Here is a 144179-nt window from a genome sequence, read left to right as displayed (position 1 = left end):
TGTTTCTATGGTGCAATGCTACTGTTAGCGGAAAAAAATAGTACCTCGTAAAAAAAGAACACCCTACAAAGTTGTACCAAGTCTAGAGTGCTTGCCGATGAGAAAAAAGCAAGGCATAGAATTTGATTGGCCTTACCAAATCAAGTCCCTCAACCAAATTACCATGTCAAGGTAATTTTTGATGTTGAGGTCCCTTGCTAGCGGCAAAGGTGAAGCCGTAAGAGCTCCGATGCCACGAATTTACTTTGGGAGATTGTCAAAATCAAGTCTTGAAAGCCTTGAAAACTTGTCAAAATCAACCTTCTTGACGAGACCTTGAGATTCAAAGTCACTTGCCGTAATCAATGGCTTCTTGCCAAGCCTTTGGTTTGGTAATCAAAGCGGGAAAAACAAGATCTCCACTTTAATTTTCGTGCCTCTACCATGACTTGCCTTCCTTGTGGTTTGGGGGGGGGGGGGGGGGGGGGGGGGGGGGGGGGGACACTACCCTTGGCCACCCCAAATGCCAAAAAACTTGAGTATGGCAGCCTTTGGGCATAACTTTAAGGCACTAAGCTCAAGCTAGAAAAGGAGAGAGAAAGAGAGGGAAGTACGTGGGTTTTGCTCTACTCAATCCGCCGTTGAAACGTGAATTGTTGCTTGCTTTGACATGCATCCACTTAGTCCAAGTGGGCTAAATTTTGTGTAATCCACCATGTATAAGGAGGGTTGTCGGTAAGGGTGTATGAGAGATTGGGGACTAGTAGATGCAAATCACCACCCAACCATACCCTATATAGGCCCTTGGCCATCCTATTTATGGGACTCCCTTTATTGCATGTATGTCCTAGACCTTGGCCTACCCGATCTTACCTTAGGCCTGACATTAAACCCCCCTCATAAGAACACTAATGTTTTTCGTAGTGTCATCCTTCATGGATCGACTTGTCCATTTGATCGAAACATGGCTCAGTAGGAGGTTCAATGAAATTAAGAAGAACATCTTGATTTTCCACATTGTTGTCCCTTGTTGGTAACTGTTTTGTGTAACCGGCCTATATCCAACATAGTGTTCAAGCTCTATTTATAAATCACTAGAGTATGGTCCCTTGCTTGCCATGGACCGAGAGGGTGAGAGATAGCTAAGATAGAGAGAGATTCCATCCTCCAAGCTCCACACCTGCTTTCCCCTCCTCCATAGCTACTGGCAATGTTCTCTCGTGAGCTCTGATATCAATATGAGAGACTAAGGACTAGCACATGCAAATCATTACCCAACGATGCCTTACATAGGTCCTTGGTCATGCTATTTATAGAACGCCCTTTACCGTCTTTCCTGGCCCTTGGCCTACCTAGTCTTGCAATAGGCCTGACATGGTGGGTGCCCATGTGATACACATTGGAAAATCCCTCTTCTTCTTCTTCTTGTTCTTCTTCTTCTCCATGCCCTTGTTCGTATGATTGCAAAAAAGCAATTCCAAAATTAGTACCACGACCTTACGTTGATACTAGTGGGAGGCTTAGAGCAAAGGAACCCAATGCTCCACCCAACCATCCTTTTCTATTCGTATAGAAATGTCCCCGCTCAAGCTCCCGCTAGGTCGTGCCCGGGCCTTGGCCTCACATTTTGTTTTGTTAGTGATCTTTATCCATAGCTTAAGATGTAGATCAAGACATGAGATCCTAAGACTTTAGAGAATGCAACCATTTAAGGACACATTCATGAGGATCCTAATAATGAAAGGCCACTTGTTCAGCCATTGTACAAAGCACATTGCATCATGCATAATACTAATACTACTACATGTGCATCATTTCATGCTAGTGTTAAGAGAAAGTCTCAACATATGGCTACAAATGATTAGTCCGAGAGACCCAAGCGGCCTCAAGGACGAGTTAAGAAAGAGAACCTCTATTTCAATTGTTTATTTGATAGTCATGCTAAGAAAAATTGTCCCAAGGGGAAAGCACAAAGAGTGGGAAAGGAAAAAGTAGTGCACACAATGTTGTTACTTTCTTTTACTCTTCTTTAAAATATGTCAATGTGAAAGTCTCACATACATAAAAGGTTCATGAATCCTGGCTAACCATCTCTATGTGGCAGCTTGCTTATGGACCACATGTGGAAGAAAAGAATAACCCTCCCTCACCACTTATTTGTATAGTTGGACTCTCTCAGCCTAATTTTAATAATGAAACAGAGCGGATTTTTTGTTACCCATTGTGTCATGCTTTGTCTACTTCTAGTTTAACATCCAAGTTATGTGATGTAGTTTCTTGTGCACATGAGTCTTCCTTAATGTTGCATGCTTCTCTCTCTACTTCCTCTACAATGGCTAACAAATCACATTATTAAAAAAATTCAAAATTAATTAAGCTTGTAGCTTGATTTCATGATACATACAAAAGATATATATGCAGTGATCAAGCACAAGCTACACTAGGACTTAAGGAATGAATTTAGGAATACAAAGATGCTTTTCCTTGTGATTTACCTTCTAGATTACCACATGAACAAGCTATGCAACACAATATAAATGCAATTCTAGGTAGTAAACCAATAAGCAAGCCACCGTATCGGCTTACACATGAAGAAGCGTATGAAATAGAACTCCAACTTGAGGACTATGTTAGTAGGGGGTCATATTCAACTTAGCTCTTCACCATTTTATTGGGAAAGAAAGACAATACTATGCACATGTGCATAACTTATCGAGGATTGAACTTGGTTACTAGGAAGATACACACTACCAAAAGTAGGTGAATTGTTCAGTTAGCTATATCATGAAGCAACTCTGGCTTACCCAATCCCTCTGTGTAGGCCCCTAATGAACATTTGAACTCTTATGTTTCATGTATTGTGGCAGTTAAGTCATCATCGTCTGGATGGAGAAGCGATGGATGGAGGGGGGCACATGGAACTTGGCACGAAGGATAACAACTCCTTCATTGGTTGTCTTTGCTTTTTGAGGCTTATGAATGGTGTGCTGGAAGGTTTGGTTGGATAGCGTAGGCATGCAAAAAAAAAAACCTACTTTTCCCATCCTCGTCCATGTATACATCACCTGTGATGTGATCTATGTCGTATGCATACCCCTTATGCCAACTTTGTATGGCATTGCGTGGTCTGGGTGAGGGTGTATCTCTATCTCTATCTACCACTATTCTCTTTATGTCTACTTCTCTCTATCTCCCTTTTTATCTATCCTTCTACCCCCTCTCTCTCGCTCTCATCTTTGAGGTCTTTTGGGATAGTTTCAATCAAGAGCTTGAAGAATTGAGCCCTTCTACCCCTCGTGCATGCATTATGCCAAAGCACAAAAGACACATAATTTGAGGCACAAATTACCGTTTCTTCACCAAAAACACCACATAATCTATCATGGCAACGAGTCTCCTCACCTAAAAACTACAATCATTACCATCTTTTTCATCAGCATGATCTACTACTCATGGGAGTTAAAATTCAACTAACGCCTTATCATTCCCCAATCAAGAAGACATAAATGAAAGAGAGCAAAGCTAGCAATCATAACCTTAAACAACAAGCATCCTTTTTAGGATTAAGATTTCTCAAATAGTTCCACAAAAATGCTTCTCACTTCCAAAAAGCTTGTTAGTCTCCAATCAATGAAGAGGGCAGGAAAAGAAGCCAGCAAGTCTTGCAGGAATGCAATTCATGCTCGCCTACCTGGAACAATCATTACTGGTAGTCACCACAAGAACACCCCCCCCCAAAACATGAAGTCGGTTTGCATCTTTGACCATTAGTTTATGCCATAGTTACAAGGAATGGCTGTTTTCAAGCTTCCGGTCCCGTTCCCATTGCCATTCCAATTTACCATCCGAATCCCCATTCTGTGTTTTAGATGTGAGTCTCCGTAACAAGGAATGGCAGTTCATGCCTGTTTTCGTTCCTGTTTCGCATTTAGATTTTTTGTTCATGGTAACTATGGTTTAATGCTTCATGTTTTAGGGAGGTAGCAGCATGGCATTTGTTAGACTTACACCACTTTGCTGCTTCACAGGTCTAGGGCATACATGTACAGCTAGTATGTCTCCGGGCTGGCCACCCATAGTCTAGGTTGTACCAGGTCCGGTCGCTCGAGTTTGGGGCTGGTCACCCACCTTTTGTCTGGGCGTCCACATATATTTCCATATATCATTTTTCTGTTGGGTCGTGGCTTGCTCTACCTCCCTCGTTTATAAGTGACACGGGGTCACGTTCAAGGGATCTACGGCAGGGGCGCGCTTTCGGCATCGCGTGGATTTGAGACCGTCGGATATCCGTAGTAGGGGGGGCAGGCTTTATGTACGCGCGGACTCGCCATACCTGCACGGATGCGTGTTAGGCAAGTTGGATAGAGCGTGGGAGTCTGAGGGTGAGGTCTGGGGCTCGAGCAGCGAGCGCTGCGAAGGGGCGCTAAATCTTTTAGGTCACGCCCTTTTGGATCAACGATGGATCCAACTGGCACCGTTGATCCCTCGATGCGACCCCGTGTTCATTATCAACGAGGCTCTACCTCCCCTTCGGCACCTATTTTTGGGACCACGGGTACCCACTTCCACATCTCTTAGCTCACAGAGATCATACTGATTGTACTGAGAGTCTTCAGCTCATGGTAGTCATGGGGGGCTGATCGCCCCCTCTTCCTATGTCTTGCGTTTGTGTCTACTCTCTCTCTCTCTCTCTCTCTCTCTCTCTCATTGTACTGAGAGTCTTCGGCTCATGGTAGTCATGGAGGGCTGATAGCCCCCTCTTCCTATGTCTTGCGTTTGTGTCTACTCTCTCTCTCTCTCTCTCTCTCTCTCTCCCTCTCCCTCCTCTGCACACGGACACAAACTCTCTCTCTCTCTCTCTCTCTCTCTCCCTCTCCCTCCTCTGCACACGTGCACTCTCACATGGTATCAACAGCTTCAGGCTCTGTCGTGTTCCAAGGCGCATCTCCACAGGTACTCTTCCCAAGCAATCAACAATAGTCAGTGTTTCTGCAATTGAAGCAAAATTTGCCAGCGTTTTGTAAAAAGCCATGGAAGCGACGAAATTTGGACTTTTTCATCGCGGAGCACCGCCCTCCACCTACGTTTTTGCAACTCAGACCAGTGTTTTTGCTTTTGGCAGCAAACGCCCCACTTTTTGGCCTCTTTTGTGGCGGAAAACCACCCCACCCTATCTGCGTTTTTCGCCAGGCTACAGCGTTTTTACATAAGAAGGGGCAGCGCCAACATCAGCCCTCTACAGATCTTGCCCTCACCCGATCGGTTCTGCAGGTCCGGTCGCTCGAGTTTGGGGCTGGTCACCCACCTTTTGTCTGGGCGTCCACATATATTTCCATATATCATTTTTCTGTTGGGTCGTGGCTTGCTCTACCTCCCTCATTTATAAGTGACACGAGGTCACGTTCAAGGGATCTACGGCAGGGGCGCGCTTTCGGCATCGCGTGGATTTGAGACCGTCGGATATCCGTAGCAGGGGGGGCAGGCTTTATGTACGCGCGGACTCGCCATACCTGCACGGATGCGTGTTAGGCAAGTTGGATAGAGCGTGGGAGTCTGAGGGTGAGGTCTGGGGCTCGAGCAGCGAGCGCTGCGAAGGGGCGCTAAATCTTTTAGGTCACGCCCTTTTGGATCAACGATGGATCCAACTGGCACCGTTGATCCCTCGATGCGACCCCGTGTTCATTATCAACGAGGCTCTACCTCCCCTTCGGCACCTATTTATGGGACCACGGGTACCCACTTCCACATCTCTTAGCTCACAGAGATCATACTGATTGTACTGAGAGTCTTCAGCTCATGGTAGTCATGGGGGGCTGATCGCCCCCTCTTCCTATGTCTTGCGTTTGTGTCTACTCTCTCTCTCTCTCTCTCTCTCTCTCATTGTACTGAGAGTCTTCGGCTCATGGTAGTCATGGGGGGCTGATAGCCCCCTCTTCCTATGTCTTGCGTTTGTGTCTACTCTCTCTCTCTCTCTCTCTCTCTCTCTCTCTCCCTCCTCTGCACACGTGCACTCTCACATGGTATCAACAGCTTCAGGCTCTGTCGTGTTCCAAGGCGCATCTCCACAGGTACTCTTCCCAAGCAATCAACAATAGTCAGTGTTTCTGCAATTGAAGCAAAATTTGCCAGCGTTTTGTAAAAAGCCAGGGAAGCGGCGAAATTTGGACTTTTTCATCGCGGAGCACCGCCCTCCACCTACGTTTTTGCAACTCAGACCAGTGTTTTTGCTTTTGGCAGCAAACGCCCCACTTTTTGGCCTCTTTTGTGGCGGAAAACCACCCCACCCTATCTGCGTTTTTCGCCAGGCTACAGCGTTTTTACATAAGAAGGGGCAGCGCCAACATCAGCCCTCTACAGATCTTGCCCTCACCCAATCGGTTCTGCATCCGGTGCCTTACCAACAACAAATCCTCTTCATCTGCTTAGATTTCAGCCATTAGCTGTTTTCTCTGTTTTAAGCCCATTTGGGGCGGTGACATTGATTCACCACCATCCCCAGACCCTCTGCACCGCTCGGGACCATGCCCAGACCGTACGAGCACACTAAAAATCGTTGGACGACGACGTTTCCTTCACCTCGCAATTACATTTTTGGGACCTCTTGGCTTGTGCTTTTTTTTAACAGAGGATGAAGTTACTTCCTACAAGGACACCATCTAGTGGTGGTCCATGAGGTCTCTCAGTGGCTGCTGCAATACACGATATCTTCGATATCGGCTTGATAATCTAATGGCTTATGATTTGGGAGATCCATTCATCCCAACCATCATTCGAGGTTGCACACTCCAAAGGGAGTGGTGACTTGTGGTTTGCTGCTTGTGGTTTGCTATGGACACACCTATGCACTCATCAGAGGAGTTCACACGAGATATGGCCATGCCCATGGCATATGGGATCATGACATTCCCAGAGAGACACCACCATCTTCGGTGGACACACACTTACCACTTGACCTCGACACGTCAAACCACTTGCTTACACAGGAGCATCTACACGGACTTAGGGAGAGGATCTTTAATCTCTTCTTGGACAGGTTCATTGCTTGGACCTTTAGACTCAAGTGGGACTTCAGTGCTTTAGACTCTCTTGGAGAGTTTACCTGCAAGATGCGGAAGATCACGCCATCACGCGACTACAACCGGAGTCACCCGGAGCTTGGCTTGGATGGTAGTGCAATTGCTCTTCTACACTCCTGATCATTTGGATTGCTACCTTCAGAGTTGCTAACACTCAACCTTGGTACCCTTACAATAGACTTACCCTCCGGCTTGGGCAGTAGGCCACTCCCAGCTCATTTACATTGAGAGCCACACCCTCCGACCTGGGCAGTAGGCCACTCCTAGCTCATTTACATTGAGAGCCACACCCTCCAACCTGGGCAGTAGGCCACTCCCAACTCATTTACATTGAGAGCCACACCAAGATGCGGATTGGTGGCGTTGTTGACACGGATTCTGTTTTGGTTGACACAGGAGGATTGGTGGCAGGAGATACAAGCAAGTGACACAGACATGTTGGTCTAGCCTTCCTCTTCTTAGATGTTATTCACAATGCAGACTGCTAAGTCTGACTTCCCTTATTCATACAAAATGATCACGGTGCATACAGCTTGGTTTGACCACACCTCTTCCCAGAGACCCTTCACAACACAGACTGTTGAGTCTGGCTTTCCTTTCATCTTAGATTACCCTACCTATTGACAGGACACCATCCGATCGTGGTCCGTGCGGTTTATCGATGATTGCTACAGCTTATGCTAGCTTCTACAGTGTACACTGTTTAGTCTCGCTTTCCTTATTTCGGAGGACATTTACGACGCAGATTGCTACATCTGGCCTTCCTCGAGTTTTTCACAACTTAGCCACCTAACCACATTGGGTTACAAGTTCATGCATTGATAGGCTTCTGTGCATACTGATGACGGTTCCTGGGCTTTCCCATGTTCACCTGATGGTTTGACTATAGACACCATAGATCCTATTGGGCAGGACACTTGCAGGTCTATTGGCACTTCTTTTCCGACAAGGAGTTGTTTTCACACTCAGTTCGGGACGTTCACGCAGTATCTTGGCGGAGTACAGCAATTTGCTACACTGCTCGTGACAGCATCTTTCCACGGAGATTTCTTGGCGGTTGTGACACCCCATACTACTGCTACACTCATGGAGTATCCTTCAGTGGACATCGTAGCAAACATCATCATCAATTGCCTCACATCTTCGGCTTCATGTGGTTTGTTCAGCATCTGATGTTGAGAGGGGGTGTTAGACTTACACCACTCTGCTGCTTCACAAGTCTAGGGCATACATGTACGGCTAGTATATCTCCAGGCTGTGCCTGGTTTGGCCACTCGAGTTTGGGACCGGCCGCCCACCTTTTGTCCAAGCGCCCACATATATTTCCATATATCATTTTTCTGTTGGGTCGTGGGAATTTTTATCAGGCCTTGCCCTATCTCCCCTTGGGCACCTATTTATGGGGTACCCACTTCCACATCTCTCATGTCACAGAGATCATACTGATTGTACTGAGGGTCTTCGGCTCATGGTAGTCATGGGGGGCTGATCGCTCCCTCTCTCTCTCTCTCTCTCTCTCTCTCTCACACACACACACACACACACACGCGCGCACTCTCACAGCAATCCTCACAAGCATTGGCCAACTTTGCACTTGCTGAAAAAGCAAAACCTTTTTGTGAGACCCAATGCAAATCTAAGGGATAGGCTTGTTGGGACGATTTGAGTTCAAAATCTTGCAGCTTCGTGGAACAGACTGTTCTGCTTTGTGAATGCTAAGTATCCCAAAACACGAATAGCATTTTTACTTGCATCAACTCAACAGCAGCAGCATCCTGGCTTCTGCTTCCAGACCACTCTCATGCATCCAACAATGTCTGCCTCCTCTTACATGCCAGCAGCTGCGTAAACGCAAACCTTCCAAGCTTCACATTTCCCCATTTTTGACAAGCACCTAGAAGAGCAGACCAAACCGGAAGATGATGATCGTCAAACGATGGCATCTTAATTACTCTCATAGCCTTGTCAAAAAGCCTTGCACGTCCAAAAAGATCAACCATGCAAGTGTAATGTTCTTTGTTTGGTGCAATGCCATATTTTTTCCTCATGTTGTCAAAATACATTTGGCCCTCTTCTACCAAACCCGAGTGACTACATGCATTGAGCACATTAAGAAAAGTGATTGCATCTGGGGTGATGCCCCCTTGTTGCATCCATTGAAAAGTGTGCAGAGCTTCGTTGGCCAGCCCTTGCTGGGCATATCCTCCTATAAGTGCATTCCACGAGACTACATTTGGAGAGAAACCCTCACTCTGCATTCGTTGAAAACAGCCCAGAGCTTCCTTGGCCCGTCCCTGTTGGGCGTATCCTGCAATCAATGCAGTCCAAGAGACCGCATTGCGCACAGGTAGTGCGTCAAAGACTTTTTGTGCTTTCAAAAGTACACCACATTTGGCATACATGTCAACCAAAGCTCCACCAAGCACGACATTTTTCAACAAACCTTGACTAACAATCTCATCATGAATTTGTTTGCCCATGTCAACATCTTGCACAATGCCACATGCCTTCAAAACGCAAGCATACGTGACCTCATCTGGAAAAAAGCCGTGCCTCCGCATTTGCTTAAAACAGTCAAGTGCTTCCTCACCCTGCCCCTGTTCACCATACCCTGCAATCAAAGCATTCCAAGAGAGCACATCACGGATAGGAAGCGCGTCAAAAACTTCTTGCGCTTTCAAAAGTAGACCACATTTGGCATACATGTTGACCAAAGCTCCGGCAAGCACGACGTTATTTTTTAACAGCCCTAGACTTACAATCTCATCATGAATCCTTTTGCCTTCGTCAATGTCTTGCACAATGCCACATGCCCTCAAAACGCAAGCATATGTGATCACGGTTGGAGAGAAGCCCTGATTCCGCATTCTCAAAAAACAGCCCAAAGCTTCCTGGCCCTGCCCTTGTTGGGCATATCCTGCAATCAATGCATTCCAGGAAATAGCATTGCGCAGAGGAAGCACATCAAAAACTTTTTGTGCTTTCAAAAGTTTGCCACATTTGGCATACATGTCGACCAAAGCTCCGCCGAGCACGACGTGGTTTTTCAACAGCCCTTGACTAACAATCTCATCATGAATTTGTTTCCCCACGTCAGCGTCTTGCACAATGCCACATGCCTTCAGAACGCATGCATAGGTAATTGCATCTGGAGAGAACCCCTGGCTCTGCATCCGATGGAAACAACCTAGTGCTTCTTGGCCCTGCCCATGTTGGACATACCCTACAATAAGTGCAGTCCAAGAGACCACATCCTGGACAGGAAGCGCATCAAAAACCTTTTGTGCTTTCGAAAGTACACCACATTTGACATACATATCGACCAAAGCTCCTCCAAGCACGGCGTTGTTTTCTAACAACCCCTGACTAAAAATCTCATCATGAATTTGTTGGCCTACGTCAACATCTTGCAAAATGCCACATGCCTTCAAAACACAAGCATATGTGATTGCAGTTGGAGAGAAGCCATGGCTCCGCATTTGCTGAAAACAGCCCAGCGCTTCCTGACCCCGCCCCTGTTGGCTGTACCCTGCAATCAATGCATTCCAAGAGACCGCATTGCGCATGGGCAGCGCATCAAAAACATTTTGGGCTTTCAAAAGAACACCACATTTGGCATACATGTCGACCAAAGCTCCACCAAGCATAACGTGGTTTTTCAACTGCCCTTGACTAACAATCTCATCATGGATTTGTTTGCCTACTTCCAGGTCTTTTGTAATGCCACATGCCTTCAAAATGCAAGCATAGGTGATCGCATCTGTGGAGAAGCCCTGGCTACGCATCTGATGGAAACAGTCTAGCGCTTCCTGGCCCTGCCCATGCTTAACATACCCTGCAATAAGTGCAGTCCAAGAGACGACATTCCGAACAGGGAGCTCGGCGAAGACTTGTTGTGCTCTTACAAGTGCACCGCACTTGGCATACATACTGATCAACGTGTTCCCTAAGCATGGGTCCTTCTCAAGTAGCCCACTGGCACGAACATCAGCATGTATCTTGCTCCCTTGGTACAAATCCTTCTTCTTAGCACAGGCTTTTAGTGAGTTCATGAGTGAAAGTCTCATTATTTTCTCAGGGGGATGGAGCTGCTTCGCCGTGAGCGCGAAACCTGCTTCCCAAATAGCGGAGCTGTGGAAATGCGTGTTCGGGTGCAGCCTGCTTGACAAAATTTTCCGCCCTTTAATTTCAGTTTGCAGCCTACAATTTGAGTCTGCTTGGTGACTGCTGGTCTGCTTCTGATTTAGGCTGGATACACATTGAGGCCGGCCCAGCCTAGATGGCCCTTGTCGAAGGCCCAGCCTCACGCGCTCGGCCAAGTTTCTTTCACCTTGGCCATCCTCAAAAATTTGACCTGCCCTGCCAAGTTTCCTTGACCCTCAAAGAGTCAACGAGTGATAGCTCAGATGATAGAGCAAGAGCATGTTGTGTCCTAGGTCTTGAGTTCAAACCCCCTTGACAGCTCGTGTGACACGTAGCCCTTAGGGGTTGTTCCCCAAGTCTATATGATGGGTTGACCTACCTTATCGGGCTGAGATGCTCCACCTCACGAAGTCGAGTGTGAGTTGCAATTTCAAGTTATAGGTATCTCTCTTTATAAAAAAAAAAGATGTGCATGGCAGATTCATATGTTTCGAGCTTTAACAACCAACATGAGACGCATAACACCTATCACTTGGATGCACGTTGGTCAAGGCCAACGTTTTATTAACGTCACTTTGTGACACCATGAGACAACCCACCATTCAAAAGAAAAGTGTGTGGGAGCCCCTGGGGCTAAACTGAAGCTTGCTTGTCACTTTTGGGGACGTGCGGGCATGCATTACACACCAAATAGTACTCATCTCATAAATGCAAAACATATTCGAACAGTTTTGTAGCATATTGGTTCGACATCACACTATATATGTTTTGGTGGAAGCTCAACCATCACCCGAGCTTGCGCAGAGGTTCGTCGCTACCCAAGTTCTTGTCCACTAACCTTTTCGCATTGCGAATGAGCATATGCCAACTGGCTTCTACGCTTGCTCACCCAATTTGGGTGGGTGGTGTGTAAGCAACCTTAGTCTGTTCACCCTTTGATTTGAGTCGTTTGGTCTACTTTTTCTAAGAGCTGATTCCCACTATGTATCAAGAATATTAGAGAGATGGATAGAAAACCTCTATTTACTCCAAACAAGTTCGAATGGATTTTAGTACAATCTAAAAGACAATCTACTTAATAGTAGTAGTCTTGCACATTCAAGCCTTTTCGTGTGCAATACAAGAAATTTGGCAACCTAACAATTTAAAATTCATTTGGTACTCCTCACAAGAAGTAGAAACTTTTGGAAAAGTGTTGCCCTTTTCTTTTTTTTAAAGCCGTTTGAAGCTTCGCTTCAACTAGTTTTATGGGATTGCACCCACTCACCCACACCCACATGTCTCAAGAGTTGAACCAGAGTGGGTGCACTTAGAGCCCCTCACCTTTACCTTTTGGAAAAGTGATGCCCTTACCTAATTAAAGGAGAAAACGCTTTTGAAACATCATGTAGCCAAAGGGGATTCAATTCTCACCATGGAGTGTGGCCTCAATTTAAAACATATAGCCTCAATTTTACTAAAATTTCAAGTACATTGTGAGACTTTGCTCTAATTTGGTTTTTTGAGTTACGAAGAGTTGGATGATTGTACAGAGCTTGTGTGTGCGTGTAATTGATGCTCAGAGATGATGATATTAGCTTTGTTCAAATACAATGATAATTGAAAGTACCTACTAGCAGTAGAGTATGTAAGCATTGTAGAATAAATAGGATCTTGTTGAGAATTTTCACGAACTTAGGTGTTCTCGTTGATTCAGCAAGGACACTTCAATGTGACAACTAGAGTTGCATAGCAATTGCCAAGAAGCAATATTTCTTCAAAATTTTCCTCTGGGAGGCTATCCCCAAACCCCTGCCTAGGGGACCACTGGCCTCCCAGACCCCCCAGCAAGGGTTGCTAACTATGCTTCAGACCCCAAGGTGAGCAAGTTCATAATCCATCATCCCAAATGATTTTAGGATTTCAGTTGCATACTTTTGTTGAGAGATGAAGTTTCCCTTTATGGATTGCTAAACCTCAATCCCCAAGCAGTAATGTAAAAGTCTTAAGTTTTTTATTTCAAACTCGGAGCTCAAACTCTTTCGATTTGCTCGATGAGCTCTTCATGATCACTTGTGACAATTAAGTCATTTACATACAAGATAACGATGACCTGCCTTCCATTCTCTCTTAGTACATAAATTTGCATCAAAAGCACTCCTTTTAGAGCCAATATTTTTGAAAAACATATCTATCTTGACAAACGTGCTCTTGGTGACTGCTTTAGGTCATACAAAGCCTTTTTCAACTTGCAAACCTTTGTTTTTTGAATGGGGTAACTCAAAACCTCATGACTGCTTTGCATAAACCTCCTCCTTGAGAAGTCCATTCAAAAAATCCGATACTGCATCCATTTGCAAAACAATCCAACAAAAGATAGCAATAGCAAGAACAAGTATAAAGCAAATAGTGGTCATTCAAGTTGTGGGAGCAAAGGTTTCACTCACATCAGACCCTTCAATTTGTGAAAAACTTTGTGCTACTAACCTTTCTTTGTACTTTTTCAATGAGCCATTGTATTTGTGTTTGTTGACTTTGTAAACCCATTTGGTGCCGATGATCTTCTTTTTTGGTGGCCGATCCACTATTTCCTATGTCTTGTTCTTTGTTACACTATCATACTCTGACTGCATTGAATCTTTCCACTTTGGATTATCCATGGCCTTTTTATGAAGGCTGGCTCCTTTAAAGAGTCCACAATTTTAGCCATTAGAGACATGTTGATGATGTGTTTCGAAGGCCTGTGATGCTACAAGAGGTTGGTTAGTTATGTTTGAGTTATCATCATCAGACAACTCCCCCTCCTCAATTTTTACATGACTTTGATATGGCACAATTGGGGTTATTTCTTTGTTTGATAATGAGAAATTGGATGAACTTGTTTTCTCCACCGAATGTGACCCTTCTTCAAATACCACATTGCACCTAATGATTATCTTCTTTGTCTCTAGATCATAGAGTTTGCATGCCTTAGACTCTTCACTATATCCTAGAAATATACACTTCTTGCTTTTGGCTTCTAACTTTGTTCTTTTGGAATCGGGAACATGTGCAAAACAAAATCACCCATAAATTATGAAATGCGAGATGGAAGGTTTCGTATGAGAATAAGCTTCTTGAGGTTTTTTTCCTTTCAAAGTCTTTCTGTACCTTTGATTGAGGATATATACTATGGTATTATTGCTTCGGCCCAAAAGGAGTCTGACATATCCTTGGCTTTGAACAAGCATCATGACAACTCTACCACAATTCGATTGCGAGATTCTTCAAATCCATTTTGTTGTGGTGTTTAAGCAGTAATAAGGTGAGACTTGATGCCATGCTCATTGTAGTAGTTATTGAATTTGTAACATTTTATGGCCTAGTAACTTGTGTGTAGTGAAAAATAACATGAACATAGTGAGCATTTCATTAGAATAGATTCCTAATGAGCATAACAAGAGTGCTTGGGTGGAGAGAGAGAGAGAGAGAGAGAGAGAGAGAGAGAGAGAGAGCAACAAAAAGCATAACAGCTAGTTAGATAGCATGAACAATACTCGAAAAGAAGGAGAAATTAAACTATTGACAACAATTGAGGACCGGATTTACATGGAGCCGGTCCCCCCTCCAAAAGGCTTTGTATTATAGATTTTCCCCATCAAGAGAGACATTTTACAATACAATTGTTTGTGTTCCTTCAATACTAGCTAGTGCAATGAAGATGGAAGCTTCAAGCACTAAGCAAAACACTTATAAAATACAACATCAATCCCCTCACGGTCTCCGACCCAAGACATCACACACCTTCGAAGATGGTGAGAGCTAGCGGGGTATGAGAGTAGATTGAGAGGAAGAAGGAGTAGTCTTACGAGAAAGATGTACATTTCCTCACATAATCACTCATATTAGCATAGCATAGCTTAGTAATTAGCATGGTAGAGGAGATGAGGATGCATTGAAGCTTGGCTATTGGTTGGATTTGCATCACAAAGCCAAGAGTTGCTGGTGTAGGCCTCCCTTCTCACAAGCTTGGAGTAGGTGATAAGCTTTCCATTAGAGCTTGAGAAGGAGAGAGAGAGAGAGTCTTCTTGCTCCACACATGAGATTGTGTGAGTGTAGTGTGTGATAATGACGACAAATTCAGCCCCCTCTCTCTCTTGGTCGACCCCTCATGCTATTTCCTCTTCCTGGCTTCTTATTGGACCCCTCCAGGCTTAGCCAATAGGATTTAAGGAGCATAAATGATAGTCTTCTGACATGTGTCCCCCTTTCCCCTTTTGTGAGAGCTTTAGCTACTTAATTAATGCAACTAAATTCTCATTGGACCCCTTTGTCTCTTGGCCAATAGGAATCAGGCAAGTCATTGGACTACTGAATGCTCATTGGACCCCTTGGGAGACTGTCCAATAGTCTTCTAGAGAGATTAATCCTTACTGGTTCTTTTATTAGGTGTTTTTAAATGAATTTAAACTAAATTTACTCTAGCCCGATTCTCATTGGTCCACCTCCATGGCCATCCCAATAGGATTTGAGTGCACCTTGTGGGCATCTGGGCTAGGGAGCTGACATGTGTCCCTCATTCCCTTTGTGTAAAGGAAGCTTGTGTGTGTGTGTGTGTGTGTGTGTGTGTGTGTGTGTGTTTCTCTCTCATCCCTACTTGCAAGGCTCGCCCCTCCTATGTAGGAATCATTGTACACACACAAAGCATCCAATTTTCCTAATCTTTGACCATTGGACACAATCTCTGAATTTTTAAACCTTAGCATTTTGGAAGTCTTAATGGGCTGAACCTTAGGGTCTTTAAAGCCCATTGTTGCACATTTCTCTTTTGCAGATGGCCCCCCCTTTGGATCCCTATTTTTCCTCCTTTGGATCCCTATTGTGGCCGGTCTGCCAGCTTAACCAATATTCTAGCTTTTTCTCCCGTGGTTTTTCCCCATATTAAATTATCAGTTTAACATGAGAAAATCATTTAGGAGAATTAGAAATTAGTTATTATGGCATTTTTTCTCTCTTATAGTCATCCTCGACTATGGGGTAGAGAAGATAAAGCCTATTCATTAGTCCTTTTTCTGGTGGGTAGAGGAACCGTATCTTACCTTGCGACATCGTTCCATAATGGATGACTAGTCCATTTGGCGCTTGAGAGCCTAAGCTGCCGCAAGCATGTCTGCACATTAGTCCTATCAATCTTCCATAGTAGAGTGACAAGCTCTACTTGGTGTTTGGGAGACGTCGTCTCTGCAAACTTGATTCTAAGCATGCATACTACTTCATTTTTGTGCACAATAAAGAAAAAGAGAGTCTTATAAGACAAAAACTTTATTCATTTTAAACATTTGTACATTTGCTTACTTTAGGGAAGCATTGTAAGCATTGACAAGGTTTAGGTTATCGTTCAATTGTATGCCTTGCATCCATCTAGCATCTTCAAAAGGATAATTCTTAAACTTAATAAGATATCGTCGGATAGTCTTACAGCCTCTTAATACCTTGTCTTCATGTCGGAGAATGGACTCGGGCTGCAACACCTCTTCTTGGTCCTTGATCTCCAGTGGGTCTTCAATAGTTGGTTGTTGAGGTGGCTCTCCTTTGTAAGGCTTTAGTAGGCTCACATGAAAAGCATTGTGTATGAGCCAATGGCTGAGCAAGCCTAAGAATCTGGAAGGGACCATAGTACCTTTTTTCTAACTTAGCATAGTACTTTTGGTGTCCCATAGGATTCTTGCCCGTCGTGTGTCTTAATTGAGCCTTGGGAAATTTAAGTAAGACCCAATCATCTTATTTAAAGGCTTGGGCTCTTCTGTGCTTATCAGCAGCAGCCTTTTGCCTTTGCTGTGAGATAGAGATAGCATCCTTAATCTTTTGGAAAGATTCTTGTAGGTCTCGGCTATACTCATCTGCATCGAAGATCTTCCCATGTACTTTGAGTAGCAGGGGACTTTTTGATCTTCCCTCAATTACCTCGAAAGGTGCTTTTCCCGTGCAAGTATGTACATTGTTATTGTAGGCATACTCCACTAAGGGTAAGTACTTCTCCCATTGGGACCTTTGATCTACTTCCCTTACATAAGCTTTTAGTAGATCAAGAATTTTTAGGTTATCTATTTCACTTTGGCCATCCCTTTACGGGTGATAGGCCGAAGAGAAATTTAGCCTTGTCCCTAAATTCTCAAAGAGACCCTTCCAGAAATTACTGGTCATTCTAGGATCTCTATCCGACACTATGGACATTGGCAAGCCATGGTACTTGAAGATTTGTGAAATGAAGAGGGTTGCCATTTGATGGGCTTTGATAGTCTTTTTGACAGGTATAAAATGAGCTTGTTTACTGAACCTGTCTACTATCATCCATATTCCCGTATTCCCATGGATAGACTTAGGCAATCCAAAGATAAAGTCCATGGATATGCTCTCCAATGGTGAATCAGGGATTAGCAATGGTTGAAGCAATCCAGGCTGCTTCCCTCTATCAAATTTTGTCTTTTGGCATACCACACATTTAGAAACATACTCTTCTATGTTTTCTTTCATGGTAGGCCAATAGAACTATGTTTCAATCCCTTTAAGGGTAGACTGAATCCCTCTATGCCCGGCATAAGGAGGAGCATGAGATTCATACATTACTTTCTCATGTAGTGAGTTAGTAACGCATAGTCTATTGCCATAGAGAAGATAACCATCTTGTAAAGTAAATGGTTCCTCTCTCTTCCCTAGTGCAAGGGTTGAAATCACATCTCTAAAATCAGGATCAATAGCATACTCATCTATCAAAGAAGATTGATCATTGTGAGTTGCTATGGAAACCGCATTCACTCTCCGTCGTCTTGAGAGTGCATCGGCTACTTGATTATGCTTGCCAGCAACGCGAGCAATATGAAAATGAAATTGCAAAAGGAAATTTTCCCACCTCATTTGTTTGTCGGAGATCTTGGTCTTGTCATGAAGTACTTAAGGCTTTGGTGATCCGTCCGCAGAATGAAAGTAGTCCCCTATAAATAGTGCTTCCATGAGTCTAAGGCATGTAGAACTGTGAGGAGTTCCTTTTCATATATGCCTAGAGCTTGCTCAACAGGGTCGAGCCTTGACTTTCATAGGCTATGGCGTACCCTTCTTGGAGCAAAACAGCTCCAAGGCAATCACCACAAGCGTCACATTGGACTTCAAATGGCTTTGAGAGATCCGGCTGTGTAAGCACAGGTTGAGAGATAAACTTTTCTTTAAGATTTTTGAAAGCATTGTTCTCCTTTGCAGACCATGCATATCTAACATTTTTCTTTATTAGGTCATGTAATGGTCCTACAATTTGTGAGAACTTTTTTAGGAAGCATCTATAGTATGCACACATACCTATAAAGCTTCTTAGTTCACAAAGATTCCTTGGTTTAGGCCATCCTTTCATTACCTCTAGCTTTGATGGATCCATTTGGATGCCATCTTGAGAATAATGTGACCTAAATACTGAGTCTCTTGCAAGAAAAATTCACTTTTCTTTCGATTAACATAAAGTTTATTCTCTGTTAAGACTTGAAATAGTACCTGGAGGTGTTGCTTGTGTTCATCCAGTGAATTAGAGTAGATGATAGTATCATCAAAGAACACTCCAGTAAAGGTTCGGTGAGGCCTGAATAGCTTGTCCATCAAGCGGTTGAATGTGGTTGGTGCATTGGTCAAGCCAAAGGGCATGACAATGTATTCGTAAAGACCAAACGTAGTGTGAAATGTGGTCTTTCCAATGTCTTGATCAACTATCCTTATTTGATGGTAGCCACTTTTTAGGTCAATCCTACTGAAGTAGGTGGACCCTTGTATCTTATCAAATAGGTCTTCTACCCGTGGAACGGGAAACCTATTTTTGATAATGATCCTATTTAGTGCTCTATAGTCAACACACATACGATATGTACCGTCTTTCTTTTGCACTAATAACACAGGTGAGCAAAATGGAGATGAGCTAGGCCTAACCATGCCCTTCTCAACTAACTCATGCATTTGCCGCATAATCTCCTCTTGTTGAGGTTGAGAAACTCTATAAGGAGGTTTATTAGGTGGTGAACTTACTGGAAGAAGTTCAATTGCATGGTCATCATTCCCTCGTTTAGGAGGTAGTTCACAAGGGATGTCGGCAATAAAGACATCTTGAAACCCCTTGAGAAAATTGGATAACTCTAATTCCTTGTGGTTGTTTATATTTCCTTTTGCTAAAGCATTAGGTTCATTTTGAGAATCTTTAACAAAAATCATGTACACGGAAATAGAGCTATTTATTGACTTATTGAAAGCTTGTGTATGTACAATGGGTATGGTGTTACCCATTTCCTTAACATCTATGTACATATCTTTTTCCGTGGACCTAAAGTAGATTCTCCTTTCAGAGAATTTAACATTGGCAGCCATGCGATCAAACCATGGTGCCCCTAGGATTACATCCTCATGCTTGAGAGGAGAGATAAAGAAGTCCTCTTTGTCCACATAGCTTTGGACATGGAGCCTCAATTTCCCGATTAAAGAGTGATTGAATCTTCTTGCCCCTTGAAAGCACCATCTGTGGGTAGGACATCTCCCATCTCATAGGCTTGGATGCCTAGCTTGGTGGCCAACTCTTTGGATATGAAACTGTGAGTGGATCCAGGGTCAAAGATGGATTTTGGAGAGGATTCAAAAGTTGCACCATCGCTTTCTTCAAAACTGTGAAGAATTTGAGGAAGATGGAGAAGAGGGTGACCTCTTTCTCGCCTTTTTCTTGCCTTTGTCTTCCTTGTCGGCACCATCACTTTCTTCATAAGAGGAAGAGGATGAAGAAGATGGAGAAGAGGGTGACCTCTTTCTTGCCTTTTTCTTCTCTTTCTTTTTGTCATCCATCTTTGAATTATGGTGTGGAGAAGTGTGCGATGGTCTTCTCCATGTAGGAGGTGATGGAGATCGTTTAGCCCACCGTCTTCGTGGAGCCATCTCCACCGAGGTGGCAGGAGACTCACTTCTTTCTTGTTCCTTTGGTGGGGGCTCCTGAGTTCTCCTTTGAGAAGGAGATGCGTCATCAAGAAGCAAATTTTTGAGCCCTTCGTATGGATCCTCTTCTTCTTCCCGAATCGAAGAGAGGCCTCTTTTGGAAATCTCACAAGGAGGCTTCCTAGGTATTCTCTCATCATGGTGGGAAGCTTGGAGAATCCCATGAGCACAAAGCTACTGTTGCACTTCACTTTGGAGAGATGGATTGCCCATGGCTTGTTAAAGCCTAGAAACAAGGTAGTTAACAAGCATAGGGGCATCATTAGTAGCCTGCTCGTTTGCAAAATCAAAGCTATCAACATTAATTTCACTCTCTTTAGTATTGTCAGCCATTCTAACAACTTTTAGGTGTAAATTTTTTAAAGGTATAATTTGGCACTTCAAGCCCTAGTTGCTACTCCTCTTTACCCCTTTAGAAAAGCACTCAAGCTATTGTACCCGTGGCGCGAATACCATTAATTGCAAGGAATAGAAGAGAGGGTCTTTCAACACCAAAACAGCACCGGCTCTTGTCAAGCTTCTAATAGCTCAATAGTGGTTAAGCCGTAGGCAAGCCCCGTAGGACTCTACTATTAAGACCATAGCTCTTGACGATGATGCCCTGTTATCTGCACGAAGGCAGGCTTCTACTTACTCAATTGCAATTAATAGTACCAACCATTTATAGCTAGCTTGAGGACCTCCCTTCTTGAGCAAGAAAAAAGAAATCTTGTGCTCTGATACCAATGTAACATTTAATGGTCTACTAACTTGTGTGTAGCGGAAAATAGCATGAACATAGTGAGCATTTCATTGTAATAGATTCCTAATGAGCATAACAAGAGTGCTTGGGTGGAGAGAGAGAGAGAGAGAGAGAGAGAGCAACAAAAAGCATAACACCTATTTAGATAGCATGAAAAATACTTCAAAAGAGAGAGAAATAAAGCTATTGACAACAGTTTAGGACCGGATTTACATGGAGTCGATCTCCCCTCCAAAAGGCTTTGTATTATAGGTTTCTCCCATCAAGAGAGACATTTTATAATATAATTCTTTGTGTTCCTTCAATACTAGCTAGTGCAATGAAGATGGAAGCTTCAAGCACTAAGCAAAACACTTATAAAACACAACATCAATTCCCTCACAGTCTCAGATCCAAGACCTCACACACCTTCGAAGATGGTGAGAGCTAGCGGGGTATGAGAGTAGATTGAGAGAAAGAAGGAATAGTCTTACGAGAAAGATGTACATTTCCTCACATAATCACTCATATTAGCATAGCATAGCTTAGTAATTAGCATGGTATAGGAGATGAGTATGCATTGAAGCTTGGCTCTTGGTTGGATTTGCATCACAAAGCCAAGAGTTATTGGTGTAGGCCTCCCTTCTCACAAGCTTGGAGTAGGTGATAAGATTTCCATTAAAGCTTGAGAAGGAGAGAGAGAGTCTTCTTGCTCCACACATGAGATTGTGTGAGTGTGTGTGTGATAATGATGAAAAATTCAGCCCCTTCTCTCTTGGTTGACCCCTCATGCTATTTCCTCTTCGTGGCTTCCCATTGGACCCCTCCAAGATTAGCCAATAGGATTTAAGGAGCATAAGTGATAGTTTTCTGACATGTGTCCCCCTTTCCCCTTTTGTGAGAGCTTTAGCTAATTAATTAATGCAACTAAACTCTCATTGGACCCCTTTGTCTCTTGGCCAATAGGAATCAGGCAAGCCATTGGGCTACTGAATGCTCATTGGACCCCTTGGGAGACTGTCCAATAGTCTTCTAGAGAGCTTAATTCTTATTGGTTCTTTTATAAGTGTTTTTAAATGAATTAAACTAGATTTAGTCTAACCTTATTCTCATTGGTCCACCTCCATGGCCATCCAATAGGATTTGAGTGCACCTTGTGGGCATCTGGGCTAGGGAGCTGACATGTGTCCCTCATTCCCTTTGTGTAAAGGAAGCTTGTGTGTGTGTGTGTGTGTGTGTGTGTGTGTGTGTGTTTCTCTCTCATCCCCTACTTGCAAGGCTCGCCCCCTCCTATGTAGGAATCATTGTACACACACAAAGCATCCAATTTTCCTAAGCTTTGACCGTTGGACACCACCTTTGAATTTTGGAACTTAGCATTTTGGAAGTCTTAATGGGCTGAACCTTAGGGTCTTTAAAGCCCATTGTTGCACATTGCACTTTTGCAGATGGCCTCCCCTTTGGATCCCTATTTTTCCTCCTTTGGATCCCTACTGTGGCCGATCTGCCAGCTTAACCAATATTCTAGCTTTTTCTCCCCTGGTACTTTCCCATATTAAATGATCAGTTTAACATGAGAAATTCATTTAGGTGAATTATATATTATTGAAATGAGTTCTCATCCTCTATCTGTGTAAAGTTTCTTGCCCTTCTTTCTTGTCTCATTTTCTACAAGCTTGTGCCACACTTTTAATTTTCCAAAAGCTTCAGACTTATCATGAATGAAAAACACCTACATCTTTCTACTAAAGTCATCGACTAACACAAAAAATAGAAAGGTCCACCCAAAGCAGCTGTAGACATTTTACCGCAGAGATCTGCATGTACCAACTCTAGAGGAGACTAGGCTTGATTATTAGTCTCGCATGGAAATGCCTTCCTTTGTTATTACAGAGGAGACTAAGCTTGATCATTAGTCTCTCATGGAAATGCCTTCCTTTGTTGATTGCCCATCATACAGACCTCACTTTCATTTCTTAGATTTGAGGCATGTGTGCAACCACCCTAGATCTCTGCATCTCTTCTAACACAACAATACTTAGGTAATCAATTTTCTCATGCCATAAATGAGTTGTACCTTTAGCACAACAATACTTAGGTGACCGAATTTCTCATGCCATGAACGAGTTGTACCTTTTTTTTGTAGTTATCGTAATTGCAAAAAGCTCTTAAATATTGTTGCACCTTACTCCCTTTTCCAATGTATTGCCTTGAGAATCCAATATTTTTGCTCCAATTTGCTTGAAACAAACTTTGAGACCACGATTAATGATTGTAGCAATTGAGACCAAATTCTTCTTGATTTGTGGCACGTACAACACATTAGAGAGTTGCTTAGTTTCACTTGTAGCTACTAAAAAAGAAATTGTTTCAGAACCTTCTGCTAGAAATTTTGCATTATTCCCAACAACAACACTAATGGATTTCTGTAGAGGCTTTCAAGAACTAATCTTTCTTACTAGTCATGTGTCAGGATGCTCCACTATCTAGAATCCAAGTACCATCAACAAACAGAGTTTGTGATCAATGGCATGCACATATGGCCTAATATCATAGGGAATATTCCTTTAAAATTGGCCTCAAGGGTGTTTTCCTCAAACCCCTGCATCGGGGACCAATAGTGGGTTGCTCACCACACCCTTGGACCCCAAGGTGGGCCTCCCAAATTGACTTCATACCATCCGCGATCACAAACAAGGACCTCACCAACATGCAAGTTGGAATCCACCAAAATATATGTGCACTATTGGTTTCTTCTCATATGGTGGCCTTACAAACCATGCAGCATACATGATGGTGGAAAAAACTGAGAGGTGGGCATTATAGGTATACTTACATAGTAACCATTGAGTTTGTGAGGTTGAAGGACATATTAAAGACATTGAAGTGGCATGACTAAGGAGTAGTTTCACATGAACAATGGGGCTCACCCACAGAGAGAGAGAGAGAGAGAGAGAGAGAGAGAGAGAGAGAGAGAGAGAGAGAGAGAGAGAGAGAGAGAGGGAGAATTGATAGCTAGCAACGTGGGACTTATTCAATTGCAGCTCAAAGTGATATCGTGTTCTAAAGTTCAAAACAAAATCTTGGAATAAATACACCCTTGAAGAAGAGATGGAAGTCAAAATGACCACAAAAGTTATGTTGCACAATGAGCGATCATCATATATGAGAAATTGAGCAATTTAGGTGTTGGCAATGTTGCACAAGATGTAGAATTATTTGATGTTGATTGTTAGGATTAGGTTTGTAAAAATGCACGCAGTGTAAGACTCTTGGTCAGTAGAGGAAGATACTACACTCCACTTGACCAACCTCCCCCCATGAAGAAAATGGGGTTTAGGAGGCCTCTTTATTTGCCATGTTATGTTACCCTCAATATGAGAAATTGAGCAATTTGGGTGTTGGCAATGTTGCACAAGATGTAGAACTATTTGATGTTGATTGTTAGGATTAGGTTTGTAAAAATGCATGTAGTGTAAGACCCCTGGTCAATAGAGGAAGATACTGCACTCCACTTGACCAACCTCCCCCCATGAAGAAAATGTGGTTTAGGAGGCCTCTTTATTTGGCATGGTATTAAAATGGGAATAAAGAATGAGCAAATGGGTGGCTAGCATGCGGGCTAGAATGTTGGGTGTGGCAAGACCTAAAAGTAAGCTGCCAAACTTATAGGCCTAAAGGCGTGGGGAACGAGTCTTTAAAAATATAACAAGAAAATCTTTTAAAATTAAAAAATATGAGCCTTTTTTAGTTGGGATAAAAACTAGTTGCTTCTATCTCTAGAGTCTACGAGTTTCTTCCCCCCTCTGTCCTAAAAGGGGGTCCCTCCAAAAAATTTCCCTTTACTCCTCTCCTCTCTCCACTCCATCTAAGTCCACTAGCCATTGTTACAATTGTGGGACGCTGTTCATTTGTCTAAAAATTGCAGATCCAAAGGCAAAGACAAAAATGACAAAGGAAAAGACAAGCATGATGAGGAAACAATGATAATAAATCAGAGAAGGACAATAAGGAGTTTGTTGGTGTGAATACACTGGCAAGGACTCCAGCTTCTAGTCAAATGGATGTCGTTGCTACCATTAGCTACAGCCAAGGAGAGGCACGTGAGAGGCAAAGAGGTACAAACAGTGCTCCCTACAAATAATTTGGACCCATGTGTTGGAGTTCAAGTTATTGGTGTTTGAACCCATGGGTTGGAGTTCAATGCACATGCATCTGGCAAGAAACCAATGTGACGTATCTAACACACTATGGATGTGCATGCCAATCCATTGTTGTTGGCTAGATTACAGATAGGATGTGTTTCAAAGTTCATTTATCTAGGAAATTTTGGATGTGATGTGTTCATAGTTTATGAATGGGGATTCTTGGAGGTACTGTGGTCTATAGTTTAATTTTTTATGAGGCAACTAGTGCTCAAGATGGCATTATTCTCAAGTGGCATGTTGATAGTAGCAAATCCATTGAAGTGTATCCAACATGACAATTGTTGGTGGAGTGTCCATGGTAGCTTCTTCATCTACTTGGTTTCACTATTTATGTCAACGTATGAGCTATAGAGAGGGTGTTAACATTTATAGCATCTCCAGTGAATAGCCCAATGTGATCCCAATGTTTATTTCGGATTTAGGTATTTATTTTACTTATTTGTCAAATCTTGGGAAGGGCAATTTGTCAAGGTGAGTATGTAAATACACCTAGCCCCCATTGTAAAATATACTAATTCATTGCCAAGGCTGGTTGGCTCAGAACATCACTTTTGCATCGTAAAATTTGACAATATCTTCAAATATGCCTCTGTGATAACACGGTTCACAACATCTTTATCAATGATTACTGACACCTTTGTGTGTATCACAACATGAGATTCAAATTGCTCAAACAATACCTTTTTGTTGTCAATGACAAGGTTGTTCAATTCAGAAAGGGAAAGTATTTTTTAAAAACCATCACGTCTCCTGATGCATCACTATACAATCTGCCAATTGAAGTTAATTTTTATCAAGATGGTGTTTTGTATCACGTCCTTGTGTAAATTTGTTTCTATTTTTAAGTTCTTGGGGGTGTTTATGTTTTTAATTAGGTTTTGAGTGAAGTTTTTAGTTGATTTCAAGTTTTTTTGTGATTTTTTAATGATTTTGATTAAGTTTTGAGAGTGGTCATTTAAAGCATATTAAATTCTAGCATTGCATTATTGTACAAGTTTCCAACTATGGCAATTGCCATCGTTGATAGAAGTGTTATTATGTAGAGTTTATTTGCAAGAATTTGTTTTAATTCTTGGTTTTTAGTGAAGTTTTTTTTTTTTCTTAAAAAAAATTGTAGCTTTGGGTATGTACATCAATTTGACATATTGACTTGTATATCCAAAGCTAGAATTTAAAAAAAATTGTAGCTTTGGGTATATAAGTCAATTTGAAAAATTTAAAGTTTGTTTATTAATCTTGCAAAGCTCTAGCGACCCTCTTCCCTAGCTCTTCTTGCACACATCCGTGGCGACATGGCATGATACTCTCCTCATGCAAAGGTGGGCCTTTTAGATCGGGTGGATGAGCTAGTGCCCATCTTTGATGGCTCTAGCAAGCCACACAAAAATTCTATGTTGATGCATTCATCGAGTTTATGGAGTACATGGAGCAACACATGTTGGATTATGCCATTGTTTTTAATGAATGTGGCATGGTTTGTTCGACGTTCAATGGGTGCACTAAGAGGGACTCTAGCATAGAGGAAGTGGATGACCTCATGAATTTGGGCATGCAATGAGAGGTACTTTAGAGATGATAACCTCATGAATTTAGGACGCAATGTATGAAACTCAAATCCTCAATTGGGACTTGGTTTTGGCTTTTCTGGTGCTTGAGGGCACCAAGAAGGAAAAGGATAAAGAAAAGGCAAGAGAAAAGCCATCCCGCACAAATACGATTTAGAGCTGCTCAAATATAGATTTGGTCAAGTCTTTGTAAACTGGTAATAGTGCTCCGGAGCGGCAGGGTTTATACAATGAAGAAGATCGATCTCTGACATGTGGTGAAAGTGTCTTACTATAACCTCGGAGATAAACTTTTGTTGATGTTTTACTAGCTTAGTGTATGTCATATTTGTAAGATATAATTGCAAATCATAAACATTATGATATGAATGCAAACTATAGAAACCATGTCATGATTGCAAACCATAAACACTATGACATAATTGCAAGCCATAAACACTATAACATAATTGCAAACCATAGAAATTATGTGATTGATGATTAAAAGCCTAAAGACAAAACTATTGCACCACACGAGTGAGAGTCTAGGTTTGTCCCAAGCCACCCCTGGAGTGGGCCATATGGTTGCACACCACGAAGTGGCCTATGGTTTGCAAGCCAACTCTATAATGAGAGATAAACTACTACACCCCAAGATTCTGGCACAACACACAAAAATAGGTCAGTAATCATCATATTTTAAGCGAGAAATTATACCTAAATAATGCTCCTGTTTTGCAGGTGGTTGCTATAAAGCTGAACTTGCTGGAGGTTGCAATGTTTTTGATCTAAATTGACGAGCTATTTTTTAGTATGCTTTTTGATCCAAAAAAAAATATTTGGGTTGCAACATCTAATGCCGTTTTATGGCCAATTGGCCTCTTGAATCCTAACAATCCCCACTTGAAGTCTAATGTGGCCCAAGTGGCCTATGTATGAGACATATGTATCACTAAGCAACATCCAAATGGCTTCACCATACACCCATCATCTCCATGCAATGTGCAAACCGCTCTAAGGATAGTCTCTTCATGAGAACATCCGTATGAACCTTGACTAGGTCAATGCACTTGCTAGCCCCGATATGTCACGTATCACATGATAACAAACTTTTTTGTGTTTTGACTTGGAGTGAATCACGAGGTTCTTTGCTAATGCAATCGCACTCTGACTATCACAATGCATCATTGGAGTCTCAGTAATGCAAAGATCTCACATTGGGTGACTTAACCACACAATTTCCTTGCTAGCATAAAAAACTACCACATAGTCTACCTCTGTGCTGGAAGATGATGTACAATTTTGGAGACATGATCTCTATGCATGGCTACTCCAGCAAAGAGGAAAACATAGCTAGATGTGGATATGTGCCTATCCATAAAACCTACATAATTCGCATCTGTAAGCACTTGTTTGCTATACCTTTTAGATATCCCAAGATGTGCTTCACCACTTCCCAACCCTTTTTGCAAGGATTTGCCATAAATATGCTAACCATTCCCATTGCAAAAGCAATGTCCGGTCTCGTGGCTACCATGGCGTACATAAGACTACCAACTATTGAAGAATAGGGCACCTTGGCCATTTTCTATATCTTAGCATCAGACTTGTGAGCATCATTCTTGCTAATTTTTTCATATGCTTGCATTGGGGTAAGCAATGTAGCCTTCCCCCCTTGCATATTAAAACATTGCAGGACCTTGTGGATATACGGTTCTTGAGACAACTCCAGTATCCACATTTTCTATTCCTATTGATACGCATACCAAGAAAGTGACTTGCATCTCCCAAATCCTTCATAGCAAATTGTGTGCTAAGTGATTTCTTCAAAATTGAAATCTTTAGACTTCTCAAAACGAGGATATCATCAACGTGAAGTATCAAGATGGTAAGTGAACCATCGTTCAACTTTCGAGTATACAAGTAGTGATCTTCCTAGATCCTTCCATTCCCTTAGGACTACATGTTCTTGTAAAACTTTATGTACCATTACCTTGAACCTTGTTTTAGGTCATACAATGCCTTACACAATCTACACACTAGTTATACCCTTGTAGGCTTCTTAGGTTTGACTTACAAACCCTCTAGTTGTTTCATGTAGGCATCCTCATAAAGATCCTCATTAAAAAAAAAAAAGTCGTCTCTCACATCCATCTGGACAAGTTCCATGTCCTCACTGGCTACTAGTCCCAGCACAAGACACTAGGGAGGGGGATTGCAAACACACCCAGAAACACTTATAGATTGGCTCTCTATAGCCTAGGATGATGACAACACCCCAATCCACTCAATATCACCTCAGAAACAATTTTCACAACACACCCATACACTGCTTATCAACAAGACTACACACACTTCAGAGGACCCAAACCAACACAACACCCACACCGCTTCAATTGCACACACCACCACCACACAAGACCTCTCTCTCTCTCTCTCTCTCTCTCTCTCTCTCTCTCTCTCTCTCTCTCTCTCTCTCTCTCTCTCTCTCTCTCTCTCTCTCTTTCTTTGCACCACACAATAGAATGGCCCGAGGGCAATGCACACACATCGACACCAACCACAAAAGAGAAAATAATAGAGAGAATAAGGGTGATCATGAATTGACAAGAGAAAGGGGGAAGTGAAAGCTTGATTCCTCAATAGTTGGAGTACAATGATCTTCTTTGATCAAGACCATTGTGCCACCACCAAGACGTCATCGCACCATCGTCGGACCGCCCACACAGAGCCATGAGCAACACCGCATGTGCATGGGGGGGATGAGAGCCATGAGAGCCCTCTCTCTCTCTCTCTCTCTCTCTCTCTCTCTCCACTAAACATTGTGTTTACCTCCTATATATACCCCTAACTTTTGGGCACCCTCCTTGCATATGGGACTTATGCCCCCACCATGAGAGCCTCTCTCTCCCCCTTGAGACACTAAGCATTGTGTTTAATTTACCTCCTATATATATGCCCCTAGGGCACCTTCCTTGCATATGGGACTTATGTCCCCGCCATTTGGCATGTCCACGAGAGCTGCAACCCTAAACCCTTTGTCCAAAAAAACAATTTGCACCAATATGCTGGCTTCCTTTTTATTGCTCACTAATCTTTTTTCCATCCTCTAAAAGAACACCCAAAGTCAATGTTCCAGAATTTGATTCTCTATGTTGGCTCCACCTTTTGACACCACTGAGACCTCAAATGGCATGCCCAAAAATTGCTAAATTTCATCTGCTACCACTTCCCTAGCAATTGCTCCCCAACTTCAACTTGCCATATCTTGCCGTTTGAGATCCTGATTGACAAGCCATCAAATTCAACCAACTCCATACAAAACATGCTTCCCTCTAGAACCCTGGCGAGCCCAAACAAATTACCCGATGATACGCCTACCGAGACGGTCAAACTGGCACACAATTGGTCCCTGAAACTTAAACTACTCATAACTTGGCCGTTTGAACTCTGATTTTCAATCCGGAAAGACCGACGTGCATTGTAAATTTGAGCACTTTAGGCCCTTGCACGGATATCCACCCTGATCAACCAACTACTATTGACCCATTTGGCAAACCCCTTGCATTGATATCCACCCTGATCAACCAACTACTATTGACCCATTTGGCAAACCACTTTAATCTTCAAACCACCATAGCTTGCACTCCATAGCTCTGATCGAGGAGCCATCTAGACCGGCTCATAGGATACATTGAGGGTCATCTCTAGCACTTCTATTTTTGTATTTTGCACTTTCTAACCAACCACCCTTTTAACGGACGATAGCAGAGCACTTTGGACCAAAGAACCACATAAGGCATACATATTTGCTACCCTTTGCCTGCCCTTGACCTTCAGATATGCCTGACCACTTTGGCATGCCCTTGTGAGGACACATAACCCTGCATTGCACTCCTCATAACATCAACCAACTTTAGCTGCACCAATGCAATGTAGTCATCTTAACCATTGGAGAAAAAATCTCATCAAAATCAATGCCTTTCTTTCGCTTGAAACCCTTATCAACCAATCTAGCCTCGTACTTAGGGGCTTGGTGTCTTTTGTCGTGTACTTTTTCTTTTACACCCATTTACAAGGCAAGGCTTGTTTGCCCTCTTGCAACTTTGTTAACTCCTAGGTTTCATTTGCCATAATAAAGCTATACTTAGATTGCATTTCCTACTCCTACTTCACGCTATCTTCCATCTGAATAGCCTCTTGGTAGCAGGTAGTCTCTTTGTAGCCAATAATCAACAAATAGTCTAACCCTGGTTGAAAATTCTTAGAGGCACAAGACACACGTGTAGATCTCCGCATTGCCTGACTATTGGACTCTACTCTCTTGAGAGCATCAATAGCTCTCTTTGGAGAATTACTAGTGCTAGGTACATCACTAGTAGACTGAGCTACTTGCATAATTGGACTTGAGGCTACATCCTTGAATCTTACTTTGCAGTATTCAAGCTCTGTCATGAATTGTGTGTGCATATTTGAGTCATTAAAGATCACTTGTGTGCTGTGAATAACTCTTCGAGACTTAGGGTGCTAGAGTCGATAACCCGTCTCTTCATCTGCACCATAGCCAATGAAGATGGATTTGTGTGAGTTGGGGTCCATCGTATTTCTAAGCTCTTTAGGCACATGTGAGAATGCCTCACACCCAAATACATGTAGACTATCATAATTGATCTTCTTGCATGTCCATATCTCCTGCGAAATCTTGTAGTTCAATGGTGTGCTAGGCAACCCGCTGATTATATGCACCGCTATCATAATAGCCTCTCCCCAAAACTCTTCTGGTAAATTTTTCATAGATAGCATCAAAGGCACCCTCTCTTAAATAGTTCTATTCTTGCACTCAACAACTCCATTTTGAGCATGTGTATATGGCGTAGTAAATTCCTATTTTGCTACATAAAGTATTGAACGTAGTGGAGATGTACTCTCCACCGTTGTCAGTGCACAAAGCCTTCAACTTCTTGCCTTTTGGCTGGTTCTACACCATAGCTAGGAACTTTTGGAAGACACTAAAGACTTTTTTTTTCCACTTGAAGAATTAAAAACACACCTTTCGAGTAGAGTCATCTATGAATGTCAAGAAATACGATGCACCCCTAGAGACTTATGTGGGATATGCATACATAGATCACTATGAACCAAATATAGGGGATTCCCTAACTTTAGATCTATTGGTGAAGTGGTAAGCCTAGTACGTTTTCCATATTATGCAATGCTCACATAAGCTAAAATCGAAATAGTTTAACATATGGATATAGACAAAATGCTGCAATTGTTTCATTCTCTTCTGACTCATGTGACCAAGCCGGCTATGCCACAACTCAATAGAAGAGCTCGACTACATAGATAGAGTTCTCTTTCACAGAAGAGACATACAAGGAATATAATGAGCCAAACGTTTGGCCTTTAAGCATGACCATGTTACCTTTGTGATAATCCAGGTACCATTGCCAAACATTGTAGTGTATCCAAGATCATTAAGGTGTCCCATTGAAACCAAGTTATTAGTAAGCTTTGGAACATGTCTAAAAACTTGAAGCATGAACTTAGTACCGTTGTGCTTAGTCCTAACGAGCCTTACCTTGCAGTTAAATTAAGGTATGTTAGGAGTCATCTTCAAGACTTATTGGACAGTATTGATCATCCACTAGACCAAATAGATGAAGTCTTTTTTATTTTCTCTTTACCATACAAGTCAAGGTTTTCCAGAGACTTTATCCACCCGTCCTGGAAAAATCCCATTGATCCCTTGGAACTTTGAAAAATTTTAGGGACTCTTTTGGAACTTGTTGTTTGGATTTGAGTCTTGCAGACTTGAGGACAAGACTTGAAGTAGGTAACTCAAAAAGAAGAAGATGGCTAGTGTGCCTCTATCCTTGCTGACTTGCTTAGAGACTTGTCATGACTTGAGCCTGTATCCTTAAATCTGATTGTCTGCTCTTGAAAAACTTTGACTTGTTCTTCACAAATCTGATTTCGATGGACTGCCAAAGGAAAAGTTGAGAATCACTCATCTCAATTCATAGTTTCCCTTGCTTTGGATCCGTTGTGATCCTAATTAAGGGTGTTTGCTCTTTTTGTTTACCTTGCATAGTTATTGGCTCCTCTTTTGAGCCACATGTTGTCACATCTTTACCTGGAACAAATCATGTTTGAGCTGAGTGTAGGTGTTTGAGTTGGAAGGTACTATGTTACCCCACTGAGTTGACATAGCATGGTGCCATTATTTCTCCTAAAGATGCCCACTGTGATTAGGCTGATATTGTCTTTGGTACAAGAGCAATGCTATTCATCCAAATCGTAATTGCTTGGAGGCATCACACAACCTCGAGGCCGTCTTTAGAGTCCTCATGTGGCTCATGCCTTTGAGCCATCTTGATGGGGGGCTATCCTCGAAAGCTTTGGTACTGAAAAGAGATGCATGGCCTACTTGCATGCAAGTCTCCAGCTTTGTTGTGGTGCGCGGTCCACGCTTTTTGGTCTTCTCGCTTCACTGGGTGCTCGATCCACGCGCCCTGGGTCATCCAGCTTCATTGGGTGCGGGTGCATGGTGCTTCTGGGTCTCTATATTCACTAAGTTCACATCCACCCAATTTGTTTTGGGTCCCTAGCTTCTCCTTGGTGTGCGGTACACCCAAGTCATTTTGGGTCCTAGGCTTCCCTTTGTTGCATGGTCCATCAGAGTCATTTTGGGTCCCCAACTTCCCTTGGGTGCACGGTCCACCCCACTTGTTTTAGGTCCCCAAATTCACCGATGCTAATCCTAAATCTTGGGTAGCTTGACAATCCACATGCACTCTGTCTTGCTTATGAAGTCTTGCTTTTTTCTTGAGGGGCTTTGTAGATCTATAGCCTGATGTTCCACAGGAACTCAGTCCTTCTTGTGAAGTTCTAGTAGCTAAGAAGGCATTGCTTGCATCCTTGGTTGAGTGTGGGGATGTTTCCCTACTTGGCTCACTCACTTATCATAGTGGCTAGGATCTAGGTTTCCTACCTTCACCTATCGATTGGATTCTCCTCAAGAGGTACTCTTGACCTCATGATAATGAGGCATGGCTCTTCTCTAGCCGGCCTTGTTGCTTGCACTAGCTATTTGGAGCTGAGAGGAGGGTCCTCTGGAAGCACCTACCTTGCTCGATGCTACCGTTGGTTGAGGTGGGATCTATAGCATGACCTTGCGAGTCCCTCTAGACTACGCTCATATGGGGACATCTCGTCCTCCCCTCATGGTGAAGAAGCCTTGGCTCTTGCTCCTGTGTCTTATGCTGCACAAGAGTAGGCCTTGGTCATCTTAAGATTTACGATGGATGGCGGATGGCCTATCTTTGGTGTTGTCTTACTTCAATTAGTCATTGTGTCTTTGAACTATCCCATACCGTTCCAAAAGCTACACACCCACGCACTCCCACACACCCTTCACCCCCTCCCTCTCCCCGCGCCGGCGTTCCCTCTCTCTCTCTCACTCTCGTTCTCTTGCTCTGTTTCTGTGCGTACAGAAAGCACATTAAAAAAAAAGTATATATATGGTATATACACATAATTTGTAAAATTACCCCCCCCTCTCTCTCGTTCCCACGCACCGCACCCTATATACATGCACATACGCACACATATAAATACACATACACACGCACACACAACACATAAACACAATCACACACTCGCCGATATACACAAACGTCTACACAAACCCACCCATAGACGCACCGAACACGCACGCATATAGGCACACACTAGAGAATAATAAAAGAAACCAAAGGAATCAATGCCAACAACCAAAAAGAAGACGGCCAACTCGCGCGTCGCCAACACCAAAACAAGAAGTGGCGCCGAAGGCACGCCTCGGCCGGCACCGAGAGGAAGTGACACAGAGCATCTCGGCTTCCCGCAACAACTACCAATTCTGGCAGCCTTAAACCTCACACCGACCACCCGAACCATCAACAAAACCCTTGTAAATTCTCTGAACTCCACTCTCCCTAATAACCTAGCCAGTGGCTAGTAGATTGTAAAAAAACTCTCCCCACCCCACTCTTTCCTCTCCCTCTATCTCTACCTTCTCTCTCTCTCTCTATCTCTCTTACTAGAGAGGCATCTAGAGCTTCTACAACAACCAGTGGATATTTGCAAGGACCATTGGGTAAGGACCACCTCTCAAGCCTATATAAAGAGGCCTCCGCTAAGCACAAAGGAGGACACAAGTGAAGGAGGAATACACTAGCTCCATGCACTCTATATTGTAAGCACCACTAAACACATAATGCACCCCAAGCTAGAGAGCTCATGGCATCATGTTGAGTTGCAAGCTTGGGCATCTTAGCATTGGCAACATCACCATTTTCCCCATTATCCACCATATCATGGTTGAGTTACTAGTCACGACCACTCCATGCACATAAGGCAGTCACTACTTCCCCCACAAGGCAACATGAGCACGCTAGGATTGAATGCATCAACACCATGCTACCTTGGGCAGCTCTCGATGTTGGTGATTGATGTTGTCAGTGGCTGCATCGTCTTGATGTTTTCCCTCAACTAACCTTCCCGCTAACTCCAACTTCACCATGCACCATATGGCGCTCACATTCCATCATGCATCCCTAGTGCCAAGAGCCAGGTTTGTAACCATCAAGACCACCATTTGTAAGTATCATCATCGCCAATAAAAGGGTGCAATGTTGTCTTGATCTTTGGGGTTCATTCTCTGTTCTCCTTAGTTTTGTTTTCCCACATTCGCGGGATGTTTCATCTCTTGTATATCACTCTGCTTGTGCTCCATCACATGCAGCCTCTCCAATCAGTTAGTATACTCCATTCCGACCTTGTCACATACCTCCCTCGTACACACACTCCTCATTGTTGATTAGGCCTTTTCTACATGTGGATGTTTGTTGTATCACCATTTCATGTTGGTTACCTAGAGGGCATTTTCACTTTTGCTAACCTAGGTCATGTAGGTTTGCGTCCTAGCCACACTTATGCTAGGTGGTGCCCCTCTCTACCTATAGGATTACTCTTACCTTGAGATGATACTTGGGGATGTTTAGGCTATGTGTGGTGTAGAGGCCACCCCATATGGCATGTCATTTTCGGCCATCAATGCTATGGACCCATCGTCACAAGCTATGCCATGCGATAAAATCCACACCACTATCACTTTTTTACTTCTTACCATATACACAGTGAAGCGATCAAGGCAAACTAGTTGCCTTTAGATCAGAAGTTAGGAAATCCTCTATATTTGGTTCATAGTGATCTATGTGGGCCTATGTTGCATGCGTCTCTGGGGGGCATTATATTTCCTGACTTTCATAGATGACTCTACTCAAAAGGTGTGGATCTACCTCTTGAATAGGAAAGATGAAGGCTTTAATGTCTTCCAAAATTTCCTAATTATGATTGAGAACCAGTCAGGCAAGAATTTGAAGGATTTGTCTACTGACAACAGGGGAAAGTATGTCTCCACTATTTTCAAGAATTTTTGTAGAAAAAGAGGAACTCAAAGGCAGTTTACTACATCACACACACTTACTCCAAATGGAATTGTTGAGTGCATGAATATGACTATTTAGGAGAGGATCACTTTGATGCTATCTATGGCGAATTTACCTCAAGATTTTTGGGGAGAGTCTATTATGGCAGTGGTGTATATAATCAATAGGTTGCCTAGTACATTGTTGAACTATAATATTCTACAGGAGATGTGGACATACAAGAAGCCTAATCATGATAGATTACGTGGGTTTGGGTGTGAAGCATTCTCACATGTGCCTAAGGAGCTTAGAAAGAAACTGGACCCCAAGTCACACAAATGTATCTTCATTGCCTATGGTGCAGATGGAGAGATGGTTATTGTTTTTGGCACCCAAAATCTCAAAGAGCTATTTGTAGCTCATAAGTGAGCTTTAATGAATCAAAGATGCATAGATAGCCTATGAAAGAGTATTACAAAGTTAGGTATGAGGATGTAGCCTCAAGGCTGGTTACACAAGGCTAAAAGCATGGTTTGGTGGTACAAAAAGGACTGTCCTTAACACAACATAGGCCTGGTGGTTCATGTGTGTAAAAATAGAGGACCCTTTTAATTGAAATTGGGGAGGGGCCATATATTTCTTTATTTTCAAAGACGTTTCTAACTTTTGAAATAAGCCACTCCTGAGAAGAGGTGGGGGGTGATGGTGGGACTAGAGGGGGTTATGGTTCCAAAACCTCTCTCTCTCTCTCTCTCTCTCTCTCTCTCTCTCTCTCTCTCAACACACACACACACACACACACATACGTGCATGCACACACACAAAGAGAGTTTTTCATCTTGCACCTTGAAGCCATTGAAGTTGTTATGGTCTCTCTCTCTCTCTCTCTCTCTCTCTCTCTCTCTCTCTCTCTCTCTCTCTCTCTTCATGGCCCGAGATAGCCACAAGCGACCAAGCAGCAAAGGCCAAGAAGATCCATATGGCAAGCAAGCTCCATAGCCATTCTCAGCTCTCTCTCTCTCTCTCTCTCTCTCTCTCTCTCTCTCTCTCTCTCTCTCTCTTGCTCCTTGCTGTTAGCAGCGGCTAACACATGCTACAAAGATTATGCACCAAGCTAAGGATGTGCTATGGATGTGCATAATATTTCCTATTCACATTGTATAAGGTCTTGGGCTCATTTTGGAGTTCCAAATTGTATATTCTAGAGGGCTCAACTTAATCCCACATTAGAAAGGCTTGTGGTGCATGCCTTTATAATAAGCCCTTTTATGCAAAGAGGCTTCATTCTTGAGGATCCATTCTTGAGTAGTCATTCTTGAGAGCTCTCTCTTGAGTGGTCATGCATGGTGGATGGCCTAGCCTTGAGCTTAATGCCCATGCTTAAAAGGCTAGTGCTAATCCTTTGTAATTAGTAGGGAAGCTCTTCTTGATCAATATAATCTCTACTTTTTTCATTATTCTTAATTCTCTATATTCCATTATGTCATGAAGTAGTTTCACCTTCTCATTATTCTAGATTTGAGTGTGTGGTGATGACTTCTTGCTTATTGACCACTCCTATCATTCTATGAGTACTCAATTTGTGATATTTAACATCTCTAATCAGGTTGATTAAGTGGGTTCTTAATCTTGTGATTATAGTATGTGCCCTATTGTTTGCTCGTGTGTGGATGGATTTAATGAGACTCAAGCACCATTTTCATAGTTATTTTTTAGCAACTTGTATCTACAGTCATCCACCAGACTTGTGTTGCTAGCATCAAAGTGTGGGTGCCTTGCCCACACTGTCTGTAGGTTCTTTACGTAAACAGTCTTGTCACCCACTCTTTTGGGCACGTGTGGCACCTTTGCCATACTCTATTGCTAGGTCTCACAATCTTCTTGGGAGAGTACATCTGCCATGCCAAAAGGACGTTAGAAGCATGTGTAACTTAACCTCTGAAACACTCAAGGCTCACATGCGTTACTTGCCATGCCAAAAGGAGGTTAGGAGCATGCGTAACTTAACCTCTACATAACTCAAGGCTCACATGAGTTACCTGCAAAATAATTTTGTTGCACATGTTGGGGAAGCAAGTGTTCAACATATACATCAATTTTCTCCTTTTATAGCAGGACCACAAAATTATCTTGGCTTTCTTGGGAACCAATAGCTTTTGAAAAGGGTAATTGGGTATTTATACATCCCTCTACATTAGGACCACATCGAGTGCAACATTCAGACATTTTGAACCGTCACTATAAGGGAAGGCTTGTTAATTTCAAATAAAATAAAGAGGACATGGTTGGTATTGTGCAACATGTTGAGGTGGTCCAGGGCAAGTGACAAGAAAAGTGGCCTCTAGACACCTCTCAAGGATTCCTTTCTATTCATAAGGTTTGAGGGTCTAACATAAACACAACACACATACCCCAAATACTACAACACACCCAAATACCACACACAAAATCTAAAAATTATAGGGGGACCACCTAGTTTTTTGTATCACAAACTAGGACATGAGCAAAGGTATATATATATATATATATATATATATATATATATATATATATATATATATATATATATATATATATATATATATAGAGAGAGAGAGAGAGAGAGAGAGAGAGAGAGAGAGATAGAGACAGAGAGAGAGAGAGAGAGAGAGAGAGAGACCACTTCGTTATCCACCACCATGAAAAATCCTCATACTCAAAGCTTCAAGAAGATTGATAAGTGATATGAGCACCTCAACTAAAACAAAACCACAAAACAAATAGGCTAAATGAAATTGGCACTAAAATGGCTAGATATTTAAGTCCCATTTTTCATCAACACAAAACACACACTTAAATCTAACCACCCCATGCATTGTCTTAGGGCCAAGGGATTCATCTCCACCTTGCAATCCTCTTACAATAGCTTACTCAAGGTTAGGGCTACACACACAAAACGTCACCCAAAGAACCAAAAAACATAGGACACTTGAAAAACTTTCAATTGCATAGATTCCTGATGGAATTAGGGTTGCAAGAAAAACACACACAACTTGGAGAAGATGAAGGAAGCTCAAGGCACACAACAGAGAGTGTATTACTTAGTGTGCTATGGAAAGATAAGTTAGCCCTTGAGTGATGGGTGTATATACAATGCACGGGGGAAAAAACCTCATAGTGAGAAAAAAAAATGCTTTTAAGGTCTTGTATGTGTTCACACACATCACTACCACATGTATATGGTAGAAAATCCCCCCTGGAGTGATACAGTCAATGAGAGTTGGCACATAGAGTAAAGAAAAGTGTCATGCCCTGAGGACATGATCAGTCCACAAAGGGGAGTAAGCCCAAAGCTTTGTGGAAAGCTTCAACTTCTCATGAGAAAATGCCTTTGTGAAAAGATCTGCAAGGTTGTCATGTGTTGGCACATAAGCCAAGCTGATCTCTCTTGTTGAGAGCCTCTCCCTGACATAGTGGTAATGCACCTCAATGTGATTTGTGCGAGCATGAAAAGCTGGGTTGCTCACAACTGCGAATTCCCTGTGACTGTCAGTGTAGATAGTGTTGGCAGTGTCCTGTCCAACACGCAAATCATCCATAAGGCATCTGACCCATACACCTTCAATCATAGCTGTGAAGACTGCACTGTACTCAGCCTGATAACTGGAAGTGACCATAGTAAGTTTCTTCTTGTTCAACCATGATATGCATGAGCTGCCAAGCATGAAACAAAAACCACTTGTGGACACTCGTGTGTCAAAACAACCAGCCCAATCTGATTCCAAAAAAGCATGCAATTTGGCAGCAATGATCCCCCCTTGGGATAAAACAAGCCAAGATGTAAAGTGCCACTCAAGTAGAAAAAAATCCTATGACAGCTTGCCAATGCTTAGACCCTAGGCTATGCATGAAATTGCTAACATATGAGATTGCAAACTCAATATCCGTCCTCGTGTTGCATACATAAATGAGGCATCCAACAGCAGTTTGGTAAAGAGCAACATTTGCAGGATCACCACCATCATGAAGACTCAATTTCAAACCAATTTTCATGGGAGTGGCAATAGGTTTGCAATTCTCAAGTCCAAATTTACATAGCAATGTCTCTATGTGACTTCTCTAACACAAGGCAATACCACCATCACACTGCTTAAATTGTATACCCAAGTAATGATGCAACAACCCCAAATCTTTCATCTTGAAAGTAGCATTCAAATCAGCCCTGAATTCAGCAATATGTCTCTCATTTAGTCTAGTGATCAGCAAATCATCCACATAAAGAACCACAATGAGAAGTACATCACCCTCACACTTTACATACAATGTGCTTTTTGTTGGACTGTCACCAAAGCCTCGTTTGACCAAACAAGTGTCAACCTTCTCATACCAAGCACGAGGAGATTGCTTCAACCCATACAAAGCTTTGTTACATTTGCACACCTTATCTTCTTGTCCTTTCTTGACAAAACTGTGAGGCTGCGTTACATAAACTTCCTCAAATATGTCACCATTCAAGAAAGCAGTAAGAATGTCTGATTGATGTACATCCCAACCAAAATGAACTGCCAATGCATATAGAAAATGCACAATAGTCATACGACTATCACCAAAATTTCCAGACAAATTGCTGCCAGTAGAAGCATTAGGAACATGTGATCTTCCACTCGCAGAAGAACCATGAGAAGTGGCTGCATTACTCTTACCACCTTTTTTTTTTAGCAGCGATAAAAGCATGTTCATTTGCACGCTGTCTAGTCCTATTTTTTCTGGAAAGCGACTCTTGAAACAACAATGTGCATATAATGCATCAAACTTGATAACTTCAAGATTTTAATGGGTCATAAGTCTCTAAGTACTAGCAAAAGTCTGGTAAGAATTTGGCAAGGCATCAAGAACAGCCTGCACAAGGGAACTATCTGAAATGACTTCATCTGCAAAAATAACTTGCTCATTGATATCCTTGACACCAGCAAGGACAATGCCCATGTCATCTTCCTCATGCATAATCTTTGACTCCAGCTCTTTACGTAGCAATGCAAGTTTAGCTGTGATTTGCATAAAGACCACCCAGAATATCCCAAGCCTATTTTGCAGATTTTTCTAAACTAATGTGAGGAGTAATAATGCGCTTCACAGACAACACAATCAATGCATGAGTCTACGCATCTTTTACATCTCGAGCACGAGCTTGTTCTGCCATATGCAAAACAACTCTAGCAGTATAGCAATTCTTGTCGCAAGACCTTCAACATCCTCAACATCGCTTGTATCCTCAGAACCAAGACGTACATCAATGCCCTACACAATGTTCCAAATTCCCTATGACACAAGAACATGTTGCATCATATAAGCCCACATAGGGTAATTGTCCCCATCCAATCTGTCCTCACAGCAGCAAACATCTTGAACACATCTGTGTTGTTGTCGGCCATGACGAATGCCTGCACCTGATGTGAAAACTGCCCGAAAAGAGGAGAAATAAAGTGGGAACAATACGTGGTATATAGCACAAACCGTAAAAGACTGTAAGGGACCTGTTATGCAAAAAATGACACTCACAAAATATTTGCACAAAATGAAGAAATAGAATAAAAAATTTGAGAAAACTAAGCTCTACGAGCTTATCCAAAAAATTTGTCGACCTACAAATGCTCGCCAAAGCTCACAAAATTTAGAGAAAGTGAGCAGGCGTGTGCTGGAGCTGCTGGCAACTAAGCCCAAGAGGACGCAACATGCTCTGATACCAATTTTTGGAATTAGGGTTGCAAGAAAACACACACAGCTTGGAGAAGATGAAGGAAGCTCAAGGCACACAATAGAGAGTGTATTACTTAGTGTGCTATGGAAAGATAAGTTAGCCCTAGAGTGATGGGCGTATATGCAATGCACGGGGGAAAAACCTCCTAGTGAGGGAAAAAATGCCCCGACGGTCCTAAGTGTGGTTACACACATCACTACCACATGTACATGGTAACAATTCCATGATGTTTAGCACACAGGAGATGGAAGAACACCATCAAGATGCGGAGACAAAAACCACCTCTTTTTTAATGAGACCACCAAAATGAGCCTACAATTGTAGAAGAAACCACCAATTCCTCTTCTCTCTTATCTTTGGCATCATAAGGAAGAAAATGGGGTCTAAGAGGGCCTCTTTATTTGGCAATTTAAGGGAGTCAAACCTCTAGTATTAAGAAAGCAATCAAAGGATAGATTTTGAATTCAAACAGGAAAAAAACTAGTTTATTTTAGAGCTATGGAGCTAGGATATGAGATAGAGCAAGAAAAAATAGGTGAATTATGCTAGAAAAGTAATGAAATATGTAGATATACACATAGAAGCCATAACCAAATCTGTGAAGCTTCTTGTTCATGCTAATGAAAATGGGGTGTGTGTGTGGGTGTGTGTGCGTGTGTAATGAAAAGAGAGTGTGTAAAATATATATGAAAAATAGAGAGAAAAGATATGGGTTTTTTTTCATGGATAGATGAATTTTAGAGCCCTAGAGAGGCCCGAACAAGCCCTCCGGATCATGATGATTGGTCATAGGCATGTTTTTTATTGTAAAAGAAGCAAGAGAAAAAATATTGACTAGAATGTTAGGAGAGAGACTCAAAAACGAGTTTGCATTTTGATAGCAAGTGATGAGTCCATTTTTTAATATTTGAATGCTGCCCAAAGTCCTTCATGTTTCCAATTTTCTATGTACTATGTGTCCCCATTCTTTTTTCAATTTGCATAAAAGCCTATGGAGAACAATAGTGGTATTTCCTTTTCCATAGCCTTTGAAAACTACCCATCCTAGAAAACAATTACAAGGAGAACTCTTCCTCTCCTTTTGCATTGAAGCCTTCTTGAAATTTGTAGGAAATGGACATTTACTTTGAATACCTCCATCTCAAGATGTTTCCCATGTGAAGTAAATCACCAAATTTTATTTATTATTCTATATGGATTTTCACAAGTGATAGTAAAAGAGAAAATTAAACTAATATATAAGCATAGGTAAAATATTTATTTATTTATGAAGATACCCACAAAATGTATCGATAAGAAATGGCCGAAAAATTGAGCCGCAAGTTCTAAAGCACCTGCAATGGGATGGGGCAGCTTATACTTTTAGGTATGTTTCCATTAACATTCATATGCTTTAATTCATACCATACATCGTATTTGCAACCCAAGTTTGAATCCATATGTAAGAGCATATCCCCAATCATACAAAAAAACCATCTGCATATTAGCATCTTAACTTAATGAAGTGTGAAAAAGATATGTACTGAGTGGTACTAAGTCAAAAACTAGCATACCATCATCAAAAGACATAATATGACCCACAAAGTGCACCATAAAACTAGTTTACATGTTAAACATACTAAGTAGGTGCCGATACACCTATCTGCATAAGGATGTTTCCTTTTACATAATCGTTGGTGCATAAAGTGTTGAAGGTGTGTGTACGCTCAGGCTCTCAACCAATCCGCTTCCACATAGCCAAAATGATGTTTTTGAGCAGAGCCACTGTTGAATAGCCATGGTTGAAACTATAATGTGCCAGTGTGTAAACGTGTGCATATACATTCATGCTACAAGTGAAGTGCATGTATGATGGACAATCCTACACCATCTCAAAATCATCTATATGAGGCAGTCATATTTGAGCAAGGTGAAACAGCATGCGCAAGCGCATCAGAGAAAAAGGGTTTATGCGTAGGGAGAAAGACTGTTATGTGCCTGTGCGTGAGTGTGTACACAGGGTTCCTCCATGCAAATCTCATCCATGCCTGGTGTGTGTTGTGTGTGTGTGTGTGGGGATGAGAAGGTTGTGCGCAATGGTGCTGTAGAAAAACCTGTTGCAAGTGCAAAAGAGTATTGCATAGGTTTTTACGTGATATTCTTAGTAAGCCAGCACATGGTGTCATAACACCCATGCATGGTGGGTTATAACTTCCCATGTATATAAATTTAAATGCTATTCGACTGCCCATCATGCCAGATCTTTCTTAGGAGATTAACCACCCTTTATAAAAAAAAAAAACCCAGGTTTGTAAGGTCCACGAGTGATATTTACAACAACATTTATAAAGTGAGGGGACGTGAAGTATGATGTTAATCAATTTAGTGTTTCGTTTAGTTCAGAAGATCCGAGATATGCTAAGTTTAGAGTGTGGTATGGTTAGGTATTGAAGTCCATAGTAACCAGAGCGGACATCCATTATACTTTATTCAAGAAACCTTAGATCGTCATCGAAGGACACATTTTATGGGTATCTTTACTTATGATTACGGTGAAACCACAAAGGAAAAATGGCAATGTATACCATATACAATAGCAATTAATATTTTTTTTCAAAGATGCAAGACATACCCATCATTGAGGTGAAGAAAAGAATGCATTAAAAATAAGCTAAATCAATACATAGGTATAGGTGGTAGTAAGATTACACCTTAGTGGTTCATGATATCTATGGTAGGACATCAATCTGTCACATATTTCCCAAAGATGTGAAATTGTCAGATTTGATATTTTTCAAAACTTGGTTGTTTTGAAATATATAACAGTAGTCAATAGATTAGCAATGTATCGGTTGGATAAGGAGATCAAATGCTATCACTGTGCTATGTGGTCGGAATAACTGTGGAATCATATGTATATGAGACACCATGCCCTTGCTTTGGGTACTGGAAGAGCCACAAAGGTACATCAATATCTTGGTGAGATTGGGGTATGAAGTTGTGAAGGACCGTGAAACAAGTCACTATGTCTGAGATAATGAACCACGAGTTTATGTCCATGTAGATGTGCGCGCGTGCGCGCGCGCGTGTGTGTGTGTGTGTGTGTGTGTGTGTGTAATTTGAAAGATTAGAGTAACACAACAATGTAAACTCAAGGGCTCTTGCTAATTGATCTAACATTAGTATATATAAAGTTGAATATATAGGCTCATTTGATGTTTATTTCATGGGCTAGTAAGCAACAATTACACCATCATATAAGTCATTTTCCTAGGTGTAAAGCATCATATGAATTATCACATGAGTGTTTCCACATAGGCATCTAGTAGACTAGAGGGTTTTCCCATAGTTTCATGTCTCATGAGAGAAGAAATTGTACCCATGGCTAGGGTTAGTCAACAGTGTACTGGTCTAGACACTACCTTTGCATCAAGAAGCACAAAAGTTAAGGCCGCCTAATAATGTGCATGTTATATCAAATTCAAATTCAAGAAATAATTCTACCTCATGGTTGAATGTGACAAGTCAAAGCTTTGGCAAAGCTCATCACCAAAATTAGAAGGAGCAAAGAAGAAGCACCAAATTCATTTTATGCATAGTATATATACACTCTTGTAAAAAAATGCATTTTCATTTCATCTTACATCACTGCGTACAGAAGCAATTCAAGTTGACAAGAAGAACCAAAACATCTCATAAAAGCTTGCCATCGAATATGCAAAGATGTTAGACAAAGAATTGCAATGAAAAGAGTCGAAGTCAACTCGGAAAGAAGAAGAAATACCTCAAAGCTTCCATCAATTTTAGGGTCAATGATGACGGTCTATGGATCTATGACTACAAACAATTTGTCAGCAAAATGCAATTTTAGGGTCAATGGGGATGGTCCACGGGTTCACGACTACAAACAATTTGTCAGCAAAATGCAATGAAAGTAGAAAAACACTCAATTGTTGAAACATAAACAATTTGCATGCCTACAAGGTAATCCCAACATATGCCTATAGAATCGCACCTGGAGGGAAAGTGCTATGCATGCCTAGAAGAGAAAAATAAAATAGCCAAGAAAGCTAAATATTTTGTAAGCCTACACCCTAATGACATTGTCTAATTTAGAGGCTAGGCAAGCATTGGGGGGAAGGGAACCTACATCCTTGTTGACACTACTCAAGCTAAAAGAGGTTGAGTAGGCATCAAGGAGGGGTGTTGAAGTAAGTGATTCTATTAAAGGTGAACTTATATATAAGATGTCCTTTCCTCAATGCAAATCAAGTAATAGTTCCAAGCCTAAGGTGTTCTTTACATACAAGTAGGTTTTGTGTATTTTCATATTAGTTTCATTTGGCCAATCATCATGTTGTTTGTCATTGTCTTTAAGCCACCACAATTTATACACCCAAATATGTGTGCTCTTATCTTTCTTCTCTCATACTGTATGTACTCTCTAGTCTAGCAAGTTGTTTCAGAGCTTGGTGTTCAAAAGCTTGCAGAGAACAAAGCTTTCAGCTATAAGGTTTAGAAATCTTGTGCATCGAGAAGCTTTGTAGATATTTTTAATTTATGAACGTTGTGGATTCTGGTGGAGTAAGGCTTAGGGAATTGATTGTAGCCATGGATTCTAGCCAAACTTTGTGATGCAATCATGGATCCAACAACATGCTACATCATCCTCAATATTTGTAGCAAAGTATCATGCACCTCTCAACATAGTGTAGACATAGGCCCACTTTTTTAAACTTATCATTACTTGGATATGGCATGCAGAAGTCTCAAGCAGCACAGGATAAGAAGGCAGCAGGCAAGCATCGATGTGATTGCAGTTTAAGGAAAGTGATTGGATGCTACTCTAGTTTGAGAAATCACGTCTATGGAAAAAGAAGGCGATTCTCAAGTGAGGTCACAAAAATTGACGCCAAGAAAATAATATGAACAAGAGAATGTCACCATTAAATTTTTCCTTTTGGTTTACATGGACCAATTGACAATGCCACAAAGAAATATTTGGTTCCGCAATTACATGGCTATCAAGACTAGAAACATTTAGCATATGACAGTTTCCAAAACATGAACCCATGAGCTACTACAATAGATTCTTTAAATATGTGTCAAGGTTTGTTATCAAAATGTTAGGGTAAGCAACATCTGCTATAAACGGGAGCATGGAGAGCCCTGCAAAATACTCAAAATAGCACATAGCAAGCCATAAATCGACAAAACTGTATACCTGGCAACCATCATTGCACATACTCCAAGCCGCACGCAATACAAGAGAGACAAAGAGCGGGAGAGGGCAAGAGAGCACGTGCAGACGCACCTCCTAGAGCGGAGTGCTACGCCGGCACGGTGAGAGAGAAGAGAAGAGAGGAGAGAAGAATACACAGACACTGGGTGCAATCTCCCCCCCGTGCAAGAGTGACCATTTTCCTCTTGCACGTATTTCATTTATAGATTTCTTGAATGGTCAAATTGATTACAAATTGGCCGGCCGGTCATAAATGGACAAAGCTCATAAAAGAGCACTTGAATAATAAAATGTACATGATATACAAATCCATTCACATAGGCCAAGCTGGGTCTAGTCTTTTCCACCTGTCAGCTGCAATAAATAATAAAATGTCAATTCTATAACATACCTCTCCATTGAAAAGCAACTGTCCTCAATTGCAAAGATAAGAAATCTGCAAACGATACTTGTAAGAAAGTGATTAGAAATCGGCGTCAAAGAAAATAGCATATAGTAAAAATAATGAAACTAAACAACATTGCTTATGCATTTCGTCATCCACATACTACCTATTCTAGTGTCCCATACCACTAGAATAAGCAGTATATGTCATACCCTGATGAATTAGGATATCATTGGTCACACTCATCATTGTATAAATCAATTCTCATCAATCTCAAGTTCAATTTCATAAACACTGTCACGACAGAAAATCATCATATACCACTTCCAAATCCAAATATCTGCCAATATAGATACCCATGTCAAATCCAAATCCAAATATCCTTCATTTTGTATACCCGGGTAACAAAATCATACCAGTTGCAGTGGTGGTTTGTTCCTGACTGTTAGGAATTAAGGTGTAGCTAAGTAGAGGTTAGAGTGGTTTACTGGATACAGAGAGATAATTTTCACACACAAGAGAGATAAGAGAGAGAGAGAGTGTGTGTTAACTGAGTCAACGTCAGTTAACAGAAGCTGCTAAAGACTGAAGAGGTACGAATGCACATCGAAGATCAAAGTGAAGAAGCAGTAAAGATTGGAGTTAGACACTTTTCACATTTTTCCAAAATGGCCATGTATTGTAATTTTACGATTTATTTAGCCATTGGGATAATTGTAACGTGTTACAGGCTCAATAAGAGTTCCAAGATGTAAAGCATAGGTCACTTAGTGTACCTGGGTTGCAGATACAATAAATGTGGAGCCTCAAAGGTCTTGGGCGTCGGACATTACACATTTTAGACCTTGGCTAAGGTATAAAAGCCAAATTTGTAAAGATTTTATTAAGTTTTTGGATAAGAAATACACAGCGTGAGCTAACGGCGCTCACTTCTCTCCTTCTCCCGCTTCCTACTCCCTCCCCGGTTGTCACATTGCGAATGCGTTTGTTGCATTGCAATCGCAGGTAAGAGCTCTACGCATTGACGTAAGCCAGTCACATTATTTCGTAGCTTTTGGCATCGCCGACCCGCAGCCTAATTTCATCATAACTAGGGATTTACACTTTTAAAATGAAAATTAAGCATAGGCGGGGTATTGGGGCATCATTGCTAAGCATTTAGATGCATTCTGGGTCGAAAATGACTAGGTCAAAAATCCACTGCTGTTAATAATCGCGATTTTGGAACTTGATCTAAAGTGGGATTTGAAGCCATAGGCATGTGTGCTTAGGTCTTATAAACTTGTCCTAGAAGTTTCGTTATGTTTGGATGTCATTTGATGCTGTAACGGATGTGATTTGCTTGCCGATGAGCGATTGGATTTTGGTGATTTCAGTCACTTGAGTGTAGCTTGACTTAGATGCGAGTTGTTAGTTGTTTTCCAAGAGATTGACAACATCTTGTAGCCTCTATGCACTAGTCGAGTCAGCTTCGTCCCATGGTTTGACAAATTAATCGTGGTTCTCGCTAATACTGCAATAAGATAGGATGGTGAGGTTAGACATGCGTTCCACATTTGGTGCCGCTGCCGGGGACGAATAGACATAAACTAGGGAAAACACGAGCGTCTTGTGTAGTTGTCCATTAACTTCCTCTAGGTTCACCTAGAGTACAACTTTCTTTTTAAAAACCGCGTAGCTTAAGATTGTCGTCTTTTGCTGGCGAGACAAGTCTTAAGATCAAGGCTCTGAAAAACATAAAAAACACAAGAAAATTAGTGTTTGTGGACACTTTCCACAACCCCATTGCATGACAACCTAGGAGTAGGGTAAGTAGGATCCGAGAAGGATTTCAAAACATTGCTCGCTCCAAATGAATCATCTGTGAGTTGTTTATGTAAAGTTGCAGAGTTTCAGATCTACGGCTAGACATAGCACAAAAAGACTCCAAACCAGTCAATCCAACTGGACAGTAAGCCTAAAAGTTGTATGAACCAGTGGGTAAGCTCAAGAACACTTTGAGGTAAAATTTTCAAGAGTTGGCCAAAACTCGGATTATTTACTTTTTCTTGACATTTTAGGCCAAATTAAGTTTTGACTTGATTCATAGGCTCAAAATAGATCATGAAAAGACTGTCCAGTGAAAAAGTTCAAAAAAGTGTTGTAAGGTCTTTACTTTCAAATTTCACACAAGTTCTATTACGCATTTGAATTTTCTTTAACCATCACTCATTATTTAAGATATTCAAGTTCAAATTATAAATCTAGGTTGAGAAAACCTAAAATTTAAAATTTACGCTACAAAATTCTGACATGTTTAGCTATATGAATCAATAACTAACTTATTGCAAGACTTATTTACTGATTGTAGAATTTTCTTTTACTACTGTAAAGTTAATATAAGACTGTAAAGTTTAACTTAAAAATGTAAAGTAAATTAGCATTAAGTAAATAAATAACAAAATTATAAGGACAAAAGAATACACAGGGATGACAAATGAAGGCACATGGACTCACCTGGACTCACATAGGAGGGGACAAAGTGGGACACACTGTCACATGAAAAGGAGAGACTAGTCTTGACTAATCTTAATGAGGGGGGGCTGTGTGGCCTTATCTTTTGATGATAATGACAAAGTGGTCAAGCTGATGGGTACCACAAAGGTACCAAAAATGTGGTTATGATTTTTGAGGGAAAAAAAATTTTGGACGTTTTCTTTTCTGCTATAAATAGAGCATCCATGCTCACACTTAAGACATAGCTATTGCTTCTATAGTGCTCACGAAGTGCTGCCACTTCTCTTAGAGAGAAGGAGTCTACAAACCACTAAGAGAGCAAAAACTCTAGTGGACTAATAAAGTGCGTATTAATTAAGAATTCAATTAACTTTAGGAATGATGTATGTGTGCTATCTCTTACTCTAATCTCTCTAATAGATTAGTAAGATTCAATTAGTTTTAAGAAGGATATGTGTGTGTGTGCTATCTCTTACTCTAATCTCTCTAATAGATTAGTAAGATTCAATTAGCTATGTGTGTGTGTGTGTATGCTATCGCCTACTCTAATCTCTCTAATAGATTATTAAGATTCAATTAGTTTTAAGAAGAATATGTGTGTGTGTGCTATCTCTTACTCTAATCTCTCTAATAGATTAGTAAGATTCAATTAGCTATGTGTGTGTGTATGCTATCTCCTACTCTAATCTCTCTAATAGATTAGTAAGATTCAATTCGCTATGTGTGTGTGCGTGCTATCTCTTACTCTAATTTCTCTAATAGATTAGTAAGATTCAATTAGTTTTAAGAAGGATATGTGTATGTGTGTGCGTGCTATCTCTTGCTCTAATCTCTCTAATAGATTGGTGAGATTCAATTAGCTTTAGAAAAGGATGTATGTGTGTTCTCTTTTACTCTAATCTTTCTAATGGATTAGTAAGATTCAATTAACTTTAGAAAAGATGTGTGTGTATGTTTTCTCTTACTCTAATCTCTCTAAGTATACCTACTCTCTCTAGTTAGTACATCTTCACTATTAACTTATGCATAGTTATTTGAAAGTGAATACATAAGAGAACTCATCTTATTCTTATTATACATGATGAAATTCTCATTCAACAATTTTATTGCCAATTAGATTAAGTAGAATTTTGAATAATACTAAAAATTGATTTAGTTGAAGTATAGAAATGGAAGTTAGAATTGGATTAGAAATGTCATGCATAAAAGTAATGCAGTGTGAGGTCCCTGTCCCTTTTTGAGAGGAGCGGAGTACCTTTGATAGGTATCCAATCCTGAAAAAGAAAAACCAACGGACATTGCCTTAGCTACTACGTAGACACGGGCATGAACCGTTAGTGAAGGATTGGTCCTATCTCGCTATGGCGGAGCGTGACCACCATAAGCCTATCTAAAAACTATCTATAATCAATTATACCTAAAAGTATAAATCTTAGAGTGACCAACCTGTGCGCTTTTTTCTCCATGTTTCAGAAGCACAACCGCTAAGGTTTGTCTCTTTTAAGATTTATGACTTAAAAAAAATAATTTCTAGCGTTGGAAAGTTACCCGACTCATCGGTTCCACACGTCCATAGAATGATACCATCGGGGTATCATTCTCCCACTTTCCACACCACACTCACCCTTCTTTTGTTATCTAATTACTACCACACTGTTTAAACATACATGTTTCTTTACTTTATTTATGATACTGGTTCGTTAAAACAACCCTTCAAACAGTATTACAAACAATAGTCAAACAAGAAGTCGTCCAATTTTAAACCAACAACCCTTGGATTAGGTTCACTCAAGAATCTCTACTGGCGCTATTATGTCCGATCGGTATATACATTATTTATAAAAACTCTTGTCCTCATAAGCGTCCCATACCGCTCGACAAGTACTCGTTGTGCTAATCAGGACGTACTCCCGTCACAGCAACAACGGTGCCAATCTGGGTGTCATCCTCACGCCACGGCATAACAAAACTGTAGTATCCAGCTGGGCTAATCTGGGTGAACTCCCACCACAGCATCAGTGGTGCCATCCTGAGCGTCATCTCACGCCTCGACAACTGCCACATAATACCAGCGATAATAAGTAGAGAGACTTGAGAGAAACCATACCGAAGGTGTTGGACAAACATTCTTTCCTATAGCAACCAGTTTAACCAGACATTCTTTCCTACTTGTCAAACATATGCCGAATTTCTTGGGTTAAGCCCCTTGGTTTCGGTCCGTGTTTTCTTTTCATAAGGTAAATAATATATTCCTATGGTCTCGCATATGCAATGATGCATAACTTGAACTGCAATACTAACCTGTACCATACCTCCGATTGGTCCGATTGGTGAGGACATAACATGTTCCGCAGGAGTTCCACTGTTACTTGTACCAGCTTCATGATCATTAGCGCTTCGGGTTTGAGCACGCTTTGGAGCCAATTTTTTTGTACTACACTTATATTATACACTTAGAACTTTAAATTGGTCAATTTTCCTAGTAATCTCCTTGTTTCCAAAGAGAGTCTGTAATTTGAACCCTCGCCAACTCGGATTCATGCTTAGTGTTGTTGTTCTACATCTAATTTCTATACATCAAATATTTGCTAATCGTAATTAATCAAAAATTAAGTGTGTAAACTGTGAGTGAAAGTTTAGGAATGCATTACTTTTATGCTTCACATTTCTAATCCAATTCTAACTTCAATTTCTATACTTCAACTAAATCAATTTTTAGTATTATTCAAAATTCTGCTTAATCTAATTGACAATAAAATTGGTGAATGAGAATTTCATCATGTATAATAAGAATATGATGAGTTCTCTTATGTATTAACTTTCAAATTAACAATGTATAAGTTAATAGTGAAGATGTACTAACTAGAGAGAGTAGGTATACTTAGAGAGATTATAGTAAGAGAAAACATACACACACATCTTTTCTAAAGTTAATTGAATCTTACTAATCCATTAGAAAATTAGAGTAAAAGAGAACACACACACATCCTTTTCTAAAACTAATTGAATCTCACTAATCTATTAGAGAGATTAGAGTAAAAGATAGCACACACACACACACACACATATCTTTCTTAAAACTAATTAAATCTTACTAATCTATTAGAGAAATAAGAGTAAGAGATAGCACACACACACACATATCCTTCTTAAAACTAATTGAATTTTACTAATCTATTAGAGAGATTAGAGTAAAAGATAGCACACATACATCATTCCTAAAGTTAATTGAATGATTAATTAATATTCACCTTATTAGTCCACTAGAGTTTTTGCTCTCTTAGTGGTTTGTGGACGCTTTCTCTCTAAGAGAAGTGGCAGCACTTCGTGAACGCTATAGAGGCAATCTCTATGTTTAAAGTGTGAGCATGGATGCTCTATTTATAGCAGAAAAGAAAACGTCCAACTTTTTTTTCCAAAAAAAATATTTTTTTTTTACTTTTTTTTAAAAATATTTTTTTTTCCAAAAATCATACCCGCGTTTTTGGTACCCTTGTGGTACCCATCAGTTTGACCACTTTGTCATTATCATCAAAAGATAAGGCCACACAGCCCCCCTCATTAAGATTAGTCAAGACTAGCCTCTCCTTTTCATGTGACAGTGTGTCCCACTTTGTCCCCTCCTATGTGAATCCAGGTGAGTCCATGTGCCTTCATTTGTCATCCCTGTGTATTCTTTTGTCTTTATAATTATTTTATTTATTTCTTTAATGATAATTTACTTTACATTTTTTAAGTTAAACTTTACAGTCTTATATTAACTTTACAGTAGTAAAAGAAAATTCTACAATCAGTAAATAAGTCTTGCAATAAGTTAGTTAGTGATTCATATAGCTAAACATGTCAGAATTTTGTAGCGTAAATTTTAAATTCTAGGTTTTCTCAACCTACAATTCATAATTTGAACTCGAATATGTTAAATAATGAGTGATGGTTTAAAAAAATCCAAATGCGTAATAGAACTTGTGTGAAATTTGAAAGTAGAGACCTTACATGCAGTCCTAAACTTTCACTCGTAGTTTACACACTTAATTTTTGATTAATTAAGATTAACAAATATTTGATGTATAAAAATTAGATGTAGAACAACAACACTAAGTGTGAATCCGAGTTGGCGAGGGTTCAAATTACAGACTCTCTTTGGAACAAGGAGACTACTAGGGAAATTGACCAATTTAAAGTTCTAAGTGTATAACATAAGTGTAGTACAAAAAAATGGCTCCAAAGCGTGCTCGAATCCAAGGCGCTAATGATCATGAAGCTGGTACAAGTAACGGTGGAACTCCTGCGGAACATGCTATGTCTCCACCAATCGGAGCTATGGTACAGGTTAGTATTGCAGTTTCAAGTTATGCATCATTGCATATGCGAGACCATAGAAATATAATATTTACCTTATGAAAAGAAAACACGGACCGAAACCACGGGGCTTAACCCCAAGAAACTCGGCATATGTTTGACAAGTAGGAAAGATTGTCTGGTTAAACTGTTTGCTATAGGAAAGAATGTTTGTCCAAAACCTTCGGTATGGTTTCTCTCAAGTCTCTCTACTTATTAGTGCTGGTATTATGTGGCAGTTGCCGAGGCGTGAGATGACGCCCAGGATGGCACCGCTGATGCTGTGGTGGGAGTACACCCAGATTAGCCCAGCTGGATACTACAGTTTTGTTTTGCCGTGGCGTGAGGATGACGCCCAGATTGGCACCGTTGTTGCTGTGGCGGGAGTACGTCCAGATTAGCACAACGAGCACAACGGGACGCTCATGAGGACAAGGATTTTTATAAATAATGTATATACCGATCGGACATAATAGCGCCAGTAGAGATTCTTGAGTGAACCTAATCCAAGGGTTGTTGGTTTAAAATTGGACGACTTCTTGTTTGACTATTGTTTGTAATACTGTTTGAAGGGCTATTTTAACGAACCAATATCGTAAATAAAGTAAAGGAACATGTATGTTTAAACAGTGTGGTAGTAATTAGATAACAAAAGAAGGGTGAGTGTGGTGTGGAAAGTGGGAGAATGATACCCCGACGGTATCATTCTATGGACGGGTGGACCCGATGAGTCGGGTAACTTTCCAACGCTAGAAATTGTTTTTTTTTTTAAGTCATAAATCTTAAAAGAGACAAACCTTGGCGGCTGTGCTTCTGAAACATGTGGAAAAAAGCGCACAGGGTGGTCACTCTAAGATTTATACTTTTAGGTATAATTGATTATAGATAGTTTTTAGATAGGGTTATGGTTGTCACGCTCCACCATAGCGAGGTAGGACCAATCCTTCACTAACGGTTCATGCCCGTGGCTATGTAGTAGCTAAGGCAATCTCCGTTGGTTTTTCTTTTTCAGGATTGGAGACTTATCAAAGGTACTCCGCTCCTCTCAAAAAGAGGCAGGGACCTCACACTGGTATCAGAGCCTAGGTTAAAGCTTGGGAAGATTTTTAGATTGATGTTTAGATATTGAAGGATGCGAATGTTTGAAATAATAGAAGAACCTAGAAAAATTGTTTTGAGTTTTTATATGGTATTGAAGACGGAACTTTCCTGGTACAGGAAAATGTTCATTCAGCCTACCAGAAATTCCAGGTGTTCACCATCATGTTTGAAAATGCATGCCAATCACCGAATTATCAGTTTCAAAAAAGGGTGATGATGATTTTGGATAGGGTGTTTGCACCACCTATCCCAAGGGTACATAGAGGATGGGGCATCATTTGGAGTCCATCTGGAGGAATCTATACCATCGATGCTGACAATGGTGCATGGATACCAACCTCAAGAAACTTCGATGGGCAGAGGAGTTAAAAGTCATCGAAATTTATCTTTTCATTGGTACTAAGAATCTGGATGCTACCATTACCTTGGGAGGAGAAAAGATATCTCAGACTCAATGGGTCTATAATCAAGTTACAAAAGTTATCCATGGTGGTAGGATTCGACCCATATGTGTATCTCATAGCTTTCAAGGGTCAAAGGAAACTTATTATTTTGATCCTTTAGCCTATCCTTTTGTAGTCACTAAACTCAAAATATAGAGACATTACAATCCTTGTACCTAAAGACTACCAACCTTGGTAGCAAATAATGTGTATATAAATAAAGTTTGGATTAATAGTATCTTTTGTTTGTATTATTTTCTGATTAAGTCTTGCCTTAAAGCGGATTAAAGTTAGAGTATCCAATAAAGTTTCACTTAATCTATATTGCACAGAGTGCGGTGTACACATCTCTTCAAGAGAAAAAGCTACTTCTCAAGCAAGCTAAACTGCCCTCTTTCAAAGGGGAAGGAGCCCTAGTTGAGCGCGATGCATAAGTGTGGCTCGAAGAGATGGAGGATTATTTTACTGCTGCTGGTACTACTCTCGATAAGCAAGCAATGTTGGCTATGTTTCGTCTCACGGGGGATGCCAAGCTTTGGTGGAAACAACACTGCAAAGATAATCAAGTAGCTCAAAACACTCAAACGTGGGAAGACATTAAGTATGTTGTCAAAGGACGTTATCTTCCACCTGCACACGAATCCCTTAAGATGAATGAATTCTTCAACTTACGTCAGTTTCATCTTACAGTGGAAGAATACTACTCCAAATTTGTAACTCTTAGGCGCTATGCTCCGCCAATGACCGCAGATCAACAAGTAGCTCGTTTCTGCCTAGGGCTAAATGCTCCTTTAAATACACGTCTAGAAGCCATGAGGCCTGTAAATTTGCAAGATGCTCTTTTAAGAGCTAAACCCTTAGCTAAAGAGATGTCAAACTCTCAAAGGGTACGAAATGGAAATACAAGGAATGCTAGAAGAAGAGGACGGCCTATGATGTGGAACCAAAGTCAAGTTCACCCAGTTCACCAAACTTATCCAATAGTTGCAGCTTCAGCAAATGGAGCTCAAAATGCAGATCTTAGATGCTATGAATGCAACGAGCTAGGACATTTCAAGAATGTATGTCCTAAGCGAGTCTCCGCAACAAATACACCTAATCGAGCTAGAGGATGAGGCCAAATAATAAATCATGGAGGAAGAAATGGAGGACGAGGTCGAGGGCGCGGAATGGCTGCCAGAGTCAATGCTATCATAGGAGAACCAACATTGGGAGAAGAACAAGAGGAAACAGCAACTCTACATATTGCAATTGATAACCCAAGAGCAAGACAACAATTTGTTGTCATTCAAATACCTGCAAATCACCAAGGTGAAAAATTTGAGCTTCTTATTGATTGTGGCAGTACTCATTCTTTCTTGTCACCTAAATGTTTAAGGAGGTTAGGACTTAATCAACACCCTGCAAGAAAGATGAGAGTTGAATTAGCCAATGGAAAGGAGGTGTTATCTCAGTACACTGTGGGAAAAATAGATTTCAAGTTGAGAGAATACTCTACTTTTGCTACTTTTCGAACCTTACCCACAGGAATCTATGACGGAATTCTTGGAATGGATTGGTTAGCCAGTCATAATGCCAATATCCATTGTGCCCAAGGAAGTGTTACTTTTGTGGACAACCAAGGTCAAGAAGTCACTATTCAAGGCCAGAATGGACGACCAAAAGCTTACTTGGTCAAAGCTAATCGTCTTTTGAAAGGGTTACGCAAGGGTCAACAAATTTTTGTAGTCAAGCTAAACAAAGTAGAAAAATCTTCTTCCAACCTTGAACCAATGTGGATAGAAGAATTTTCGGATGTTTTCCCCGCTGAACTTTCTGAACTACCACCACCTAGGGAGGTAGACCATGAAATCAAAATTTTTCCAGGTAGTGAACCAATCTCAAGAGCGCCATACAAGATGTCACTTCCAGAGGCTATAGAACTCAAGGAGCAGCTCAAGTAGTTGATTGAGCAAGGGTTTATCCGACCTAGTTCATCTCCATGGGGTGCACCTATTCTCTTCCAAAAGAAAAAGGATGGCTCTCTTCAACTTTGCATAGATTATAGGGGCTTAAATCAGGTTACCATCAAGAATAAATATCCAATTCCTCGTATTGATGAGATACTGGACAGATTACATGGAGCCAAAATATTCACAAAGATCGATCTTCGATCTGGCTATCATCAAATTCGAATCCAGGAGGCTGATATCTCCAAAACAGCTTTCAACACTCGTTATGGTCATTACGAATTTACAGTGATGGCTTTCGGACTTACGAATGCTCCTGCAACTTTCAATCGTCTGATGCACGATATCTTTAGAGAATTCTTGGACGATTTTATCCTAGTATTCTTTGACGATATCTTAATTTATTCCAAATCAAAAGAACAGCATGAAGGACATGTTAGGAAAGTGTTGAAGCTTTTACGCCAAAATAAGTTGTATGCAAAGAAAAGCAAATGTACCTTCTTTACCCCTAAGGTCTGTTACTTAGGGTTTATCATTTCACTTGAAGGAGTCTCTGTTGACCCTAACAAAGTCAAAGATATTGTGGAATGGCCTCAACCCACTTCACAAACCGAAGTCAGAGGGTTCTTAGGTATCACAGGGTGGTACAGGATCTTTGTAAAGGACTATTCTCTTAAAGCTGCACCACTAACCGACTTGCTAAAGAAAGGAGCTACCATACTTTGGGAAGAAAAACATGAATCTTGCTTCAAACAGCTTAAGGAGTATCTTGCTTCAGAACCTCTCTTAAAACTTCCAGACTTCACCCAAGAATTCGAGGTGATCACAGATGCTAGTAACCTTGTATTAGGAGGAGTCCTTACTCAAGAAGGAAGGCCTGTAGCTTATACTTCTCGAAAGATTAGGATTCATGAAGTGAATTATGCTACACATGATTTAGAATTGCTAGCAGTTATTCACGCTCTCAATCTATGGAGACATTATCTATTGGGACGCAAATTCTAGTTGGTAACAGATCACAAGAGCCGTAAGTGGATTTTTACCCAACCTAACCTTAACATGAGACAGAGGAGATGGATAGAGCTCATGCACGAATATGATTTTGATATTAAATTTAGACCAGGTAAGGATAATGTTGTGGCAGATGCCCTAAGCCGTAAAGCTTTTTTGGGGGCAATTTCCATGGCTAACAACCCTATTTTAGACAAGGTCTCGGATGCTTCTGTCAGAGATGCAGATTACCAGATGCTTGCTAGTATCCTACGTGAAGAGAGGGTATCATCAAATCAGCCTAAACCTCTACATTACTCCTTAGAAGATGGGAAAATTTACTATAGGAATCAACTATGCATACCTAAGGATTCTACCCTAAGGAATGCTATCCTATATGAAGCACATGATGGCCCAACTTCAGGACATCCAGGTTATGCCAAAACCATCAATGCAATTCCCAGAAGTTACTATTGGCAAGGTATGAAGGGTGATGTCCTTCGCTATGTCAAGCAGTGTTTGTCTTGTCAAAGGATTAAGGCAGAGAGACTAAAGATGCCAGGTAAATTACATCCTTTAGATATTCCCCAAATGAAATGGGAATGTATTAGCATGGACTTTATCACCGGGTTTCCTTCTGTTCAAGCTGGCTATGATTCAATCATGGTCATAGTCGACTTGCTTACTAAAGTGGCTCACTCAATCCCAGTCAAGACAACCTTTACAACTTCAGATATTGCTCGTTTGTTTGTGAAGGAGGTTTTTAGAATTCATGGTTTACCCAAGAAGATTGTCAGCGATCGTGATGCCAAGTTTACTTCAAAGTTTTGGGTATCATTGTTTCAAGCTATTGGAACCCAGTTATGTTTTAGTACTGCTTATCATCCTCAAACTGATGGCCAAACTGAAAGAGTTAATCAAGTAATTGAAGACATCCTCAGAGCCTACTGCAATAGAGAACCTCGCAAGTGGATTTAATGCCTACCCTTGGTAGAGTATGCATACAATTCCTCTACTCATAGAAGTATTGGAATGACACCTTTTAATTCTCTTTATGGTCAAGAATGTTTATCACCTCTTAACTTTTCTGACCCCACTATAAGGGTAGAAGCCTCAAAGAAAATGCTTGAAGAAATGGAAGCTCAAACCAAAGCCATTCGAAGGGATATTCAAGCGGCTCAAGATCGACAAAAGAAGTACGCCGACTTAAAAAGATATGATCGGATTTTCAAAGAAGGTGACAAAGTTTTCTTACGAGTAAAACCCAAAAAGAGCAATCTGTCTCTCGGAAGGTATAAGAAGCTTAGCTACCGATATTGTGGACCTTACAAAATAATCAAGGTTGTAAGTGATCAAGCTTATAGACTAAAACTCCCTTCTCATCTCAAAGTGCATGATGTATTTCATATAAGTCTGTTAAAACCTTATGTATATAACCCTGACCATGTCCTTGATGATGAGCAAATCATTTTACCTGCTCAAGATGTTCTACAACTCCAACCTAATACTATCCTAGAAACTCGGGAGATAAAGCTTAGGAATAGATCCATCAAAGAACATCTTATCTTATGGAAGGATTTCCCTATAGAAGATGCTACTTGGGAAGATGAGACATCCCTTCTTAAGGATTACCCTTCACTGTTCTTCAGATGAGGGCATCTCAAATTCTAATTTGGGGAGATTGTAAGGTCTCTACTTTCAAATTTCACACAAGTTCTATTACGCATTTGAATTTTCTTTAACCATCACTCATTATTTAAGATATTCAAGTTCAAATTATGAATCGTAGATTGAGAAAACCTAAAATTGAAAATTTACGCTAGAAAATTCTGATATGTTTAGCTATATGAATCAATAACTAACTTATTGCAAGACTTATTTACTGATTGTAGAATTTTATTTTACTACTGTAAAGTTAATATAAGACTGTAAAGTTTAACTTAAAAATGTAAAGTAAATTATCATTAAAGAAATAAATAAAATAATTATAAAGACAAAAGAATACACAGGGATGACAAATGAAGGCACATGGACTCACCTAGACTCACATAGGAGGGGACAAAGTGGGACACACTGTCACATGCAAAGGAGAGGCTAGTCTTGACTAATCTTAATGAGGGGGGGTTGTGTGGCCTTATCTTTTGATGAATGACAAAGTGGTCAAGCTGATGGGTACCACAAGGGTACCAAAAACGCAGATATGATTTTTGAGGGGAAAAAAATTTCTTTTTTTTTTGAAAAAAAATTGGACGTTTTCTTTTCTGTTATAAATAGATCATCCATGCTCACACTTTAGCCATAGAGATTGCCTCTATAGTGCTCACGAAGTGCTGCCACTTCTCTTAGAGAGAAGGAGTCCACAAACCACTAAGAGAGCAAAAACTCTAGTGGACTAATAAAGTGCGTATTAATTAAGCATTCAATTAACTTTAGGAATGATGTATGTGTGCTATCTCTTACTCTAATCTCTCTAATAGATTAGTAAGATTAGTAAGATTCAATTAGCTATGTGTGTGTGTGCTATCTCTTAATCTAATCTCTCTAATAGATTAGTAAGATTCAATTAGTTTTAAGAAGGATATGTGTGTGTGTGCTATCTCTTACTCTAATCTCTCTAATAGATTAGTAAGATTCAATTAGCTATGTGTGTGTGTGTGCTATCTCCTACTCTAATCTCTCTAATAGATTAGTAAGATTCAATTAGCTATGTGTGTGTGCGTGCTATCTCTTACTCTAATTTCTCTAATAGATTAGTAAGATTCAATTAGTTTTAAGATAGATGTGTGTGTGTGTGTGTGTGTGTTTGCATTCTCTTACTCTAATCTCTCTTATAGATTGGTGAGATTCAATTAGCTTTAGAAAAAGATGTGTGTGTGTTCTCTTTTACTCTAATCTTTCTAATGGATTAGTAAGATTCAATTAACTTTAGAAAAGATGTGTGTGTATGTTTTCTCTTACTCTAATCTCTCTAAGTATACCTACTCTCTCTAGTTAGTACATCTTCACTATTAACTTATGCATAGTTATTTGAAAGTGAATACATAAGATAACTCATCTTATTCTTATTATACATGATGAAATTCTCATTCAACAATTTTATTGTCAATTAGATTAAGTAGAATTTTGAATAATACTAAAAATTGATTTAGTTGAAGTATAGAAATGGAAGTTAGAATTGGATTAGAAATGTCATGCATAAAAGTAATGCAGTCCTAAACTTTCACTCGTAGTTTACACACTTAATTTTTGATTAATTAAGATTAACAAATATTTGATGTATAAAAATTAGATGTAGAACAACAACACTAAGTGTGAATCCGAGTTGGCGAGGGTTCAAATTACAGACTCTCTTTGGAAACAAGGAGACTACTAGGGAAATTGACCAATTTAAAGTTCTAAGTGTATAACATAAGTGTAGTACAAAAAAATGGCTCCAAAGCGTGCTCGAACCCAAGGCGCTAATGATCATGAAGCTGGTACAAGTAACGGTGGAACTCCTGCGGAACATGCTATGTCTCTACCAATCGGAGCTATGGTACATGTTAGTATTGCAGTTTCAAGTTATGCATCATTGCATATGCGAGACCATAGAAATATAATATTTACCTTATGAAAAGAAAACACGGACCGAAACCACGGGGCTTAACTCCAAGAAACTCGGCATATGTTTGACAAGTAGGAAAGATTGTTTGGTTAAACTGGTTTCTATAGAAAAGAATGTTTGTCCAAAACCTTCGGTATGGTTTCTCTCAAGTCTCTCTACTTATTAGCGCTAGTATTATGTGGCAGTTGCCCAGGCGTGAGATGACGCCCAGGATGGCACCGTTGATACTGTGGTGGGAGTACACCCAGATTAGTCCAGCTGGATACTACAGTTTTGTTTTGCCGTGGCGTGAGGATGACGCCCAGATTGGCACCGTTGTTGCTGTGGCGGGAGTACGTCCAGATTAGCACAACGAGTACTTGTCGAGCGGTATGGGACGATCATGAGGACAAGGGTTTTTATAAATAATGTATATACCGATCGGACATGATAGCGCCAGTAGAAATTCTTGAGTGAACCTAATCCAAGGGTTGTTGGTTTAAAATTGGACGACTTCTTATTTGACTATTGTTTGTAATACTGTTTGAAGGGCTGTTTTAACGAACCAGTATCGTAAATAAAGTAAAGGAACATGTATGTTTAAACAATGTGGTAGTAATTAGATAACAAAAGAAGGGTGAGTGTGGTGTGGAAAGTGGGAGAATGATACCCGACGGTATCATTCTATGGACGGGTGGACCCGATGAGTCGGGTAACTTTCCAACGCTAGAAATTGTTTTTTTTTTTAAGTCATAAATCTTAAAAGAGACAAACCTTGGCGGCTGTGCTTCTGAAACATGGGAAAAAAAGCGCACAGGTTGGTCACTCTAAGATTTATACTTTTAGGTATAATTGATTATAGATAGTTTTTAGATAGAGTTATGGTGGTCACGCTCCGCCATAGCAAGATAGGACCAATCCTTCACTAACGGTTCATGCCCGTGGCTACGTAGTAGCTAAGGCAATGTCCGTTGGTTTTTCTTTTTCAGGATTGGAGACCTATCAAAGGTACTCCGCTCCTCTCAAAAAGGGGCAGGGACCTCACAAGTGTCATTTTTGGGCCAAAAGTTAATAATCACGATTATGAACTTTCAGCTCAGATTTGACCAAGGTTCATACCATTGACTCCTTGCATGTATACAAACAACTTTTGTAAAGGCCCAAAAGATTTGGATCACTAAAGTGGCAAAAAACTGGGTAAAAACTAAAGTTTGTACTGACTTTTTGAGTCTTAAGTGTAAATTGGAGAAAAATTTATCCAAACTTGATGAAACTTGATTCATAGGCTTATATTGATGTGATAAACATGTGTATATGCTCAGTTGATCAAAAAGATGAAAAAAGTTACCATTTGTAAATAATCACGATTATTTACATCTATTCCATTTTTTTACTTTTTTGACCAAGTCAGCATACCACTAGTTTTACCATGTTGTAATAAGCCCACAAACCAAATTTAGTAAGATTTGGATCATTGGATTGAAAATTGTGACCAAATTTGCAAAGTCAGCCAGCGGACAGAAAACTGATGACCATTTGACCAAAAATAGTCCAAACTTGATGAAACTTGGCTAGAGACCTTAACTTAAGGTGCTTAACAGATCTGTGTCAAGATTGGAACAAAAGCTTGCAAAAATTTAGCAGAAGTAAATAATCGCGATTATTTACATATGCTCCCAAAATTGACAATCTTGCATATTTGGGTATACCACAAGGTCAAGCATAGCAAGTAGACCCCACAAATCAAATTTGGTGAAATTTGGATCACAAAAGTGAGACTTAAGTCAGATTCTTGAAATTAGAGTGTGCGGACACGAAACAGTTGATAAACTTAATGAATCTTGTCCAAATTAAGTTTTAACTTGACTCAGAGACTCAAAAGAGATCATAAAAAGACTGTTTAGGGAAAAAGTTGAAAAAAGTTGTCATTTTAGGTCAAAAGTTAATAATCACGATTATGAACTTTTGGCTCAAAACTAATCAAGGTTGATACCAGTGATTCATTACATGTGTACAAACAACTTTTGTAAAGGCACAAAAGATTTGGATCACAAAACAAGTCAAAAACTTGGTAAAAACTGAAATCTAACTGAATGTCGAGAAATTGAGTCTGACTTTATGAATCTTGTCCAAATTAAGTTTTAACTTGATTCATAGGCTCAAAAGAGATCATAAAAAGGCTGTTTAGGAAAAAAGTTGTCATTTTAGGTCAAAAGTTAATAATCGCGATTATGAACTTTTGGCTCAAAACTGATCAAGATTGATATCATAGACTCTAAGCATGATTGCAAACATCTTTTGTGAAGGCTCATGAAGTTTGGATCACAAAACACACGAAAACCTTGATAAAAACTAAAATATGTACTGAATGTCGAGAACTTGAGTGTGACTTGGTAAATCTTGTTCAAATTCAGTGAAACTTGACTCATAGGCTTATCTTGATGTGTTAAACAAGTGTACATGCTCAGATGACCAAAAATCACAAAAAGTAAATAATCGTGAATTATGTACTTTTGAAAAAAAAGTTCAAAAAAAAACTCGAGTAAATAATCGCGATTATTTACTTTTGCTCCAGAATTGAGAAATTTTGCACAACTGAGTATACCACAGGGTCAAGCACATCAAGTAGACTCCACAAATCAAATTTGGTGAAATTTGGATCACAAAATTGAGAATTAAGCCAGATTCTTGGAATCAGAGTCTGCAGACACTAAACAGTTGATAAGTTGGACTAATCTTGATCAAACTCAACCAGACTTGTCCAGAGACCACAACAAGGTAAATACTTGGCAAAACAAGCCTAAAAAATGTAGAAACTAAGAAAAGTAAATAATCAAGATTATTTACTTTTGAACCCTAGAAACAAGATTTTGGACTTTTAAGCTTGTACAATGCTAGAACAACATAATACAAGGCCACTAGTCAATTTTGGGTTCCATCATATCCAAATTGGTACGTGTTAACTCAGTTTCAAGTTGCAGATTAGTCCTTTAGCTCCTTGCGAGGATAGAACTTGGAAATCTCAATTGCTGACTTACTAAGCTCAGATTGAAGAACCAGGTTGCAGGCAAGGTTGCACGCAAAGAATTGGGAGCTTGATAAGAGCTGAATTCAAGTCAAGTGAAAAAAACGGATAACAATCTAATCTGTAGGTTAGGTTATTCAAGGCCTAGATTTTCATCATTTCAAAGGCTGCAATCAATTCTGACACTTTTGAGCTAGAGTTAATCAACTCTTGTGAGTCTAAGAGAAATCAACTACCAAAAGTACTTTCGCAAAAGCAGTCCTATCAAACTTGAGCAAAAAAAAATTTGCTAATCAATACCAAAGTCTACTAGGAGACAGTTTTTACAGAACCAGTCGACATGGACTCATCTCAAGCTGAGAGTTCAAGTACAGCATAGCAAGCCAGTAGCAGTGGTAACACAGGAACAAGTGCAACAGAGCAAATTTTACAGCTTTATGGCTACATTGGAGATAAAGTCTTGTATACAGATTCAAAAGGCCATAGATACTTGATGAACAACAAAAGCAACACACGAGCCAAGATCCTATTGATCAGAGTAAAGCCAGATTCAGAGAACTCCCAGATGTTCACTGACTTCAGTGGAGCCAGGTATTGCAAGCTCAAAGATGAGGTGCAGATAGAAGTTCAAAAAGTCAACCCAAGTGTTTATCCAAAAATCTGCACAAGCCCGCAAGCATCCAATTAGTGCATATACAATCAGGGTCATTGTACATGGATTACAGTGGTCAGATCTACAATCGAGAGTCAGTAATGGAAGATCCAACATATCAACCAATAGAAGCCAATCTAATTAGAGAACCGAGCCAAAGACGGTACAAAGGTCAAGATGGAGCAATCTATAGCTTGATGCTTAGTGTTTTAAAAGAAGATGCCAACAACTTGGCAAGCATAGAAGCAGAAACTTCTCAGCAAGAGTTTGACTTGACAGAGCCAATTGAAATACCACCAGTCATGGCGTATTGCTCAGATTATGGACGAAAAGGTGGACATTTTTCTGAAGATTGTCCAAGAAATCCTGACATCAGGGATACATCAACTGCCAAGCAAGATACAAAGCAAATTGGAAATGCGAATCTTGATGTAAGTGCATTTAACTCGTCACTTTTTATGCAATCGGATGATTCTGCACTACCATTAGAAGCACCAATAAAAACACTGCAAGTTCAAAGTCAGCATAAAGACGCACAGACACCTGAAAAGCTTAAAATTGATTCTTTGAAGAATAAATTCTTGCATGAATTTAGTCAAGGTGTCGAGATTTCACCAAAGGTTGAAAAGAATGTTAGATTTGCAAATGATTTTGCATTCACTGACACAAGTGTGCAATCATTCACGAGTCTACGAGACAGATCAAACAGAATGATGTTAGCTTTGTATGGTACCCATAGTTCATATGCACACTATGTGGACCAAAAAGGACAACTGTACAAAAAGGATCAACCAGTGTTTGAAGGGCCCACATACCAATTCATAGAAGTACGTCCAATGATAGATCAGAAAGGATGGTTCATTTCAGAAGAAAGAATCTATTATAGCCCATCCTCTCTAGAGCTGAAGGATATTACTCAAGTGAACCCAGAGATCTGTTCAGAGCTAAACTCTCCTCCGTCGCAAATCAAACTTCGATGTTGTGACCAAACGAGCATATACTTTGACCAAAACAGTCGTAGATATAGAGGAGAGTCTAGCATCTATGACGCATTGGGTCCTGAAATCACAGAAGCTCAAACCATAGGAGACCCATAGGATAGACAATATCAGGGCATAGATAATGCTATCTACAGATTGACTTGGGGAATAATTTGTCATGTTTCTCAAAGATACATAGGAAACTATGCAGAAGGTTTATAGATACCAAATGTCAACACTGCTAGCCAAAGTGTACCTTCACAATCCCAAAAGGTTAGACTCAACCAGAGCCAGACAGTTTTGAGCTCTCACAGTGAAGCAGGCTATAGTGATCACCCTAGGAAGGGAGGAGCTGCAAATTCATCAAGCTCAGCTCTAGTACCAGAAAATGCTACACCAGCTAGAAGCCCAAGAACTTCTGGCCAACAGACCCCTTCAAAGGAAAAACCATTGAAAGATCATATGGTTGTTGGAAGTTTTCCATTGACCCAGAAACCATCAAAATCTGCAGAAAATTTCTTCTATGAAGATCATCGGGGGCAAAAGCTTCAGTTGATCTCCACAAGTCAGGTCAAAAACCGACAAATCCCATAGTGCTCAAGCAATTGGATGAGACCAAGCTCCCATATTCATATCGAGATGCAAATGGAAATGATTCTCAACAGGTTCATGACCTTGTACAAGCCCCTACGGATGCTAAACCTGAAGTCAAGGACTATCTAAAGATGATGCAAAGCCTCAAGCTACCAGAACAGGTGATAAAAAAGACAAAATCAATGAAAGCTAAAGTCCAAAAGGCCACACAAAGGTCACCATCAAAATCTCCTTAGAAGAGACAGATTCTGTCAGAAAGCCAGTGGATCTTCTAAGATCAAAAGTTACTCAAATGCAATAACACAATGCTCAACAGCTGCAAGAAAAAGGTACAGTATTACAACAAAACAATCCAACATCCACGGGAGCAAGTGGTCAAAGCAAAGAAAATGCAGATAAAGTTCAACCAAGTTCAATCAAGTGCAACATTGTTGGTGAAAACGAAGAAAAACTCTCAAGCGAAGTAAAGCTAGATTTTCAGTTAGACAAGAACCTCATGTCCTTTCGCACTTGGAAAAAATGTGGTCAACCACAACTGGAAGATGCTCCTGAATTTGTGAGCATATCAGGAGACAAATGAGCAGAATGCTGGGGAATCATCTCCAACACCATTGAAGTAAGTTCACAGATCATCAAATCTCAATTCCACGTGATCACAACAAAGGATATACCAGAAGACATCATAATGGAAATGGCAATGGCCCAAAAGATGTTAGAGATACAGAATTCAATAAAGATGCAGTCTTCAAAGGAAACAAAGAATGAAGACTGACATTGGTTACCCGCGGACGACAGTACAAAGTCCTCAAGCACAGTTAAAATGGAGACTGATAATAAAGAAGATCTTATTGAATATGATTCATCTCCATCGAACAGAACTTCAGAAGAGCTTTAAAAAAATCAAGCAATAGCAACCACGATAGCTATGGAGCACCAAAGCTAGAAGGAATGAAGATCAAAATTGCAGACAAAGATAAAGCTAAAGTGGACCCTCCACCGACTAGCAAAGAAGTTGTGACAACATATGCCTCTACATCAAAGAACCCTCATGGATCAGCTTCTTCAAGCAAGTCAGGCTTTCAAAATTTAAAGTCAAGTGTTGACCCAACTAAAACCTCTAAGGAGACACCAAGAAAAGCAAAGATATATCAGCCAAAGTACTCCAGAAAGCAAAGGAAAGTCAAGCAAGTGTTTGTTTCGAGCAATTTAGTCAAAGTCAATAATCCGGTTTGGATTAAAGACAGGAAATCAACACAGAAAAACAAACACATGGGATGGATAGCATCACAATGGAGCTTAAAAGAACAAGAATACTATGGAGGTAACAGACAGATATGGGTGCCAAAACCACAGGTTAGAGCATATGAAGTAACTTCAAGTCCCTCCCAAGAAATAAGGCCCACAAGGTATCAACATCGACAATATCCTAGGATACCTAAGAAGCAGGTATACAACATAACAACATTGAATGATGCTGAAGTCTACCACGGCTCACAAAAGGATACAGAACAAAGATGGATCTCAAAAAATGTTCTTCTTGGACAAGGATTCTACATAGGGTATACAAAGATTTGGCTATCAGTCAACCACAAGCCAACTGCAACTACACCAGGCTTGCATGAAGATCTCAACATCTCAGCAGGACCTAAAGCTCAACAAAGGAGTTACAAAGGTCATCAAGAGGTTTGGATTCCCAAGTCTTCCAATGCTCCTAGTCAAAAGCCAGATGCCAAAAGTGAACAAAGGGCTCCAACAACATCAAAGACTTCTATCAACAGGCCTAATTGGAGAATCAAACAACCAATGGAGTCTTCACAGTCAAAGAAGGACAACCCAACCAACGCGAATGCAGATTCGAAGATGATAAAACAGGTATGGCAAAAGAAACCTTCAATGCCAACTTGGTCCTTCACTAATCCTCTTTTTGAGGATTCAAGCTTACTTTTACCTGAAGAAATGTTTGTAGTAAGCATAAGAATGTAAAAAGTCAAGTCGCCAGGGTGCAAAAAACACTCTTTGGCATAGTCAGAGTCGAGCTGCTGAGCCATAAAATGAGCAAAGCGTTAGACCCAAAGCTTCAAGTCATATTAAACTCTGTGCTAAGGTCGTAGTTATTAGGCTTACACTCAAGGTGGAAGAGTTGAGCATATCTAAAGTCGTGTCGCTCATGCTAAATGAGATGAGCATAAGAGTCAAATTCTATTAACTTACAGTTGGTGATGTCGTAGAGTCCAACACTCCCGTACAGTGCACAGTAAGATGAGAGCACATATCCTCGTTAAAGAAAACCATTCTTAAAGGGGTGCCAGCTTACAAAGCCATGTCATATGCTTTTATAGCTACACCATCTTTTTGAAGAACCCCTCAAAATCTTACTTGCACAGCATATTGTTTTCCATGCATTTTTGTGTATGCATAAATAGGATGTCCCACCATTGGACATATGCATTAGACATTCTTTTTTGCTTCCACCTATGCACCTTGAGTGGACTACAACAGGCAAACTAATGTTCCATCATGCTACCCTTTCATATTTGCTACCTTTTTTAATTCCATATCTATCAGCAAATAATTCCTTGAGTACTTTATTAATATTTCCCATGCTAATAAGTACTCCAATAATGCGCGTATACCAAAGGCACTTTTTTTCCACTGAGTTTTTTCCCTTTGGTCATCCAGGTATTAGACCCTAATTTAGAACCTCATCACTCTACTTTCCTTGTACATACTTTTAATAAATAAACAGCAACCTCATCATGATGCTATTACAACAGACAAATGCTACATCATCTCTCAAAATCGACTATTCTGACCAATGAAGATGCTGTAACAAATTGAACCTCATCAACAAATTTAACGACAAATGAAGATCATCCCATCAACAACCAATCAAAACCTTCCACAGCCTCCAAGGACACTTTTTCAACAGTGCCCGAGGACGGGCACTAAAATAGGAAGGGGGGAATTTTAATTGAGTCAACGTCAGTTAACAGAAGCTGCTAAAGACTGAAGACGTACGGATGCACATCGAAGATCAAAGTGAAGAAGCACTAAAGATTGGAGTTAGACACTTCTCACATTTTTTCAAAATGGCCATGTATTGTAATTTCCCGATTTATGTAGCCATTGGGATAATTGTAACGTGTTACGGGCTCAATAAGAGTTCCAAGATGTAAAGCATAGTCACTTAGTGTACCTGGGTTGCAGATACAATAAATGTGGAGCCTCAAAGGTCTTGAACACCGGACATTATACATTTTAGACCTTGGCTAAGGTATAAAAGCCAACTTTGTAAAGATTTTATTAAGTTTTTGGATAAGAAATACACAGCGTGAGCTAACGGTGCTCACTTCTCTCCTTCTCGCGCTTCCTAGTCCCTCCCCGGTTGTCACATTGCGAATGCGTTTGTTGCATTGCAACCGCAGGTAAGAGCTCTACTCATTGACGTAAGCCAGTCACATTATTTCGTAGCTTTTGGCATCGCCGACCCGCGGCCTAATTTCATCATAACTATGAATTTACACTTTTAAAACAAAAACTAAGCATAGGCGGGGTATTAGGACATCATTGCTAAGCATTTAGATGCATTCTGGGTCGAAAACGGCTAGGTCAAAAATTCATTGTTGTTAATAATCGCGATTTTGGAACTTGACCTAAAGTGGGATTTGAAGCCATAGGCATGTGTGCTTAGGTCTTATAAACTTGTCCTAGAAGTTTTGTTACGTTTGGATGTCATTTGATGCTGTAACGGATATGATTTGCTTGCCGATGAGCGATTGGCTTTTGGTGATTTCAGTCACTTGGCATCCCACACACACACACACAAACACACACAGAGCATACACGATTTACGTGGTTCAACCAATGTGGGCTACATCCACGGGAAAGCAGCCACTCAATGGCTTTGCACTTCAATCTTGAAGTAGGTTATAAAGGGATTATACCTTTAATGGAACTCTCGCCTTGCTACACAGTGTAGAAGAGGCCTCCTTTTATAGGCCAAAATGGTTGCCCTCTCTCATGAGAGACACTCGTGTGTGTAGCCACCCTTCTGTAGACGAGTTCAAGTAGAACTCTCCCATGTGCCCATGTGTGGCCGCCTTTGAGTAGACAAGTTTTCCTAGAAATCAGTCATTTGCCCATGTGTAACCATAGACAAATCCGCTTGAAACTCATCGATCGGCCATTGAATTCAACCACCAACCAAAGACTTCCGACCACCAGCCAACCAACCGGCCATTTTCCAACCACTTTTCGGCCACGTCCGGTCACGATATTCCGAAGAAAAGGAATATTTTGGCGTGGATTTTTGGTTTTCCAACATTTGATTTTTTTGTTTTTTGACGAGCGATTTTTTCTCACGCACGATGTCTTCTCTTCCATAACAAGGGCCTTACAAATGTGCGTATTTGAAACTAAAAATTACAAGGGGTGAATCAGGCTCCATACTCCACGCATCTTTAAAATCCTTCAATAAAAAAAGCTTGGATTTCTCCCATTTTTGAAGACTCTGCAGCAATATGTTTCGTGCACTTGTAAGAGCGGATCGAAGGCGTAGCGAAATCTGCTGACATACACTAAAGGGAGATGTCTTGAAAACTAAGCGCACTAATTTTCTGAAGTTTGGATATATACACACAAAATACATCACACACATTTTGAAAAAGAACTATGAAACTTTGCACCCTTGCCCACAGAGCCAAACAAAAACTTCACATTGAGAATTCGACCCAATACCAAGCTTTGTACATTGTTTTGAACAAGAATCCCTACACACGTTGCTCGGGCTATTTCTTGAAGACTAAAATCTGATGCAAGAGAATGACCACCCAAGAGCACTTGCCTACATTGAATCGTTGAAGGCTAGGCAGTGAGTCGATTGCACGGAAACACGCCACCCTCACACACGTGCATGCATTCACACAGGTAGGCGTGAAGGCTATTCGCTAAGTCGATTGTAGGGAAACACACCACCCACACACATGCATGCATTCACACGGGTAGGCTCGCAGGCTGTTCACAGCCACCTTCGTGACTTGCAGAGTTTGCTCATGCAACATCGTAGAGGGAGCACGCACACACCAAAACATGCTTGACATCCTATTAACTGAATGTGAATTAACAATGCTTTGTCAGGCTTGAGTATGTATGCAACATGATGATAAACACAAACTAGATAAATGAAAAATATGCGCTCGACATCAAGCGTTTGTGGATAAGGGATGTAAAAATTTAAGTACCTACATCGATCAAGGGCCTCTCAATCCATCAAGAGGGTTATGCTTCCATTGGGCTCTTGGATAGCCTCAAAATGTGATTAATCTCTTGCCAGAGCTTCACACTTTGGGAATGTTTTTGCTATTCCTCCTCTAGCTTTTACTAAAACCCTTCATGAATGCCAACTTTTGTTGTCTATGATGCATTATTTTCTCTTGCCTCAAGATGCACAAGCAATGAAGGTGGATTTTACGATAAATGGATTGCACTCAATGTTACTTGATCCCCGCCAATGGTGCTCCCTTGGTTGTGATGGGCTCATTGTGAAAAAAAAAAATCTCCTTTTGTTGGGAGCCCCTAAAAGAGCCTTTACACTACGTGATGGATGCTAGATGGACTTTAGAAAATCCATTATCTTGAAAAGAAGGCTTGTTGAAATTATTACCCAAACATGCACTTTGTGAGCAGTTTTCTCATTGGTGACCGATCACGCTTATGCCGCTTATATACAAAACATTGGCTAAGATGATTGTACATTGCATCAAGGAGCCTCTTTCCATCTGGCTCAATATGGCTTCATTCCTCGTCGCCAAATCATGGATAATTTGGCTAATGTTTTAATTGAAATGGAGTATGCCAAATATACCCAGCAAGATGTACTCATGATGTAGGTATATATTGAGAAGGCCTTTGATACAGTACTGTGGGATTTCATTGCCGAACATGAGGTCCTTGGATTCGGTCCTAAGTTAGCCAACGTTGTATATTTCTTGTATGTCCATATTACCTCTTTTGGATTTTTGGATGGTGAGTTGACTAATCTTTGGCCACTTGGATGCTCTGTCATGCAAGGTTTCCCCCTTAGTTCCTTATTGTAACCATTGTCACTCACCCCTTGTTATTGTGTTTGGATCACTTCACTTCGCTTGGTCGTCTTCACGGGCTGCAATTACCCTCTGGAAATGACTTTATTGGCAAGCATATGCCGACGACTTGTTGTTCATGCCTCGCAATAACCAAGATGACCTGCGAAAAATTATATAGGTACTAGATGTTCTCAATGGAGAAACTATGCGTTTTGGGGGGCTAAGTATTTTGGACCTTCACTGCCATGCTCTTGCAAGGAAGTCCACGTTAGTACCTACTCTCGTGCAGTAGTCTCAACCATGGACAACCATGATTGCCTCATTATGTCACCATGTTACCACTTCAGCCTTGAGTCATTGGCAAACCTCTCTTTGGGAGATTGTGTTCAACAAGATGGTCGATCGTATTCCTAGTTGATCGATTGCCTCTAGTTTACTCATTGCTTGGAAAGCCGCTACGGCTCATGTTTTTTTGCATTGCAAACAACAACCAAATGGAAATTCACTACACTTAGAAAGCGTTCACTAGAGTAGGGTATTCTCTCTTACCCTTACTGACTTAGTTGCCATGTCAAGCATGCTTCCTTTCTTGCTGAGGCATACACACACTGGATGATGTGGTTGACACGTCTAGGAATATGCTTAGTTTCTCTAAGGTGCTGCATATTTTGGTTTTAACATGCATTATCATCAAATTTCATGCACTTGAGCCTATGCTAGCTATTTGTTTGCCCATCCCGCAACCACTGACCAATAGATGTCATACGTCCAATTGGACCTTATGGGACACATCTTTTTTTGCCATTTTTTTACAAACGCTTCTCTCCTGCACGAGTCTTGGCTTGCTAACCATCATAATGTAATATGGTCTTTACATAAATCTAATCAATGGTGGAGAAAGGCTCTTACGAAAATTTGAAAGAGCCATTTGGCTTGGAGGGAACATCGATTTCTATGGTGTTGCTTGATGGGAGTTCTCCCTGTTGGAACTCTCCTTAGTGCACATCACATCAACTCTTCTCGTTGTGTCGAATATTTAGTCTTGCAATGAGACTATCACACACCTTCTTTGAGGTTGTCATTCCCTTCCTCTATCGCATATCAACAAGTATGCACATGTGCTTTCCCTCAATAGTTTTCCACAAATCATTGTCGTTTCACCAAGGCCTTCCTTCTCTTTGACGTCTATTGGGATAGCTTCCTAGGTTTCCCATGCATATATTAATCAAGAGATATTTACAAAAAGTGTGTGTGTGTGTGTGTGTGTGTGTGTGTGTGTGTGTGTGTGAGAGAGAGAGAGAGAGAGAGAGGTTATTTGCTTTGATTTCATGTTTACAAGTTTTATTTTATTCCTTTTTTGTTTCTTGATGTAAAATGCAAACCATTTTTTTAACTTTTGGCACATCAATCCTGCTAACCAACAACGTAGAGCAACACTCTTGAAGCCTTACAAGTCATGTATTTGTGGTCCGGTAATCGCGTTAACATCATTTTTATGCACTGACTTAAGTATACGAATGTGGTCACAATGGCAATAGATATCAATAATTGTGCAATTACTGATGCAATTATGCAAGCATTGGCATAGTTGCAAGTAGACTCTCTCTCTCTCTCTCTCTCTCTCTCTCTCTCTAGGTTGGGGAGACCGAGACAACCACGACTTAGGAGGGGAGCCACGCAGCACCGACGAAAATTGCGATAGAGGATCCACAAGATTCTAGCACGACACCCCGACTGTTGATCAAGATAGGCTTCATGCTACTGCTATATTGTATCATGGTGACACTTATCCCCACTTTGTACCTTTGTGGCATTATACCATTGCTCAGCTTACCAGCCACCCATAGGAGTCGGTAGCACTCCTATCTCAGTTTGTAGTTTGTAGTTTTCTTTGTTTGTACCCAAACTTGGTACTAAACTCAACATTGTAATCAGTTTGGTCTCATAGGTCATTTTGGCCTTTTGTAGACGTTAAAATATCATTTCATCTGCGGAATTTGTATTTTTCCACTTAATTAGCCTAGTACTTGTTCCTTGTATTCAGCTTTGTACTGCCCTTGGCACAAGACCTGTTCTTAGGCAACTCTAATAATTTCTCAATCACAGCATTATAGTATAACAGCATAGGAACAATCCCAAGAGAAATCGACGAAGATCTATCCAACAAGAAATGAAAAAATCAAGCCTGGTTATGAGAGAGAGAGAGAGAGAGAGAGAGAGAGAGAGAGAGAGAGAGAGAGAGAGAGAGAGAGAGAGAGTAAACAAGTAAGTGAATAAGTAGATGTAAATAAGTCCTAAGTAAATTGTAAGGTTGTCCATCCAACACCTAGTACCTGATAAAATGGTATGGCTACTAAGATTCCAAGGACATTGGTGGCCCACACTGAGAATAGATGCAGCCACCTATGTGTGTGCATGCGGTGGATGTGAGGTGGCCACATTCAAAAAGAGTTTGTACACTCTTACCATCCTTTAGGATTGCCGGATGCATATTTATCTATACATCAAGGGTAAATATGCCCAAAAGAGAAGACTACAGTCCTGAACTGCTCCTCCACAATATGAGGGTTGATAAAGCATAGAACGAGGGTTTTTAGAACTATAATGGCTCAAAGGAGAGCTGATGAAAATGTGTAATAGAAGCAGACAATTTAGGCACTTTTCGGACTGATCAAGCTCATACAATTGCACTGGCCAGGCTCAATAATTAACCACCACTGATATTGACACCATCTCTTACTTCACCACTTATCCATGGTGTGCTTCTATGTCTTCAAAAATTCCTTTCTTCACATTCCCGGTGCCCTTGGTCTGGTTGATATCCAAGGTAAGCGTGTCCATATCCAAAACTCAGATATTTTACCAAAGATTGCATTTTCGACGCCTTTTTTAAGCTTAAACATGGGATTCTATTCGAAGCGTTTCACAAAAAATCACATTTTGACACTTTTCATTAGCTCAAACACAAGATGGCATTAATGTTAAGTGACCGCTGCTGCTTACTTCAGCTTCTCTACGAAGACATCCTCAGGTACCAAGAACTCCAATCCAGCTGCCTGAAAATTTGATAATGTTATCTGATATGAGTGGAAGAGCCTATTGCATGCATGGTTCAAGAATAGAAATTGGGAACAAAAAAATTGCCAACCAGCCAAGCAAGAAAATGAGGGAAGAACAAGGAGAGGTGGAAAGGGGAAAAGGGAAAAGGACGGACGGCAGGGCGGGGGGAGGGGGGGGGGGGGGGGGGATTCTTTTGTTGTGTGGGTTACGGGGAGCAAAAATTACATATGATAGATACCCTTCATGTAAAATCTCCATGCTATTCGGGCCAATAAAAAACAACCATTATGCCAATAAAGAAGAAACAAAACAAAAAAGAAGTCTTCCACCTTTGCAAAACCAAGGTCTGCATCACTGTGGTCATTAGGCCTTCCTGCAGCATCTCCAACATAAAATGACCTGAAGAGACCACAAATATCCCTTATGCACCTCCTAGTCGCAAGATGAATGGACAAATTCAGAAATATTTACATAGTCAGAGAACAAACCTTGTTTTGTCTATGAGCACACCATTATTGAAATGTCTTTCCAGGAGGAGCCACATGCCATGCTTTGGTTTACGATACAGGTCAGTTCCCTCTTTTCCACAAGATATAAAAACCTATATTAGCCAAGACTCATGAATGAGTGTAGCTCTGCAGTTGCAAACCACCTTATTTTTATCACTTGAACTCCAAAGTACTTAGCACTCTCTACACATACAGCACTTGCAAAAATCAGCAAGCCTATCTCTCTGGCCCAAAGTACTTTGAATTGAACATTCTGAGTGTCTGGTACTTTACAAGCATCTTAAGCTAATTAAAGTCTTATGCTTGCTAAGAGTAAAAGCGACATATAAGAGTGATAACATGCAGTGCCCCTCGTAACTAGGTCTGCGCTTTGTTTCCTCAAGACCTTTGCCTTGGCCTGATCTTTGTATTGGGATGATAATTAACTTCATAGAAAGAAAGCAGTCGGCATTTCACTTTGTGCTTTACCATGAGTCTGTATCAGTTTTAGCATCAAGGTCCTAGTTGAAAGAGTAACAAAAGACCTGTTGTTGACCTTTCTCGGCCATTTCTAATAGGATTATCTTGAAAATTGTTTACTCATTTTTCAACAGCTGGTCCCCACAGACATAAAACCAGCTCCCGCCCAAAGATTGCTCTTAACAAAAATTTAGGGAACTTGTAATCAGAAGCCAACCCTATGAAAATTTAGGGAGCTTGTATTTAGAATCCAACCCACTACGAGTTCTAAGTACATCAAACAGAAGAATGTAAAGGATCTATAAAGTGGCTGCCCCAATTCAGACTGGCAGCATATGGATGCCTTTATGCGTGTCATGAAGGCAGCAGACAGCCCTTGAAGCAGATCCACAAGGAGCTTTCTCAAAAGTTGCTTTCACTTCGAAAGACCCAAAACAAAATGTTAAAAGTCTTGATACCTCACCTGCATAGGAGCATCAACAAGTTTCATAAACCCTTTCAATCTTCCAATCTTGGAGTCGACAGCTTTTTGCCTACTATTCTTCCAACGGTCAATGTTGGACTCGTTTGTGAAGATAACCTGGTACAATGAATGGAATTCAACACATCATCTACAATTCAAAATTCACAAAATCCAAGGGCATCAAATCGTCTATCTTCGACAATAAATAGGGATAGGCAATTTTTTAGCCTTTTAGCTTTTAGGCTGGTTTTTCTGTTTCCCTTAGATGAGAACACATTTTTTTTGTATGTAATATTTTGTCTCATATTGGCCTATTTGCGACATTAATATAATCTCTATGGCATACAAACCAGAATGCCTGCGTACCAAGCCAAAAGGATACATCAGAGGAAGATTAGAGAAATGAGCATGAGATCCGCTGGCAAGGCAGCAGAGGGTGGACCAGTTTTCTCAGACCTTGCTGCCATTCTTCTTGGACTCTTAACCCATGACCACCCACGGATGATATCTACACCCACGTTTACGGTGCCCAATGGAGCTAGAAAGATAGTCATGCATATCATGGTTGTACCCTGAGCATATAGCTTTGCCATTATAGCTTAGACACCATCACCCCATAGTGTTCCCAGTTTCTCAAGTTTTCAGTCAGTTTGTAGAAGTATTTTGATTTTTCACCTTTGTCCTTTTTCCTAGTAGCCAGAGGACATATATGTTCATCGATTTGTCTCATAGACTTATTTTGGGCTCTAGAGGACGTTTAACAAAGTCCTTTTTCCTAGTAGCCAGAGGACACATATGTACATCGATTTGTCTCATAGGCTGATTTTGGGCTCCAGAAGATGTGTTTAACAAAGCTCTCTCTCTCTCTCTCTCTCTCTCTCTCTCTCTCTCTCTCTCTCTCTCGGACAACGCCGTGCATCCTTGGGCATTGATGATGATTTTAGTTTTAGTCTTTTTAGTCTTACACTATACCAGTTAATTTTTGCACCCAGACATTGGATTAGATCCACAAGGATTGTATCAATTTGGTCTCATAGGTCATTTTGGCCTTTTGAAGACGTTTATGATAAAATATCATTTCATTTCATCATCTCTCTCTCTCTCTCTCTCTCTCTCTCTCTCTCTCTCTCTCTCTCTCTCTCTCTCTCTCACCATATTGTCTGGGGGGTTCATACAGAGACCACGCTATATGGACACATACATGCCACATAGCTCACGGGTGGCGATTGGTCAGCTGAGAGTGGCTTCACACAGGTTAGAGATTGAGATCGGGAGACATACTGGTGTTCCCAGGGAGGAGCGAGTCTGCAGAGCCTGCACAGAGGAGGTGGAGAGTGAGGAGCACTTTGTATGTAGATGCAGAGCATACACTGAGATCAGAGGCAGGTATGAGGCCTTATTCAGAGGACAGCCCACTCTCCGAGAGATCATGGACTCTCGAGATCAGAGACAGCTCGGACGTTTCTTACTAGAGATACAGAGCCATCGGGACACACTACTATAGCCACACACAGCTACACAGACAGAGGGGAGACAGTCGCAGCTCACAGACTTCTTTCAGAGGATTGCCGCCCCTCCCTCACCAGACACTCAGAGGGGAGTGACACTCCCACAGGCGGAGGTGAGCCGAGCTAGACGACGACCATGAGTCACAGGCTACAGGGGCGCGAGCTCCCACCGCCGACAGATCGAGGAGATCCGAGCCCGGGAGCGCCGTGCCACTGAGGAGCGAGTGGCTCAGATGAGGGCCGACCCGACAGCTTTCATCCGGGTAGCCTTGGCACCAGACCCGCCCATGTACCACATCTTACATCCCCCCATTAGTACAGGATGGAGCTAGATAGCTTGATGCATTCTCATGATTGTACTACCTTGAGCATATAGACATGCATATACCCCTAGAGATAGAGCTCCATCCCTCCTCAGATACTCCACTACCTACATTCAGTTCAGTTTTGTATCAGTTTTGTTTCATTTGTCTTTCCGATAGACGGATGACATACACACCATGTACATTTGATTTGTCTCATAGGCCGATTTCGGCCTGACATAGACGTTAAAAATCTTTCTTTCTTTCTTTCTTTCTTTCTCTCTCTCTCTCTGCCACCTACTGCTGCAGCCCCTCACCTGCTGCAGCCCTCACGCCACCTACTGCTCTGTTTTGCGCTGCCCACACAGCCCACTCAGTCCCACGTGCTCTCTCTCAGCTGGACAACAACGTGTTTACTCTCTCACAGCAACGCATAATCAGCTGGACTGCACCTCTCCCCCCCCCCCTGTTGTGACAGTACGCCGCCCCCCCTACTCGTGGCTGGACTGCGCCCCCCCAAGCCTGTAGGTGCATTACAGGGCAGAAGCGCGCAGTCACACCTGAAATTTTTCGGACCTTTTTTGGACCTGCAAAATTTATTCAGACCTGCAGATTTAGAAAATACAGAATTTTCATTTACATTTTTCACGAATTGCAGACCTGCAGGGAAATTTCAGAATTTCGGAGTTACATAAATTTCAGTATTGACAGAAATTTGCAGAAAAGGAAAATCTCAAAAAATGTATGATTGATATGGGGAACACACATGTATGCATTATGCGGAACATGGATGTATGTGTGATGTGGACATAGTGGGTTGACCTGGCAGAAGTGCAGATTGTATTTTTTGATATTTTTTGATGGAGGTCATGATTGCTTCGCCGGTATGTAAGCCCCATCCGAAGGCAACCTTTGTGCTTACAAACAAGCGGATTACACAAATGGAGAGGGAGATGAAAGACTAGAAAGCAGATATGGAGGGATGGTGGAAAGAAAAGGCCAACCTTCTTCAAATGTTTCTCAACGAAGGTGCGCACTGGAAGAAAGAGAAAGAGGACCTGCACGCAGAGCTACAAGTGTAACAGACTTGGACACTCCAAGTCAAGAATCAACCGCGACAGCACCAAATAACCACTTCAAAACAATTCACAGATCACAATAGATTTGCACTGGCCCGGCGGAGTTCCGTGCCTAGAGATATTGGCCCCAAAGACTGGCGCCCCTTTCGGTATTTCTTTTTATACTAATCAATCATCAAAGTACAAAAGAGCGGTTAGGGTTTCACTTTCAGACTCTGCGTCCAGATGCTCTGAGAAGTGAGGCCCTCACCACTAATTTAAAGGTTACAAGGGATGCCCAAAAGCAGAGCCCCAAAAGCTTTTAAAATCAAAAGCATCAATTCTCTCTCTCTCTTACAGAGTCTTTTCTCTTTTTTTTAATAAAAAAAAGCAAAAGCAAAATTCGCGTCGCTCATCATTTTCCAAAAAAAAATAAAATTAAATAATAATCCGCCTCCGCGATTTCCGGAATTTAGGGTTTCTTGCAAAAATTAGGGTTTGCAGGAATTTTAGGGTTTCTGTTGTCCGCCACGTCATCACTTTGTGACATACCCCCCTCTTGAAAGCATTGTAATCGACCGCGATTACGCCTGCAAAACCGACAAAAGCCATAAACCGTCTTAGCAGACACTGACTGTTAGTACCTACGTACTAGGAACACACATCTAGCACATGTACAAAATCGACAGTCACATCACACGACATCACAGGACATCACCAGACATCACAGGACATCACATGACATTCAACATTCATTCGGATCTTAGACCATGATTTATCGGCAATGTAGCTAGCAATCACATCTAGGTCCAATCGGGACCTCATCGATGTCCGATTGACTAACCCCTATTGCAACCATGTCTATTCGAGATCAAGTAGACCAAAATGCTGCAGTCATTTCGTCTATCCGTTCCTGCACTCACAAGAAGTCAAGAACAAATCAGTATCATAATCAGGAATTCCATTTCATAAAGTCATCCAGCAGAATACTGTCAGCTCTCAGTATCCCTGAAGCTCAAAGAGACATCAGTGACTTTAGTATCAAAATCGAGGCATCTGTTGACAAAGGAGTGGAGTGACTCCCCTCTTGTGCATCCCACTGCACTAGATCTCCGGCCAAGCTGAATTCTGGGTTCCGTTTGGAGTAGACTATGCTAAGCCAAAACATCGAGGTAAAGTTTCATAATCCGAGGAGTATCTGCTAGGTCCTCCTCCTCCATCCACTTCGCATCAAATGCAGGAAAGTTCTTGAACTTAACCAAGAACCGCCTTCGGACTTGACCTTTCTTCGTATCATTATGTACCAAAATCTGTTCAGGAACAAGGATCTCCTCGTTTTCTTCCACTTTGGGTTGCTCATAAGGCTCCCCATCATCAGGCACATCACCCTTAACAGGTTTCAAGAGACTCACATGCAATGCATTGTGAATCCTCCAAGTATCTGGCAGTTTCAATCGGAAGGAGATATCATTCATCTTTTCTGTAACCTGGAAAGGTCCGTAGTATCACATACTAAGCTTTGGAAAAAGCCTCTCCTTTCCCTTTTTCTTTCTTAGGCGTGCCTTCTCAAAAGTAAGAGCACCCAATCATCCTCCTTCAGTTTCCAGTCGCGACGATGGCGATCCGCTGCCTTTTTCTGTCGTTCTTGAGACTCCTGCAAAGTCTCGCGCGAACCTTGGCAAAAGCCATATCCAAATCTCGCGAATATTCATCCGCTTCAAATTTCTAATCTTTCGTGCTCAGGAAGGATGGAACCTTCGCAGCAGTTTCAACAATCTCTCATGGCGTCTTCCCCGTCGAAGAGTGTATCGTGTTATTGTAGGCAAATTCCACCAAAGGTAAGTTCTTTTCCCATTGAGTCTTCTGATGCGAGATACAAGACTTCAATAAATCTAAAATCACTGAATTGGCAATCTCAGATTGCTCGTCAGTCTGCAAGTGGAACGATGACGAGAACTGCAACCGCGTGCCAATGTTCTCCCAAATTGCCTTCCAAAACAAACTCATAAATCTGGGGTCTCTGTCGGAGACAATCGTCTCAGGCGTGCCATGTAATCGGAAAATCATCGTGATCTTTTAGTATTCGCGGGAGATTAAAAAAAATGAAATCCATTTCAATATTTTCCCAGGGGCGGGTGGGTATGGGTAAAGGCTGTAACAATCCCTGTGCCTTATGCCTGTCAAACTTGACCTTCTGGCATACCAAGCAATTGCGCACAAACTCTTCCACATCCTTCTTCAGTCTCCGCCAAAAGAAATCTCTCTCTACCCCTTTCATGGTGGTAGCAATGCCGCGGTGACCCGTAAAAGGTGGACAGTGGCAATCAGTCATAAGCTTTTCCCTCAACAGCTATGTAACGCACAACATAGTCTTTTTCATCAAGCAGCCTTCCCGAAGGGAGTATCCAGCTACTGTCTCCCCATCCCGTATCCGTGTGAAAATATCTGCAAAATCTGTATCTGTGGCACACTGATCGACCATATCCTCGAAGCTCCTATGATGTATCGCGGAAATAGCCAGAACCAACGGTTTTTGAGACAAAGCATCTGCCACCACATTCTTTTGTCCCTGCACATGGACAATCTGGAAGTGGAACTGTGACAAGATGTTCACCCACCTCATCTGCTTTTCCGAAAGCTGCTTCTGTGACAAGAAGTAGCGCAAACTCTGATGGTCTGTAAAGACAGTAAAATCCGCTCCGAGTAGGTAATGCCGCCACTGAGTAAGAGCGTGGATAACCGCCAAAAGCTCTTTCTCATAAATCTGTGTTGTCATCTCTGGCCTAGAGAACAAACGACTCCCGTAAGCTATGACATGGCCTTCTTGCATCAAGACCGCACCCAGACTACGACCACAAGCATCACAAAATACTTCAAATGACTTCTGCAAGTCCGGCAAAGTCAAATCTGGTCCTGTAGTGAATTTCTCTTTCAATGTCTGAAAGGCAGTCACCTCTGTGGGTCCCCACGAAAAAGGTACTCCTTTCTGTGTCAAGGTATGCAAAGGGGAAGCAACCTCTGCAAACTTTCGTATGAACCGCCTGTAGTACGAACACAGTCCCAAGAAGCTTCTAACTTCATGGACATTCCTCAAATCGGGCCAATCACGGATAGTCTCTATCTTGGCCGGGTCCATTCGCACTCCTGCTGCTGACACAATGTGTCCCAAAAAGTGTATCTCTAGTAGGAAAAATTCACTTTTCTTTGCATTAATCACTAACGTGTGATCTCGTAATGCCTGAAAGATTTGAAGCAGATGATCTCTGTGTTCTGCCTCATTCTTGGAGAAAACAATGATGTCGTCAAAGAAAGTGCCAACAAATAGCCTGTACTCTTGAAAAATCCAGTCCATCATCCGGTTAAATGTCGCAGGAGCATTGGTTAAGCCAAAAGGCATCACCAAAAACTCAAATAACCCAAAAGTCGTCCGAAAAGCTGTCTTGTAGACATCTCCTGGCACTATCCTGATCTGATGATATCCACTCTTCAAGTCAATCCTGCTAAAGCACAAGGATCCGTGTAACCTGTCGAGTATATCATCGATCCTAGGAATCGGAAATCTCTTCTTGATGGTGATTTCGTTGAGAGTGCTATAATCGATGCACATTCTCCAAGATCCGTCTTTCTTCAAAACCAACAACACTGGAGAGCAATACGGTGAAGTACTAGGCTGGACAAGACCCTTTTCCAAGAGGTCTTTCACTGAGTTCATAATCTTTTCATTATGTACTCGGCTCACACGATAAGGTGGCCGATTCGGTGGCGTGCTTCCAGATTTCAGATCAATGGTATGATCTTCAGGCCCTCTCAAAAGCAATCGGCATGAGCGTGGAGGAAAAAAATCTTGGCGTTCTTTTCTTCAGGTCAAAACATTTTCAACTTTTATCCATCGTTCAGTTCTCCCAAAAGAATGAGTAAGAAAACTGAAGTTCATCAAGTACAATCTCTAAGCCCTTCATTTATCAAAGTCGCTTTTTCGGCCCGGTAGTCAACCACGGCGTAGTTCTTGTGGTACCAAGGGATCCCGAGTAGAACGTCACTCGCGTGCCCTGAACACCCCTGTCATTGCAAACGAAGTTTGCCAATGCTCGGTGTAATGGCAACATCCCATCCGGGTGCCAGTCGAACTACCTCCGCCTGTGGCGTCAGTCTGTCGGGCATAGTTCCAAATCGAGCCGCCAATTCCAAGTGAAAAGAAGTTGGCCTTGGCTCCTTCAAAAGAGCTTCATGATCCTTCACTTTGCCCCGAAAGCGGCAAAGTTTGTACTTTCATTCATTAGATTCGGTGCAGGTCCCACGCCATGTGGTACCAGTTCTACTTTTCTATCTGCCTTTTTTGTCACATTCCTCAGCTGCTCTCAAACTCTTAGGCCTGTCGTCGTCTTTATCATTCTGTTCTTTCTGTGCCTTATCGGGGCACTCTACGGAGATATGTCCATGTTCCCCGCATCCAAAGCACTTCCCCTCTCTGGTGAAGCGAGCTCTCTCCTCAGGAGTAAGCTTGGGTCGTGCATCCTTTTTTTTCTCTGGGTTGCTCTTTTTTATTCTACTTTCATTCCCAGAAGTCTATTCGACTCGTTGTGTCATGGCCTCATCTGTGGGGTAGGTCAGACTGCCAGAGTGAATTGCAAAGCCCCGCTTCACACGACTCATCAACTCCTGAATAGAAGCTGACTTCTGTTCCAAGCAGTGATCTCGGATCTCTGTAGGTAGACCCAAGGTAAACCGCTCAATCTATTCTCTGAACGAGATCTTCTTGAATGAAGAGGTGGGTAGAAAAGAGCTCCAGAATCTTTCACAATAAGAATTCACTGTATCGCTCTTGGTCATCCGGAGATGGTTCCAAGAAGCTCGTATATCTCGCTCAAACCAAGAAGAAATAAAAAGCCTCTTGAATTTCAGCCATGTAACTGGCACAGTCTTGCTTAATAAAAGCGTGGACCACCAAGTACGAGCATTCCCCTTAAAGTAAGAGGCAGCTCTCCGAATCTTGGAGTGCTCTGAATAGCGTCCTCCCGCGAAAGCGATGTCAAACTGCTGAATAAAAGACAAAGCCTTCGAAGCATCTGAGTATCCTGAAAAGTATCTAACTTGATCGAGTGGCCACCTTCCTTAAACTCTCGGACTTTCTTGCTTCTATCTTCGAGAAAGTCATACTGGTTGGCTTTGTAAAAATTCTGCTTGTTCGCATAAAACTTTTCGTCATCGGAATCTGAGCTGTCCGTAGACGAGTCCTCAGTAGAACTGTGAGTTTTGGGCGAGATTTAGCCTTCTTTGCCTTTCTCTTGCCCTTTCCAAAGCGTTGCTTCTTGCTTCGCTTTTTACCTTTTCTGTCTTCTTCGCTCAATTCCGAGGAGCTAGAAGAACTGTCAGAAGAAGAAGAAGAAGAACTGGGTAGGTCTTCAAACTTGACGCGCTTCTTCAATTTCTTTGCCTTGTCAAATGTTGACCGACGACCTAAATATCCCGAGAAGTCAGTGCCTTTCTTCTGCTTTTTGCCGTGCTTTTTGGCTTTCTTTTGCGTGTCAAAAAGCTGAGCAATCCGTGCATCAACCACGTTCTCCAATTCCTTCTCCGTATATTTTCTTGGAGGCAGAAGGTTTCTTGAGAGTGGGTTTCGGGAGTGGTGTTGTGGTTCTCTGCCACTCCATCTGTACCTCTTCCAAAGAGGTCTGGTTCATATATTTTGCCATCTTCGAATCCTTGGCAAAATTGAGCATCATCATTGTTGCATCGCTGATCAACTGGCGACGCTCTATCTCTCGCCGCTCCGCCTAAGTAGGCCAAGGCGGGCCATACTCTCTGCCTGAATCTTCGTTGTGATCCCAGCCCGCATCTCCAGATGCAGAGGGAGTCGACTGATCATTGCCTGAAGCCATAGGTGCCGCGGAAAAAAAAAAATCGGGGATCGAATTTCCCGTAGAAGAGAAATCGGCTGTGCTCTGATACCACTGTAACAGACTTGGACACTCCAAGTCAAGAATCAACCGCGACAACACCAAATAACCACTTCAAAACAATTCACAGATCACAATAGATTTGCACTCGCCCGACGGAGTTCCATGCCTAGAGATATTGGCCCCAAAGACTGGCGCCCCTTTCGGTATTTCTTTTTATATTAATCAATCATCAAAGTACAAAAGAGCGGTTAGGGTTTCACTCTCAGACTCTGCGTCCAGATGCTCTGAGAAGTGAGGCCCTCACCACTAATTTAAAGGTTACAAGGGATGCCCAAAAGCAGAGCCCCAAAAGCTTTTAAAATCAAAAGCATCAGTTCTCTCTCTCTCTTAGAGAGTCTTTTCTCTTTTTTTTTTTTTTTAAAAAGCAAAAGCAAAATTCGCGTCGCTCATCATTTTCCAAAAAAATTAAAAAAAAAATTAAATAATAATCCGCCTCCGCGATTTCCAAAATTTAGGGTTTCTGGCAAAAATTAGGGTTTGCAGGAATTTTAGGGTTTCTGGCAGAAATTAGGGTTTTTGCTGTCCACCACGTCATCACTTTGTGACAACAAGCACTTAAGGCGGATAGAGCGAGCAGTGGACTAGAGGAGGGGGAATTCCAGCCTTCGGTAGTAGAGGAAATCAAGGTCATTAAAGAGCAGGTACGGATGATCAAAGAGGAGGAGAAACAAAAGATGGTAAAGACGTCTTCGTGGATGGATGTGATCACGAAGACGCAAAAGAAGGTGGATGAGGCCGAGAAGTGGATAGAAGTCGCTAAGAAAGGCAAAGGGAAAGAAACCACATCTGTCCCCACTCCTACAATCATCAACATGACTCTAGAAGAAGAACAACAAAGGAAAACCAGAGCTTTGCATATAAGAGTAACCGGTCTAAAAGACCGAGATGAGGTGGAAGGGGAAGTTGAAGAACTTCTCCGCATGATGGGTAGTGAGGCTACTCATACAAAAGCATGGAGGGTGGGGAAGAAGACACAAGGCAATGGGGAGACTTCAAAAGGGAGAGCTCTAATCATCCGTTTCCCATCCATGGAGGCAAAGAAGGACTTCTTGAAAAAGCGTCCTACACTAAAGAAAACGGGCATATTCCTTGGAGATGACCTCACTCTCACAGAGCTTGCGCATATGAGAGAGGTAATGCCAGAGATTCAAGCGGCAAGGGAGAAGGGAAAGACGGCCTTCTACAGAGATGGCCGGGTTGTGATTGTAGAGCGGCACTTCACATGACGGTGCGAGACCCATGGGACCACCCTCAAAGTTGCCATGTGGAATTGTAATGGATCTATGCGACTTGATGTGGCTTTGAGGATAGTTTCAGGGGAAGAGACATCGTCTTCTACTCTGAAACACATCAGGCCCCTGGGCAGTCTATGCCTCACATTAGTGGATATAGATGGGAGACTGCCTATAGACAGGAGACACGATCAGAGCGCAGAGGGCGAGGATCAGGAGGAGTGGCAGTGTTATTCGGGGAGGAGTTGCAGCCATTGATACATATAGCCCGTAGAGATGAGCAAGCTAGGTACATGTGGGTGAGACTAAGAGCAGAGACAGACAGATATCTATACATTGCTATTTGCTACTTTCCCCCAAGCACGTCAGTGTATGCACCACCCAGAGGACAATCCCCTTCCTCTATTTTGGATGATGACATATGGGAGTTCTCTAGAGATGGTGACATCATCATCCTAGGGGATTTCAATGCTAGGACTGCCCATCATCAGACAGTATTTTATGATACTTCAGAGGAGATGCTGAGAGAGCTGGATGCTGCAGAGACAGGCCTATCCAGACTATCACAAGATGGAGAACACACTGAGTATGGACGACACTTGATAAACATGGGGACTGCACATGGATTGGTCACCTTGAATGGCCTACAGAGATTTCCCGCTTCAGGGGGTTTTACATGCTTTCCACACAGACATGGAGCCAGCACAGTGGATTATGTCATGGCACAGCCGAGCCTCATCTCTAGTATCCAGGATCTCACGATTGGACCCAGACCTGTTGGTGTGGCAGTGGATCATGCTCTTGTGTCAATGACCATCTCTTTTCAGTTTAGTGTAGCACACAGGCTGCGGACAGCAGCCCCTACTCGCTACACCTTCACGCGGGAGACAGACTCTGTATAAATAGATGGGATCTATAGACGCCTATGCACAGAGGAGCCAGGGCGACCTCTGAAGAGCTTACTACCATATCGACACAGATACTACATGATGCAGCAGCAGAGGCATACCCACATACCCAGCCTGAGCAGAGACGCCGTTCGGGGAGCATGCCCTAGAACAGTTGGTATGATGAGGAATGCTGGGACACTAGAGCTAGACTTCAAAGGGAGGTGCTTTTGGGGGACATCACTCACAGAGAATCACAGATTGACTTCTGACGCCTAGTGCGGCAGAAGAAAAGGGCATTTTTGGCTCGACTAGAGCAGGATCTATATCAGTTGTTCTTGAGTCAGGACTCACGTGAGGCATGGCGGCTCTTTCAGGAGCACTCTTCCCCCCCCGCCATCACTTCTACAGAGGATTGGGGCCAGTACGCATCATCTCTGTACACAGTTCTTGAGCAGCCCCCCCTTTCCGCCCCTCCCGATCCATGCCCACACACATGTGCTTTTTTCACCGCGGAGATGGTGAGGAAGGCCATTGACAGGATGAGGACTGGGAGAGCATACGATCATGATGGTTTAGTGGCTGAGCATTTCACGCATGCCAGAGATCTACTAGCAGAGCTTTTAGCAGTGATGTTTAACCGTGCCATGTGTGAGGGCTTGCCTGATACTTGGAGCCTATCTACTATTGTACCTATCTTCAAGTCGGGAGACCCTATGGAGCCTGGGAATTATCGCACTATCATGATTGGACACACATTGGCACGGTTGTATGCATCTATTCTTGAGCAGCAGAGCTGAGTAGATGGGCAGAGAGGGAGGGGATATGTGCAGCCGGGCAGGCAGGGTTCAGGAGGGGTTTTTCTACTCTTGACCATATCTTGACACTCAGAGCCATCATTGAGGAGGGTAGATCGCGTGGGAGACGGATCTATTGTAGCTTTGTGGATTTCCGCAAAGCATTTGACACAGTGCCTAGAGCTAGATTGATGCGCAGATTACAGCACATGGGAGTACCCACAGAGCTCATTTGGGGGGTCATGGCATTATACAGGTCAATAGTGGGGCAGGTACGCACCTCAGAGGGTCTATCCACACCGATTCACTCCACTATTGGGGTGAAGCAGGGCTGCCCGCTCTCTCCTACTCTATTTGGTATGTATGTGGATGAGGTTTCTGGCTACATTGAGAGAGATGGTGATAGAGGTGCACAGCTGGCAGGGACATGGATTCCATTACTGTTATATGCTGATGATATTGTGTTGATCTTCGACTCTCCGGAGGGGATGCAACGTCACTTGGATGCTTTGAATAGGTTTGCTCAGGAAAGTGGTTTGTCCGTCAACCTTGGTAAAACCAAGGTCATGGTATTTAATACCACCCCACAGTGGATCAGGAGGTCAGCGCCAGCATTCACAAACGGCCAGGAGATTGTGGAATATACAGAGGCGTACACTTACCTCGGAGTGGTTTTTAGTGGGCCAGCATTTTCATTGAGGAGGGCAGCAGAGACTAGACTGACCAGAGCCTATGCAGCATTGGGTAGATTGGAAAGGATGTGTTCACAGGTTCAATTTCAGGAGCCTCGGACAAAGCTCTGGCTCTTTGACACTCTGGTGGCTTCTGCATTGCTTTATGGAGCTGAGATTTGGGGACCTTCATTAGATCATCACGGGAGGACAGGCCGCAGTGATGGATGGGGGGACATGGAGAAGCCTCTGGTCTCTATGATCTCGCGGCTCATTAGAGCCAAGGCCTCAGTACCACGTGCTATTGTTCGAGCAGAGCTAGCTGCCCCCCCACTAGTGGTTGAGGCGCTCACCAGATCGGTCTCCTTCATACACCGCATGTGGGAACTTCCCAGAGACAGATATGCCCGCCTTGCACTTGAGTCCTCTTGACAGTTAGCCATGCAGGGAGATACAGCAAGCTGGTATGGGGAGATGACATCATGGTTTCAGGCGCATGGGTTCAGCATAGACAGATTGCCTCCCTTCCAGTACTCACTGGATGCACCCTCTCTGACTCTTACACAGTCCGAGATCACCAGGCTCATCCGCCAGGACTTGACTCAACTAGACACCAAGAGGACATGGATACAACCAACACAGGAGCTGGGCACGAAGATGGCTTTCTACAGAGAGCATCTCCTCCAGCTTACGGTTGATGGTTTTGTGACGAGGCCCAGATACATGGACACCCACCTGTCTCATGGGATACGATGTGCTATCGGCCAGATGCGTACATCTTCACACCAGCTGCTGCGGATCGAGACTGGGAGATACAACGGAGTACCAGCAGAGGCCAGGACATGCCCCCTGTGTGACATCGAGCCTGAGACAGAGTTGCACTACACATGCCACTGCCTCGTCTACTACAAGATACGAGGCCGCTTCCATTGCTTGTTCAGAGAGGGCTTTGGACCATTCTCCAGAGTCATGCAGTACGAGGATCAGAGATGCTTGGGTTTGTTTTTGCTCGAGCTACGCAGACACAGAGAGAGCCTGATGAGAGGAGAGGCTAGCCAGTCCCAAAGACAGATCACAGATTTCTTTAGAGCTGCCACTGGACACCCGGAGGAGTTACTACCACAGCAGAGCTCGTCGTCTCACACCAGAGGCACACTAATCGACCGAGCGACTGAGCGGGGAAGATCTAGACGCCCATGACTGCGGAGGACTACACAGCATCGGCGGAGGCTGCATCAGAGGATTCGGATCACTTTGGCTCGACGTGCACGACGCCCGGTCAGACTATTGACCATGGAGGAGATTGATGAGATCCGCCAGTGACCGATGCTGGATCTCTTGTGATTTAGCTATCCCAGCTAGATGCTTAGTTCACACCTAGTAGTTTAGGATTCCATAGTATTTTAATGTGACATTTGTCATTTCATTTTTGTCATTGTTGTCATCTTGTTACTTTGACTCTGACTTTGTATCAGATCCACCACATTGTAACTTTCTGGTCTCATAGGTCACTTTGGCCTTTTGAAGACGTTAATATAACATTTCATTTCATTTCTCTCTCTCTCTCTCTCTCTCTCTCTCTCTCTCTCTCTCTCTCTCTCTCTCTCTCTCTCTCTCTCTCTCTCTCTCTCTCTCTCTCTATGCATTGAAGATCAGGATGGGCTAGTGGGTGAGCACTTCATCTATGCATGTAGGGAACTGGCCCCCCTTTTGGCACACATGTTTAACAGGGCGGTTTGTGAGGGCTTTCCACCCAGTTGGACGGCCAATACCATAGTCCCACTTTTCAAAAGTGGGGATCCGATGGTACAGGGCAACTATAGGACCATTATGATTGGGCATTATCTGGCCAAGATTTATGGGTCTATCGTAGAGAGAGAGCTCAGTGTCTGGGCAGAGAGACATGGCCACAGAGCTAGAGGACAAGCTGGTTTTCGGCGAGGGTTCTCCACTATGGATCACATACTGACTCTTCGGGCATTGATAGAGGAGCGGCGGGCAGAGGGAGGCAGGAGGAGACTATATTGTTGCTTTGTGGACTTCCGCAAGGCATTTGATTCTGTCCCGAGATTTCGTTTGATGCAGAGGCTACAGGATATAGAAGTTCCAGAGGCTATCCGATGGGGGATTTATGCATTGTATAAGTCGGTGACTGGGAGGGTGAGGGCCCCAGGTGGACTTTCAGATGCTATTGAAAGTACCATTGGGGTGAAACAAGGATGCCCACTGTCTCCCACTCTCTTCGGGATTTACATCGATGAGCTCTCAGAGTATGTGGATACATATGGTGATGCAGGATCCACCCTGGCAGGGGTGATGATACCACTTCTTTTGTATGCAGACGATGTGGTATTGATTTCGGACTCTCCAGAGGGGCTACAGAGACAGTTGGATGCTCTCCAGAGATTTTGTGCAGATAGGGACTTGATAGTGAACCTTGGGAAAACCAAGGTTATGGTGTTCAACACCACACAGGCATTGGTCACTCGAGCAGAGCATCAGTTCACATTTAGAGGGGAGATGGTGGAGCAGGTACGGTCTTATGTATACTTAGGAGTGACTTTTACAGGCCCGCGCTTCTCATTGAAGCAAACAGCAGATGCTAGGTTGGACAGGGGCTTCGCAGCTTTGGGGAGGCTTGAGAGACAGTGTGCTCATGTACAGTTTCAGGAGCCGTGCACGAAGCTTTGGTTGTTCGATTCGTTGGTCACCCCGGCATTGTTGTATGGATCCATGGTGTGGGGGCCTAGCCTCAGTACAGAGGAGTGGAGGCGTATGGAGAGACCACTAGTTACGATGATTGCACAGATGATCCGGTGCAAAGCATCAATACCACATGCTATTGTCAGAGCTGAGATGGCAGCATCCTCCATAGTGACAGAGGCCATATTTCAGAGTGTGACAGGCCTACATCGCATATGGGAGCTCCCTCTAGAGAGATATTCGAGATTGGCACTAGATTCCTCCAAACAGTTAGCAGAAGATGGGGTTCATGATTGTTGGTATGCACAGATGCAGACATGGTTTGGGAGACATGGACTACAGATGGATGCACTTCCACCCTTCCAGTATAGCTTGGACTGCCCGCACCTCCAGCTTACGCGCACTGAGCCCAACCGGGTGATCAGATCAGATATTGTGCAGCTGGAGACAGAAAGGACCTAGCAGCGACCTCCAGAGCCATTAGGCACGAAGATGACCCATTACAGGGACCACTTCTTGCATGTTTCGTTGGAGGGTTTTGTGATTCGGCCAGCATACATGGATGTACATCTCTCACATGGGTTGCACAGTGCCATTGGACAGATTCGTACCTCCTCCCATCAACTACGCATCGAGACAGGCAGATACATGCAGATGGCCCGGACAGATAAGACATGTCAGCTATGCCACCAAGAGGTGGAATCTGAGGAGCATTACATTTGCCGCTGCACAGTCTATTACGAGATCAGGGGGAGATACCATTGCCTTTTCAGAGAGGGCTTTGGACCATTACGTCGGGTGATGGATTATGAGGACCAGAGATGCCTCGGAATCTTTTTACTAGAGCTGAGGAGGCACAGGGACAAACTATTACAAGACAGTTCTCCACCAACAGATCGACAGGGCACTATGCGTAACTTCTTCAATAGAGAGGGAGAGGACCTTGGGACACAGACTCCGTCTATGGATACAACCACACCCCCAGGACCACGTCCATCGAGGCTTAGAGGAGTCCGTCCTGATCAGAGGCCACTGCACAGGGTCGTACTCGCCGTCCTCGACCACCCGGGCCTCGACCCAGACCCCGCCATTTGCACCAAATCAGAGGCATCATCGCTCGACATCAGAGACGAGTGCCACCTTTCAGCGGCCTCTCTATACTGGATCTACCCATCTGGGATATCCTGGGATAGAGGACAGGGAGATAGAAGTTGATGGTCAGATTTGGATGGGATCAGTCATGTATTTGTACATATTCTCAGTTTTAGCTTAGTTTTAGCTTTGTAGACTCAAACATCACTATGATGTTGAGTAGATCTTTTTTCTGTTTCAGTAGACGAGAGATGTATTACCAGATGTATAGTTTCTTGTCTCATGGGCCATTTTGGCTCTTTCGAGACGTTAATATCTCTCTCTCTCTCTCTCTCTCTCTCTCTCTCTCTCTCTCTCTCTCTCTCTCTCTCTCTCTCTCTCAGCCCTCAATGATCAAGGAGCTCAAGAAGATCAAAGAGCAGGTGAAAACTCTCCGGGAAGAGGAAGAACAGAAGTCGAGAACAGCCTCTTCATGGGCGGATGTCCTCACCAAAACGCAAAAGACGGTTCTTGAAGCTGAAGAGTGGATTGAGGTTGCAAAGAAGGGAAAAGCCAAGATAGTTGAAGCTCCACCGACAACCATTATTATCAATATGACCATTGAGGAAGAGCAAAAGAGGAAGACTAGAGCCCTTCACGTGCGTGTTACAGGCCTTAAGGACATTGGAAATGCGGAAGAAGAAGTGAAAGAACTCTTGAAACACATGGGCATTTTTGAAGCCACACACATTTTTCTGGGCGATGACCTTACTTCAGCTGCACACATGCAAGAGCTGATGCCAGAATCAAGGTTGCGAGGGAGAAGGGAAAAATTGCTTTCTATAGAGGGGGGAGAGTGGTCCTCAAGGTCATACATAACCGCTCCCAAGCTGCCAACTTAGCTCCGTGCACAGTAGCATGACTACCTCCAATCATATATGAGGGGTCCTCCAACATGTTGAAGTCTTCCCCAACACACCACTGCTCTGCATGCGGCAAAGACTCTACAATTGTGACCAAAACTCAGCTCGTGCACTTGCCACATTGGGTGCATAGATGTTCAACAAGCCCATGAGGCAACCATGAACCTGCATAGTAATCCATTGGGCCCTACCTGGCACAATAATACCTCTGCCCACAATGGCCTTGTGCCATGAGTTCGCAATAGTCATACATACCCCTCCCTGAATGTCTCCAGGCCCAAAAGCAACTAACCAAAAAGTATCATAGCGGCCACACATAATCTGACTACATCGCCGAATGTGACTCTCACGAAGATGATGCTCATGGAGCATAAGGATATCAATCATACCACCCACAAGGCATCCCTGAAGCTCCTGACGCAAGCGGCCCCTCTGGCGCTGAAACAGGGGCCCACCTAAACCCTGTACATTCCATGAGACAATCCTCATGGGATCAGTGAGAAAAGACCGATGCTGCAACAGCAGCCAACCTTGCTATCTTCGAGGCCAGCTTGGATGGGGAGTAATCTGAAGTGATTGTCCCACCCAGGCCCAAGTAGAGAGTGCAGTCCGTAGGGCTACATCCTCTGTCCAAGAACTGCAATATCGCGCTCTTGAGAACCAGGTGGTGTAGTGCCGAAGAAGTGGATTCATCTGGAGGTGGACTCTGGGCAATAGAATCCATGCATATATAAATCTCAGTAATCCAAGGAGCCTCTGTTTACCTCTATCATCTTCTCCTCCTTTCTTTGCTTTCCTCCTCCTCGCTCTCTCTGCCTTTGATCTCCTAGTATTTTGTAGAACCCTGTGGAGTCCTGTGTCTCTCATGAACAAGCGTTCGCCGTCTGTGCTCGAATGATCTCCTCTGTGTCCATCCAACTGCCTCATGTCATTCTCTACCACAAACAAAACAGTGTCCTGGGAGGCCATAAAGAAAACTCTCTGAAAAATGTCCCCACCATGTATCGATGAGAGAGAGATATATCGGGCCGAGCAGGATTCTTCTTGGGGGAGAGGGTGAAGAATAACCCTGAGGATTAGGGTGTAAACAACATCGCACACTGCTCCGCCCCAATCAAAACAACACCGAGGCTGCTACAATCTTTGATATATGCAGCTAGAACTCTAGCAATATTCCTGGAAATCTGACTCTGATTGCTGGACAATCTCCCACACAAGCAAGATCGATCCCCTAGCTTCATATATTAGGTAACAATAAGCTCTGCCAAATTCAAGGGATTCGGTGCAAGAATTGAACTTGCATTGTCTGAATGTCTCAAACTAGACCCTCAAATAACATTGAGGAGACAAAAATAATCACAGGAATGGTAGTGTCAAGACTCGAGAAAGGTAGCCCTAAGGTAGTCCAATAGCTGTCTAGCCGACAGCTTGTATCCCACCACCTTGCTTAGCAAGCAACAATCCTCCAATGTAACCTGTAAACGGTGAATGGAGCTGAGAGTATCTGTTGAAAGTATCTGCTGAATGTAACAAGTGAACTGTGAATGGAGCTGAGACTATCTGCTGAAAGTCCGACTCCAACAGACATCCCATCAGAATCCATGATGAAGAGAGAACTCACCTTAAACACTAGGCATGTGATACCAAGGGAACCAGGTGATTGGTGTTGGTGACCCAGTGGGATTCCCTGCCAGTACAGCCACCTACTAGAGTCCGGAACCTAGAAGGCTCATAATCACCAACGCAGAGCAATCCCGATGAAGAAGGTGAAACATGCTATAACGAGATTAACAAATGGAAAAGCCCACCAACACAACGGCTTGGAACTGTCATGAAAAGACATCTAAGACAAATCACTTCATTAGCTACCTCCCTGATTGCCCAAAAAAGACACTCATGGAAAACATGAAACATATGCGATTACATTAGAATTTCTAAAACATATTACATAACTTGCAATTCAGAAAAACAGATGAGATGACATTCAAGCTTGTTCAAAACAGAGAAGCTATACCACGTCGATTAAACAAGTGGCTTCTACTAGCTTAAAGAAACACTCAACTTTTATTTATTTGTTTAAATGCAAATAGGAAACTGTACAATTTTGAGAATCTTGTGATGTTCTTCTCACCAGTTTATAGCCAGCATTATGATATTCCTGCATTTTTTTCGGTATAGATGGATAAAGAAGGGACCATGCATCTGCACCGTGCCTATAACAGACAACAAAGGTAAGAATAACCACAAAGCGAGCCAAGACTATGAATATGTGTATGCATGAGTTGTGTGTGTGTGTGTGTGTGTGTGTGTGTGATTTCGGCTTCGAAAAATGTAACAAGTCATTTATCATGGCACGGTCGACAGCAGCGGGATGGGAATTCGCTTTGTTTGGAGAGTCTTTATTGGAGTCGGGCATTCTCTCTTACTTTGGTTGACCGTTCTGTGGGGGAGCAGGAGAGAGAGCCCACTTGCTGTCCTATGCAATGAGAGTGAAGGAGAAGGGGAGAGTGGCGCAGAAGAGGCTTGCGCAGGAAAAACGTGAGAGAGAGAGAGAGCTCGTTGGAAATTGGGAGAAGTCACGCTATATTCTTTTGGGCTTCACATTTGAGTATATGAGTAAGTGACTAGGGGGCCATTCACACTTTGGCCCCCTCACTTATAAGTCTTTTTAACTTATAAGTTATAAGTACAAGGCACTTAGGCCTTTATTCCCTAACAACCTCCCACCTAAAGGCAATGTACCTTGGAAGATCAAAGAATCAACTAACTATAATACATCAGCTGATCATGCACTTACTCATCCAACACCCATCATCTGTCGGCAATATGCAAACCGCTCTGCTGGAAGACTCTTGGTCAAAAGATCTGCAGGATTGTCATCTGTGTGCACCTTGACAAGTGTAATACTCTTGTCATCAAGCACACTCCTGATAAAATGATACTTCACCTCTATGTGCTTTGTCTTGGCATGAAAAACAGGATTCCTTGCAAGCATAATAGCACTCTGACTATCACAGTGTAGCACAGGAACCGGTGACTTAATGCCAAGCTCTTCTACCAAACGCATGAGCCACAAAGCTTCTTTGCATGCCTCAGTGGCAGCCACATACTCAGCCTCAGTGGTAGACAAAGCAACACATTTTTGCAGTCTAGAAATCCAAGAAACTGCACCTCCTGTGAATGTAAACACATATCCAGAGGTAGACTTCCTGCAATCTGGATGTCCAGCAAAATCTGCATCTGTAAAGCCATGCACAGATGTCTCACTCTTCCCAAAACAAATGCACAAGTCTTTAGTGCCTTTCAAGTATCTCAAGATACACTTCACTGCTTCCCAATGCTTTTTGCCAGGATTGCTCATGTACCTGCTTACTACTCCCACCGCAAATGCAATGTCCGGACGTGTAGCAACCATAGCATACATCAAACTGCCAACGGCTGATGCATAAGGAATCTTGGCCATTTCAGCCCGCATATCATCTGTGTTTGGGCAGTCATGTGCAGTCAGTTTTACATATGGAGGCAACGGAGTACCAAGTGCCTTTCCCCCATCCATATGAAAACGATGTAGCACCTTATTAACATAATCTCGTTGAGATAGATACAGACGCCTGTTGAGTCTATCTCGAGAGATACGCATGCCCAAAATATGATTAGCATTACCAAGATCCTTCATGTCAAAGCGATTCTTTAAGCTTTGCTGTAGTGCATCCAACTCCGTGACATTGTTACCCGCAATAAGCATGTCATCAACATACAAAATCAGCAATAGAAGAGATCCATCACTTGCCGTTTTGATATACAAACAGTGATCAGAATTACTTCTTTTGTATCCTTGAGACCTCATGAATGTATCAAACTTGTGATACCATGCACGGGGAGACTGTTTCAAACCATACAAGCTCTTCAAGAGTTTACATACTTTCTTCTCTTGCCCCTTTGACACAAAACCTTCTGGCTGCATCATATAGATCATCTCAAGCAAATCGCCATGCAAAAACGCTGTTTTGACATCCATTTGCTTTAACTCCATATCTTCAGAAGCAACCAGACCTAAAACAAGACGTAATGTGGCAAGCTTTACAACAGGAGAAAAAATCTCATCAAAATCCACACCATGCTTTTGCTTGTACCCTTTAGCAACCAAACGTGCCTTGTACTTAGAAGAAGCATCACATGTGACCTTGGTCTTGTAAACCCATTTACATGGCAGAGCCTTATGCCCTTTAGGCAAATCAACCAAGTCCCATGTATGGTTTTTCTCCAAAGACTGCATTTCCGAAACCATTGCTTTGAACCATTTCTTACTGTCTTCCCGTTGCATAGCCTCTTTATAGCAAGACGGCTCACCACAATCAGTAAGCATGACATAGTCCAAAGACGGTTCATATCTATCGGGGGGCCTTGTCACCCGAGTAGACCTACGAACCCAATGATCCATAACAGGTGGATTTTCAGCCTGTAAACCATCAAAAACAGCAGGCTGTTCAGCCGGTTGCATCGCAACAACGGGCGGTCTAGGAGCATCAACCTGTTCCCCTACCTGTGGTGCATCAATGGCAACTTGTTGGGGCTGATTTTCAGCAGCTAATGGCTGATTTTCAGCACCATTTTCAGCATGTAAAGGCTGCTGAACATTGGGCCTTCTTGGCTGTCCATATGTAACATCTTCACGAAAAACAACCCGGCGCACTTCCTCGACCTTTGTGGGCTGTTTGTGCATGCAATTCTCATTGAAGATGACATCATTGCTGTGTATGATTTTCCGTAATGCGGGATCCCATAATCTATACCCCATTTCACCATCCTCACCATATCCTAGGAAAATGCATTTATGAGACTTTGGTTCTAGTTTGGTGCGCAGTTCACTCCGGATGTGAACATAGGCCTCACAACCAAACACTCTTAAATGTGCATATGAGGGTGGCTTGCCAGACCACACCTCCTCAGGCACCTTTCCACCCAAAGCCTTGCTAGGTGAGCGATTAATCAAGTGAATAGCTGTTTGCACAGCTTCTGCCCAAAAACCATGAGGTAATGCAGCATGTGACAGCATACTCCGAACTTTCTCTTGGATAGTCCGGTTCAATCTCTCTGCAACTCCATTCTGAGAGGGATTAAAAGGAGCCGTGAGCTCTCTTTTAATACCTTTAGTAGCACAAAAGTCAATAAATGCTTTTGATACATACTCCCCCCCATTGTCTGAGTGCAAAGACCTAAGTTTCTTGTCAGTTTGATTCTCAACAAACGCAAGAAACTTCTTGAAAGTATCCAAAACATCGCTTTTAGCACGTATTGGATACACCCACACCTTACGTGTAGCATCATCGATAAACGAGACAAAATATTTCTTTCCCCCTAAGGACAACTGTGGCATTTCACATACATCGGAATGCATTAAGTCTAACCTGTCAGACTTCAAAGAAAGAGACCTTTTGTGGAGTGTTCGACTGTGCTTACCATAAATACAGTGCTCACAATGAGAAAAATCAGCATACCTCAAACACGGCAAATAACCACAACGAGAAAGAGTTTCCATTCCTCTTTTACTCATGTGTCCCAACCGGCCATGCCACAAAGAGACACTTGGTTGCTCGGTTACGGCGACAACATGGTCACGCACACTAGATACATGCAAAGGATACAAAGTGTCCGATTTACAACCCTTGGCTACAATCCGGGCCCCTTTACAAATTTTCCACTTACTATCACCAAAAGTGGTGTGATAGCCTGCATCATCTAGCTGCCCTCTACTAATCAAACTCTTCTTGAGTTGTGGCACATGACGCACTTTGTGCAAAACAAAAGTCATACCATCAGCAAAAGAAAACTGGACACTGCCAATACCTGCAATGTCACATGCATAGTTGTCTCCCAAATAAACAGTGCCCTGCACCTCACCTGAGTACTGTGTGAACCAATCCCTATGAGGTGTTACATGAAAGGAGGCACCTGAATCAAGAATCCAAGTATGCATGTCCACATCAGAACCCATAGCAAGGGTATGTGCATCCACAGAAGAGGCATTGAGTACATCAGTGCTGCTGTCACTGTCACAACTACTAGCAACATTGATTTCCTCAATCAACACAGTGCTCTTCTTGGCATTTCCCTTGTCCTTTGCATCAGTTTCAGCACCCTTGTTCTTCTCTTTCTTCCACTCATAGCATTCCCGTTTATAATGCCCTTTCTTTCCACAATGATAACACACAACATCTTTCCTACGAGATTTGCTGCGTGCCCTGTCCTAAGGAGTCTCCCTCTGTTGAGACCTGCCTCTCAAGTGCAATGCATTAGAAGACCCACCTGTGGTGTTCTTCCTGTTCATCTCTTCCATCAAGAGAGAACTCTCTACATCTGCATACTTAAGTGACGCACTTGAGTTACTAAGAGCTGTCCGGAATACATCCCAACTCTCGGGCAATGTGCATAGCAGAAAAGTAGCTTTGAACTCCTCATCAATCGTGAATTTCAGCTCTGTCAGTTGGCTGAAAATAGAATTGAATTCATTGAGGTGCACTGACATGTGCGTTCCCTCCTTCATACGGAGATCCATAAGCTTCTTAAGCCAATACACTTTACTGGCAGCACTCTGCTGTGCATACAACTCGTCTAAACGCTTCCACATGCCCCATGCTGTCTGCTCATTCTCTACATTGAAGAGTAAATTGTCAGACACCGAAAGCATGATCGTGGAGCGAGCCAACTCGTCCACTTCTTCCCATTCTTCAACCTCCATATCAACCGGTTTCACACCCTGTAACTTAATAGGTTTCGCCTGTTTCTTCTGCAACATCACATTATAACATTGCTTCTTCCATATAGCAAAGTTATGGGCACCTTCAAGCTTGCGAATGTGCAACAAATTGCCACTTTCACTGCTAGAAGCCATTTTGAGTGATTGCAAACACTGAAACCCTGTTTTGTCGACCTAAACACGCCCAAATGTGCGCAATCGGGCAAAAAACAGCTTGCTGTTACAGAAAAACAGCGAGCAAATTTCACGCGAAATCACCCCAAAACGGCGTGCATTCACTGCCAAACCCTTACCAAAGGTTTCCACAAGGTGTATACATCATTTGCTTGCTGAAATTCCCTGTTTTAGGGCAAAAATCAGACCTGTAAACACCTGTTTTGCTGAATTTTCAGAACCTCGTTGGTGGAAACACCTGTAAGATTGACCTGTGAGACTTGCCCTAATGAAATTGCATCAAATTGACCCCGAAATTGGTCAATTTCAGCAGAAATAGGCTGCTGTTCGCCAGTTTTTGAAACCCTAATTTTGGGGAAACTGTCACCGGAGGTCGATTCTACACGGTGAGAGGATCCCTTCGCGACAGAGTTGATCGAAAACGGTTGAATATCCTTCCCGCAGCGAGCAAAAACAGAATTCTGATCTGTGTTGCGAAGATGGCTCTCTTGGAAACCCTAAAGCTCTGATACCATGTGTGGGGGAGCAGGAGAGAGAGCCCACTTGCTGTCCTATGCAATGAGAGTGAAGGAGAAGGGGAGAGTGGCGCAGAAGAGGCTTGCGCAGGAAAAACGTGAGAGAGAGAGAGAGCTCGTTGGAAATTGGGAGAAGTCACACTATATTCTTTTGGGCTTCACATTTGAGTATATGAGTAAGTGACTAGGGGGCCATTCACACTTGGGCCCCCTCACTTATAAGTCTTTTTAACTTATAAGTTATAAGTACAAGGCACTTAGGCCTTTATTCCCTAACACGTTCGCCTCGTCAGGCTTCTCCCCTCTCTTGTCGTGGTCTTCGTATAGTTGATGATGTGGTTGATGAGGTAGGCTACACCATTCAGTTTCCCATTGCCGCTCGCCAGTTTGGATTGGGTATGCATTATCGCCAGCTCTGGAGAGAGCTTCAATACATGCTGGTTGAATTTTTACCCATTCCACCTTTGGCTGATGGTAGCCGCATGTCTAATTGGAATTTCTAGGACACACCTTTTGAGGCTATTTCTGCCAGTAAATTTATGCTCTTCTTCTACCGCGGCCTTGGCTTGCTGACCATTGTAATCCCCTATGGTTCATGCACAAATCCGATCCTTGGTGGAGAAAGTCTCTCTCTGCCCTCTGGAAGAGCCACTTGCCTTTGAAGGAGCGTTTGTTTCTTTAAGGATGCTTGCTTGGAATTCTCCCGGTGGGCACTAATCGGTGCACGTCATATCTACTCTTCACGGTGTGTCCGTTGCGCAACTTCAGAGGAAACTGTTAGTCACATGTTCTGGGATTGCTGCATTGCTAGAGCTTTTCTTAGACACTGTCAGTTTGTAACAAACAGTTTTGGGCTTTCGGCATTCTCCCGCCTTCCTTATAGCAATTTGTGGTCTTCTTCATGTGGATCAGATATTGAGCATATTGGACCCCGTGGCATCAAATGGCTATATGTTCCATCGCTCTGATGCAGATCCTTTTCAGTTTTTTTAAGCTCTCCGTTAGGCCATCTTTACATTATGCCTTGGATGTTAGTGATATCACCTCGGAGATACACCAGCTCTCCTATCAATGCTTTAGCCATCCTTTTCCGCCGGACACTTTTGTGTTCTTTCATTTGTATATGATCTTTTCTGAGGGTTTTCCTCACATCGAGGTTTCCCACTTGTAAATTAATCCCAAAGATTTACATATATATATATACGTATATGTGTATATATATATATAGATATATATATAGATATATATATATATATATATATATATATATATATATATATATATATATATATATATATATATATATATATATATATATATATATATATATATATATATATATATATATATATATATATATATATATATATATATATATATATATATATATATATATATATATGTATAGAGAGAGAGAGAGAGAGAGAGAGAGAGAAAGAAATGATATATTAAACATCTTCAAGAGGCCAAAATGACCTTATGAGACCAAACCGTTACAACAGGTGAATCTGATACCATGTCTGAGACCAAACCGTTACAAATTGAGAGAAAGTGGCACAATCTGCTAACGCTAGAGAGAGAGAGAGAGAGAGAGAGAGAGAGAAATGAAATGAAATGAAATGTTATATTAACGTCTTCAAAAGGCCATAATGACCTATGAGACCCGAAAGTTACAAAGTGGTGGATCTGATACAAAGTCAGAGTAACAAAATAACCTAACAACAGTACAAAACAAAGATATCTACTATGGGGTCCTAAGTTGGTTGATGTGAGCCAAGCATAAAACTAAGCGGAAAAATTTGGGCGGCTTGTTGGGATGGCTGAATCACAAGAGATCTAGCATCGGTCGTTGGCGAATCTCATCAATTTCCTCCATGGTTAGTAGTCTGACCGGGCGTCGTGCATGCCTGGCCAGCGTGCTCCGAATTTTCTGTCATAGAACCCGTCGATGCTGTGTAGTTCTTCGCAGTCGTGGGCGCCTGGATTTCCCTAGTTCAATCGCTCGGTCAATCAGTGTGCCTCTGGTGTGAGACGAGGGGGAGCTCTGTTGTGGGAGTGGCTCTTGCGGCTGTCCCGTGTCTGCTTTGAAGAAGTTTGTGATCCGTCTTTGAGACTGGCTAGCCTCGCCATTCATCAGGCTATCTCTGTGTCTGCGCAGCTCGAGTAAGAACAAACCCAGACATCTCGGATCTTCGTATCCCATGACTCTTGAGAGTGGTCCAAAACCCCCTCTGAACAGGCAGTGGAAGCGACCTCGTATCTCGTAGTAGACGGGGCAGCGGCATGTATAGTGTAGCTCTGTCTCAGGTTCCATGTTACACAAGGGACATGTCCTGTCCTCTGTTGGATCTCCGTTGTACCTCCCAGTCTCAATCCGCAACTGGTGAGAAGATGTGCGTAACTGGCCAATAGCACATCGTATCCCATGAGACAAGTGGGTATCCATGTATCTGGGTCTCGCCACAAAACCATCTTCCGTGAGCTGGAGAAGGTGGTCTCTGTAGAAAGCCATCTTCGTGCCCAATTTCTATGCTGGTTGTATCCATGTCCTCCTGGTGTCTAGCTGGGTTAGGTCTTGGCGGATGAGCTTGGTGATCTCTGACTGTGTAAGAGTGAGAGATGGTGCATCCAATGAGTAATGGAATGGTGGCAGCCTGTCTATGCTGAACCCATGTGCCTGAAACCATGATGTCATCTCCCCATACCAGCATGTTGTATCTCCTTGTATGGCTAACTGTCGAGAGGATTCAAGTGCTATGCGAGCATATCTGTCTCTAGGAAGTTCCCATGTGCGGTTTATGAAGGAGACTGATCTGGTGAGCGCCTCCACCACAAGATTAGAGAGAGAGAGAGAGAGAGAGAGAGAGAGAGAGAGAGAGAGAGCAAAGATTAGAAATGTAACAAACTTGGACACTCCAAGTCAAGAATCTACCGCGACACTACAGGAATTCACTTCAAAACAATTTACAATTAGATTTGACACCGGCCCGGCAGAGTTCCGTGCCAAGAGGTATTGGCCCCAAAGACTGGCGCCCCTTTCAGTATTTCTTTTTATATTAATCTTCGAGAAAAAGTACAACTCCCGCGGGTGCTCTCTCTTAGACTCTGTGTCCAGATGCTTTACAGAGGGAGCCCCCTTGGGTTCTTAAGAAAGGTTACAAGGGTTGCTAAAAGTAGAGCCCCAAAAGCTTCAAAATCAAAAGCTTCCTTTTTTAAGTTTTTAAAATAAAGCAACTTTAAAAGCTTCTCCAAAATAAAGCAAAGCCCAATAGCTGCCCAAAAAATTGCGAAGGATTTTTTTCAGCTTTTGCTCACGCAAATCAGCCACGTCAGCATTCCGTACGGCCTGCCGCTTTTCCCATCGGATTTTGTGCAGCGTTTTGCGGGTGTCCGTACATTGCTGCCACATCAGCCTTTCTGTGGGAATTCCGCGACTGCCAGTTTGTGTGTGTGTGTGTGTGTGTGTGTGCGTGTGTGTGTGTGTGTGTGTGTGTACTGCTGGCTGCCACATCACTGGTTTGTGACATACCCCCCTCTTGAAAGCATTGTAATCACCCTCGATTACGCCTACAAAACAGACAGAAGCCATAAACTGTCTTAGCAGACACTGATTGTTAGTACCGACGCACTAGGGACACACATCTAGCACATGTACCAATCGACAGTCACATCACACGACATCACAGGACATCACTTGACATCACAGGATATCACATGACAAATCACATTCAAAATTCATTTGGATCTCAGACCATGATTAATCGGCAACGTATTTAGCAATCGCATCTAGATCCACTCGAGACCTCATAGATGCCCGATTGACTAATCCTTATTGCAATCACGTCTATCGAGATTGTTCAACCGAAATGCTACAGTCATTTCGTCTATCACTTCCTGCACTTAAACAAGTCCAAGTACAAATCAGTATCGGGAATTCCAGTTCGTAAAGTCATACAACAGAATACTGTCAACTCACAGTATCCCTGAAACTCAAAAGGGACACCAGTGACTTTAGTATCAAACATCGAGGCAATCTGTTGACAAAGGAGTGGAGCGACTCCCCTTTCGTGCATACCCGCTGCACTAAATTCCGCCCAAGCTGAGTTCAGGGTTCCATTTGGAATAGACTATGCTAAACCAAATGCTTCGAGGTAAAGATTCACAATCTGAGGAGTATGTGCCAAGTCCTCCTCCTCCATTCACTTCGCATCCAATGCGAAGTAGGTCTTGAATTTAACCAAGAACCGTCTTATCACTTTACCTTTTATCTTTGTATCTTTCTTGCCAATATTTGTTCTGGAACGAGTATCTACTCGTTTTCCTCCAATCCGGGTTGCTCATCTGGCTCCCCATCATCGGGCACATCAACTTTAAAAGGCTTCAAGAGACTCACATGAAAACATTGTGAAGTCTCCAAGTGTCGAGCAGCTTCAGTCTCAAGGAGACATCATTTATCTTTTCGGAAATCTGGAAAGGTCCATAGTATCTCATGCTAGGCTTTCGAGAAAGCCGCTCCTTTCCCTTTTTCTTTCTCGGGCGTGCCTTCTCAAAATGTAAGAGCACCCAATCGTTCTCCTTCAATTTCAAATCGCGACGATGTCGATCTGCTGCCTTTTTCTGAGATTTCTGCAAAGCCTTCCGGACGAAGTCCAAGTCCCTCGTGAATTGGTCGGCTTCAAAGAAAAATCTTATCTTTCGTGTTAAGGAAGGGTGAGACCTTCATAGCAAATTCAATAATCTCACATGGCACCTTCCCCATCAAAGAGTTAATCGTGTTTCTGTAGGCATATTCCACCAAAGGTAAAAACCCTTTTCCCATGAAGTCTTCAAATTCAAAGGAGAAGATTTCAACAAATCCAGTACCACTGAATTAGCAATCTCTGATTGCCCGTCAGTCTGCGGGTGGAACGATGACGAGAACTGCAACCGTGTGCCAATGTTCTTCCAAATAGCCGTCCAAAACAAACTCGTGAATCTGGGGTCTCTGTCGGAGACAATCGTCTCAGGCATGCCATGTAATCTGAATATCTGGGCAATAAACAATCGTGCCCATGTTGTGTTTTCGGGAGATCAAATGAAATCCATTGCAATACTTTTCCAGGGGCAGGTGGGTATAGGTAAAGGCTACAACAATCCCTGTGCTTTATGCCTGTCAAAACTTGACCTTCTAGCATACCAAGCAGCTGCGTACAAAATCGTCCACGTCCTTCTTGAGTCTCGGCCAAACAAAAGTATCTCTCCACACCTTTCAAGGTGGTAACAATGTCGCGGTGACCTGTAAAAGGTGGACAATGGCATTTGGTTAGAACCTTTTCCTTCAACGGTTGTGTAACGCACATCATCCCGAATGAAATATTCCGCTACTACCTCCCCATTCTGTATTCAACTGAATACATCTGCAAAAATCTGTATCTGTGGCGTACTGACCGACCATATCCTCGAAGCTTCTATGATGTATCGCGGAGATAGCCAGAATCGACGGCTTCCGGGACAAAGTATCTGCCACCAATTTCTTTTGTCCCTGTACATGGACAATCCGAAAGTAAAAGTGTGGCCAAATGTTTGCCCACCACATCTGCTTTTCCGATAGCTGCTTCTGTGACAAGAAGTAGCGTAAACTCCAACCATCTGTGAAAACCGTAAAATCGGCTCCGAATAGGTAATGTTGCCACTGAGTAAGAGCATGGATAACCACCAAAAGCTCTTTCTCTCAAATCTGTACTGTCAATTCCGGCCTTGAAAACAATCGGCTCTCATAGGCAATGACATGGCCTTCATGCATTAAGACCGCATCCAGACTACGACCACAAGTATCACAATATACTTCAAACGACCTCTGCAAATCCGGCAAAGTCAAAACTGGTCCTGTAGTCAAATTCTATTTCAATTTCTGGAAGGCAGTCACCTCTGTGGATCCCCACAAGAAAAGGACTCCTTCCTATGTTAACAAATGCAAAGGGGTAAGCAACCTCTGCAAACTTTTTGATGAACCGCAGGTAGTAGGAAAATAAGCCCAAGAAGCTTCGAACTTCATGGACATTCTTCAAATCGGGCCATTCACGGATAGTCTCTATCTTGGCCGGGTCCATCTGCACTCCTGCTGCTGAGACAATGTATCCCAAAAAGTGTATCTCTGGGCTCGGCTCACACGGTAAGGTGGACGTATGGTTCTAGGTATCAGATCAATGCTATGATCCTCAGGACGAGCTGGCGGCAACTCGCCTAGCAGGCCCTCTAAAAAGCAATCGGCATGAGTGTGGAGAAAATCTTGGCGTTCTTTTTTGAGGTCAAAACATATTCGACCTTCAATCATCATTCAATCCTTTCCAGAAAGTAAAGAAACTGAATTTCATCAAGTACAATCTCTGTGCCCTTCATTTGTCAAAGTCGCTTTCTCTGCCCAGTAGTCAACCACGACGTTGTTCTTGTGGTACCAAGGGATTTCGAGTAGGACGTCACAACCTCCCAAGGGTATTATGTAGAAATCCTCGTGCCCTAAACACCCCTGACATTGCAAACGAAGTTTGCTAATGATCGGTGTAATGGCAACATCCCGTTCGGGTGCCGCTAGAACTACCTCTGCCTGTGGCCTCAGCCTGTCGGGCGTAATTCCAAATCGAGCAGCCAATTCAAGTGAAAAGAAGTTGCCCTTGGCTCCTTCATCAAAGAAAAAGAGGGCTTCATGATCTTTCACTTTGCCCTAAAAGCGGTAAAGTTTTGTACTTCATTCATTTTATTCGGTTCGGGCCCCACGCAATGTGGTACCAATTCTGCTTTCATCTGCCTTTTCTGCCACGTTCCTCAGCTGCTTTTGAACTCTCTAGCCATTCTTCATTTTGTTCTTTCGGAGCCTTTTTAGGGCACTTCATAGAGATATGCCCAGTTTTCCCGCATTCAACACTTCCCCTCTTTGATGTAGCTGATCCTCTCTCGAAGAGTGAGCTGGGGTCGTGCATCCTTTTCTTTCTTTTTTGGGGTGCTCTTTTTCTTTCTACTTTCATTGTTAGAAGTCTGTTTGGTTCTCTGCGTCATGATCTCATATGTGGGTCTCGCAATATGCGTCCAATGTATCTTTCTTGGTCATCCGAAGATGGTTCCAAGCAGTTCTTATGTTGCGCTCGTACTCCCCGAGTCAGCCATGAAGAAATAAAAAGTCTTTTAAATTTCAGCCATTTAAGTGGCGCTTTCTTGTTCAATAGAAGAGTGGACCACTAAGTTCGAGCATTTCCCTTGAAGTAAGAGGTAGCCTTCAGAATCTTGGAGTGCTCTGAGTAATGTCCTCCAGAGAAAGCTATGTCAAATTGTTGTATGAAGGCCAAAGCCTTCGAAGCATCTTGAAATCCAGAAAACGTGTCCAATTTAATTGACTGTCCACCTTCTTTAAATTCTTGGACTTTCTTGCTTTTTTATCTTCCAGAAAGTCATACTGGTTTTCTTTATAAAAATTCTTCTTCCTTGCATAAAATCTGTTGTCGTCGGAGTCCGAACTATTCGAAGAGGAGTCCTCTGTAGAACTGTCCGAAACTGGGCGAGATTTAGACTTCTTTGCCTTTTCCTTGCCCTTTGCAAGCGTTGCTTTTTGCTTCGCTTTTTTCCCTTTTCTGTCTTCTTCGCTCGAGTCAAAAGAGCTAGAAGAACTGTCAGAAGAAGAAGAAGAAGAAAAGGAAGAACTGGGTACTCCTTCAAATCGCACACACTTCTTCTTCTTTCTTGTCGAGGCAAAAGTAGATTGACAACCCAAATAACCCGGGAAATCAGTTCCTTTCTTCTACTTTTTATCGTGCTTTTGTTCTGCCCGTCAAAAAGCTGGTTAGTCCGTGTATCAACCACCTCTTCCAATTCTTGCTCTGTAAACATCCTCGGAGTAGGAGGTTGTTTGAGCGCCAATTTGAGGGGTGGCTCTGTGGTTTGCCGCCACTGTGAGTGCACCTCGTCGAAGGATGTCTGGGTGAAAAATTTTGCAAATTTCAGATCCTTCGCCAAACTTATGATCATCTTTGTCGCGTCGTTGACCATCTGCCGACGTTCCATCTCTTCAATCTCCGCTTGAGTAGGCCGAGGCGGGCCATACTCCTCGCGAGAATCTTCTTCGTGATCTCTTCCCGCATCTCCGGATGCACAGGAAGTCAATTGTCTTTGGCTTGAATCCATAAGTGCCGCGTAAAAAGGATCGGATTTCTTGGTAGAAGAGAAATCGGCCGCGCTCTGATACCACTGTAACAAACTTGGACACTCCAAGTCAAGAATCAACCATGACACGACAGGAATTCACTTCAAAACAGTTCACAATTAGATTCGACACCGGCCCAGCGGAGTTCCGTGCCAAGAGGTATTGGCCCCAAAGACTAGCGCCCCTTTCGGTATTTCTTTTTATATTAATCTTCGAGAAAAAGTACAACTCCCGCAAGTGCTCTCTCTCTCAGACTCTCTGCATCCAGAGGCTCTGCAGAGGGAGCCCCCTTGGGTTCTTAATAAAGGTTACAAGGGTTGCTAAAAGCAGAGCCCCAAAAGCTTCAAAATCAAAAGCTTCCTTTTTAAAGTTCTTAAAATAAAGCAACTTTAAAAGCTTCTCCAAAATAAAGCAAAGCCCAAAAGCTGCCCTAAAAATTGCGTAGGAATTTTTTCAGCTTTTGCTCATGCAAATCAGCCACGTCAGCATTCCGTACAGCTTGCCGCTTTTCCCGCCCGATTTTGCGCCTGCGTTTTGTGGGTGTCCGTACACGGCTGCCACGTCAGCCTTTCTGCAGGAATTTCGGGACTGCCAGTGTGTGTGTGTGTGTATGTGTGTGTGTGTGTGTGTGTGTGTGTGTGTGTGTGTGTGTGTGTGTGTGTACGTGTGTGTGTGTGTGTGTGTGTGTGTGTGTGTGTGTGTGTGTGTGTGTGTGTGCGCGCGCGCGTGCTACTGCTGGCTGCCACGTCACTGGTTTGTGACAAGGAATATCTGCAAGCAAGTATATGTTCGCACGCGTGCATGCAAGTGCACTTTGTCCCCATATTGAATGTGAGTTGTGTGTGCGTGTGCGCACGTGCACATGCAAGGGGACTTTGTTCCCATATTGGTCTAGGGTTTCAATACCCAACCACTGTTCATTCCAGCCTTTCTCCTTTGGTCAAACTGTTCGCTTCGAGAGGGGTGCACTCTCCGCCTCTCTTTGCCTGCTTCACCACTAGCCGATGAGCTGCGATACGCTCATCTTTGGCACTTCTATAACATCCTCTCCTCGACTTGTTCGATTTTTTGGCATTACTTTCAGCTTCCATATTGACTTGATCATTGCAACCTTCAGTATGGCCATCTTCACTTGGCACTAGACAGTTCATCGTTTCTTCGCTTGGTGCTCATTTTGACTCTCCAAATTTTATCAAGACTCCGACATTTTCCTCCATAGCTTCTCAGAATCTACTGTTGAGGGGGGCTGTTAGAGCTTATATTCACCTTCCAGATGCTTTTACTCTTGCTTATGGCTTTCCTCATGTGCACTCAAGCCCTTGGTTGTAGGTTGCCCACCCTTTTACCCTTCTGGTAGGGATTCCATGCACATATAGGGTTTGCACCATACATTTTGCCCATTTTATTATGTATTTCCAATTTTGTGGATTTTCAGATGTTGGGTATTTTTAGAGGTTTTGCCCAGCCCAGGCCGGGCACACTATATCAGTACTCCTAGGGTCCACTTATTGGTCATCTTGTATCATTCTGTCTCTGGAGTTAATGTGATGCTCTCTCTCTCTCTCTCTCTCTCTCTCTCTCTCTCTCTCTCTCTCTCCGCCTCCGACGATTACTTCTCCTGAGATCTGGGGTCAATATGTAACATCATTATATATGGTATCTGGACAGCCTCCATTACCAGATCCGCTAGAGCCATGCCCTGCTGCTAGTACTTTCTTTACTACGGAAATGGTGGAAAAAGCCATTGATAAGATGAAGACAAGAAGAGCATATGATCATGAAGGTTTAGTAGCAGAACATCTGATCCATGCCAGGGATCTACTTTCAGAAGTCCTTGCTCGGCTGTTTAATCGGGTCATGTGTGAAGGATTACCTGAATCTTGGAAATTATCTACTATCGTACCTGTTTTCAAGTCAGGGGATCCTATGATACCCGGGAACTACCGCACCATTATGGTAGGTCACACTTTGACCCGACTCTACGCATCCATTCTTGAACAAAAATTGAGTAGATGGGCAGAGAATGAGGGCATAAGAGCAACAGGACAAGCTGGATTCAGAAGGGGTTATTCCACTTTAGATCATATTCTTACGCTCAGAGCCATTATTGAGGAAGGAAGAGCAAACGGGAGAAGGATGTATTGTTGCTTTGTGGAATTTCGGAAAGCTTTTGATACAGTACCAAGGGCCAGATTGATGCGCAGGATGCAAGAGTTAGGGGTCCCCAAAGAGATTATTTGGGGGATCATGGCCTTATACGGGTCAGTAACTGGTTATGTACGCACTCCAGAAGGGGATTCCAACATTGTTCATTCCACCGTTGGAGTAAAGCAAGGATGCCCACTGTCCCCTACTTTATTTGGTATGTACATAGATGAGGTATCAGATTACATTGATAGAGAGGGTGACAGAGGGGCTCAACTTGCAGGGTCATGGATCCCTTTGTTGTTGTATGCAGATGATATTGTATTGATAGCAGAATCACCAGATGGAATGCAGAGGCAGCTAGATGCATTACATAAATTCGCAGAGGACAGTGGCCTGTCGGTAAACTTGGGTAAAACCAAAGTTATAGTGTTTAACACCACACCGCAGTGGGTCAGGAGATCGGCACCTACATTTGCATATGGCCAGGATACAGTAGAGTACACAGATGCATACACATACCTTGGGGTGGTATTTGCAGGACCGAAGTTTACTCTTAAGAAAGCAGCGGATGCTAGATTATCCAGAGCCTCTGCGGCCTTGGGAGGGTTGGGGAGGATGTGTTCACAAATACAGTTTCAGGAACCACGAACAAAACTTTGGCTCTTTGATACTGTGGTGGCTTCGGCTATGCTTTATGGGGTCCAGATTTGGGGACCATCTGTGGATCAGGATAATTGGAAGTCAATGGAGAGACCTTCGGTATCTATGATTTCCTGCATGATTAGAGCCAAGGCCTCCGTACCACACGCGATTACCCGAGCGGAACTAGCGGCCCCTCCGATAGAAATTGAAGCTCTTACCCGATCAGTGTCCTTTATACATGGTTTGTGGGATATAAATAATTGCCGATATACTAGACTGGCCCTCGAAACCTCTCAACAATTAGCAATGAAAGGGGATACATCATGCTGGTATGCGCAACTGTCCTCGTGGTTTCGGAGACACAGGTTCAGTATGGAAGGATTACCCCCCTTCCAATACTCTCTTGAGGCCCCATCACTGGCAACTACACGAACGGAGATTAATAAAATCATCCGACAGGATCTTATACAGTTGGATACTAAGAGGACATGGGTAGACCCTACACAAGAATTGGGCACGAAGATGGCCGACTACAAAGAAAACTTCCTACAACTATCTGAAGATGGATTTGTGAATCGCCCGAGTTACATGGATACCCACCTGTCTCATGGTTTGAGATGTGCTATTGGTCAGATTCATACATCCTCACACCACTTGGAAATTGAATTTGGCAGATTTAGGGGAATCCCACCTGAGAGCAGAATTTGCAAGTTATGCGGAATGGAGCCGGAGACAGAATTACACTATATATGCCACTGCACAGTATACTATGAGATACGGGGGCGTTTTCATTGCCTCTTTAAAGAAGGCTTTGGACCTCTAGATAGAATCATGCAATACCAAGATCAAAGATGCTTAGGCTTGTACCTACTGGAACTACATCGGCACAGGGATAATCTAATGAGAAGACAAAGAGCACTACAGCCTCAGAGGCCGATCACAGATTTCTTCGGGTCGAGAGAAGCAGGAGTGGAAGGAGAAGCAAGAGGCCAACAGCCAGCACAAAGGAGTACCCACAGTCATACCAAAGGCACGCTAATTGACAGAGCGACTGAGCTTAGGAAATCGAGACGACCACGACCAAGATGCAGAAGCACACTTCACCGGAGGGGACTACAACAAAGGATTAGAAGCATTCTAGCCAGACACCTAGAATGCTCCTAAGAAGTTTATTTAATACTTTGTATTTAGTTTTTCACACTTTCACACTTTTCACACTTAGTACTTTAGTACTAAGGTACCCAGACATTGTAACAGATTCACCACTTTTGTATCAGTTTGGTCTCATAGGTCATTCTGGCCTTTTGAAGACGTTAATATAACATTTCATTTCTCTCTCTCTCTCTCTCTCTCTCTCTCTCTCTCTCTCTCTCTCTCTCTCTCTCTCTCTCTCTCTCTCTCTCTCTCTCTCTCTCGCTCTCTCTCTCTCTCTCTCTACACTTGATGATGACATATGGGAGTTCTCTAGAGATGGAGATATCATTCTCTTGGGAGACTTTAATGCCAGGACGGCCAACTCCCAAACGGTATTTTATGATACCTCGGAGGAGATGCTTAGAGAGATGGATATATCATAGATGGGGCTTGACAGACACTCACAGAATAGAGAGCACACAGAGTATGGGAGAAATCTCATGGAGATGACGACTACGCATGGTTTGGCCATACTTAATGGTCTAGAGATTTTTCCTTCGTATGGGGGATTCACATGCTTTCCACACAGACATGGGGCCAGTACACTGGACTATGTCATGACTTTACCGAGCTTCATCTCTAGTATTCAGGATCTCAGTGTGGGAACTAGACCTGTTGGAGTAGCAGTGGACCATGCTCTCTTGACTTTTATAGTATCTTTCCAGTACAGTGCCTCTAAGACACCACGGAGGATTGCACAAACACGGTATACTTTTACACCAGAGACAGACTCAGGAGTCAGTTTATGTGGAGGAGATTTACAGTCGGATGTGGGCAGCCGAGCCTGTATATACTGTGGAGGAGATCACCACTCTATTGACGGAGATCTTGCATGGGCAGCAGCAGAGGCATACCCACACACTCAACCAGATCAGAGAAAACATGTCTCAGAATAGTTGGTATGATGAGGAGTGCAGAGAGATGAGAGTTCAGATTCAGAGCGAGCTTATACTTGGAGTCATTACATATAGACAGTCTCGGATTGCCCTTCGGCATTTAGTGCGACGGAAGAAGTGGGCCTTTTTAGCCCAAGAACGTGATTTGTATTAGCTCTTTTTGAGTCGAGATTCGGGTGAGGCCTGGCGTCTCTTCCATGAGCACTCACCTCCTCCAGTGATTAATTCTCCCGAGATTTGGGATCAGTATGCAACATCATTATATATAGTACCTGGGCAACCACCATTACCAGACCCTCTAGAGCCATGTCCAGCCACTAGTACCCTCTTTACCACTGAGATGGTGAAGAACGCCATTGACAGGATGAGGCTAGGAGAGCATATGATCATGATGGTTTGGTGGCAGAGCACTTGATACATGCTAGAGATTTACTGTCAGAGGTTCTTGCGTGGTTGTTTGACCTTGTCATGTGTGAGGGACTACCCGAGTCTTGGAGATTATCTACTATCGTACCTCTCTTCAAGGCAGGGGACCCCACAGAGAGGGCAACAGAGGCGCTCAGCTAGCAGGGACATGGATCCCTTTGTTATTATATGTTGATGATATTGTGTTGATATCAGAGTCACCAGAGGGCATGCAGAGACAGTTGGATGCATTGCACACCTTTGCAGAGGATAGTGGATTGTTTGTGAACCTTGGTAAAACCAAGGTTATGGTGTTTAACACCACACACAAGTGGGTCAAGAGATCGGCACCTACACTAGTATATGGTCACGACACTGTGCAGTACACAGATGCATATACATATCTGGGGGTGGTATTCACGGGACCGAGGTTTACTCTAAGGAGAGCAGCAGAGACTAGACTGTCCAGAGCCTATGCGGCATTGGGAGGGCTAGAGAGAATGTGTTCGCAGGTTCAGTTTCAAGAACCACGAACAAAGCTATGGCTCTTTGATACTTTGGTTGCTTCAGCTATGCTTTATGGGGTCCAAGTTTGGGGACCATCTGTGAATCATGACAGTTGGAGGAAAATGGAGAGACCCTTGGTATTTATGATATCCCGGATGATTAGAGCCAAGGCCTCCGTACCACATGCGATTATTCGAGCGGAGGTAGCCGCCCCTCCTATAGAGATTGAGGCTCTTACCAGATCATTGTCCTTTATGCACTGTCTATGGGATACACATAGAGGCAAATATACTAGATTGGCTCTTGAGTCCTCTAGACAGTTAGCGATGCAGGGAGACACATCATGTTGGTATGCGCACATGACCTCATGGTTTCAAAGGCATGGTCTCAGCATGGATAGATTGCCTCCTTTTCAATATTCCCTCCCTGCCAGTCACACAGACGGAGATCACTAGACTCATTCGTCAGGATCTTATACAGTTGGACACCAGGAGGACATGGGTAGAGCCGATGCAGGAGTTGGGCACGAAGATGGCTTTCTACAAAAAGCATCTTCTCCAACTTTCGGGAGATGGGTTTGTGACTCGTCCGAGGTACATGGACACTCATTGTCTCATGGTCTGTGATGTGCTATTGGTCAGATTCGCACATCCTCACACCAGCTGGAGAGTGAGACGGGTAGATTCAGAGGGATACCACCGGAGTCTAGGATATGCCAACTATGCGGTAGAGAGCCAGAGACAGAGCTACACTACATATGCCACTGCACTGTGTATTATGAGATACGAGGGCGCTTCCATTGCTTATTCAGGGAGGGTTTTGGACCCCTAGATAGAGTCATGAGGTATCAGGATCAGAGATGCCTTGGCTTATATCTACTTGAGCTACACCGACATAGAGATAGTTTGCTGAGGAGACATGGAGTACGACAATCACACAGACAGATCACAGACTTCTTTGGATCGAGGGAGCCAGGAGACCAACCACCAGCACAGGGATTCATACCAGAGGCACCCTCATTGACAGGGCGACTGAGCTCGGGAGATCGAGACGACCACCACCGAGACATAGGAGCACACTCCATCGACGGAAACTCTAGCACAGGATCAGAGGCATTCTAGCACAACACCCAGATTGTCATTGAGGGCCTATTCTACATTTTCACATTTCACACTTCATTTTTTACATTCAGTACATTTTGTACTTGTACTTCAGACATTGTATTAGATTCACCACTTTGTATCTGATGGTCTCATAGGTCATTTTGGCCTTTCAAAGACGTTAATATATCATATCATTTCATTTCATCTCTCTCTCTCTCTAAGGAGAAGGGAGACGACCAACCTTCGGTGCTGAAGGAGCTCGAGGACATGAAAGATCAAATGAAAACTCTACGGGAAGGAGATGAACAGAAATCGAAAACAACATCTTCATGGGTGGAACGTCTTTTTAAGACACAAAAAAAGGTTGATGAAGCACAGAAATGGATTGAGGATGCGAAGAAAGGGAAGGCCCAGATGCTCGAGACCACACCTACTTCTACCATTATTAATATGACCATTGAGGAAGAGCAGAAAAGGAAGAATCGGGCTCTGCATGTGCGGGTCACAGGAGTCAAAGACAGAGAGAATGTAGATGAAGAAGTGAAGGAACTGCTACAACGCATGGGCATCACAGAGCCTACTCACACAAGTGCATGGAGAGTGGACAAGAAAGGAATCGATGAGAAGGGAAACGTAAAGGACCGGACACTTATTCTCCGCTTCCCAAATATAGAAATAAGGAAAGAATTTCTAAAGAAGAGGCCAACTCTTAAGAAAACCGGTATTTTCCTGGGAGATGACCTTACATTGGCACAAGTGGCACACATGCAAGAGTTGATGCCAAAGATCAGGGCAGCAAGAGAAAAGGGGAAAATCGCCTTTTATAGAGGAGGGAAAGTAGTGGTTCTGGAAAAGCGCTCAGCATGACGGTGCGAGACCTATGAGGCGACACTCCAGATAGCGGCGTGGAATTGTAATGGGTTATATAGGCTAGATGTAGGTGCCTTTGAAGACAGCTTTAGGGACAGAGACATAGTTTTCTACTCAGAGACACACCAGATACCGGGACAGCATATGCCACATGTGAAGGGTTATTTATGGGAAACAGCTGGTCGACCAGACAAGAGATCTCTACAGGGTAGCCGGGGGTCAGGAGGAGTAGCAGTCTTATTTAAAGAGGAGCTGAAACCACTACTACAGATTATCAAGAAAGATGAGCAAGCAAGGTATATGTGGGTGAGAATGAGAGCCGAGACAGGTAGATTTCTATATATCGCTATATGCTACTTCCCTCCAAGTACCTCAGTCTACTCCTCACCTAAAGGACAGTCCCCTTTCTCCATATTGAATAATGACATATGGGAGTTCTCTAGAGATGGAGACATAGTTCTCTTAGGAGACTTTAATGCCAGAACGGCCAACTCTCAAGCAGTATTCTATGATACTTCTGAGGAAATGCTCAGAGAAGTGGATTTATCACAAAGGGGGCTTACTAGAAACTCACAGGATAAAGAACACACTGAATATGGGAGACATCTCATGGAGATGGCAACCATACATGGTTTGGCCATACTTAATGGTCTAGAGAATTTCCCGTTATCTGGGGGATTCACATGCTTCCCACACAGGCATGGGGCCAATACAGTGGATTATGTCATGACTTCACCAAGCTTTATTTCTAGTATCAAGGACTTTAAGGTGGGACCCAGACCGGTTGGGATTGCAGTGGATCGTGCTCTCTTGACCTTATCAATCTCCTTCCAATACAATGCCTCTCAAGTACAAAGGAAGAAGACACACACAAGATATACTTTCACGCCAGAAACTGATTCAGTCTATGTGGAAAAGATCTATAATAGGATGCGGGCAGCCGAGCCAGTATATACTATAGAGGAGATTACTTCTCAGTTAACAGAGATACTACATGGAGCAGCACAAGAGGCATACCCACATACTCAACCTGATCAGAAGAGAGGAGCTGGGAACATGCCTCAAAACAGTTCGTATGACGAGGAATGCAGAGAGACGAGAATCCAGGTCCAGAAAGAGCTTACACATGGGATCATCACATATAAGCAGTCTCGGATTGCTCTTCGGCGTATAGTACGTCGCAACAAAAGGACATTTTTAGCCAAACTAGAGAGGATTTATATCAGCTCTTCTTGAGTCAAGACTCACATGAGGCATGGCACTTATTTCAAGAGCACTCACCGCCTCCGACGATTACTTCTCCTGAGATCTGGGGTCAATATGTAACATCATTATATATGGTATCTGGACAGCCTCCATTACCAGATCCGCTAGAGCCATGCCCTGCTGCTAGTACTTTCTTTACTACGGAAATGGTGGAAAAAGCCATTGATAAGATGAAGACAAGAAGAGCATATGATCATGAAGGTTTAGTAGCAGAACATCTAATCCATGCCAGGGATCTACTTTCAGAAGTCCTTGCTCGGCTGTTTAATCGGGTCATGTGTGAAGGATTACCTGAATCTTGGAAATTATCTACTATCGTACCTATTTTCAAGTCACGGGATCCTATGATACCTGGGAACTACCGCACCATTATGGTAGGTCACACTTTGACCCGACTCTACGCATCCATTCTTGAACAAAAATTGAGTAGATGGGCAGAGAATGAGGGCATAAGAGCAACAGGACAAGCTGGATTCAGAAGGGGTTATTCCACTTTAGATCATATTCTTACGCTCAGAGCCATTATTGAGGAAGGAAGAGCAAACGGGAGAAGGATTTATTGTTGCTTTGTGGATTTTCGGAAAGCTTTTGATACAGTACCAAGGGCCAGATTGATGCGCAGGATGCAAGAGTTAGGGGTCCCCAAAGAGATTATTTGGGGGATCATGGCCTTATACAGGTCAGTAACTGGTTATGTACGTACTCTAGAAGGGGATTCCAACATTGTTCATTCCACCGTTGGAGTAAAGCAGGGATGCCCATTGTCCCCTACTTTATTTGGTATGTACATAGATGAGGTATCAGATTACATTGATAGAGAGGGTGACAGAGGGGCTCAACTTGCAGGGTCATGGATCCCTTTGTTGTTGTATGCAGATGATATTGTATTGATAGCAGAATCACCAGATGGAATGCAGAGGCAGCTAGATGCATTACATAAATTCGCAGAGGACAGTGGCCTGTCGGTAAACTTGGGTAAAACCAAAGTTATAGTGTTTAACACCACACCGCAGTGGGTCAGGAGATCGGCACCTACATTTGCATATGGCCAGGATACAGTAGAGTACACAGATGCATACACATACCTTGGGGTGGTATTTGCAGGACCGAAGTTTACTCTTAAGAAAGCAACGGATGCTAGATTATCCAGAGCCTCTGCGGCCTTGGGAGGGTTGGGGAGGATGTGTTCACAAGTACAGTTTCAAGAACCACGAACAAAACTTTGGCTCTTTGATACTGTGGTGGCTTCGGCTATGCTTTATGGGGTCCAGATTTGGGGACCACCTGTGGATCAGGATAATTGGAAGTCAATGGAGAGACCTTCGGTATCTATGATTTCCCGCATGATTAGAGCCAAGGCCTCCGTACCACACGCGATTACCCGAGCGGAACTAGCGGCCCCTCCGATAGAAATTGAAGCTCTTACCCGATCAATGTCCTTCATAAATGGTTTGTGGGATACAAATAATTGCCGATATACTAGACTGGCCCTCGAATCCTCTCAACAATTAGCAATGAAAGGGGATACATCATGCTGGTATGCGCAACTGTCCTCGTGGTTTCGGAGACACAGGTTCAGTATGGAAGGATTACCCCCCTTCCAATACTCTCTTGAGGCCCCATCACTGGCAACTACACGAACGGAGATTAATAAAATCATCCGACAGGATCTTATACAGTTGGATACTAAGAGGACATGGGTAGACCCTACACAAGAATTGGGCACGAAGATGGCCGACTACAAAGAAAACTTCCTACAACTATCTGAAGATGGATTTGTGATTCGCCCGAGTTACATGGATACCCACCTGTCTCATGGTTTGAGATGTGCTATTGGTCAGATTCGTACATCCTCACACCAGTTGGAAATTGAATCTGGCAGATTTAGGGGAATCCCACCTGAGAGCAGAATTTGCAAGTTATGCGGAATGGAGCCGGAGACAGAATTACATTATATATGCCACTGCACAGTATACTATGAGATACGGGGGCGTTTTCATTGCCTCTTTAAAGAAGGCTTTGGACCTCTAGATACAATCATGCAATACCAAGATCAAAGATGCTTAGGCTTGTACCTACTGGAACTACATCGGCACAGGGATAATCTAATGAGAAGACAAAGAGCACTACAGCCTCAGAGGCCGATCACAGATTTCTTCGGATCGAGAGAAGCATGAGTGGAAGGAGAAGCAAGAGGCCAACAGCCAGCACAAAGGAGTACCCACAGTCATACCAAAGGCACGCTAATTGACAGAGCGACTGAGCTTAGGAAATCGAGACGACCACGACCGAGATGCAGAAGCACACTTCACTGGAGGAGACTACAACAAAGGATTAGAAGCATTCTAGCCAGACACCTAGAATGCTCCTAAGAAGTTTATTTAATACTTTGTATTTAGTTTTTCACACTTTCACACTTTTCACACTTAGTACTTTAGTACTAAGGTACCCAGACATTGTAACAGATTCACCACTTTTGTATCAGTTTGGTCTCATAGGTCATTCTGGCCTTTTGAAGACGTTAATATAACATTTCATATCTCTCTCTCTCTCTCTCTCTCTCTCTCTCTCTCTCTCTCTCTCTCTCTCTCTCTCTCTCTCTCTCTCTCTCTCTCTCTCTCTCTCTCTCTCTCTCTCTCTCTCTCTCATATGTTTCTCGACAGTTGCACATTGACACTCCGGTAGGAAGAGAACCAAAGACAGGCAGTAGCAAGGAGTACCATGTGTATAGGAGACCTCAAAACAGTCATGGAGTTGTGCCTAAAGTAGAGCCCTATACTGCAGCCTGAGCCAAAGCCCCAACTACTCATATGCCTGAGTTAGAACTAGATAAGGAACAACGCTGTCATCCCAAATGTCCTTGCAAGCGAAAGGAAGCCTGAAAGATCAAAGACAACCACTACAAAGAGAGATCTAGTCCAAATATTTACCAAGAAAATAACGGTGAAATTTAAACAGGAAGGAAGGATGACCAAATATCTTCTTAAGAATTGTCCAACTTCACACATATGTATATAAATACTTATGCTTCATTTTGAGACAAATTTGTGATACTCTTCATGACCTCTATGGCATTGCCCATAAGCAAATCAAGAATTTAATCGACTGCTTCTCACATTCTTTTGGATGGCCCTATGATGAGCTAATGCATGGAACTCAACAAGTGTTACAGAAGCTTCGCTTTTACCCAAGAGAGACACCATACTAGAGGAAACAATTACAAGTTATATAATTGGAAAATATGCAGGTCTATGATGAGTTTATTTAATAAAGAGATTTACCTTTGAACGGACGTCTTCACAAGGCATCCATCAAAGTCAAAACCAGCAATTTTATCTTTAGCAAGAGTATCATCTGTCTGTAATTGTCTCATTCAAATAACCAAAAAAATTTGGCTCAAGTAATTTAGTTGATTAGATATCGTTTTTAGCGCTTGTGAGATACCTCATTGATTATTACAGTTGAAAATGCTTTCCATCCTTCAGGCAACTCCGCATCCTGAAAAGTTTGCATCCACAATGAGAGAATAATCCTTAGCATTGAATGCCGCAAAAAAGAGCTGAAGATGATTGTGACACACCGGCCTTATTGGCAACTTTGCACTGAAAGTAACTTGAGCCACAGGTAACAAGATAACGAAAGAAAATGAAGTTCAGAAAAGCCACGTGACATTTTAGGATCAAATGAGATGAAAGCAAGAGCAAACAGTGAAATGAGAAGGAAGCAACTAAATGATAACAATTTTTGCAGCCACTTACAAGCAAAAACATCTTAAGAATGCCACAATCCTCTTAAGAAATAACCATCATATCATATTTTGCTTGTACATATTTATCATTTACTTGACTGGCCTTTCAAACCTTGTATTTCCTTGTTAGATGTGACGGACTAAAGTTGATAACGAAAGTAGGCGCCTCATCAGAAATCCCTGCCTAAAGAGATTATCCAATTAAATGTGAATGAGCAATTGCTTGAGATTCTTCAGACAGTAAAACTTTATCCTTACCCCGTCTTTTTCTGTTTTAAGCCTTTTTGGCGCCATTTCTGTAGGTGTATTCTCTAAGTCAGCTGCTAGTTTTTTCAAATCTTCTTGATCAGCTGTCTAACCACAATAGTAGTGAATAAGACTATAGTAGTGTCACGTCATTGCATAAAATAATGTAAAATTACCTTGAGAGACTTGAAACCAGTTATCATGTCTAAAGTGGTTATGTCCCCTTTGAAATGTTCCTTTATGAAACAAAGTGGGTGGTGCCTGAGAAAAAACCATTTCAAAAACATTGAGCTTACTATTAAAATTTTAAAAGGATAGAATGTAGAACCTCATGTGGAGCTATGAGCACAGTAATGAAATCTACTCCATTGAATATCTTTTGATGTGCAACATTTGTACCATCTTAACTTTTTTTTTTTGGCAAGAAAAATAGTTGTAATTTGTGTACAAAAGAGACCTCTGGAAATACTCAAAAGGCCTTTCACCCAGAGGATGTACAAAACAGAGAGAACAAAATGAGGCTATGTATACATCAAGGTGGCCCGTGTGGGGAATGCAAAACGAACCATTGCGGAGGTGCATAATGCCATGTGATGTGACCATGGTCCATCTGAAAAGAACTGAAGATCTCGCCATGTCTGAAGGAAGGAGTATCTACGCTTCTCCGTTGCCCTAGAGGAGCCTGCTAAACTATCCCACAGGCTGCGAAGAGTATGTAGCAGCTCAGCCCAAATAGTTGTCAAATTGGTGGATGTAGGAGAAGACTGTGAACCCAAAATGTGAGCATAAAGAGCCTTCTAGTCCAACGAGTGATGCTGCAAATAGTAAAAACTCCATCTCGCTGGCAGTGGTCAAACTCATGACCTGTATCTAGAATCATATGTATACAGCAAGTACCCAGTCTATATCCCAATGAAGTAAGCATGAATCTATCGGTGAGCCCTGAAAAAAGGCAAGTCAGATCGTGACCAGTAACTACAGCCCAAGTGCCACAACAAATCCTACGTCCGCAATCATCCACATGAAATAACATATCTTGCAGCTTCTTAACTCACTTGTGAAGCCCATGCTATCTAAAATTGCCTCAAATTCGTTAGAAAACATACTCAGTTTAAACACCTTACCATGCCTTTTCCTCAATAGTCCTACATGGACCCAAAACTTGTTGTAAGTTCATTGCTCTCTCGTAAACTAAATAGTGCTAAGAAAAATTATTAAGTCTATGATAAAGAACTTCTCTCTCATTCATGCATTAAAGCATTGAAAGCACTTTATTTATGGGTGTGAGTTTGTGATTCACACAAATCATCAAGCACTTGAACGGCTTCAATCTATATATACCTAGATGAATCCAGGATAAGCCCAGATTCACCCATAAAGGAAAGTGCAAGGTATAGACCCATGGTAGTCACCCACAAGACAATATAACCATCAGCTCCATCATGCGTAGTATTGACTAAATACCACGACATCCCCACTAACGTCGTCAGTGCCCAATAGTGGGTGTAGAACTAGCTACTAACATATGCTCCCAAACACAACACCACACACACACACACGAGCATACATCAACACAAAGTTCAACGTACTGAGTTTCTGTCATGACTCCGGAGATCAAGGGCAGACTCAGCCATAATGAAGCCTAGCACTAAAAGAAGCATTAAATCAGAAAAATTAGCACAAAAATGAGGTAGTTGATAGGGCATACGCACCACAAAAGATAGAAAGAATTAGCACAATATCAACTGGTCGTAACTCGGACGAAAACTTCACAATGTGAAGTCTGCATGTCCGCTATACGACTAAAAAATATACCTAGATGAATCCAGGATAAGCCCAGATTCACCCATAAAGGAAAGTGCAAGGTATAGACCCATGGTAGTCACCCACAAGACAATATAACCATAAGCTCCATCATGCATAGTATTGACTAAATACCACGACATCCCCACTAACGTCGTCAGTGCCCAATAGTGGGTGTAGAACTAGCTACTAACATATGCTCCCAAACACAACACCACACACACACACACGAGCATACATCAACACAAAGTTCAACGTACTGAGTTTCTGTCATGACTCCGGAGATCAAGGGCAGACTCAGCCATAATGAAGCCTAGCACTAAAAGAAGCATTAAATCGGAAAAATTACCACAAAAATGAGGTAGTTGATAGGGCATACGCACCACAAAAGATAGAAAGAATTAGCACAATATCAATTGGTCGTAACTCGGACGAAAACTTCACAATGTGAAGTCTGCATGTCCGCTATACGACTAAAAAATATACCTAGATGAATCCAGGATAAGCCCAGATTCACCCATAAAGGAAAGTGCAAGGTATAGACCCATGGTAGTCACCCACAAGACAATATAACCATCAGCTCCATCATGCATGGTATTGACTAAATACCACGACATCTATGCCTAGTGACTCAATCTATGCCTAGTGCACATTGTAGTGAATTTTTTGAGCAGTTTGGTGTATGACTAAGTATGTGCCTAGCAGCAGCTTATCGTGTTACATATGCACTGAGTAGGAAAGGCCAGATTCTCTTTGTTGAGTGTCATTATTTTCTCTCTATTCAAGGTGTTAGTTTTGATGATCTTAACAATAATTATATGGGTTCATAATTTGAAAAGCATTGGTTGCAAGCACTAAACGCACAAGGTCCGTGCAATTATGTAATTCATGATAAGTGGCGTTTTTTTAGGAACCGTTTGTGTGTCTTACCTTCTTATAGAGCACCAATTTTGAATGACACATATGATGTATTAACAGGTGTGCATACAAGTGTAAATGCTAAGTTAGAAAAGATTGAACAATTCTTGTATTGGCCAAAGATGCGTAAGGATGTGTATAATTACGTGACAAAACTTTGGCTAGCGGAGCCCTTGTGGTGAATCAGGTACTTCTGGCAACGGCTTACTACACTACACCTTGCATGACGCTTCAGTCTGAGTCATGGCACGTTTGTGCCGCCTAGTGTGCAACTTTCTGTGGAGTGGTTCAGATGGGTCTATTGATACACAACCACAAGTTCATTGGGACACAGTTATCTTGCCTAGAGAGGAGGGAGACTTGGGGACTATTGATCCAGAGATGCAAAGCAAGGCATTGCTATAGTACACGAATTGTTTCCTAGGACTGAGCCTTGGAAACAATTTTAATACTATGCTTTATCACGTGCCTCTCCTTGTTTTAGGCCCATGGACACAGTTGGCGCTTGGCGTTCGACCATCCGTTCCATTTTTACAGATGCACCTTGGAGACGTCACATTTGTCACCATTTATGTGCTGCTTGTTGAGAATTTGGATGGCTTTGTGTCCTACTTTGATTCGACACACACCGTGTTGATTGGAGGAGGTAGAGAGGCAGCCACTAGTTTGGTACATATATGTCATAGATTCAGAGGGCCGTCAACTAGGCAAGAGCACACACATTGATTGGGCTAGATGGGATGATGGTCGGACAACATTTTTACGGTAGTGGCAGGATGCTCCATTAGTTGGTGCAGAGGTCGTTGATGTTATTTATGGGATCCATCATCCGCAAAGGGGTTGCTGCTCAAATGAGAGAGATTGATGAGGCTATTCCTATTGAGTGGCATGGCGACATTGGGAGAGACTATTTTACCTGCTCATCAGGGTTGGTGGGCCTTTTTTGGCCCTCGCTCTAGAGACCCGATTGTTGAGCAGCACAGGACACAGATGTTTGGCGTTGCAAATACCAGCCATCGTGGCTATCACATCAGATTGGTTTCTCAAGGTGATGTAGCTCTTGATCAGCAGTTGGATACTCATTGGCAGCCTACTCGAGTGGTGAGCTCGTTGGGGAGGTGCTCTTGTGTTCACTATAGAGGAGGCACCTCTTTGGAGGTTATGGATACGGCAAGGAAGGCCACTGGTTGAGTTGGACTTGGATCTTGGTGAGTGGCAATGGCCTTCTTCAGAGGTTGATGGGCCACTCTTTCATTTACATTGTATCTCTTGGGAGGATGATTATCTTGAGGACACGACACCCGCCTCACCGTCCACTCCAATCGGAGGTAGGGCGAGATCAGCGAGCACATTTCTCCAGCTTTTCAACGACGGTTTTGGTCTTGCATCGGATCAGCCGCACGATATGCTACTTCATGTGGACAATTGCGTACGCAGGATTGCCTGTTGGCACTTGGGCTATGATTATTGGTCATGATCCGACTTGCGATATATGTACTTCGCAGCTTGACTCTTTGAGGTAGTGTTTTTGGGCTTATCCATATGCTCAGGCCATGTGGACACCGGTTTGTTCTTTGCTGGTAAAAGTGGACATTCACGGAGGGTTTGTGACATGGGAGGCAGTTGCATTTTGCAATTTCTAGAATCACACACCTTTTTCCAGGGCACTCCGGTAGATCCGGTTTTCATGCTTACTTCACTCTACAAAATGATTCTAGATACAAGTCAACAGTTGGACCTCTCCCAGGGGGATGGAGTTTTCACGACAATCTACAGCATCACTCTCTAGACCATGCAGAAGGCTCGTTGTGCTCACATTCTAGGCTGATGATCTTCCCCTACAGCCACCATTTTGACAGATATTTAGATTGAGCTGCTACATATGCTTTGCAATCAGTGGGACACTTCAACTGGAAGATGGTCACATCACATGGCATTACATCCCCATCTCATACATCCTCTAGGTGATAGACCTTTGAGCATCTCCAGAGGTCTTTTTGTACACACTCTATTGCCACTTTTTGCGCCGCCCCCCCCCCCAAAAAAACAAAAAAAGTTGAAGAGAGAGATTGCACAACACTAGGGACTAGAAGATGGGATGATCACTGATTGAAACAAAGTTCTTCTATTCAGGGTACACATTTGCAAGAAAAATAGCCAGGAAAGGTGTTCCATTCATCTTTGTTGTCTAATCCAATGTCACAAAATCCTTCAACGGTCTCACAAACTAGTACTTTGGCACACTCTAATCATTTAGATAAAAAGGGTGGCAGTGCAGTCTCTACAACGACATCCAAAGGGCATTAGAGTTCTCACGTGCAGCCAGAAAGCTGATCAGTGATACTTGCTTCTCCCCAATGAAGAACAAGACAGACAAACAAACAGAGGTAAATGATGATACCAGCGTGTGAGGTCAAACCCAGCTTCTGCTTTGGTAATGGAGCCCAGGCGAACAGAACCCTTGGCCATGCTGGCACCGCACACCTTACACGCTGCTCTGGCGGATTTTGCATACTCCACTACCAGCTTCTGGGACATGATGATGCTGAATCTGCTTCCACTTTCTTTTCTGGTTCCAATGTTACAGCCCACGAGCGACTTCCAAAGACTCGAGAAGACGTCAGCTGCGGAGAGAAAAGTCACAGATATACTTAGGCTATCTCTCATGAAAACGATGGAGCCAGGAAAGGATATGTATTTCTGCTTCTTACGTGCACATCGACTGCGGCCCGCGAGGTGAAAAAATGAAAACGTGATTCAAAAATTGCGCCGAAGGTCTCGTTAGATTTTTGAAGAGCAATATTACTTTCCATCAGAAAATTAACCTTGGTTTAGAAGGTTTCACAAGTAGCCTATCTTCTCCAGCTAAATTGCATCACGAAAAGAGTAGTGCAAGCCACAACTTAAATCGGAACAACGTGACTCCTGATTCAGCCCCCACTCTTCTAGAAGGGTGTTAGGCGATGATACATACCCATCCGCTTTTGGAAAGCAGGCATGCATTTACACACCAAGTGATAAGTTTGAGGTTTTAAATTTTGGTAGCTTGTGAACTCTCAGTCAAAGCCCCCATCTTACTCGTTACGCATACTAATTTAAATGTTGGGGTCAATCGGTCAACCTCCACTCATCCATGGACATGCAAACTAGATGCCCAAAGTCTTGGGCATTTAGTTTTTTCACCCGTCCAATGTTCTTAGATCGTGGCACATCCGCATTGGCACTCACTGCTACTGCTCAAGAATGAGCTACCTATGTGCATACAATGTCACAAATTTTCACTTTTGGTCCACTTAAATTGACTTTCTCTCACTAGAATTGGCCATTGTAGAGAGGGAAAGTAAAAAATAGTGAAGGGGCTGAACGATACAAATATGGCAAAGAAGCCACTTAGAGGTACTTGAAAGACAATACTACCTCCAAAAGTGCCTAGAAGATTCATTCTTGTGTGGTCATATAGAGCTCATGCTTAGGACAAACATCTTCTAAATTTTCAAGTTTAAGAGCATGTAACCCGGCTAGAGCATGGAAACAAGGCACTTTCCTACTTCCTCTCAACCTCTACTCTCAATCTCTCTCACACACACAATCTACTTGATGATCTTCTTATCCACAAGCACATGCACACACATGGAATGGAAAAGAGTGCAAAGGATAGCCAAGGCAAGAATGTTAGGCCAAGGGCCACCCTGGAGGTCAAGGATTGGTGGGCCAAGGGCCGACTGCCAATGGAGACAGGATCCTAGGGGCAAGGCCTATAAAGGGAGGTTGGGCGGGGGATCAAGGCAAGGCAGTCCCAAGGCCTCACACTGGTATCAGAGCAGTTCTATTTTGGGAAAGGGGGGTGTGGAGCCACCCACTTTTGCATGCTCATGCACTGGGGAAGCAAGGTCGTGTGCAGTAATCCTTTACATGTAGCAGAGAAAGAAAACGGACAGGGCCACATGCAATGACCCTAGGTCGGGGGGGAGTGAAAAGATCGATTGTTGCCATATCACGTGCAGGCGGGCTTGATCAAAGCACGAGGCCGGGAGGAGAAAATCTCGACACACAAGCTTGGCTTGGTTTGCAACAGAGCGTCATATCTCCCACTCTCTCGTCCTCGGCGGCTCTGTTGCGCCATCCCCAGACCTTGAAGCTTGTTTTTTCACACCAAGCGCACAAAGGCTTTTGGACTTAGGGCAAGGACCTTTGAAATTTAGGGCAGGTGCCCACGGACACAATCTCCCCTTTGTCTCACGGGGTTGCAGAAAAGCTTCAAGCCGCATACCGGCAAACCTTGGCAACAGCAACCCCTCCGCAAGCCGCCAATTTGAAAATATTACGGATACAATCGCAGTGCAAAAATTTCAAAGCTTACGCTCTTAAAATTTAAAAGCAATGTCCTCTAACTTTTTGGAACCAAGTTGAAGGGGAAGCTCGACGGAGCGAAATCCTGAAAAAAAAATCCGGGTTTAGCAGTCGACATCGACACGGTCTTTTCCAGCAAGCCTCTTCAAATCGAAAAAGGTAGCAAATTGGACGGTTGCGAGCGTAATTAGCACGGCTAATTATATGCGTCTGCGGTGCATGCTACAGCTACGAGCTTGTTTGGAATCAAGGTATTCTTCTTTCTTTACTAGCATTACATAGTGTCGCCATGGATTCAAATATCAATATGACTTTTGATTTCGAGCATCATACACCCGATCCTCCCAATGATAGTCGGATACTCTCACGAAGGGTACCTGCCGTGAAGCTACGGGAGGAGATGACGCGTACGAAGTGCTTGATATTCAAGAATTTTGAGCACTTCAAGCACGTATGTTGGTGATGGAAAAGAATTTTGCATCACTAAATGAAAATGTTAGTAACATCAAGCCAAGGGCCTTGTTGACACAGTTTAATGGTACAGTTTATGCAACAGCAAGCCAAGGGCCCTGTTGACACACACATGCATGAGCACGTTGTTGGGCTAGGGGCAGGGTCCTCTTGGTCACGCACAAGGTCCCCCTCCAGATTCTCTTCACTCTCTCACCCCAAAGGAGGTGGATGATGGATGATTTGTTAAAAAACACAAAGCCACCACCTTTTAAGAGAGAAGTGCGAGCACAATAAGGATGTAGTGAACATCTTTTTCAGCAAGTGAGAAGGGATTCGCGACTTACGGCGTACTCCGGATGCAATCAAGGCACTACAAACAAGTCTGATTCTGGAAGGCAAGGCCTATAAATGGTGGTTGTCTCTCAAGGACAAGAACATCATACCATAGACTTGGGCAGTCGTTGAGGCTGTATTGTCACAAAATATAATATCTAACTAAACCAAATGATTTTCTCATATTGAACTGATCATTTAATGTGGAAAAATAAACGAGAAGAAGAGTTAGATAATAGACATGTGCTTTTAGGTATATCTCAACCCGGGACCAAAGGGAGAGAAGGCAACGGGTCCAAAAGGGAGATGGTCTATCAAAAAGCAATGACCAGATAATGGATCTTAAAAGACCTTAGGGTTAGCTTCATTAAAGACCTCCAAAGTTAGTGTTAAAAGTTCTTAGACCTAGGAACTTAGGGTGTTTTAGACCTTAGACAAGCTAAGCATGTGCTTGAGGTGCTTGTCGTCCTTGAGATGACTAAGGTGCTTGAGGTGCTTGTCGTGCTTTATGATTAAGGTGCTTGAAGTGTTGTCATGCTTTATGACTAAGGCCCCTTGAGGTGCTTGTCATGCTTTATGACTAAGGTACTTCTTGACTAAGGTGCTTGAGGGGTTGGAGGTGTTCCAGAAAGTCAACAACATCCCTACACAAGGGGGAGTAAGCCCTACAAGTAGGTGCATGAGAGAGAACACACACACACTCACTCAAGCCAAACCACGTCTAAAGAGACAGCAAGGACACATGTCAAGCTCCTCCCCATCTTGCCCTCATAAGGTGCCTAAAGCCTATTCGTTGGCCTCTTAAGGGGTCCAATGAGAATTTAGTTTGTTTAAATAATTGTTTAAGCATTATTCAAGCCCTCTCTCTCAAAGGGGAAAGGAGGACACTTGTCCAACGGCTACCTCTATTGCTTGAAATGACCTAGGCTTGTGATTGGCTAGGCTTGACATGGGCCAATGAGCTTCAAGCATGAGTTACAAGGAGGGGTCAACCCAAGCAAGGAGGGGGTGTGCTTGACCATATACCCCCTCTCACTCACTCACACACACTCTCATTCTCATGGTGTGTTGCGCAAGAACTCCATATCCTTCTCCAGGCTTGAGAAGTGGAGAGCCTACACCAACAACTCTTGGCTATGGAATGTAAATCCAACCAAGAGCCATGCTCCAAAATGCATGCTTTCCTTCTCCTTAATTTCCATTACTATGCTATTATGCTATGCTAAGCAACAAGAGTAATAACATGTGAGGATTTTATTTCTTTCTCGTATGTTAATTCTTCTTCTGCTTCCCTTCCCTCACTCCCTGCTAGCTCTCTCCACCTTTGAAGGTGTTTCAGGTCTTGGGATTGAGGCCAAGGATATGTTCATGCTTTTGCAAGTTAATTATGGGCATAATTTTGGTGTATGAAGTCTACCATCTTCATTGCACCAACGAGATCAAGGAACACAACCTTGTATTGTACCAAGTCTCTCTTTATGAGGGAATCTACAATACAAAAGCCTTTTGGAGGGGGGACCGGCTCCACATAAATCCGGTCCTCAACTGTTGTCAATTTCTCTAGCCCTTTCTCTCTCCGTTTTACAAGTATTTTTCATGCTAGGCTAATTAGGTGTAATGTTCATCTTGCTACCTTGAATCAATTACTCTTCTTATGCTCTTCAAGAATTATCTTAAAGGAAATGCTCATTTTTATTATTTCAATTTCCGATACAGTCAATGTTATAGCCATATTCCATTACATTGCTATCAGAGCTATTGGTTTCTTTTTTCTTGCTTAAGAAGAGAGGTCCTTAAGTTGTCATGAAAGGTTGGACCTGTTTGCAAGAGGGTAAGTGGGATAGGATCTATTATCTTGGTTGAAAAGGACTTAGTTTGAGGTACACCGTTGGGAACTATAGACTTAATAATGGAGTCTTTTGCAGCTTGCCTTCCACTTAACCATTATTGAGCTACTAGCAAGCTCAACAGGAATCATAATCAACTGATCAATGTTAGACCTCTCCATTATGCTTTGCAGTCAATAGTCTCAAAACCATCGGTGTGGCTGCTTGAGAGCTAACTTTCAAAGGTAAAGAAGAGAAGAAACTAAGGTTTTTGAGGTTACCAAAGCACAAAGTAGCATATACATAAGTTTAGCTAGCATGGCTGACAATAATAAAGAGAGTAGAATGAATGTTAACAACTTTGATTTTGCACATGAAGGTGCTACTGATAATGCCCCAATGTTTGTGGACTATATTCTTGTTGCTAGGTTGCAACAAGCTATGTGCAACCTTGCCTTGAAAGCCAAAGTTATTCAACAATTTCGTGCTTATTGGATTTCCCTACCTCTCCCAAAAGAGAGAGAGCTTAGGAAGCCCCTTGTTGAGACTTCCAAAAGAAGACTCTCTTCGATAAGAGAAGAGGAGGAATCCAATGAACGAGAAAGAAGTGAATCTCTGAATTCCTTTGAAGATGTGGCTTCATGAAGACGGCCGTCTCAACGATCCCCAACTCCTCCCAAGAGGAAAAGATCATCCTGTAGCCCTTCTCCTCGTCACTCTGAAAGGGAAGAGAGGAAACAAAGGAAGAAAAAGGTGAGAAAGAGGTCACCCTCTTCTCCTTCTTCATCACTCTCCTCCTCTTCCAACGCAAGTAGCAACTATTATACTAGAGAATAGAAGAGGAGAGGACATCGCAAATCCTATCCTGCTTGGAAAAGGTCCCACGAGCTTAAGAAGTTCAAAGATGGAGGAAAGAATATCTCTTTTCTCACCTATGATGGAACCTTTGGTGCTACTGACAAAGTATTGGCCTTCATCCCAACAATTTGATGTGGGCTTTGGAGATGAGGGTTTCATAGGGTCCTCCAAGCTACGCCATGTAGTTATGCACTTTCAAAAATCTTCTTGAAAATGTTGGGCTAGCCTTCGTGGCAATGTCAAAGCTCCAAAGACATGGAAAACTCTACGATTTCCCATCATGAAACAATTTCTTGCAAGCGACTCCAAAGATAAAGTGGTCACCGAATGGTGGAGTTTGAAGCTACTCTCCAACAAGTCTATCCACAAACATGTAGACAAGTTTTGGGATTTACATCTCAAAGCTACAACCTTTCGATAGACTTTGCCAAGCAAAAGCAAAGATTTTGTGCGGGATTACCTGAAGAAATGGTAGAGTATGTCAACTCACAACGGCCTAGTACTACCACCGAAGTAATCCACCACACTATGGTTGCTTCTCGCATTAATTTCCAACAAGGGGCTAAAAGGAATGCCAAGCCCATCGAGAACAAAGACCGAAATGATTCAAGAGGGAAGATGAATGCTCAAAACTCTTCCCAAGGTAACTCCAACAACAACAACAACAACAAGACCAAGGAGAAGGGAGTTTACAAAGGTAAAAATAAATTGTCTCCTAAAGAGCTGGAGGCTTTTTGAAAGGATCATAAATGTTTGAAGTGTGGGGAGCAAGTGCATGGTTACCGTACTTGCCCCAAAAGAAATGCACGCAATGAGACTCCTAGAGCTTCCACGGTCGAAGCTCCAAAAGAGGATGCTCATTGCAAAGGGTCATCCCTTTCCTATGCTTGGGGAAAGGTGAGGGAGCATGATGCCTTCATCCTTTTTGACCCTGGCTCTACTCACAACTTCATATCAACAGAGTTGGCCACTAAGCTGTGCATTCAAGATTTTGAAATGGGAGATACTGTAACTGTTGATGAAGCTTTCAAGGGACAACAAGCCTCCGTTACTCCCTTGATTGGGAAGTTGAGGCTTCGTGTCCAAAGCTACGTCGACAAAGAAGACTTTTTCATCTCCCCTCTCCAACATGAGGATGTTATCCTAGGGGTAGAATGGTTCAACCACATGGTTGCCAACATGAAGTTCCCTTAAAGGAGCATTTATTTCACCTACATGGAAAAGAACATGTATATAGATGCCAATGAGTCGGGTCGTACTATACCTCTTGTAAATTCACCTGCTTTTGATAAGTCAATGAAAAGCTCGATTTCCTCGTATATGATTTTTGTCAAAGAGTCTCCAAATAATCCTAATGTTTTACCAAATCACAATGGTAGGAATCAAGAAGAGTTAGAGTTGTTTGATTTTCTAAATAGATTCCAAGATGTTTTTATCGATGACATCCCTATGGAGTTACCTCCAAAACAATGGGATGATGACCATAGAAGAGAGCTTCTACCTGGGAGCTCACTGCCTACTAATAAGCCTCCTTATAGAGTTTCTCAAGCTCAACAAGAGGAGATTATGAGGCAAGTGCATGAACTGGTGAATAAGTAGATGGTGAGGCCTAGTTCCTCTCCCTTTTGTTCACCAGTCCTACTATTGCAAAAGGAAAGACAACACATATCGACCAAACGAGCACGCAGACACGGGGGTTTCAAAATACATGTGTGTCGACTATAGAGCACTAAACCGGATCACTATCAAAAATAAGATTTCCCGTACTGCGGGTAGAAGATCTGTTTGATAAGTTACAAGGCTCTACCTACTTCAGTAGGATTGACCTAAAAAGTGGCTATCATCAAATAAGGATAGTGAATGAAGATATTGTAAAGACTACTTTTCACACAACGTTTGGTCTTTATGAATATCTTGTCGTGCCTTTTGGTTTGACAACTGTTCTGGCCATATTCAACTGTCTAATGGAGAAAAATTATAGGCCCTACCGCAAGTTCACTGGAGTATTCTTTGATGATATCATTATCTACTCCAATTCTCTCGAGGAGCATAAGAAACATCTCTAGGTAATCTTTCAAGCTCTGAGGGAGAATAAACGTTTCATTAACCAAAAGAAGAGTGAATTTTTCCTTCAAGAGATTCAATACTTAGGTCACATTATCTCTCAAGATGGTATCCATATGGGTCCATCAAAAGTAGAGGTAATGAAAGGATGGCCTAACCCAAGGAATCTACATGAGCTACGAAGCTTTATTAGTATGTACGCATGCTATAGATGCTTCATAGAAAAACTCTCTCAAATAGCAGGACCATTACATAACAAAAAAGAACGTTAGGTATGCATGGACTGCTAAAGAGCAGAATGCTTTTGATAAACTTAAAGAAAAGCTTACCTCCAAACTAGTACTTACACTACCGAACCTCTCAAAGCCATTTGAGGTCCAATGTGATGCTTGTGGAGATTGCCTTGGAGTAGTCTTGCTCCAAGAAGGGCATCCTATATATGAAACGCCTTGGAAATTTTGAGGCCAAAGAGGACACCCACGTGTCTCCCTCTCGCTTCTTTTGCAGCACAATGAGCACACTATTAATGGCTTCCGAAGACCTCGCAAAAAGATGCGCTCTCTGCAAGGCTGAAAATTGGCTATGGTGATGTGATCTACGTGCGCGTGTGTGCACCTTTTGCACTGCTGCAAATACCTGCCAGGGATGCCTCTCTCTCTCTCTCTCTCTCTCTCTCTCTCTCTCTCTCTCTCTCTCTCTCTCTCTCTCTCTCTCTCTCTCTCTCTCTCTCTCTCTCTCTACATTGGGGCCTGCTTCTCGCCTCTATCCACGCTCATCTGCAGAGCCACCATTGGGCCAGTACACTGCGCGCAGGAGCTCTCTCTCTCTCTCTCTCTCTCTCTCTCTCTCTCTCTCTTCTCTTTCTCTCTCTATATTGGGGCCTGCTTCTCGCCTCTATCCACGCTCATCTGTAGAGCCACCATTGGGCCAGTACACTGCGCACAGGAGCTCTCTCTCTCTCTCTCTCTCTCTCTCTCTCTCTCTCTCTCTCTCTCTCTCTCTCTCTCTCTCTCTCTGTGTGTGTGTGTGTACAGTGGCATGGGGCCTGCTTCTCACCTCTATCCACGCTGATCTACAGGCCGGAGACTCATGAGTTAGGAGCTCTGTGTGTGTGTGTGTGTGTGTGTGCATGTGTACAGTGGCATGGGGCCTGCTTCTTGCCTCTATCCACACTGATCTACAGGCCGGAGACTCACGAGTCAAGAGCTCTCTCTCTCTCTCTCTCTCTCTCTCTCTCTCTCTCTCTCTCTCTCTCTCTCTCTCTCTCTCTCTCTCTCTCTCTCTACAGTGGCACCATCGTCCAGTTTTGCATTGCGCTGAGAGTGTGTGCGTGCGTTTGTGCAGGTCAACAACTCGCAAAGCGTTGTGTACTGCATCGGTCAGTTTTGCATTGCGCTGAGAGTGTGTGTGTGTGTGTGTGTTTGTGCAGGTCGACAACTCGCAGAGCACAGTGTAGTGCATCGAGTGTGTGTGTGTGTGTGTGTGTGTGTGTGTGTGTCTATATGCATGCTCGCACGTCATTGTGGGTGTGGGTGTGCGCACTGGAGGGCCAGTGGTGTAGTCAAGAGAGTGTAGGCTTGGGTGCGTGCACTGAAGAGCCACTGTAGTAATGAGCAGCAACTCCTCATCGTCGAGAGAGAGAGAGAGAGAGAGAGAGAGAGAGAGAGAGAGAGAGAGAGAGAGAGAGAGAGAGAGAGTTTGAGAGGTAATGGCCCATCGACCAGCAACTACTTCCCTCCTTGCCTTCTGGGGGTGCTTGGAGCTGAGCCGCTAGAGACAGGTTCAGTTTATGCGAGAGAGAGAGAGAGAGAGAGAGAGAGAGAGAGAGAGAGAGAGAGAGAGAGAGAGAGAGAGAGAAAGAGAGAAAGAGAGAGAGAGAGGTCTCCTTACACTCCAAAATACAGTGTGCCCCGGCTTTTTTCTAACACTGGTGTGTCCGCACGCCATTCGAAGGTCGGCAATCTGCGCCAATCGACTTTCTCGAAGATTGTCGCTCGGCAAGCAACAAAAAAATACAAGGTGGGAGCGAGCATCGTTTGGGTGGTGAAGACAACGAAGGCGAGCGATTGTGGGCACCAAACGACGCTCTCGACGGTCATTTCTCTACAAGCAACAAGAAATCAAGGCAGGAACAAGCGGGCGGTGAAGCCGAGAAAATCGAGCGGTGGTGGGTGGCGAAGGCAAGCGACGCAGGCGAGGAGATGAGCGTGGCCAGATTACGAGCAACAACAAACAATCCTTGGCTACATTTGAAGGTTTTTTTACGTTAAGATTTTTGTTTCTCGTGTGCAGCCACCTTGAGGTGTTCTCATTATCAAAGTGACACTTTGAAAATTCAACTCCTGTGTCAGACAAAGGGGGGTGTGAGTGCAATCCCATTAAACATTGCACAAAAATAAAAAACAGCAAACATCCATCTTCTAATTAAACTTGAACACTATAAATAAGTTTTTTTAAAACTGGAAATTGGAAGAGCTCGGACACTTGGAAAAATTAGAGCATTTGCCGGTTCAAATTAAAATTTGTATATTTTGGCACCGTTCTTCTAGGCAAGCTCGGAATCTGCCTAAGAATTTGCATTTTTTTCCCAATAAAAATAACTTTAATTTTTGATAGTATTGTTATAGCAAAACTCAGAATCTAGCTAAGAATTTGCAATTTTGGCCATTAAAAATAACATTAAAAACCGGAGATGCACTTGAGCGGCGAAGGCGAACAGTGTGGCGAAGGCGAACGATGGTGGGTAGCGAAGGCAACCCACGAGGATGGGGAGACTAGAGTGCAAGGTGGGAGCGAGCAACGCTTGGGTGGCAAAGGAGACAAAGGCAAGCGTTGGTGGCCACCAATTAACACTCTTGACGGTCGTTTCTCGGCAGACAATAAAAAAAAAATCAAGGTGGGAACAAGCAATGCTCGGTGGTGAAGCCGAACAAAGTCGAGCGGATCTGGGTGGCGAAGGCAAGCGACGAGGGCGAGGAGATGAGATTGACTGGATTACGGGCAACGAGCAATAGCAATTATCTGCAACGAAGGTTTTTTTTGCGTTAACTTTTTCGTTTCTCGTGTGCATTTAACTTGAGGCGTTCTCAATGTCAAAATGACACTTTGAAAATTAGAATTCAACTCCCCTACCAGGCAATGGGGTTTGTGAGTGCAATCCCATTAAACACTGCACAAGAATGGAGAAACTCCGAGCCAAATGCCATTAAAAATAACATTAAAAACCATAGATACACTCGGGTGACAAAGGTGAACGCTGCGATGAAGGCGAGCGATGGTGGGTGGCGAAGGCAACCGACGAGGACGTGAAGACGAGAGTGAGCGGATTGCAGGTGGGGAATCTACCTAGGAATTTGCACTTTTAGCCAATAAAAATAACATTAAATCTCGATAGTATTCTTTTGGGCAATCTCGGAATCTAGCTAAGAATGTAATTTTGGCCATTAAAAATAACATTAATTGGAGATGCACTCGAGTGGTGGGGGTGAACGGTGCAGCGAAGGCAAGCAATGGTGGATGGCGAAGGAATCTCGGAATCTAGCTAAGAATGTAATTTTGGCCATTAAAAATAACATTAATTGGAGATGCACTCGAGTGGTGGGGGCGAACGGTGCAGCGAAGGCAAGCAATGGTGGATGGCGAAGGAAACCGACGATGATGGGGAGACGAGAGTACAAGCTGGGAGCATGCAACACTCGGGTGGCGAAGGCATCGAAGGCGAGCAGTGGTCGCGACCAATCAACGCTCTCAATGGTCGTTTCTCTGCAAACGATAAGAAATCACCTTGGTGGGAGCAAGCAATGCTCAGACGGTGAAGCAGAACAAAGATGAGTGGTGGTGGGTGGCGAAGGCAAGCGACGAGGGCGAGGAGATGAGATTGATCGGATTAGGGGCAACGAGCAATAACCCTCGGCTACATTCTAAGGTTTTTTTTGCTATAACTTTTTCGTTTCTCGTGTGCGGTTACTTTGAGGTGTTCTCAATGTCAAAATGACACTTTTAAAATTAGAATTCAAGTCCTATGCCAGGCAAATGGGTTTGTGAGTGCAATTCCATTAAACATTGCACACGAATGGAGAAACTCCGAGCCAATTGCCATTAAAAATAACATTAATACTGGAGATACACTCGGGTGGCGAAGGCGAGTTAAGCCCAATATTAACCGGTTTTTCAAAGAATTCTTAAATTTTAACCTATTTTAAAAAAAAATCTCAAACCCGTTAATTTATTCTACGACGTAGTGAAACAAAGATATCGACATACCTCGGTCCTCAACTAGCTCAGAATATATTGCAAATCTCAAAGAAAGAACAAAACCAACACCATTATCTGCAAATAGAAAATAATGGATTACTGGTAACTTAAGCATACCTTGAGTTTTGATCTCGGCTTTTCTCATGGTTTTGATCATGAACTGGTCATTGTGAGAGAGGTAGCTATGAGAAAATCGACTGTAGAGGCAATATTAGGCTTGCGGCTCCAACATCATGTGTAGGTTGTCTCAACCCTCAAGGCTTCCGAGTACCAACCCTCACGCCTTGAAACATTCCCTTTGCAACCCTCAGGCCTCGTAAGTTGTGGGTAGCCCTTAGCCCTCAAGCGTCACGTTACGAACTCGCACAACCTCCCTTCTCCTATGCACTACGTTCCAACGTTCCCTCTCTAAACAAATATTTGTTAAAAAGCTTGCGCGCGCTGGAGCCTTGGTGTTTTCTCAAGGTCAAAATGACAGTTCCAAATTTAAAATTCAACTCCTGTGCCAAGCAAATGGGTATGTGGCTGCAATCCCATAAAAAATTACATAGAAAAAAATACCCACTATGAAACAACAAATATCCATCTTCTAATTTGATGATAAAACGTCCTCTCTCTCTCTCTCTCTCTCTCTCTCTCTCTCTCTCTCTCTCTAGCTAGCCACTTTTGACCACAAGCTACCTCTCTACACCTTTGCACAATAGCCTTAGGTGCCACTAGGACCACTACACCTACGTTCTATTACGCTGCCATGCTCTCCAAATTGATTATATTGGAAGTTCTTGAAGTTGGATTTCTCTCAAAATTTGTAGGTTTTTCGCCTTCAAATCTAAAATTTACTAAGTTGAATCTCAAAAAAGTAGATCTTATTGAAGTTTGAAACTCAAACTGCTCTTACTATGTTTGAAGAGTTTTACATTAAATTCATAGAGATAAATACAAACAAAAACCACTTTGCGAGGGTTGGCAAGCATGACACCTACGCACAAAAAAAAGGGACACATGGTGCCCATGTATAATTCACACACACAAAAAAGAATTTTTTTTCTGTTTTTGAGCTTAATGGCATTGTTCCATACGCATGAAGCATTAGTGTTAGACAAATGTATATTTGTGTGCTGAACATAAATAGCCACACTGAATTCATATGCACAAAAGACAAACTTGCTTACATTGTGCATACAAGCTTGCCAATGTGCACACAAAACATAATGTTGTGAGCGTGTGTGTGTGTGTGTGTGTGTGTGTGTGTGAGAGAGAGAGAGAGAGAGAGAGAGAGAGAGAGAGAGAGAGAGACGTCAAGAAAATTTGTGCCAGAAACTAGCCCCAACATTTTCTATTTTAGAGGAACAAGTAATTCCTCATACTACAATGGAAAACATCGAGCTCATTACCTTATCTACGTTGTTCTGAGAAATGTTGGATGAGACAAGCAAGGCCCCTTGACACATCCACACGTCAATAAATTGGACTCTTCCTCTTGATCATGGATAACATAGCTGTCAAGAATCTAGAGGGAATTGGAAGAGCCAGTCTATTGCAATGGGGTAGGAAAATTTGATTGACCAGTCTACCAAGCTTCCATCTTCCTCTCCTTCTTCATGCATGTAGCCTTGATAAGTACATTTTCTAGCACCATGGGAAGAACCCAAGAGAGGGAGGGTTTTGAATGTGATACGGACAATGGTAATAGACCAATGTGATTTGGGAGAACCAACCTACAATATTTGAAGAAGGAATTGGGAGAGCCCGTCTACCATATTGGGGGAGAAAACTAACAAAAACAGTCTACACACTTGGCCTGTTCAGGCTTTCTCCCCTTCTGCATGCATCCATGAAAAAAATGTTCTTGACATCATGGAGAGAATCCATGAGAAAGGATGTTTTGAAAGGCATACAGAAATGCTAAGGTACCTTCAAGAAGTCTCACAAGAGTCTTGAACTCCAATGCTGTAATTTCATAGCTAATTCATATGTTGATGGCTATTAGATTTAATACATAGTATTGATAGAAGAAAAAGGAGGATTCATGAAATGAAAGGTTTGTTAAAGTTATAGAATGGATCTATGTGATGAGCCTTGAATTCATGTTCACTCTATCTTCCTTCATTAAGGTGTACTACTTCAATCAATATTCTAATGTATTGAGGGCATTTTATGCTTGCACTTGAAAGTAAATAAAATGAAAACCTTCGCTGCCTTAGGTACACTACTCCAATCAATACTATGATGGATTGGGGGTATTTCATGCTTGCATTTGAGAGTAAATAAACTGAAAAAATTTATACACTTATTATGAACTTGGTGTTTTCTTTGTTGCTTAGCAGAAGCATTTATGAGGATAAGGGACACATGCCTTTGTCTTCCCGAATCTCCAAGTTATTCCTCCCATGCGCGTGAATGTCAAAAGGTTTCACGAAATTATCATCGCCAGCTCGCTATACAACGTATGGCATACTTGCCAAGTGGTACCTTGCCTTCCGCAAAAAATGACCATGGTCATGGTAGGAGTCCCTCCACATTCGTGGAGGGTTGTGTCGATGGTGATGTTTATGTTCCACAAGCCCCTCTGCAAACTATCATGCAAGGAAAAGGACAAAGACAATGCACTCTTTCATGTTTGGATGCGACAAGAAGATATCGTCGACAACAGGCAAGGCAACACACCTCCAGCATAAGAGAGCAACGCCATCAACATGACGGTCACTTCTGCCCTCTCATAGACACACAAAATGAGGAGCAAGCCCCTTATGTTCATGACACGTCACTTGGAGGAATTGCTTGCATTTTACATGCCTATCCCTGTATACGAGGGGTTCACCCTTCCATGCTACCACTGACACATGTCTCATTGCATACAGATCATACAGGAACCATGTCCTCCTCCTGTGAGTTTTGTGGTGTTCGTCTTTGGCCATGTGAAATGAAGTATGAACATATGCCATCCACATGAAGATATTGTTGCAAAGGTGGGAAAATATCCCTCTTTGCTCTTGCAGAACCACCATATGTATTGGAGAGGCTACTCAATAATAGTGATGCTTTCAGTAGGTCTTTCAAAAGAAACATCAGGAGTTACAACAGTGTGATGGCATTTGCATCTCTTGGAGCTACCATTGATGAGACATTGATGGGTAGGTCTGGTGCATATTGCTTTCCTGTACATGGGAGTTTGTATCATTGAATTGGTTCTTTGGTGCCACATGAAGAAGGGGTGCCAAAATTTGCACAGATGTATGTATATGATACTGAGCACGAGGTTCAAAATCGTATGAGTTCCTTGGATGGTTTGGATATTTCCACTCTTGAAGCATTGTCAATGATGATGATATCATGTAATCCATATGCCAATGCCTTCTACAATATTGGTAGAATGTTGCATGATAGC

General features: G+C 42.6%; 3 protein-coding genes across 4 annotated transcripts in view; 1 reads left to right on the top strand and 2 right to left on the bottom strand.

Moving 5' to 3' along the window:
• Positions 1-5879: 5879 nt before the first annotated feature.
• On the bottom strand, positions 5880-12046 carry LOC147465338 (pentatricopeptide repeat-containing protein At4g18520, chloroplastic-like). Its single transcript, XM_086487853.1, has 2 exons — positions 12037-12046; positions 5880-11433 (listed from the first exon to the last, which is right to left on the bottom strand). Exons 1-2 carry the CDS (start codon positions 12044-12046, stop codon positions 8855-8857), a joined length of 2589 nt encoding a protein of 862 aa, XP_086343979.1. The 3' UTR covers positions 5880-8854.
• Positions 12047-75962: 63916 nt separating this feature from the next.
• LOC147465337 (phosphoesterase) lies at positions 75963-129504 on the bottom strand. 2 transcript variants are annotated; one of them, XM_086519461.1, is made up of 12 exons: positions 129365-129504; positions 129055-129277; positions 124109-124193; positions 123945-124040; positions 123799-123870; positions 123383-123436; positions 123220-123296; positions 97423-97504; positions 78180-78296; positions 77237-77349; positions 77078-77147; positions 75963-76744 (listed from the first exon to the last, which is right to left on the bottom strand). In XM_086519461.1, exons 2-12 carry the CDS (start codon positions 129189-129191, stop codon positions 76688-76690), a joined length of 960 nt encoding a protein of 319 aa, XP_086375587.1. In that variant the 5' UTR covers positions 129192-129277; positions 129365-129504; the 3' UTR covers positions 75963-76687. The 2 variants fall into 2 exon arrangements, with proteins under 2 accessions (XP_086375587.1, XP_086375579.1); XM_086519453.1 differs by lacking the exon at positions 129365-129504 and having other exon boundaries at positions 129055-129358.
• Positions 129505-144023: 14519 nt separating this feature from the next.
• LOC147465336 (uncharacterized) overlaps positions 144024-144179 on the top strand; it is a 546-nt gene continuing 390 nt past the window's right edge. Inside the window, exon 1 of the mRNA XM_086487821.1 lies at positions 144024-144179. This exon is cut by the window's right edge and continues 390 nt beyond it. Coding sequence (XP_086343947.1) covers positions 144024-144179 — 156 coding nt within the window.

The sequence above is a fragment of the Adiantum capillus-veneris genome, chromosome 1, assembly GCF_014529385.1.
Source record: "Adiantum capillus-veneris isolate H3 chromosome 1, ASM1452938v2, whole genome shotgun sequence".
Taxonomy (NCBI): Eukaryota; Viridiplantae; Streptophyta; class Polypodiopsida; order Polypodiales; family Pteridaceae; genus Adiantum; species Adiantum capillus-veneris.
The sequence above is the reverse complement of the archived record's forward strand: the minus strand, read 5'-3'. Positions and strand labels throughout refer to the sequence as shown.

Coding starts and splice junctions, on each gene's coding strand:
- LOC147465337 (XM_086519453.1), bottom strand. CDS start 129,320: ATGAGAGATAGCCTAAGTATATCTGTGACTTTTCTCTCCGCAGCTGAC. Junction 124,041..124,108: donor CTGGTTTCAAGTCTCTCAAG/GTAATTTTACAT, acceptor TATTGTGGTTAG/ACAGCTGATCAAGAAGATTT. Junction 78,297..97,422: donor ATAATGCTGGCTATAAACTG/GTGAGAAGAACA, acceptor TCATTGTACCAG/GTTATCTTCACAAACGAGTC.